This window comes from Neurospora tetraspora (assembly GCF_033439725.1).
Source record: "Neurospora tetraspora strain CBS 560.94 chromosome Unknown B0H65scaffold_3, whole genome shotgun sequence".
NCBI lineage: Eukaryota > Fungi > Ascomycota > Sordariomycetes > Sordariales > Sordariaceae > Neurospora > Neurospora tetraspora.
Window position 1 is genome coordinate 45,317 of NW_026944385.1, and position 121,896 is coordinate 167,212.

Below are 121,896 nucleotides of genomic sequence, written 5' to 3' on the forward strand. Positions count from 1 at the left end.
TTCTATATGAATAGTATTAAATTAATTATTAATATTTAGGCCAATTAATCGCTAGTAACGAAAATTAGGCCTACGACTTCTTCTTCCAGTTGAAAAAAAAAATACGTTAATACTTTTAGGATATAGAAATCCCCATTAAAAACGCTTAAAATATAGCCTAAAAAATATTAGGCTAATATTTAAAAGACTATAAGAAAAATATATATCAAAGGGACTTACCTAAATATAAAGAATTTTAATAATTTTAGAAATCGTAGAATAATTTTAACGCCGAATAATTAGAACGCTTTAAAGACCGTTCGAACAAATTTTGCGATAACGGAAAACGGGAATAATCTTCCGACCAGACGGAAATAAATTCTAAAGGTCTAAAATTAAAATATTATATTTATAAAGAAAAGGGATATATTATTAAGAATTATCCTAAAAAATTTAAAGTGGAAGGATATTATAGATCCTGTAATAAATCCCGCGAAAAAGCTTGTATTCAAAACGTTATTACCGAATTTAAATTTAAAAGAAATAAAAAAAAGAATTATTTTTCTAATTTTAAAGGGCTATTAAAAAGTTAAACCCTATAGATAAATTATTATTTATAATAATTGAAAGGTTTAAGATGGTTAGAAAAAATAGTTCAGCAAGGATGATAATAATAATAACTTCGCCGAAAGGTCGCCGATTAAAAATCGGTATAGATTTCGATACGGGGGCTGAAATTAATATAATTTATAAAAATTTTATAAGAAAGTACAAATTAAAGTAAGTAGAAATAATAGTACTATTAGTATTAATAAGTACGAATAGTAGAGAAATATATTATTATAGAGCGTTCGAAATTATTTTCTAAATAAAAGATAGGATCGGATAAGAACGGGCGACGATTTAATTCTTTTATATAATTTATAAAAATATTAAAACATTATTGCTATTAATACCGAATATAGGCTCGGAAGGTATTGTTATATATATATGTAATAATAAATTCGAATTTAATAGATTATAAATAACAGACTTAATAACTTTTACGCGTAATATAATATGTAGCGAAGGAACTTTTATTACTAATATTATATCTATATATAACCCTATAGGGCCTATTATTAAAAATATAAATAATAAAGAAAATAATACCGACGAAATAGTAATTATTCTACCCGCCTTGGAAGGATTCAAATTATATTTTTCGGAAGAAGGAATAAAGTTACTACCGACCCTTCTTAATACTAAATATAAAATTAGAATTAAAGAGGGCGAAGAAGTACTATCAAAAATAATATACCCCTTCTTAAAAATATAATTAAATATTTTATAGCATTATTTAGAAGAGAACCTACGTATAAAGAGGATTAAATATTCTAAAAGCCTAGCGGAGGTACCAATTTTATTTATTCTAAAGAAGGATAGTTCTTTATACCTATATGTAAATTATTATAATTTAAATAAAATAACGATTAAAAATCGATACTCGTTACTTTTAATCGGGGAATTAATAAACCGGCTATTGGGCGCTAAAGTCTTCTCTAAAGTAAATTTACGGGAAGCGTATTATTATATTCAGATTAAAGAGGAAAATTAATGAAAATAGTATTTAGAACTAAATATAGCCATTTTGAATATACTATAATATTATTCAGGCTAATTAATACGCCTACTATATTTTAAGCGTATATATAAAAAGGCCCTAGCAGGTTTAATTAATTGAATTTATATTATATATTTTGATAATATTTTAATATATTCCCAAATTAAAAGAGAATATAATAAATATTTATAATTTATCTTTAAATAGTTAGAGGACGCCTATTTATATATTAAATTTCCGAAGTACGAATTCTATAAGGAATATATCATTTTCCTCTGTTACCGAATAATAATAGAAAGGATTATAATAAACTTAACCCGGATTATAGCGGTTAAGGAATAATTAATACCGGATTATATTATAATATTTAAATTTCTTTTGAGTTCGTTAATTTCTATCAGCGCTTTATTTATAAGTATTTCAAATTCGTAACCCCTCCTACGGATTTATTAAAGGGAAGTAAAAACGGGAAGAAGATTGGGCTATTTGAATAGTTAAAGAAAATTAATAAAGTATTTTAAACACTAAAGAACGCCTTCGCGTTAGCGCCTACATTCCAATACTAGGATTATTCCCGGGAAATAAGGGTAGAAACGGACGCTTCCGTTAAAATTATTTTAAGTATTCTATTTTAGAAAATCGACGATTAATTAATACTTAATAACTTTCATTTTAAGAAAGTTAATAAATATTGGACGGCGTTAGTATACGGGGTAATAAGAACTTTTCGTTATAATAATTGATTTAGAGTATTAAAACTACTATTTAAAAGGATTTTTCAAAGAATTCTTAGTATTTATAGACTATTAAGCCTTAATAGGTATTGTGGAATCCTTAACGAAGGACTTCCGAAGAAAATTAATATAATAAATATATTAATTATTATAATTCGACTTCGATATAGAATATTGGCCCGGCGCTACGAACCCTACGGACGGGTTATTTAAAAAATTAAATCATATAAAGGGAAAAATAAAATATAGTAACTTTTTACCTATTCTTTAAAAGAAATTCGGTTTAATTTAATAATTATTAGTATTTTTCTAAAAATAATTCAATTTTAAAATAAAGTATTAATATAGTGAAAAAGCGGTAGTATACGCGTTCGTTAAATAAATTAGGAGAGTTATTAAATTCGCGACAGGGCGGAAGTTAAAAATAACTCCGTTAAACCCTAAGGATAATCCTTTTCCCTAAATTATTTTAAAAAAGGTCGCCTGCAAATTAGTATATAGAGAACTACCCTTTGCGTTATAAATAAATTAAGAATTTTATATTGTAATAAAGGAATTCCAATTTAGAGACTTTAATATTACCGATTTATTGGCGACTATACGAGTTAAAGGTTCGATAGTAAAGGGATATAAATTAAATAATTAAAGGGTTTTTTATTTAAAACAATAATTAGTAATCTTTAATAAAGGATTATTATATAAGGACATCTTATATATTTATTATAATAACTTAAGGGCTGGTTATATAAATATTTTTAAAATTCTGGAATTTATTAAAAGGAAGTTCTATTAGGAGAATTTCGCGAAGAACGTAAGAGAATACATTATTTAATATGAATTGTATTAAAGTACCTAATATTTTAAATATAAGCCTTATAGAAACTTTTAATTTTTGTTATTACCCGAATAACTTTTTTAAAAAATTAGTATTGATTTTATTATTGGCCTACTGCCGAATTAGGGGACTAACGGTAAAATATATAATACTGTCTTTATAATTATAATCGATTTATAAAGATATGACTCTTTATTTTAATAATTAAGACTTTAAATACGGTAATAATAACTATCCTCTTATATAAGTATGTTAAATATCGTTTTAATTCCCCCTTAGGAATTATTAATAATCGAAATAAATTATTTACGAACGAGTTTTACAAAGAATTTATTAAAATTGGGGGTATCCTATATCGGTTATTTACTGCCTTCTATCTATAAATAAATAATTAAACCGAACGCTTCCATTAAACTCCAAAAAGGTTCTTTCGTATTAATGCTTTAGAAGGAGACCTGCTATTATAATGCTGCTAATTATAAGAAGCCGAATTTATTTATAATAATTCGGTATATTTTATTATTAGGGTTTCGCCGTTCGAAGCCCTCTACGGATATTACCTACGTATAATAAAATACGTAGAAGGCCGAAACGAATTATAAATCTAAGGAATAAAGGAAAGGCTTTCAAAGATAAAATAAATATATAAGGTTATAAAACGCTACTAGGAATAGGCTATTTAAATTTAATAAAAGGGGTATAATAAGCGGTATATACTAATAAAATTCCAATTTAGAAATTTAGTAAGACTATTTATAAAGAACTTTTAATTTAAAAACCGCAAGCTAGCCCCTATATTTATTAAGAAGTAGTCTATTCGTACCATTAGAAAGGTCTTACCAGACTATACCCTACCCACCCTATATCCTTTTCATTAGCTACCGTAAGGAATTGCGATATTAACTGCAACTACGATAGTAATTGCGATACCGATTATACTTTTTACAACTACGATCGTAAATACATTCCAACCGTGGGAGCGATTTAAATTCTAATAGAAGTAACCTTGCGACAATGATACTAAATGTCGTAGTTCAATTTCAATCGCTATTTCAATCGCTACTACGGTCGGAATTCAATTGGGGTTGTAATCGCATTGCATCTCAATGCTGTAATCACTATCGTAGTCGCTATCGGAATGCCTGGGCGCGATTCCAATAACGAAGTACATAGTCAAATCTGGAGCGATAGAAATAGCCATTTCTAATTGGCTGTATGGGGGTTAGGGTGGGTGGAGTATAGTCCGGTAAGATCTTTTTAATAGTACGAATAGACTACCTCTTTATTAAAATAAAAGTAAAATAAAAAAACAGGTTGTAAGTATATTAAATCTTCTTACTGATATAATACCGCCGGATATATAATATTTTCCCTATAAATTTACTAGAACTTTAAAAAATAAGGAGTAAGGTTACCAAAGATATATTATTGTTAGAATTAGCGGAGGAATGAGAAAAGTAGGAAGTAAAGGAGGTAATAAATTATAAGGGAGAAGGGATAAAATAGAGATTTTTAATTAAATAGGCGGATTAATCCGTCGAATATAATTTTTAAAAACCGGAAAAATATTTCTATAACGCGTAAAAAGTATTCTCTAAATATTAAAAAATTAAATAAAGGTACTATAAGAAATAGGGTAATTAAATTAGTAATATAAAAAATTAATTTAATTATTCTAAAAAGAAAATTACTTCCCAAATGATATTAAAATTCTATAACAATTATAATAGATTAGTAATTTATATATTAATTAAAATAGGAAGCCGAAAGGTTGCCGAGGAAGAAATTTAAAGAATTGGTAATTAATGAGGGAATATATTTAAATAGAAAATATAATTAAATAAATTTATCCTAAAAAACCTAACCCCTATTTCTATTTTTTAAAGGGATTACGTATAATTATTGAATCCGAAGTATTACGCTTATAGGGGGAACGCCGATAAGCTACCGGAGGGGTAGGCTTAAAAATTGAAATATTTATAATATAGTTGGTATAGGCGGCCGATGTAGTAAATTTAGAGCGAATATTTACGAAAGCCCTACGGACAGCGACCGCCGATTTATTAGTACGCGGGTAACGGTAGATTTTAGGAGAGGCTACGACTATAGGGGTTTTAAATTTAATAAATAGAAAAAATACTTCCTTACCCTTACTTTTCTTTATAGTAATAGGACGCCGGTTAATAAAGACCTCCTTACTTTTACCTTTTTTAATGATAATAAGACGACGGCTGATAAAAGCAGAACCGTTAATTAAATTAAGACGATTACAGCGGAAAATAGTAAGTAAATAAGGTTCGGAAAGGGTAAAGAAAGCTAATAAAAAGGTATTAATAAATTTACGGATTAAGAAAGTAATTAATTTAATATGAATTAAAGAGGGCCTCTTGTATAAAATTATAGGACTTTTTAATTCGACGCCGATAAGAATTATTGAAGAAACATTAAGAATTTTCGAATAAAGTATTAAAGGATTATTATTTTTAATAAATATAATAAATTAATTTCGAAGAATATAAGTCTAACTTATAATTTTAAATTTATTAGAGTTGGTAAAAAGGGGGTAACAGGGCGCCGTAGTAAATAAACTCTATATAAACCGACGAATTACTTCCGAAAGAAAAGTTTTCCTAATAATAGGATAGATTTTTATAATGAGTTTAATAGAAAGTAAAATTATTAGAATAAGAAATATAGTTATAGTTAAAAAAGCGATAAGAGGCCCGATTTTAAACAGAAAAGAATTATTAACCCGAATTACAAAAATTAGGGCTAAGGAATTTCCAATACGAAGTAATTTATATAAGTAACCAGATAGGTTAAATTCCCAGAAAAAAGTATTAAAAAGATTAGGAATTATTAAAAAGGAAGCGATTATATAAAATGTAGGAGTAATTATTATAGAAACTTTTAACGTTGCGCTAACGGAATTTATATCTTTACTTTATCGTAAGTGTAAAATTTATTTTTAAAATTCTATAAAAAAAAAAAAGAGGACGTAATTGAAAGAACGGTTAATAAAGGAATCTAAAATAATAGAATTACGCTAATTATTAGGTAAAGAGTTACTTCCTTCCGAATTAAATTATAAATTTCTATAAATAGAAATAAAAATTTCATTATTTTTAAAATTGAAGGAGTTTCCGAAGTAGGAGAGGTTTAATTTAAAAAGAGAGTTTAGGACTAATCAATCGAAGGGTAATTCGAGGGTGTTAATTTATTGACGTAAGGGCGTAGGAACGGTAGGGATATTATTTAGGAAATTTTAATAATAAAAATGCTGGCTATTATTATTATTAAAGGATATACTAATAGGAGGTTAGGGTATATTATTTATACGATATAAAAATATAAGGTCGTTGCTAATAGGAATTTTATGACTTTTTTTAAGTAGAAGGACGGTTATAATTAAAGGTTGTCGTAATATTATATTTATTAGGGGAAGTAGAGGAGGATTTCGAAAAAGAATGATAAGAGGATTTAATTTCTTAAATATTATTAAAGAAAGGGATATTTAATTCTATATAATTTGTAAAACCGTTGGAATCGTTGCTGGAATTAGAAGATAATCCGGAATTAGAAAATAATCCGGAATTAAAAGACGGTTCGGAATTAAAAGAATTAGAAGAGTTAAAGCGCTTAGAAAATTTAAAAGAGTAGTTAAATTCGCTATCTTCGAAAATAGAACCGACCGCCGAATTTCTATCGATAAAAAATTCTATTTCGCTATCGGATTTATTTTTATCGGTCAAAGGGCGGCGTTTATTAATATTTATATTATCCTTAAATTCCTTATAATTAAAATTAAAAAGTTTTAGGATAGTAATATTATTATAAATTTGTTAAAGATAGAAATAAATAAATTCGTTACTAATTATATAAGAAATAAATAAAGTAAATTAGAAGTAATTTTCTATATAATAGATTAGGAAAAGCGAAGGATCGTTAAGGCGAATTACCGGCGATTAATAATAATAATTATTATTATTTTTATTATTAGAAATATAAAAATATGTATCGAAATTAAATAAATAGTTATATTAAACAAGTAGCGTAGGACGGGCGATATAAAGACCCGTATTAGCGCGTAAGCCGGATTAAGGGAAATAAAATTCGATACTATTATTTAAATTCTAATAAATAATAATTTAAATAAATATATTAGCCAAGAGGGGGCTATTAATAAACTTTTATAAATTCTTTTAAAATTTATATTAATAATCTGTAAATTTGTAAGTACGCTAAGTAATAAATTAGTCTAATATTATTATAATAGTAATTAAAATATTTAAAGCCTATTTAATAGTAAGGAGATAATTAACAATTTAAATTATAGTATTAATATATTAAGCGGGGTGAAAATTAACTCCGGGATTCAAATTAAGGTAAAAATAATTAATAATTGTATTAATTAAGCGCCGGAAATTACGGATTTCCTCTATAATCTAATTAATAAGAATGATTTTACTTCGAACGGAGGTATATTCTTTAAAAAAGAAATTTTAATCGCTTATAGAACGCCGATATTAAACGCTTCGCTTTAGAAATATTAAAACGGATACGTTTATTAATACCGGTCCTAGCCAAAGGATCGTTAATATTAATACCTATATAAAACTAAATATGTTTTAAAATATCTAGGGCGTAATACTAATAAAGTTAGAATAATTTAAAGTATTTATAGGGGATTTAGATTATTGAAAATTAATTAATAAAATAGGTTAAAAATAAAGAAAGGATAATTTCGAGGGCGATAAATTTACTTCTACGCCTAATAATATATATAATTATTACCGGAGTCCTCAATTTACTAATAATAAGAAAATAATAAATTAATGTAGATAATTATTAAATAAAGGCTATAAGGGATATTTTCGCCGTCCTAAAAAGTAAATTAATACCGACGCGTCGTTAATAAATTAAAGGATTCGGTAAGGAAATACTTATAGGATATTAAATAAATAGAAAGCCCTTAGCGGGGTTATAGAAGTACCGACGAAGGATACGTTCAATTTAGGTAATTAGGAAGCCGGTAATTTTACGAAATTCGGTATTAAGAAGCGCCGCGGAGTCGCTATTAGGTTAGCGCTCCTATATAGGGATAAGTTAATTCATATTAATTATAACTGTAATATAATTATTAAAGAAAAGAAAAAAGTAAAGGAGAAGAAAGAATTTTTTTATTTTAGAGAAAGAAAAGACGAATAATAAATAATTATTCCTTAATATAAGTAATTATAGCGGGTAAATATTTAGAGGGCTAAATATTATTAGGGGGGGGAATAATATAATATAATAAATATATTTACGAAATAATGAACAAGGTAAAAGGTTAGTAACGAGGGGTTTATTTATACTGCGCTAAAATATAGCCGATTAAAACATAAATTATACTTCGAAGGTAGGAGGTACGGCTAAATTATAAGGGATTATAATTATTAGAAGGGGGAATAATTATAAAGTTATTATACTGGAGGGCTTGGGAATTAAATTTAAAGAGCGGAATATTATAATAAACCGATAAGAGCGATAAAGCGGAGCGAGGGGGCCGTTATAATAAATAATAGAATAGGTACAATAACGATAGAAACGTATAGTCGGAGGCCGGGCGCCAGATCTCGGGCTTATTAAAGGTTCGTATATAAAATAAAAACTTTTATAGCTTAGCCGAACATTCTCTACCGGCCAAGCTAAAATCTACCTTTTGGAATAGACCTACTATCGTATACTAAACGTGTTCTCACCCTATTGTACTATAACTTTATAGAAACGTAATAATAATATAAAAAATTGAATTAATTTTAATTTAATATACGTAAATTTCGTACGGGGTTATATTATTTTAATAAAGTAAAAACTCCTCTTTAGTTATAAATATAAAATATAATTTCTTTATATATTTAACCTTTTTCGTAATCTTTTAATATAATCGTATTATAATAGCTAGATTAATTTCTTCTTTCCGTTTTAAATGATTTCGATACTTAAGAATTGTTTTAATAATTCTCTACCTATTAATTAATACTTCCTTTCTATAGTAACTACCACTCCTTTAATTATAGTAATTTCTTTATCCCTATACTTATAAATAATAATGATATTATCGATATAGAAGAAGATGAATATATTATTTTTAATTAGAATATTAGGCTTTATAGGGAGAGTGTTTATATTTATAGTTATAAGGGTTTTAATAAATTCTTATTATTAAAGGAAGGGAAATTTCTATAAATTATATAATGTGTATAATAATTAAAGTATTTAACTTTTCTTAATATACTTAAGGGGAACTGTTATAAATACTACCTTATTAAATATAATATTAATAAAAATATTCTTTATATCGTACGAAATTAAGTCGAAGTTAAAGTAGGTAGCTATAATTATTAGGATATAGAACGATTTAATTATTAGAATTGTTACGTATATTTTATGTACGCTATTTTTGAATAATTAATCCCTACGTACAACTAAACGTACTTTATATTTAAAAAACTGGCCGTTTTAATTAAATTTATAAATATATACCTATATCGAACCGAATAATTCGTTATCTCTTACTTCCTTAATACTAATTTATTTCTAAGACCTTTTATCCTTATATTCGTCTAAATATTCCTTTTTTATATCTTTAAAGAATTCCTCAAAGGAATAAGAATTATAATTACTATAGTATTCTAAAAAGGGTAGAAAATTAATTTAATAAAGGGTCTTTAATATACGCTTTACTTTATAACGGTTAATAATCTCCCTTATTATTTTTAATTTAGGATTATAATTAGGATCGATATTAATATTCCCCTCTCTTATTTATTCTAAAAAAGCGTAATTTATAATTTTATTTTCCTAAAAGCCTATAAATCGGCTGCCTTTTATGAATAGGAACGATGTAACCTAATAAAAATATTAATTTATAATTAGCTATAATTATTTATTAGAACGAAAGAAATTAATTATTAAAAACGCGGTTAATTTATTAAGAGAAACTCTATTTGTACGTGGATAAAACTCTATTGTACGTGGATCCACTTTTTCTCTCACACATATCCCTAACCCTCGTAAGGCCCAATATATTCGATATATTCTTTTATAAATTTTGCCCAAATTCCCCGCAAAATTTAGGCATTACATTATTTTATAATATAACTTCAGATTGTAATACCCTGCCTAAACGTATACCCATACTAAATATTTATAGGGTAGTCTTATAGCGCACTTATAGGGCATTTAGCGCCTCGGTCGCATATTATATTCAAATTAATTAATTAAATTCAATCATATTAATCTATATATTATTAATCTATATAATATTTATTGTATAAATAGCTAGTCTAACTACTAACGAGCCTTCTAAAGCCTTATCTACTAGCTTTATATACTAATAATATATATACTATACTAATTACCTTATATACCAACTAGAATACTAATTAGCGTACCTCTTCTACCCTGAGCAACTCTACCTCTTCTCTTTCTTCTACCCCTTCCTTATATAATATTACTTCCTCTTTATATAATCTATATAGAACTTCGCGGACGACCTTGTCCTCTCTATAAGGGAAGAGGCGGCTAGCGGTCTACTTTATCCTCTATATTTAAATTAACGCCTTCTTAGATAAATACATTTCGCTAAATCAATAACGCTACTCGTATTGAAACTATAGGGTTACAACCTACCCTAAGCTATCGGCTACGGGTAGGCTAGAGGCGAGGCCGTCTCTAACCTTATAATACCGACTATAATACCGCCGGGAGTTAAATTAACGCCAGGAGGCGAATTAGCGCTATTAATAGAAAAGAAATTCGAATATCGACCGGCGTAATTAACCGGGGCGTATAAAGATCGGGCGCAAATAATTCTACGTTATAAAGGCAGCTACATAAATTCTCTACACAATTAAAATTATAATACCTAAGGTATTTATCTTTATTAGACAAACTCCTCTTAAATTACTAATAGGAGTAAAAGTCCTATCTTATTAATTTTAATAATTAAAGCTAGGTAAAAATGCTAAAGAATAAAGAATACGAATATAGTAAATTGAATTATTTAATAAATTTACCCGTATATAGCTCTAACTTATCGGGGATTAACTTCTAAACCGTAGGGATAGTACCGAAAATAATATAGTATTACTGAATAACTAACTTAAACGCCCTCTAAAATACCTAATTAAGAACCTCTCCTAATTACTACACATTAAAATACTTATATTAAATAAGTTCTATCTCTTTATCTACGTATTTATTAATTCGGCGCTTTATTGTACGAAGGAAATTAAAGTTCTATATAACGGCTCTAATAACTAAATTATTACTTATATATAAAAAAATAATTAGTATACTATAAAATATATAGGGGGAAATATAATTGAAAATAATATATAAAGTATCAGAAAGGATTATTACTACTAGTAATAAAACTCTTCAAATTATGATTAGTTAACTTAATTAATAATATAGTACAATAGCCAAAATTAAACCTCTTATTAATATAGTAAATAACCTAATCCTCTTTAATAAAAATATACGTATCGTTCAAATACATAATAATAGCCGTTTACTACGAAAAGAAATGCTTAAATCTCTTCCAAAAAATATTAAAATTATTAATAATATATTTATACTACGTATATTTCTAGAAATTATAAAGTCTAATCGTTAAATACTTTATAGTATTAAGGAATAGATGTAACTAATTTATACCATTTATTAATTAATTTATACGAAAAACTATATATTAATCCTCCTTATTAAACTCCTCTAAATTAATTATATTATTAAATTAAATTAATTAAGTTAGTTAGGCGGCTAATTAAACTATTCGCTATATTAATACTAATATTTCTCGCTAGAATTATACTTTATTTATAATAATATAAATATAATTAACTTAAACGGCGACTTTCTTATCCTATTTATACTTAATATTCAATACTATATTCTTATTAATATAAAAAATGTACAATTGAAAGCGCTCTTCTAAATAAATTCGTTTAATAGCCGCCCTTATTATTATATTGTAATTTATAATAGTTACTATCAGCTTAGAGGCGTTAATAGCTTTATAATACCCATTAACTCAATCTAGCAACCAATTAAATCCCTCTTACCGCTCGTTATTAATGAGGCTAAAACCGCAATTAAAAGTATACCTAATACCAATTATACTAATAATTAAAAAAAAAGCGAATCCCTTATTATTCGTTTTATATATATTATTGTACATTTACACCTATAAATTATAGCGCTAGAACTCCTTACACTATAGGTTACTCTAATAAATAGTATTCGGTTTACTCTTTTAAAACGTATTTACCTAATTAACTTTAAAATAGACCCCCTTCTCTATAAATAACTTTATAGTAAGCTAAAAAGGGTTATAATCTATATTAAACTACCTTTTGCAAATATATTGAAAATTCTCCTCCTATTTAATTATAAAATAAAAGTCGGGAAAATTATTATATAACTACTCCCCAATCTCACATTTCTGCGTAGTAAAGCAATTAAAATACTACATAACGAAAATCTTATACTTTACCTTAGAAATTTCCCAAATGTATACAATCTTACTAAGGGAATAAATATAAATATTACAACCTTCTCTAACTTCAAAAATCCACTATTTAAAATTCGATTTTAATACTTTAGCGACCCCTTTCTAAGGGTATCCCCGTCTAACTATCGATATTAAACGACTACGAGCAATAAAAGCACGGATTTTGCTAATTAAGTATATAAAATCGATTCTAGAGGGACTAAAATCTTTAATAATATCGATTGAACAATTCTTAATAAATTAATAACCTAACTCCCTACCCTACTTATTAACTACTTTAACGAAGTTATCGAAATTATCCTACTAGGTTTTAAAAATTAAATAATAATCCTTATTATCGTTAAGGTCACTATTGTTAAAGTCGCTATTATAAGGGTCGCTATTATAAGGGTCGTCAAAATCTATAGGCTAAGCAGAAGTAGGTTCGACTAGGGTAAGCTTAATTAGGGTAGGTTTAATTAGGGTAGGGTCAGTTATTAGACTAGGGTTATCCACGCTACAATCGCACGCAGGCTAGGTTGCTACATCGGCCATTTATATTATAATTAATTGGAGAAACGCACTAAAAAGTAATATATCATTCCATACCATTAACCAAATACGATCGCATCGTTTACTTAATAATACAATGTATTAGTATTAAAGTAGATTAATTAAATATGATAGGGTAATATATATAGTAGTTTAGTAGAGGAAGCAATACGACAAGGCACATACCAAAATAATCGCTAAATCAAACTAGGTAACTAGTGCTAGCCAGTGCTAGTTAGTATAGTACGTAAAGTAGCCTATACAGGGGGTCAAAATATATAATAGGTTAAAATCTAGGAGCTTAGCGGGCGTGGTACGTACTAGACTAGTATGGGGCGGGCGCGGGTTGGCAGGGTTAGGGATATATATAAAGAAGAAAAGTAGATCCACGTAAAAATAGAGTTTTATCCACGTACAAATAGAGTTTCTCATTATTAAGAGGGGTAAGGAAATAGCCCTCTTCTTTATCCTTCGAATTTAAAACTGTATTTTAAAAATCCGATGGTAATTATACGGGCGGCGATAGTAATAGTTTTAAAGACCCTTATAACATTTCTAGACCCTATGGTATTTTTAATACTTACGGGACCTTTAGAGATCTTAATTCCTCCTCTTTCCCTAATATATTCTTAATTTCGGTAGGAAAATTTTAAATAACGGGGCTAGGAATTCCGTTATTTATAGCGGGCATAACTTTAACCTATAAGATGTTTATTTACGTAATATTTGTTTAATAAAAATCTCTTAATTATATAGTTAACTTTTTAAGTGAAATATTAAAGGTATTATAAATTTCTTTAACGTTAATAGTAGGGAAAACCTCGCCTTTATTAAATATAACGTTTTATATAATAATAATAAAAGTAATATAGGGATTCTAAATCGTATAAATATTCGTTAATTAATATCTAACCAAATAACCGACCTAAGTACAATCTTTAAACTTTATTAATTTATTTTATTCTTTTATAATTTCTATTAGAAAAATATAGGCTTTATAACTATATATTTTGAAATGTATAATAATAAGGGAGGGGTCTAATAGAAGAACGATACCGTCTTTAAATTAATAGTATATTTCGAATTAATTTTCAAGAAACTTTTAATAATACTCCGCTTTAAGGGTTAAGTTATATAAATATATAATTATTCTAATAATTTCTATTTATAATTTATAAGGAAGATTTGCGCCTAATTGTATTGCTGTACCCTTAATTTTAATTATAGCCCTTAAGTGCTTTACGCTATTGTTTTAAATTTACGTATAAAATATTAAGGACTTAATATTAATTCCCTTAATAATAAACTAAACAATAATTTTCTCATTATTAATTATTTCATTATCGTATTCGATTACCTGAAATATAATCTACTACTAAATTTATAACCCTATGTAAAGGGATTCTAAATATATAAAAATAAATTCGATTTTTCTATTACCTAAATAATATATTTAAATGAATTTAAATTACTAATTTATAACCACTATTAAATTTAAATATTTCTAGCCCCTACCTTTATTTTTTTATAAAAGAAAAAATCGATAGCTAATTATAACCTAAGGCCCTCTAAGTAATTATAAATTTCTCTATATATTTAACGTTTTAATTCAATTTTAATATATAAGTCGTAATATATTATATTCGGTCCCTTAAACCGTACGCTATATTTCTATTCTATTAATTTAATTAAAATTTCGGGTCTCGGGTAGTTAAATCGAAAATACTAGCGAAAGGGCTTATTCTTTTAGGGTTTCTATTTAATATAATTTATATACTATATAATAAAAGAAGATTCGTTAATGTTATTTTATAAAAGAATATATGTTAAAATAAATTACTTATATTTAGAAAGGTTATAATAAATAAAGGACTTTATAAAACGGGAATGTAAATAATTATTTTTATAATCTTAATAAATTTATTCATCCTAGAATTATTTTAAAGATATAACATTATAAATTATACCCGGTACTAAAACGATGTTAAGGATTTTAAACTCTCTATTTCCGTCGTCGTCTTAAATTATAATTATAATAATACTATACCCCTCTATAAGAATCCGCTTATTTCCCGCCTATATATAATTATTAATATTTAAAAGAATAAAATCTTGGAAATAATTAACCTTATCAAAAATATATATTATTATATTTAAATTGAGGGTTGTAAAATCTCTTAGTAAGCATATAGCGCTACGTTTTGCTATAAATATTAAGAAACTACTTTTATTTACCCGGCGATTATAAAATTAATTATTTTAATTTTTATTGCCCTACTACGTTTATAAATAGTTAATAACCTTTTTAAATATTTTATCCTTTTTTAAATTATTAAATACATACTTTTCAATACTAGGACTTTTAACTTAAGCTTTATAAATTAATTATAATTTAATATAATAATATTTATCCAGATTATAGCCTAATTATTTATAGAATTTATATAGGGATTGTTGTAATCGTTTATTCGCTAATAAAGACAAAGAGGAAATATATTTATTCTTATTAATATTCTTCCTAAATTTACTATTTTTATTTACAACTTCTCCCCATACTTCTACCTCCGGGTTAAAATTTTATTTATTATTAGGAATATTTTCCTTAACGGGCTTACTACTTAATATAAATATGAATATAATATCTTTAAATAAGGGGGCGCAATTTTTTCTTTAAGTAATATTCGCTCTCATTACTTTACGAAAATCTTTAATTATAATATAGAAAAAAAGGTAAAAATTAAAATTTCTCTCAATCTCCCTTCTACATTAAAATTAATAATTATTTACCTAAATAATATAAAAATTCGACCTTATAATTATATAGAATTTTAAGAATTATAAATTTATTTTATTTATTCTAATAATTCATCTAATAATATAAAGGGCTATAGCCGTTTCCTATCAAAAGGTTTAATTATACTAATTATGGTTGGCTCTATTAAAGGGTTTAAAAATATTAATAAATCTAATCTGGGCGAATTTCTTTACTTTATAATCATTAAAAGTAATAAATTTACTAAAATTATTGTATTATTCGTATAAATTAATATATTTAGTAAAATTGATTTCTTAACAATTATTTTTAATAGTTTTAAATATTTAGCGATTTAATGTAATTTTTTTAATATTTAGGTTAGAAAAAGTCTTAACCTTTATATACTAATTTAACTTTTTAATTATATAGTTACGGTAATCGCACTTATAATAAAAGCCGTATAGTTTAATGGTAATAGATAGGGTAACCTCCTTATCCTTCTCAATTTCCTTAATTTCTTTAGCGTGAATTTCCCTTTAATAGTTAGCGATATTGGGTTTTATTAATTCGGTTAGCTAAAGAATATAATTATTCGGGTCAATATATTTATAGAAATTTAGGTCCTAAGCTATAGAAATAAAGGCATTTTCCCAAGCCGGTTAATCCCTAGGGCCGTTGAGAATAACGCTATTAATTTTAATTGTAGATATTATTAGTAATCGTTTAGTCGGTTATCGTTGCTAGCGATAATTTTAATAGTTGAATTAATAAAATTCTTAATTATAATATTATTAGTAATAATTGATATAGGTTCAATGTGGCTTAATTGTATGTATCTGTGTAAGATTGGCTCTACCGACTTAAAGCTCTGGCATTTGTAATAAATCCCGCATATCCCAGCCCAACTGGGCACGTGCACAGCCAGTGGATCCCCTGGCCTCTGACAACGACTTCCCGATGCGATCCGGAGCGAGAGCGAAAGCGATGATCACATGAGCAGGACACGGCGCTGGGCGCTTCCAGTCTCTTGCGCGTCTTTTCCCCTCTCAGTTTGTTGCGGTGTTCGTGGTCGTTGTTGTCGGCATCTCGAGACATCTCGATATCTCTCCTGAGAGCCTGCACATCGTCGGTTCCTGTTATAACCGCGAGGACTGATCGAAGTTCATGTTCAACTTGGAAGTCTGGCTCAAGAAACGAACCTACCTTAATTTGGCCCCGCTAAGCCGGAATCACATGGTCCGGTCATCTCCTCTTTCCCATAGGGGCAAACATCTTCACTCCCACAGCGTTCATCAACATTTGGTGAACTTGCTCAACTTCCAGGAAGGACTCGCGTCCAGTCTTATACATAAACAGTGCCTCTTCGCACTTTGATCATCGAAACCAGCAAACCATATCTAAAAATACCTGCTACGCATTTTACCCTCGGCACCCGGACACGTAGACGGATTTAACCGGCATCAGCCCACGGGGATTGTGGAGAAGACCACAACTCTAAATCGCATCACCCGTCTCCTCGGGACTTCTGGAACTCTTCTGGAAGCTTTGGGGACGAAAAACCTGCGACCGCGGGTCCATCGCATCGACGCATCTCGGATCGTGCCTAAATTCGAAAGGGTGCTGTAACTCCACTATCACGACGCAGCACGGCGGCACCGTTGGGTTCTGTCATCACAAGCCGGCATAACCAGCTAATCACGAGATTCGGTACCGGAAGTGGAAACAGCGGTTAAAATGATGTCTTCCGGCTCGTTTGCCGCAGCCACTGGTCCGTTTCCTTATGAAGCCGGCGCAGCAACCGGCATCGGGCCCAATCCCGGACCCGGAACCGGATCCGGGTTCGGCATTCATTCGCACCATCAGCAACCACTTCCCCTAGATGACACTTCTGTTGCAGAACCAATCATCCTGGACTCAACTATCCCACTCCCCGGTCCTTCCACCTCGCAACCACCACATAAATTTAATCCCTTCAACACCACTCAACAACAAAGACAACAAAACGGGCACGACATAACAGCCACCCTCCAACTCCAACTCCAACAACTCCAAGCCACCCTGACCCAAGCCCTCTCCGAGCGGGACGCCGCCCGCCTGTCTCTTGCCACCCTGCGCAACGAGCTCTACAACGCCCGACAAGTCGAAAAACGGCTGCGCATCGAGCGCGACGAAGCTCGAGCGCAAGTTAGCTTTCTCAAACAGGAGAGGACACAGGTGCGCCAGACGGAAGTCAGGTTGAGGAGGGAAAGGAATGAAGCTAGAGTTGCTTTGGCCCTAGCTGTGCAGGCGCAGGGTGGGAAGCTGAAGGGGGTAGGGAGCCTGGGGAAAGCACAAGGAGGTATGAAGGGGATCGAGTTGTTTTTGGGGACGGGAACGAGGACGGCGAAGATGCAGGGCGCGATGTCTGGTGCTCGTGCTCCGGAAGCACATGGTCAGGGAATACCGGGCCAGCAACAACTACCACAAGAGCCGCTTGTACAGCAAGCGAGTGGACAAGCGCAAGCGGGTGCGGGTGCAGCAGCAGCAGTTGTGTTAGAGGGAGTTTCGGGGGCAGTAACAGACTTTGGGCTGCCTTTGCAGCAAGGATTTGGAGCGGATATGGACCAGCAGCTGGAAGAGTTCTTGATTATGCATGGGGTGGATAGCAGGGAGGCTTCGCCGGTTCAGCAGGTGCCGACGCCGCCAGGGATGGGGTATGGACATGAGGCTGGGGCTGGGGGGCAGTTTGAGATGATGCAGTCGTAGGACTTGTAGGCATCGCGGGCGAGAGATTAGGGCTGATGGTAGATGAGGTCTTGGACTAGATGTTGTAATTTGAGGGAGGGGATTGCAGTCAGTCAGTCCATTCACGTACATAATCCGAAATGCAAGATATATGTATTCTTCGTATATCTGGTGATATTGGATTGATGTTATCCCTTCTCTCTCTTGTTTCTTCTCTACTCGATGCCCTAGAGGTAGTCATACAGCCAACTACCGTGTTTCTATCACCAAGAGCGCCATGCGCCATACGATTCTTCCGTTTTATTCACCCAGTGAAACCATCTAGTACCATCCATCTGAAGAAACACCAGACTGACAAACAAAACGCCAAAAAACCTAACTCCCATTTGAACGCCATCACTCCGATTACGACATCCCGTCATTACACATTACTTCCTTCCACTTCTACCGCTGAATCCTCCATGACATGCTCCCACTCCCTCTCTTGGACCCTCATCCCTTGAGCAAGCCTCTCTCCGTCTCTTGACTTCCGTCCCACATCCCCGTCTTCATCGCCAACCTTGGAGCCATTCTCAATTCCCATTCCCCTTCTCATTCCCATACCCAGGCCAAACCTCCCCCGCAACCACCCCTGCTAGCCCCCTCCTTATCATTCCCTGAAACCACCATCCCGCATACGCGCACGCAGCCATGAACGCCGTCGCCACCCCACCCATGACCATCCAGTTGTAGCTCGAGTTCCGCTGGAACCAGGTGTCGCTGGCGACATTAACCTTGGCGTCTGGGTTCGAAGTGTCGAACCAGTATCGCACGGTGATGTAGCAGAAGCAGTTGCGGTACACGCCCATGATTTGCATGAGGGTGGTGCCGATTGACAAAAAAAGGGAGAGAAGGAAGAGGGTGGTGAAGAGGATGTGGATGGAGAAAGTGAGGAGGGACTTTTTAGGCTTGGTATGAACTGCACATGTCTGTCCTTGGAAATTGGATTGTAAAAGGGTCATGGAGGCTCGAGGGGTCGCAGGGGGAGAAGAGGTGGGATTAAGGTTGGCATTTTGGCTGGAGTTGGGTTCGCGACCGGGATCGGGACTGGGATATTCGATGTGCCTGGAAGAAGGCCCTGGGGAAGGGGTTGAGGGGAGTAGCTTCGTAGTTGTGCGGATTTCTTTGAGCTCGTAACGGCCACGATCGGTGTCCTCTTCGTCGTCCATGTCCATGTCCAGGCTAGGAAGCCGAGGGGGAGAAGATGCCGTGTGCACCTGTTGAAGGTCCTCCAAGGGCCTGTCATAACCGTTGGCACTCGCATCCCTGCCCGCTCTCTCGTGCACCACTTGATATGTGTTCCTTGACCTTCGTTGACCAGATTCTGCATCTTCGCCTTGGTGCTTCTTATGTCTCGCTTGATCCCGTTCCCACATGTTCAAGTAAGCAGAGTAAACAAGAGTCAACAAAAGCTGCGAAGCCGAATATGTCACGAAGCTCAGAGACCGACAACTCCATCCGATCGGCGGTGTCCGCCAGGCCACGAATGCTCCTGCAGCCGGCGGGAGAGAAATCAAGATGAAAGTCTGAAGGATGATCCAACCAAAGTACTCCAGCAGTTGGATCTTGACTCTGTCTCTGAACTTTTTGTTCTTTCGGTACACCTCCGACTGTCTCAACCAATTGGACTTGTTGATCCCTCTCTTCCACATGTTGACCGGCTGGAACAGGCCATCAAAGGCGTTCTTGCGTGTGAAGTATATCCACTGAGCGTCCTTTGTAGATCCTCTGTCTTCAGGAGCTTCCTTGCCGACGAGCAGGACTACTGGACTGGGGTTGTTGCTCGCTAGCAGACAGCCACCGATGATGGCGACATGGACTATTATCATCCACTCTACCCCAAAAGCAAGTGATATGGCCGCGTCCTGATCCGAAGGCTTGTTCCTAATGTCGAGGATGGTGTAGATGAACGCACCGAGGTAGAAGACTACGGGGGCACCGATTGTGGCGGCGAAGTCTAGTTGGGAGGATATCAGCCGCGTCAGTCGTTCGCGGAGCTTTTTGCTTGCTTCTATGTCGACTGGCTGCAATTTGATCTCGGGTGGTGCCACAATGATGGGGGGCCCTTCGGGCTCTTGAGAACCATCTTGTTCCGAGGGCTCCGCCTGACACAGGCGAGCTATTGGCGGGAGCTGCGGTACGGGTCCTATTGTGTCCTGAGAAGACAGTGGGCGTTGATCGTTTAGGACTTCGCAGTCTGGCTCAGGAAACTCCGCCAGCAAAGCCTTCTTGATCTCAACCTCCGGGTTCCCCCCATTATCACCCATGACCAAGTTCCCTGAGATAGCCGTCACCAGCACCTCAACCGTATCCCTCAGGCTCTTCAACGTCGGGGGCTGCTTTTCCGTCCCTTCCTCCTTATGCGCCCCTTCCTTCAACGCTCTCACAATCTTGTAATCCAGAACTGCCTCATGAAGTCCCCCAACCATCATCGGTCCGGCCATCCCCATCACCACGACAATCCAAAGCAGCGCATCGAGCGCTCCAATAAGCGTGTCCAACGCCAGAAGTACGATCCCCATCAGAAGCGCAACTACCTTGCGCGGTTTCCTATCCCCAGGCCGGGAAAGTATCCTCCATACCCAGTCATTGAACCGAGTAGTCGAAAGAAGAATATGCCGCCTCGGCACATTCATGCTAAAGATGACGGACGGAAGAAGGAACTGAACAATGGGAGCGGCCCATTGACCTGGCTCGTCGCCTTTGGAGAGTCCAAAGCCGCCGCAGTTGCTCTTGCAGTAGGCGTAGGACACTCTGATCTCGGGGGCAGGCTTGAGGGTGTCGTTGTACATCTGGCCGCAGATGGGGGCCTCGCTGGAAAGGATCTCCCCCGTCTTCGGGTTTCTTGTGACGTTGAGCGTGAACACCTCGGAAGCTACTGCATCGAGACAGCATTGTGATTCGTTGTACCGGTGGACGGCTTCGATGGGTTGCGGGAAGATCCCTAGTAAGAGGAGCCCAAGGGCGAGGAAGGTGAGCCTGGAGTTCAAGACTTTCCGGGGAGGGTAGGCCATGTTGGTGGCATTTGACGAGGGGGCACGGGTTGTTGAAACCTGTTGTGAAGTGAGAGTGTCTCTGGAGGTATGCAAGACAAGACGAAAGAATGGAAGTTCAAGCAATTAAGGTTCAAAAACTATCAGCGAATCGTGTAAACATCGTCACCAAAGAAACCAAACGAAACAAGGGGGACACGTCTTCGATACTTATACCCTTTGCACCATCCATCGCAGCCTTACTTCCACGTTCCTTCTGGAACATTGCTGTAGACGTGAGGCGTAAGTCCAGATGGTGGACGCCGGATTGCTTGGTCATGGCACTGGGGTTGTGCAACCACACTCTCACCGAAGCCATGGTTTATGTTATCTGTCCCGCAGTCGTAAAGGTCGCACCCGCGTTGCTTGCCCATTGTCTGAATCGCTTCCCGGCCTCTTCTTCATCGTGCCCAAATGCGTTGACCGGACGCCACGAGAAGTGTGGCACACCATTGATAGATAAGCCTCGACAAATCATGGATGATTCCCACGCGAATGAAGGGGTGCCTGGGAGCTGAAGTCACAAGCTGGATGAAGGCGTGCTCGCCAGCCTTACTTCTCTGGTCTGGGGGTTCTGGAAGGGGAAGTATTGATCGCGGTCATTGCACAAACAGTGTGGCGCAGCACCTCACCCACACCGGAATGTGTTTCTCGCGATAGCATTGCCAATGAGAGACGCCGAGTCGCTTGCTCGGATGGCATTCTAGGACTCTGCCAGCTGAAACCGAGGGTCCTTGCGCCTAATTTGTTGTTCCTGCCAAGGATTGATGATACAAGTAGGGGCAGTGATACAAATCAGGGATGGAAATAGACCGATTGTACCTGGGGTTTATCGGTGTGGCTTGCTCACTGACCCGTCGACGTTATCGTTAGAGAGCAAGTGATGTGGTGGTGGGCTGGGGCGCAGCGGGACAGTTGGGGCTGAAGGGTGACAAGTCGGACAGGTATCCGTTGCCTGGCGCCTGGGAGCATTCCAGTCATGGATGGCTGCGTCATCTGGGGACGGGAGAGGACAGGACTCGGGGCTTGAAGCAGAGATGGCAAGGTGATGATGAACCTGAAGTAAAATGTCTGTTTCGCTATACTCCCATATGGAAATGGCGGCTTGACTGGGCTGAGACAGTGTTGCTAGGAAGGAGAAGAAAGGAGGAAGCGAGGAATTGTCACGGTTTCTTTCTCCCCACATTCCCCATCTTGTACCCCGCATGTGCTCGTCCCCAACCAGATGGAAGGCACCACCGAGCAAACACCTACCTCTAACAAACTGACGGGATCGATTAATCCAAGGAAGAGTTCCGAGTCTGACAAGTGAACGGGACGTATTTGAGCGACGTGTGATCCAAATATTATCCGTGAACATCTTGCTTGTCCTTCATCGAGTGTCTGCCTCTTGTATGGACCGTGGCCAGAGAACAGACAGGTATCGTCGCCCCCACGCCCCGTGCCTCTCCCAGGGTGTTCAAGTGGTACAGCTGAGTCCCGTACCCGATGCATGGAGCCCAGCCTGCCGTACCTGCTATACAGAGGACCACTCGGAGCCTGGAGTTGGGATACACAGAGCACATCTTGATGAACTGTCAATCTGCCACTGACAATGGTATGCATTGTAAAGGTCAATTTCTCATTTTGAAGGCAGGCTACCTCTACCTCTATGTTATGGATGTTTTAGCAACTATTTTAACCTAGCAACACGTAGATTTTCGGAGACATAACCGTGTAGTCCAAGGGACGGCTCAACAGCTATACCCGCCCGTCAGGCTGCCGACTTATCAGACAAGAGCGTGCATGGCCGGATCCAGAGGCTTCCAGCTTCAGCTCCTGGAAACCACAGCCTGATGTTGCGTGTGTTGCTGCTGTACCTCTAACATCAACTTCCAGCCTTCCAGCCCGGTGCTCGTGACATGTACAACCTTTCTTCCACCAACAACATCAATATTTCCAACAACATCACCGCCAAATCTCCATACGAATTTACCATGTCTTCGAACCCGCTTTTCTACCACCCATTGAGGCCTTTCGTCCTGTTCTCAATCCTTGTATTTCCTTGCTCCTTCAAGTATCCATTTCCTTCTCGTTGTCTTCCTCCCACCTCTGTCCCAACCCATCCTATTGCCTCCAGTCCCGGGAGTGGAGTGTGATGGGAGCATTCCTGCCTCTAGGAATAGCGGGGACCACGTCTAGTGGTTTGGAGTAGAGGGGCACGGGCATTGGGTGTAGGGGGGATGGGAGGGAAGAGTCAGAATCCGTCTCGTAACCGTCGTCGTAGAGATCGGAGGTGTAGGGGTCTGAGTCGTAGGAGATGTCGCTGGGCGCTCTGTCAGGGCTCTGATGCGAGACAGAACCATCGGGGTTCGATGAGCGGTCGTCATGGGAGGTGTTGTGCTAATACGAGTGAACTTCGTGGATGTTGTATTGTTGGTAGGGGCTGAAGGCGTAGGGGTCGGGATCGCAGGTGAAGAAATAGTCGTAATCGTCGTAAGGGTGGGCAGGAGAGGGGATACTGGAGGAGCTACGATTGGCCTCCAAGTCTTCGTAGTCGTAGCCTACTTCTCGCCGCCAAAGAAAGATGCCGCCGATCATGGTTCCCACGATGCCGCCGAGGACGACGGTGGACAAGAGGACTTTGATGATGGCAATAGCCATCGGGGACAAATCTCTCAGCAAATCCGGCAGGACGGGCGAGATGAAGATGGTACCGATGGTGAAGCCACCGATCACGGAAAGGAGAAAGGTCGACAGGATGCTGATGGCATTAGCCGTCCGGGGCATCATGGTTCCGGTCAGGGGCCGCATGGCGAGGTATATGTCTGTGTGAAGTGGCTTTTGGTACGGATCCATGTCTGGTGCAATCGGCCGTTGACAAAACAGGTGATATCAGATCTCGAGGTATCTGTGGTTTTCCTCCGAAAAAAGAATCTTCAAACTCCAGTCGAAGGAAAATATGTTGATGACCTGTCCTTTTTTATTTATTTCTCTTTTAAATGGGGGAATTGCAGATTCCCGGCTACATGTGCCTCTTCTCCGATATTTCCTTGGCAGAATACGGGCATGGAGGCCATATGCTGCATCACCGGGCATGAAATTTGCCTGTTCAAGTCCGTTTCCTGCATCAGTCGCCATAACTCCGACTCCCACAGGCCGCTGCAAGAGCCCCTCCGTTCCTCGACCACCACCCACGTGCAACAATCTCGCGATGTTTCCGCCATCAAACAAGCGGACCACGATACCCCCTATCCTCCCCCTCCCACCCCAGCCTCGGCCACCCGCTCGGTAGCGTCACGACCTTCGGCAGCGTATACCAAAGACCTTGCAATAACACTCGCCCGCGTCCGGACAGTAAACGGCTGCCTTGCCAAAGATGATATGCCACGTATACTCAAACACTCTGCCAGACAGACTGTCGTCCAGCTCCGTGTTCAGCAGCCACTCACGAAGCCGGACGTAGTCCTCGCGCGATCGGCTGTGAACTGTTTCGCGGGAGACGGCGAACTGGGCGCAGCAGGTTGCGGCAACGACTTCGGGGACAGGAATCCCCGGGAGGATCTGCTGGAAGGCGGGTTTGAAAATGTTCGTGAGCGGCGTCATTTTTCCGGCATCTTGATTTGGGCGGACTGCGGCAGGACAGCCAGGGAACAAGGCGCAGCGAAGGTTGACGTAGCCAGAGGCTTGGACGTAGGGGGTTTGGATGTGCTGGAGAGTCACGAGGGCGTCGTAGTTGGGGCCGTCATTGTGCCAGGCGAAGCGTTGCGCGTGGACGAAGACGGTGGAGGAGGCAAGGGTGTCGTAGCGGTCGATGAGATGACTGAAGTTCGTTAGGAATTATTTGCCGACAGAAATTGGTGATTGGTGAAGGGTGAACGTACGTGAGATAGACCATGGCCTCATTCCCTTTATTCTTGGGGACCGTAAGGGGAGCATCAGGGTCATCGACCACATAGATGCTCGCGGGCCAGTCCGGCAGGTATTCATGCACCCAGCTAGTATTCTCGCTCTTCAGACTGGCCACCACTAGCTCAAGACCTAATTCGATTGCCTTATATGGCGTACTATTGGGTTTGAGCGTTGCGATGTCTGGTATTAGGCTACCGGGCCTGGTCTGGTATTGATGCGCACTCGAAAAACCGGCTCGTTGTTGACTGTACAGAAGACGAAGGGGAACAAAAATGCATCCCAAGCTCGCAAGGATCGCAAGGATGCGCACGGCTCGAAGAGCATCGGCCGCCATAGTATGTATACCGTGGGACAAAATCATGCCTTTTGAAGATACTAGGGACAAGACAGAGATTCATTAGCAGTATGAAGCCTCCCCCCAAGAGCGGAGGGACGACAGATACGTATATAAAGCTCAAATTTGGACGATACCTCTACTTACCTGCAGATACCATAGACTAGCGTACCGTATAAACTCGCGAAACTGGCCAAACACTATCCCTCTTTGAGCGCCGGACATATGGCAGAAATCTGCCAGAAGCATGCCCAGTAAGCCAGCATACGCCAGCATATGTGCCCGCCCAGTTAGTGAAAACTCGAGGACATTGCCCACCACGTGAACTTACACACATTTGAATGCACAGCGACCGGCCTGATCCTGCCAGCTACCTGCACAGATCTGCCCTCTGTCCGGCGCCCAAAGAGGGATAGTGTTTGGCCAGTTTCGCGAGTTTATACGCTACCGTAAAGACTCGGGCCATTCGTTTTCAGCTAACAGGGCCAAGTCGCATCCTCAGTACACTTGAGGCACCTCTAGCATTGCAGACTGCTCGAATCTCTTCCAAAACCCAAACCTTAAGGCACCTAATGCATGAATTCTGTCAGTTAGGCCCTGTTAGCAAAAACAAAACTTTACGGTAGCACACAAGCCAAGTCAAGACAAGCCAGGGTCTGACTTGCCTTGCCTTGTTAGGATAACCCAAAACTTGCCTTGCCTTGTGATTTGACTTGCCTTGCCTTGTTGACTTGCATAAATCTTTGCACGTACATCGCCGGGTTACTGTATCAAAACGCATACTCAATGTGGTAGAAGGGTATGTCTAACGGGAAAAAAAGGAGGGGTATGCAATATGCAAAGTTAACAAGTAAGTCAACCCCATAACTTGCCTTGACTTGCCTACCATATAATCTCGCGAAATCCGCCAAACTCTTTCCCTCTTTGGGCGCCGGGCATGGGGCATATCTGTGCAGGTAGCTGGCAGGGCAAGCCCGGTTTCTATATATTCGAATGTATATAAATTAATGTAGAGGGCAATATTTCTAGGCGGAGGACCATAAACCTGGCCTTTTTCACTATACTTTTTCCTAAGGGGATTTTTTCTATTTTACTGAGGAATCTAGGCCCCGTTTTTCCATCTCTATCACACACTCACACATCCACCCTTACCATAGCGCCCCAGAAGGTTTCACTTAGCTATATCGACGTTATTTATAAGTAAATAAAGGGATCTAAAGTAAATAATCGCTTAATATTAATATTAAATACCCTACCTTGCTCATAGACGTCACCAATAATTACCCTAATACCCAATAGTTCGTTGAATAAACCGAATACTTCATTGTCCTTCGAATACCCTCGTCCTCTAACGTTAAGGAGGGTTTAACCCTAATAGACTTCTAGAAATGTACCCACTTTAGCTAGGTTCGTAACAGAAGTTATCCTTATATTAAGAAAGATATTAGGGCTAGTATTGAAGTCTTTTATCGTATAATAGAGTTAGGAAAGCACTGGTATAAATGGGACAACCGCCTCCAGGTAGTTCGCTAGTAGTAAGAAGGCAAGGTTACTACTTACTAATATATCGACGACGACGAGGTTAATAATAATAATAATAATAATAAGCTTTGATTACTATTATTTATACTACTAGTTATTCTCGTTGCTATTGTCTATTATCTAGTACTAAACGAATAAGAAGGTTATTCTTATAACTTCCTATTTATAATTCTCTTACTCGTAATATCTCTTTTAACATAGGTATAGTAATCCTATTACTATAAATAGCCTTCCCCTTCGATACTATTCTCTCCTTCGCTCTCTCTCTTACCCTCTTTCTTTCCTCGTCATCGTCGTTATCGATATTATATACTAATCCCTCGTTATTATCGTCTGAGAGATTTTTAAACTCATTAGTTATAATATTGATTGTACGCTCCCAATCATTCCAAATCAGAGTATCCTTATTAATATTTTGAATATTAATTAAGTAATTCTCTAATCCGTCTGGAAGAATAGAAATTCCGTTATTTTAGAAGGGTTTAATAATAATATCCTTTTTATCTATTTATAAGCGCTAATAATAACTAAAGATAGCGTAGGTAATAATAATCCTCTTTGTAAAAATAGACTACTTTTTCCCTAAGGGTAGGTTTCTATCCTCCTACTCGAAATAAGCGATATTGTATTCCTCCTTTAATAGTTTTTTAAATATCACGTTAATTATTGTATCGAGAAGTTACAATCAATTCGTAAAACTACTAAGGATTATAACTATTACTACTTTATAAGGCATATCGTTATTAATCTTATTATATATTATAATAGAGTTGTAAGACGGGCAAACGTCTATAACTATTAGTACTTCCTATCCTAACTCCCTCAAAATAGGAGAGAACTCCTCATCTAACTAAGTAGCGAGTAGCTACTCGTTTTAATACGCATCTTTATTAAATTATATTAATACGTCCTTTATATAGAACCTCTCCTCTTTTTTACGAACTTTCCCCTCCCTATAAAAGATAATCGTCGGTTTAAATCGCTAACCTCTATTAGTAAAAACATAAAAGATCAAAATATATTACCGTTTAACCTACCCGCTATAGGCAATTTTGCTAAAAACGGTTTTGGCGCCCTTTATTTTGTACGTATATTTATCAATAAATTTAAAAGGGAGAGGAATCTTATTGAAATTTAGGATATAAGAAGGGGGGAAGCGCGTTCGTATACTTAGGACGGTCGGTTGACTATATCGTTTAATAAACCTATTAGAACACTAATTAAATTATAAAACAATTTATAACTATAGGAGTAATCAATTTACTGAAGAAAGCTATTGACTTTTATATACAGTTCAGCGGGGAACTTTTAAACTTGATAGGTAATCCGACGATGCAAGATACAATGACAATGGAGGAAGTTATTAAACTAGCTACGAGAAAATTTGAATTCGCTATGGATTTTAAGGTAAATCTTTGCAAATAATCGTTTAAATTAGCGGCGAAACCACCTATTTATTATTAAACCGTTAGTATAACATACGGACTAAAATTTCTAGTACAACTGCTTCTCTATTATTGGCCACATTATCTTCCCTTCTCTCGCTACCCTTATTAGAATCTTATTGCGATTCATCTACTAATTATAAATCGTCCGGACGGGAATCTTATAGAATTTTTAAGCTTTTTGATATATAGCGTCGCAGTACCTATTATATTAATAACCGCCGTTAACTCTAATATGGGTACAGCATTATTGTTCGAATCTAATTCGCGTTTAAATAAAGTAAATAATAACCTATCGCGAATTCACTTAGTACTATATCCTAGCTTATTTTTTAATAACTATACGGGGTAATAAACTAACTTATAACTTCCTCTCCATAAAATAGGATTGTTCAATATATTTAATTGGCCTCATCCGCCTAACCTTACGGTCTTTGTACGAAATAGGGGCGGGACCAGGACGTATCTCAACGAATTCAACGCTAGATGGCGGAATAGGCGTTCTACCGCTGCCGTCTAGCCTAAGGAGGCGCCACTACAATAATATAATAACGGCACAACGACGACGATAAAGTCTAATGATACCTTATAGGGCACGAAACAGCCAGAGCACACAACATAGCAAAAGAAACGAGAGATCACTAGAACCATCAAATGCCGACCCTCGACACTATATTGCACTAGTCTACAGCTAAAACTAGGTGAGCACATATACTGGCATATGCTGGCTTACGGCGCATACTACTGGCAGATTTCTGCCCCATGCCCGGCGCCCAAAGAGGGAAAGAGTTTGGCGGATTTCGCGAGATTATACGGTATACTTTACCTTGATTTGGCTTGCGTTGCCAGACTCCTGACTTGGCTTGCCTTGAGATGGCTTGCCTTGAGATGGCTTGCCTTGTGTGCCACGCTGCCATAGACCAACAACCAACTCATATCGGTGCCATGCCCCCAACTTCGAAGGGTGCGAATCCGCCTGGCTCCAAAGTTGGGTGCGTGGCACGGGTACCCGTTGTTGGTTGTTGGTCTTATTAACTTCAACCGCAAGGGACTCGTCGACAGACACGAGGCAGCATGGGCAATGCTACCCCCGTCACGTTCCAGGTTGATTCCTTTGTCCCATAGTGTTCCCTTATTCAGGGATCACGACAAACCGACAAACACAGACCCCGATACGGGAACAAACACTGGCGCTGACCAGTCTTTTCCGGTTCCCAGTATCCTTCAGGCACTCAGGCAGAATATAAGCCTAGCTTGTGCGTGCGGTTGTCAGTCATGGCTGGGTTCCGGGCTACGGAGCCAGCGATAGAGCCAGCGATAGTAGGCATCGGGCAATTTATCGCGGATATTGCCGACCTTTCGCAAACTTCCTGCATCGCTTCTGGCCAAGGCAAGGTCGCCCACTTGACCTGTCCGCCTTGAGGGTCACGATTCAGATCCCCGCGCCTTTGTGGTTTCAAATGCCTTCAAGTGATCCGGTCCCTTCTTGGCTTAGACTTGCACACCAAGAAGACTGACGCCTCAAAGTTGAACCCAACAACCAACAACCTCTGTTGGCCCCAACGTATCTTTCTGCTGTCACCGTCTGTGCCGCGTTACCGTGTCGACTTGTCGCCTTCTCTGCGCTGCCAAGCGAGAAAGATGAGATTCCCATCCAGCTATTACGGTGGCATTAGCCCCAGTCAGCTTTTTGGACGAGGCGACGTATGCACCGAGGCCTTTCCCAACGGAGGCGCCTATTCCAAGACATGCACACCAGGCAACACCACCTGCTGTCAGCTTCCCACAACCCGCCTCCTCTTTTGGTTCACAGGCTTCGACTGACATGTCCCAACACAGGTTATCGCAAAGGACAAAACTTCCCCCGCTGCGTCGACGGCGGAGGAAAAGGGTGGTGTTGTGAGGGGTACGTATCTCCATTCCCACCCCCAATTCCGTCTCTCTCCTCCTGGGCCCTACTAACCGCTCGTACAGAACCGGCTCCAGTAATTGCTTCGTCGACCAAGCCTCCGCCTGCGACGAGCCCAACGCGGTAGTCTGCACCAACCTCGCTCGCGGCGCCAAGAAAGCTTGCTGCCCAAGTAAGAGCAAGTGCGACGATGACTTCAAGGCGAGCGAGCTTGACGTGCGATGCAGGATGGAGTTTGATAATTTGGTGAAGTTGGCAGCTGGGAAGGTGGGGCTAGAGCTGCCGTCGACGGAGAGCGTTACGGTGTCAGCGACGGGCGGTTCGATGACGGCGAATGACCAGACGTCCCGCAGTCCGATGGCGTCGTCTTCTGGGGGCGAGACGGGGATGACCTCGGGCGCGTCCTCGTCAACACCCACGCCATCTTCAGCGTCCCTTACGTCAGGCTTGCCAACGGGCGTGGTCGCGCTCCCCTCCGCCTCTGCCTCCACCTCCGCCTCCGCTTCCAGCCTCCCCTCGAGCACACCCTCAGACACCAATGCAACTGGTGTAACCTCCTTTTGGAGATCCAAAAGTGCCATAGCCAGTGTAACGCTCTGTATCCTCCTCTTCTCGGCTTTCATCGCCCTCCTTGTCTTCGGTCTCCGCCGCCAGCGCAAGAAGGCGGCAGCAATACGGGCAATGACCCAACTGCCACGAGGTGCATATATCCCCGAGCGTCCTGGGTATTTGCCTCTTGAGACTGAACAAAATGCAGCAGAAATGAGTTCGACTCCTGCCCAAGACCGCCAGCGACAACGGGAGGTGGAGCAGCGCGATGGCGAAATGAGGCCGCCGTCGTATTATGCCGCTTGTCCGAAAGGGCAGCCGCCGGGGCGGGACGGGGAGCAGGAGGACGAGGACGAGCTCGTGGAGCTGGATGATACGCAGGTCAAGTCGGTTCTGAACGGGGAGGGGCCGTGAGCAGGTATCGAGGCGAGGGAGGGATGTCGGCGACGGGACCCTGTGGTGCGGTTATTTCGCGCTCGAATGGAGGACGCGATCGAGGAACGGAGACATGTGCAGACGGCGTGATGGGAAGGCAGACGGCCAAGAGCCCTGCAGGCTCAGGGCACGGATTGGCAACAAGTATGGGTTGACATTGTGCGCGGATGGGATCGCGGGTTATTTGGCTGGCGGGTTGTCGGATTACGCAAACTTGGCGCCGAGAAGGTTGAAGGAGAGAAAAGAGGTTCCACGTCGCCGACGCGATCGGTGCGGGGTAGCTGTTCGCTTCAGTGTTAATTATTAATCTTGTTCTTAACTGTGTCTCAGCCTGTTTATGCGAGGTTGCGTTAATGTCCACCATTCGCACTAACACTTAGATCTTTCAGCACTGGTATCCCACCACTTTCTGCACCCGACATCTTGATCAAAATTTCCTTGACTGGTAGACTGAAGGAGACGATGTAAATCACGGACTTGCCCAGACCTCAAAAGACAATGTATCTTTCGCAAGCTGCAGTTCCTTCGTACAATATAATGGGCCATGTTCTTTCCTCGTCAGACTCGTCAACTTGATCCAGTCCGTCATCCGTATTCCTACACTATCTTGACAATCGCCATCCCTTCTCCCTCTTTGCCCCGTCGATCAACACTAGATCAATCTCTCCTCAACCCCTTCCATCACTTTTTGATCCTCTCCTTCCACCCCTTCCCCACGCAGCCATCCATCCATCCTCTCCAGTCTCTCCCACCCTTACACAACCTGCCCATTCCTAACTCTCAACATCATCACGTCCCCCAGCTCTCCCTTGGTATTATCATGCGTCAACACGTACCGATCGCCGGGCTGGTTGTAAAATCCTTTGCGCTCCAGCATCTTGGAGGTGTAGAGCACGGCGCAGGTAGCGGCTACGCCGACGGCGGTGCGGGTTGCGTACTTCCTTTATCATTGCCATGATTTGTTAGCATTCATTGATTACCTGGACAAACGAGGTAGGGGATGGATGGGACGGGAAGGGAAGGGAAGGGAAGGGAACGCCAACGAGGTATAGCAACAATGGGAAACCCGATCAAAGGAGCTTGGAAAATGGGGGTATTACATCCTACAACCCTTTCAGATCTGCTCTACACAGAACGTCCCTGACGGCAGGACGGGTAGAGAAAGACTCACCGATGAATAGCACTAGCATAAGGATACAGCTCCTGCCCACCCGGTCCTCCAAAATCATCTTCCGTCTTATGATGGATATTCTTCTTTTGTCCCTTGGTCACCACCGGCTGGCGAGGGCCGCGGGGATGGAGGAAGGCCAGACGGGGCCGGAGCAGAGTCCGGGTGAAGACGCGGGTTGATAACATGGTTGATTGTTTAGGATAAGTTTGATTGTGGTTTGAATGTGTGTTATGGTTCGGTAGGATTCTTGGAGTTGATTGTTCGAAATGTTGCAGTTCACTTTTGATGATGAGGGAGCATAGAATCCAAAATCGAATACTTGTATTCGGCTGCTAATATTTCGTTTGCGACCATGTCATAGCCAGGCAGATGTCATCGTCCCTTGACATTCGGGAGTCCGTTGTAATGGTGACGTGAACTCTCCGGGACGGGAATGGGGAGGAGGAGGAGGAGGACCGTGTGGCATAATGCTGGGTTGTGTTAGACACAGAACGGACTCCCAACTTCCATATCAAGTAACAAAATACACATCTCCACGACAGCAACACCAACACCCACTTAAAAAAAAAAAAAAAAAAGACAACGAGCAGATCAGAAAGAAAAAGAACATGGCAGCACCGCGAATGGTATTTCGTAAAGAGATGTAGTCCCAAAAAAATTCGAAAAAGAAATGCCCCCACGCGGGATTGAACCGCGGACCTCATCATATCGTAGTTGCACTTTCCGAAGGAAGCTTACGAGTGATGCGCTCTACCACTGAGCTATACGGGCTAACCCTGTTGTAGTTGTTAACTAGCAATGCTAGGATAATCCTTATCAAGCCTCAAACATCTGGACCAAATCACAGAACAAGAGACGTCCCGCCAATCTCCCCTTTAACCAACTTCGCACAGCATCACATATGGCAATGAATCAAGTTTGGTGTATATCAGTCTTATTCGTAGAATATCAAGGCACAGAATAGAGCGGACCACCAAAACATAAAGAGAGAACACATACAAGAAAAAGCCAAACTGCCATCAGACTGCCCGCACAAACCTTGGGCCTCAGCGGGTGCAAACTGCGGTACACCCACCTTACCTTACCGGACCTAATTCCTTCTTCAACCGGCCATGATCCAATTCATCACTTCCCTTTGTTTCGTTCCTTCCTCCTCCCCTTCCTTCATCTATTTCGTCTTCCCTTCGTGTCTTCTTCCTTCCTGCGCGAGTTACTGACCGATTGTCTCACTAGCCCCGTAGCCCCGAGCAACACGACATGCCCGGCCCGGTGCAGCTCTCAAGGTGACGCATCCATCATGTCCACGTCCATGTCCACGTCCACATAAGGGTGAACAGGCCACCAACGCTGCCAAACCTCGGGTGCATCCCCGTCCCCCTCATCCTCACTGGGCAAGTATACCTCGGGGGCGTCCGCCGGCGCAGGCACCAGCTTGGGCGCGATAATTAGCTTGTCGGGGTCCGCATGGCCTTGCTCGTACCAGTCCTTGGCACTAAGTCCCATCTTTTTAGGCCCCGTGGGCCTGATGAACCTGTCCAAAACCACAAACTGATCATTCTCATCATAGGGAGGAAATGCAAAGTCGAAATCTAACCACTGCCCGTTGCTGTTCTTGTTACCAAGGCGTTGGTTCTGCCCAAGAAGCCGCTTGTACTGGTCCATGAGAGCCTGCCACAGCCTCTTGGGGATGGGGTACTTCTTCATGGGTTCTCTAGTTCTCTCAGTTTCGATGGCAATAAGCATGGCCCAGCGGGCATGGTAAAGGGATGATTGCCTCTCGGGTGAAGGCCATGGTCCTAGCCTGTCGGGCTTGCCGAACTCCTCGCTGAACATAGGCGGGTAGATTTTGCCGGGGTCGGTAACATCAGGCCTGGCCAAACCGGCGTTACGAGGCTTGTCCTTCTTGCGACTCCAGAGGAGTGGATACTGGAAGAAGGTACCGGCAGCCAGGGCGTGCTGGCTCGGAAACCAGCGGTTGGGAAAGTCTTCTTTGCTGGTGGTAGCTGTCGGCGCGGATGGAGGCGCTGCATTCTTCTTCATTGAGATTAACCAGTCATACGGAAGAGACGCATGCATCATAATCTCGAGCATGCAAAAGGGCCACAGGGCCGGATGGCGGTGGAATTCGAAAAACCAGAAGGGTTCGGTCCCGGGCGGGGCATTGGTCATAACATAAGGTGAACTCAGATCTCTGGCGAGGACCTTGAGGTAGCTGCTATAGGTCCCGACTATCTTTTCCGCATCGGTACGGTTCCGTTGAAGGACCGCCTGTCTGAATTTGTCAATCATTCGGCGTAGATTCCCAAACGAGTACGGGGTTTTCTGCCACATCCTGTAAGACTGCTTGTACCAAGGCCGTAGGCTTTTCCAGAGCTTTCTGCGGAACTCCATATACTGGAACGTCTGCTCTTCCTCTAGCCGGAACCTCTGCATCTGGTTCGGTACTATCGGTTGGTGACGCAACAGCGACGGTTGCACGTGTCTCCTGGCGTGGTAGAGCCGCATATGGGCTATATTGTTGTACCTTGCCTTACTAAGCACCACTGGTTCAGCTTTGAGCGCGGCTTGCCCGTATACAGCAACGTGAGAATCCCAGAAGCTCTGGGACTGGAACCGGGAACACCAGTATGTAGGTAGGGGGCCCAGCTGAGTGATAACTTTCTCCAGCACACCACGATAGGAACCATCGGACAACTCCTGTAGTTCTTTGCCCTTTGCGCGTTGCGTCGGGTTATCAAGCCACGAGCTTGTAATAGTAAACGCAGGGCCAGCCCGGGAGAGGAAGTCGCTGTCAGGCATAAAGACGTTCAAAGGTCCAATATTTCTGACGGCGTCAAGAAGGGACTGTTCCTGTGACCAGCCCAGTTCCGCTGAGTTCTCGTTCTGGTAAAGCTGCGTGGCATCGAAAATTTCTGGATTAGCAAAAGAAATACGGGTGGACGGTAGCGTCCAATGAGTCAACTTACGGGTTCATATTCCCACCCGCCCCAGCCAGACTTGACGTAGACGTTCGCCTGATAAAGTGCATGCTACGCAATACGGGTTAGTCTACGACTGGAGAAGATTGATCAGGAAGATGGTGCTACTTGCCATAAGCTCGTGTACCATCTAGCACACCCTTGTTAGCTTTAATTTGTATTAACCAAGGTTTTTCGGGGGCGCTCAGGTTCATACTCACTACAAACGCTAAATCGAGCCGCGTGGTGTGTTTGGAAGCAACTTCTTCTGGTGTATTTGAGATGGTGAGCAACGCTTCGAGAAGCATAGTGTTGATTTTGATATCGCTGAATACATCAGGGTCACGCGGGTGTGGAAGAGCGTTGGGATCTAAACGTTTCTGCATCACCGTCCGGATTGCTGCTGTGTCGCAGTAAGCAGATGTGACACCCGTCTTGCTCACACACCCATACTTGTCCAAGTCCCGCGGATCAAAGAAGGACCAGATAATCCACTCTGATAAAAGCTCAACTTGCTGCCATAATCGTTGGGCAATCCGTTGGTCGGGCTGTTTGGGCCCTGTTCCAGCTTCACCGGGCGAAACCATCCGCCGGGGCAAAAAGAAGGGATCATTCTTTCCTGGCTGGAATGGCTGGACATTCGGGATCGGGACCAAGGTTCCCTCCAGCAGTGCGTAAAGCCAATCACCGTAAATGACGTGATGCAGCATCCTGTTGGCCATCTCAATCACGACTCGCAGTTCACCCCAGATGCCGTTATCGTCTACACTCCAAGTTCGAGTATTTGTAGGGCGCCCGTTGGCGTCCTTTTCCAACACAACACCCCGCAAATCATACCAGCGGCCCCGGCGGAAGACTTTGTTCCACTTGCTCTCGTCCACGTTAATGAGATCGATGTCGGGGAATTGCTCAACTGTAACGCTGATGTTGGGAAGTTGCATGATTGAAAGGTCCGTCATGAAGACCTCGTGCCAGTAACTTGTCCCTATGATACCCTGGTTGAGGGAAGGAAGCTCCCATGTTCTGACCCCGTGAAGAACAAGCTGCTGCCACCGTTCGGTAAAGAATAATTCGTCCAGTTGCACGCCCGAGGGCTTCGGTATGGACTTTGGCATCCGGTCCGTGGGTGTAGCCGCCTCCTGCAACGCTCGCTTATGCGTCCACCAAAGGTCTTCAGCGAGGCCGTACGGTCCGTCAACAGTCGGGAATATGGGAAGCAATCCAGAGGAGATGATGCCGTTGCTGTCCTCATGTAGCTTAACCCCCCATCGCTCGAACAAATGATCCCCACGACGGCGCGGAGGAGGTAATTGTTGGTTTGCCATGATGGGTATGCAAAGGGCGGAAGGTGATGTAGACAAGTGTGCGGAAGAAGGTGAAAAGAGCCGAGGTGACCTCCACAACGTGCACGTCGGCCAAGTCGCTGGGAAATTGCGTACTTATGCTTGGATGAGCTGAGGGGCTTCTGGCTCGTTGAGAGAGCTCTGGATAAACAAAGCACCCCCGGATCCAGTAACTCTGTGTTAGCTGTCTATGGCTGCGTAGACAAAGGCACTCCGGACGCGGATGCGGGTAGTGGTTTGTTGTCCGGAAATTGTGTCCAAGTATGGCCTTGTTCGGGGAGGAGCTACGGCAAGAATCTTTTGTCTCGAATCTAAGCTCCAACGCATCCCTGGCAAGCTAGCCGGGTCAAGGCTTTATCCTCGACACCACGAGCATGGCAAGCGCATAATAGGCAGCGCTCAGAAAGTACGGTAAGCCCAGCGCCCACCCGCCGACCTTGACGCCTTGAACCCACAAAGCAGCCATGGTCGGTGCTCCGACCAGCAAGCCTACCGTCTTGACCAGCATAACGATTGAGAAAATCTGAGCTTCCGAAACCACAACAGTGACGTTGCCGGCTGTGCTCATCTCCGGCCCACTGGAATCTGGCAATAACGAAGGTGATTTGAGCAGCGAGTAAGTAAACATGGGGAGTGCGATGCCCATGGCGTAAAGTAGCAGTGACGGTACCAAGGTCCAAACCGTCGAAGCCATGGCTATAGCGACGGCACCCAGAACAGAAAAGACAAGGCATGTTTGAGCATAGCTGATGTTGTGTCCATCGGCCACCTTGTGGCCTTGGATCGTGAAGACGTCCGGGTCCGAGAGGCGTCGAGACTGAGAGGAAGGCAATGGAGAGGACCGGCGCCGACGCAAGATAGTAGGGATAATGAGATAGAGAAGGAAAAAGTTGAAGACTGCCTTTCCCGATAGCAAGTAGCCCACCGAGGTGAACTTCCACCCATATCGCTTAGAGATGTACTGGGCCATGAGCTTGGTGTCGGAGCTGGCCAGGGAGGTGAGGAAGAAGCTAGCAAGCAGGAGCGTGAAGTTGGGCGGGTAGCTGGTTATGACCTTGAAGACGGAGGAGATGCGATCAGAGACGGACTCCTTGAAGCTTGTGATGCTGAGCGTGGGAGGCGAGCGGTAGGGAAGGTCTTGCGGTAACAAGGGCGCAGTCGACTCTTGGTCGTGCTGGCGTCTAGAACTGCCGGTGTTTGATGCGGGAAGGCCGGAGATGACGGGCACAGCGGCGAGAAGAAGGACGACGCCGGCACACAAAGGAAGCCACAGCAGTATGCTCATGGTGCCAGAGGCCAGAGCAGGACCAAGCTGGGCGACGAATATGGCCGAGACTGCATTCACCTGGCCGAAGAAGGTGGCTCTTTGCACACCGTCATGGGTAGCCGTCGAGACCAGCGAGTACACGATGGAGTTGAAGACACAGTCTCCGCCGAGGACTGACGAGAGCGGGCCAAGAGCAAGGGCGGGCAGGGGAAGGGCGTGATCGAAGTAGCCGACCGCGAGGGTCCAGCAGAGCACGAGGATGCGAGGCACGAGGTTGAGTCGCAGGACAAAGGCGTGGCCGTAGCGGGCAGCAAGCAGGACGAGGGGGATGGTCATGACAAAGTCGCCAGCAACCCAGCCCGTCTCCATGAGGCCCATCATGCTACCCAGATTCTGTTGTATGTCGTCCAGCTTGCACAGCTCCTCGGGCACGTTTCCATCTTGGCCAATTGCCGAAGGGTCGGCGTCGAGATAGAAGTCGCGGCAGAGTCTGCGCTCAATGACACGGTTGAGCGGAAGCTGGTAGAGACTCCAGGCGAGATTGACAAGGGCGACCAGTATCAGTAGAGAGCGAATCGAGGGGGAGGAGTTGGTCGTGATGGCAGAGGAAGAGGAGGACCGGGAGGAGGGAGAGGGGAACGGCGTGCCGGGCATCGTACTATCGTATTGTATCGTATTGTACTGTCACCTCGTGGTGATGGATGAAGAAGGTGAACAGACAAGTAAAGTCTCTCTAAGGTGGAAAGATGAAAGGAAAAAAGGTGGTCATGGTTTGTTGTCGTCGTCGTCCTCGAGAGTCCATGAGAGCAAAACAGGAGCAGATGTCCAGGTGTAGCAAGGAGGTGGGAAAGCACTCAAAGTTATTATGCAGATCAGATGTGTAGAGGTACCGACTCGGGTCAAGGTTCCGTCGCGTCGTCGATGAGAGAAACATGGAAGGTGAAATCGACTGGTCAACTGCGGGGATTTTAGTCTGAAGTTGTCTCCATCTCTCCACTCTCCCGCCCGTCCCCGCCTGTCCACGTGCCGGCCCCGCCTGGAGTGCGTGGGCCAACAGGCTCAACAGCCCTCCTCTGCCCCTGAAACAGTCCAAGACAGGGCTTTGCGTATCCGACTTGGAAAATAGTACGTACTACACCCCTAGTCACCTCCTCCCATCCAGAAAAAATATTATAAATATTTATATAATATAAGATTTGTTAGCCGTATACGCTAAAACCAGATATACTACCAGAACATGCGCGCGGTTCACGATACAATACAATTACACTACTATTCTTATGTATACTTTCGTACAACTTTGGTAATAAATAGAAGGTATTTAGACAATACGATTCCCGTTATTTACAACGAAATTACTAATATTTTGAAAAAGTTACCTGTATTATACGAAATTTAATATATGACGACTTATTAAACTTCGCAACCCCCTTCGAGGGACAGCACCACCAGCAGCAGGTCTGTGTGAAGGCGCTCGCGATGATGCAGCAGTGGTATTATGGGTGGTGTGTGCGCGGTTGAGAGGTCTCGTGGGAGAGGGTTCGCGTGAGGCAAAGAGTGAGGGAGCTACGGACGAAGCGCGGGAGATGGAGGATGCAGACATGGCTGAGGTCTGCGAATAGTTTTACGTGCGCGCGCACGGACTAGTCTATTGGACTCTCGCCTATATAGCTAGTCCTCTACGCACACTTCCCTTTTCTCTCCTTTGTACAACAACGCATATCTTACCCTACCCCCAACGGTACCCTCTCGCTCTCTAATAGATATAGTGCTATTATTACAAATTTAATATAGAATTTATCGAACCTATCTACGTTTAATATAGAATTTATTGAACTTATCCACTTAGGTATGCTCAATGTAGAACTTATCGAACCTATTTATAGGGGAAACGAAAACTTATCGAACTGATATATATACACTAAAGTAATTACCTATATAAACGATAATTAGAAGGACTTTACTATAGGAATTAAACTTCACTAGTCTATTAGCAAAATTATTAAATAATTTAGGGAGACTAGTATCAAATATTAATAGGAAGACTAATATTAAGTATTATTAATAATAGTAAGCGGTGCGGTCACTTATAATACTATATTCTATATTATAACTTTTATAGGCTACCCTTTTATAATTTTCACGATTTTACTAAATTAATACAATGGCTGTATACAACTCTTATGTATAAAGAGTTAATTCAGTTGGCTTTAACTCTATATATACTACCCAAAGAGGTAAAGATTATACAATCACGGGAATCAAGAAGCTATACCGTTCTGAGCAGTAGATGTGCGGGGGCTGGAGGTGACTGGGGGTGCGGTACGTATCGTTTTCCAAGTCCGTTACGCAACACAGCAACAGGGCCTGGGCCAGACCCTGCCGTGATGAGATTGCCATGCCACCCAACCAACCCGGACGTGGGTCAACAGTCCAATCGGCGCGTCCAATTCCGCCAAAGAGATTCTCGAACCATTCAGGGGATTCATCATTCCATTCTTCCTCTCTCTCCTGGATAGGTCATTTGCCCTCTTCTTCATTTCATGACAATATCTTTACGATATCCTACAGGTAGCCCACCTCCAACTTCTGTGTCCCCGTTGACGTAGTTGCGCGCGCAGTCCCATTGACCCATTCAACGTTCCGATACAATCACCTACCTAATCTCTACGACAAGGTGCGCCCAGCTTCTCGTGACGACACGCGAGCAGGCAGGATCTTGATATCGCCGGCGATAAATACGTTTGGTAAAAATAAAGTCGAATTGAATCAACAGGGCGCGCCAAAGACCTTCACAGGGACTACCCTATTCGATTCGATTTACCATCATCATGGCGCGACGACCGCACATAACCCTGATGCTCGTCGTCGGCGTCATCCTTTTTGTGTTTACGACCTACATGCTCACCTCGAGTGGCTCCTCGGGGGCGGCACAGCATTCAGAGACTCTCGATTTGGGCAGCGGTAGCGGCAGCGGAGACCACAAGAGTGCTAGCCACGACGGCAGCAAGCCCGCGTTTGGCATATCGGATGACATCCTCAAGGGCGGCTCTATCGCGCCCAAGCTGGAGAATGCGACGGCCAAGTATGTCTACCATGTCCATGCACCGCACCATGCCCCTCTCGCCAGGCATCATTTCGCTAACCGCAATAACCACAACAGAGCAGAACTAGGCCGCGCTTCCTGGCGTCTCTTCCACACCATGATGGCGCGCTTCCCCGAGACCCCGACCGCCGAAGAATCGTTGGCTTTGAAAACCTACATCCAGCTATTCGCGCGCCTGTATCCCTGCGGCGACTGCGCGTCACACTTCCAGAAGCTGCTGAAGAAGTACCCGCCGCAAACGAGCGGGCGCAACGCAGCGGCCGGGTGGGCTTGCTTTGTGCATAATGAGGTCAACAAGCGCCTCAAGAAAGAGCAGTTTGACTGTAACAAGATTGGGGATTTCTATGATTGTGGTTGTGGGGAGGAAGGCGGTGCCAAAAAGGAGGGGGGAGCTGGAGCTGGGGGAGAGGTAAAGACAGGGACAAAGGAGGGAGGGGATCTCAAGATGGATTGAGGGATGAATAGGAGGAGAAGTTAATAGGTACTGTGGGGAGGTGAGAACCATGCATGGACTGCCTGTAGGTGACCTTGAGCGGCTTGTGCCGGTATGCCCATTGAGTCTGGACGGGAATGTCTTGGACATCGCAGGCGTAATACCGATATCGACTGGTGGCCTGTCGCAACTCGGATGAGCTCAACCCGAGGGAGGTTCAGACTCCAGGGCGTTGTGGAATATCAGTTGTCAACGACATGGATTTGCCTGTTTCTCTCCCGCCGCCAGCTCCAGGGCCCTTTGCGACAAAACCGTAGAGGTATTGAGCATCGGTCTTTGTGGTCGCCAACTATGTGCCGTGGTTCGAAAACGTCCACGATCAAAGTGGTTCTGGTCAATGAAAGGACATGGCGAACCTCATTGTTGTCTCACTGATTATACTGTTATAGTTACATAAACCCGGTTAGACAATACCGTATCCTTTCCCGATCCAATTAAAGAACATTGCAGAGAGCCAGACGATGACGTTATCCAATGGAGTCGCATCTGAAGAACATACTGATAAGATAACAGCGATAAGAGCATTCAACACGGCTATCGCACGTGATCCACTTAAGCCAAGCCGTCTGCAACACGCGTGCTTGGAGCTGCCTTGAGCTGAGGGGGCCTGAGCTTCCACTCAACTGGCCGTCCCGCCTTCTGATGGGCCCGCCTCCGCCGCCTTCGAGGTTCACCTGGAGTTGGAGCTTCCCGTCCTCCAGTACAACGAACAACACAGGACTGACAAACCATAACGATTCCACGACTCCACGACTTTGCCCTCTCCATCTACACTACGACGAGCGCCCGACCGACTGCTCACGAGACTGTCCAACATCTTAATTGCGCTTTACGTTGGAACGGCAACAGCTCGATAGCCCCGTCATCATGGAGTTTGGAACTTCGGGCGTGCTCAGCGAAGGTGAGCTCCAACCTCCATTCGGCGTCGCATTCCGTGTCAAGCCATCACCATCACGGGCGGCGTCACCACTAGCTACATGTCAACAACCTACCAAGCCTCTCCGAGTCTCACAACTTCCGGTTGATCGCAGACGACACATGTTAACCGCTATTGTCCCCTACAGATGGCATCCATGTCGACATGGACAGGTTGAAGAAGGGTGAGGTCAAGTAAGTACACCACACTGCGCGCCCATGGTCCCAGTTCCCACCCCACCTATAATGTTGTCGCAAGTGATGCGCATGAACGAATGAAGCAGTCCGCTAACTTCCTTGTCTGTCAATAGCTTGGGTACCTCGATGTAAGCTTCCTCCGACCGTCTGCCCCTCCCTTACGGCCCCAAGCCCCTCGACGATGCGACAGGATCCCCGGTATCCATACGAGAAGCAGCAGCGATGTCTAACGAGCTTGATATAACTACAGCATGGCGGTCACATTCAAGGGCGGTGTTATTCTCGGTTAGTGTCTTCCAGTCAACAGCACTACACACCCTGGAGTCTGTCTCGAATGCATGTTGACACCTTAAACAGGAGCCGACTCCCGTACAACCACAGGCGCCTACATCGCCAACCGCGTAACCGACAAGCTGACCCAAGTACACGACACCATCTGGTGCTGCCGCTCCGGCTCCGCCGCCGATACACAAGCCGTCGCCGACATGGTGCAATACCAGCTGGGACTGTACCACATGGTCAACGGCAGGCCTCCGACGACACAGACGGCGGCTGCTATCTTCCAGGAAATTGCTTATGCCAATAAGGATCGGTTGACGTATGTTTTTGGTGGCCCCCTGCCCATTGCTCCCACACCCACCCTACCCCTTCTTGTCTCTTTGCATTTCCTCTTCTATCTCCCTTCCGCTTCCTTCCCCTTCTATTATCATGCATATGTTAGATTCCCTGCTGACTTTTGGATTCCAACAGCGCCGGCCTCATTATCGCCGGCTGGGACGCCCGCCACGGCGGTCAAGTGTACAACATCCCGCTCGGCGGCTCCCTGCACAAGCAGTCTTATGCGATTGGTGGTTCCGGTTCCACGTACATTTATGGTTACTGCGACGCCAACTGGAAGGAAGGCATGGAGGAAGCCGAAGCCGTGGCGTTTGTCAAGGAGGCACTCAAGGAGGCGATCAAGTGGGATGGCTCCTCGGGAGGTGTCATCAGGATGGTGGTGTTGACGGAGAAGGGCGCGGACAGGCATTTGTATTTGCCTGATTCGGATTACAAGGTGAGGCACCAGTGAGGGATCCCGAAGAATGGGCTGGTGGGCTCGTACGAGGAGGTGATGGTCATCTGTTGGTTGAAAGGGCGGATGGAATATGGGAGGAGACGAGCTAAGGGTCCAATCTCGGCCTTTTCTCGAGAGAGTACACCAGAGAAGGTGTGTTAATACGAAATGATACACAAGAAGACAAGAAAGTTAGACCTACAGCTGGAAGTGGTCCCTTCTATCCCAGAACATGGGGACATGTTTGTCTTCATTCATGTTTATGAACTGGACTTCTTATACTTGGGTAAGGTGATGTTGTTGCCGTTGTGCCCCACTATGAATGAGGCGTGGCGAACGGGAGGTTGGCGATGGGTTTGGTTTGGCGTCATAGTTGTTTGTTACACGAGGTAGATCCAACGGTATGATAATATTCTTTTGCGCAGAAGCTACCGCCGTTCGTCTTTTCGGCAATGGTTTCAGCTATCACTCTATTGGCTTCTTCATATCGTCTACTAAAAGCCAAGCAGATTAAATAGGTAGCCTCGATAAGCGCCAGCGGGCAAGTGAAGAGTTCTACTCCAAGTAGTCAACCTAACTGCCAGCGTCGTTGCTGCTAGCATCCATTGCCATTTGCCACATCACTCGCCAACGATACCAAGCCTGCACATCAACATACTAAAACATACCTATCAGCGAGGTCGGCGGCGAGCTTGTTGTGTCAAACGGTTACAGGAGGAGCCCACTGCATACGTCAATCTTCCATTGATACGTAACGATATTGATACATGGGATACGTAAATTACTGAGGGCGCCTTCACATATGTATCGTAGGCATTGTCGTCGTCTGGCTCTGGCTGTTGTACGAGTACCAGGCATCTGCTGTCCTACCTTCGGTTTCGAGACCATCTGGATATAGCTTCAAGTTCAGGGTAGTATAAGGTGTTTGGCAGTGACGTCGTCGGGGAGGTAATGATGTCGAGGCTTCCGTTCTTATCTGGTAATAACCGGCCGTCGTAAAATTACAGATTGAGCTCTTCAATCTCTCCTCCCATTCTCATCCAAAGGAGCCCAAGAGGGGAGCTTCCAATATCAAGGAATGGCCATCACCGCCAACTAACCGCCCTTTAAGCCATCCGCGGTGCTGGACGTGGCGGGCAAGCATACATAGTATGTAACAGGCGGATTGTTTGCTGGCAGCCTAGCCTCCCGTCCTATAAGCCCCGGGGCCGGGCTGCATCGTAACGGGCCTTGAATGGGCTGAACGGCAATGGCGTCAACAGCGGCAGATAGACAACAAAGACAGAAGCGCGATAGCGAAGCAAGTGAGTAAGCGGGATGGCGGTTAGCGGTCAGCGGTCTGGGAGGAGGTTGGTCAAGTTGGTCAAGTTGGTCAAGTTTCTTGTAAAGTTGACATGGACCACATATTCTCGGAAGTTGTGTGCTTCCACTGCTTGTTGTACAACGCATAACATGACACGCACGACATTACCGTCGACGAGGATAGTCGCATGTTGTTGTGTTTTTGTTGAGATTGGACTGATAGAGATGTGGAAGCGTGTCATGTCTGGCTAGGTGTGATTGCTATCCCTCAGCTGGGATCCCCTCACATTAATCGAATTTTCTTAAGTTGTTTCATCTTGGAGAGGTTTCAATGTTTACTCGACTCGCGCGCCCACGTGTTGATGTTTCGCTTTTGTGGTTGGTGTTTTATGTTATGATGAAAGTTACGCCTAGGAAGTTCAGCTGAGGTGCTAGTAACACTGCGCTGTCATCATCGCGGTATGATGTATTGATACGCGTAATATTACGATACCACCCATCCCGCGTACGGCTAGACACAGCCCCCTAGCGACCCCGGGCCCCGTAGCGACCCCCAGTGCCCACCAAAGCTGGAGCCCACCGGGAAGGAATACCGATTAGTACTTACCTTACCTTGGCAATTACCTTGGCTCATCTCTGTTTCCGCAGTCCAACCCGACCATCCAATTTCGACAAGTCTTGATTGCAGTTTGCACCTGAACTTACAAGTTGCGCTATCGCCTACCGCCATCGCATCAATCCCGCAGTCATTGGGCTTGAAGAGTTGACTCTGACTCTGTTTGCATCGACACCGACCTCATCCTCGACACCCATCCACCCATCCACTCATCTAGTTCCGACCACAGATCACGACCCGCTAAACGCCTCCGATAGCTTCTACTCCAACACCCGACCGCAATAGCATCATACAACGACAGTTCCGATACACGCCACGATAACAGACAAACACCAGACCCTAGACGCCAGACAGACAGACAGACAAGAGACAAGCAGACAATGCCAGTATGGCCGCTTTAATGGGTGACGTCTTTACCGATACTCCGCGCTTCCACGACAGGATGCACTCTCAACACTCCTCCCACTATCAAAGCCCCTCCCACTCCTCTTCCTCGCCATCAACAAACACCTCCTCCGCGGCCGCCACCCGCCCAAGGACGACCTCGATCCATAACCCTCAGTCTCGCCCGACCCCGAGCCCCAGGAGGCAGGCCTCCGCAACCGCTACTACCCCAATCCCACGATATGCTTCGTCTTCGCAACAACACCCTCTAGGATGGATCGCCGATGACGCACACGCACACGCAAAGCATCAGCAACACCTAGAGTCCACCGGAGGCGCCTCCCGTTTCCCTTCCCCGCCTTCGTCTGCTTCCCCAAACAGACCCGTCCGACAACAACAGCAGCAGCAGCATGGCGTCCACGATACAAGTTCCGTCCACGACACTTCGTCGGCTTCGTCTTCCACCGCCTCGTCTACTAGCACCGCAGCCACCGTAGTCCCCGCCGACCATTCTGGGAGTGGAAGGGGTATCCCCTCTCCGGCTCCGGACGCCAATAGCAACAGTCGCAGCTGGAACTCGTCTGCCCAGCACGGCCACCGCACTGTTCCGTCCAACAATCTTCCAATCGATGACCGATCCAACACCCCCATTGCTCGCACTCCCAACTACCAACAAGCTCACCAACTCCCTCCTCCACCCCAGCCCAAAGTTATCAAGATCCGCGACCTCCACCATATTCAAGCCCTCGTCCAACAAGATGGCCACCCGCTGTCCGCCTTCTCCGGAGCCAGCAACGGCATGCTTACCGACGACCCCCCGCTTCAACAAATGCGCTACGAAATCAGCGGGATGCCCATCTCGGATATCATCGAAATGGTGGCGGCACTGTTGACCAAGATCACGACAACGAACGACTTGCAGCATGACGCGTTGCAGAGGAATCAGGTGCACTTGAGGCAGGCGGAGGCGCAGGCGAGACACCAAGAGGAACGACAACGACGAGAGAAGGAAGGGGAGGAAAGTAGCGGGGGACGAGGCCGAGCTGGAAGCAGTAGCGGAGGGACGGGAACTGGAAATGGCGCAGGGAGCAGTCGGGAAGTCGGACACAGCAGCACCAGCGGGCACATGTCCCCCCTCTCTTCCTCCGTCCTCGCCTTCCACGGTAAGAACGTGCCGGCCATCACCATCCTCAGCTACCTCACCCGCATCCACAAGTACTGCCCCACCACGTATGAGGTGTTTTTGTCGTTGCTGGTCTACTTTGATCGCATGACGGAGAGGGTTAACGATATGGTGGTGAAGAGCGAGGAGGAGAGGAGGAGACGACGTCTCGAAGAGCAACAGGCCCGACAGGAGCGGGAAAAGCAAGCTGCTGCGACGGCGGGCTACGAGAAGGGGACGGCGGATGATCCAGATGTCCCTATGCGGGATACGCCTGATGATGACAAGGGACACGATAGCGACGAGACGGATTCGGATTTGGCTGATGATGACGACGAAGAGATGGCAGATGAACCTAAGCAAAGTGGTGGTTTTGGGAGAACGAGGGAACAAGAAGAAGAGGATGAACAGGCGACGTATTTTGTCGTGGACAGCTTCAACATCCACAGGTTGATCATCGCTGGAGTGACGTGCGCGAGCAAGTTCTTTAGCGATGTGTTTTATACTAACTCGCGCTATGCCAAGGTATGTTTACTTTCCCCCTTTTCCTCCCTTTCTTGCCTCCCCTTCCCCCATCCCACCTCTCCTCCATTTTCTTCCGTCCCTTTTCCCTCCGCCCCCCTGCCTGTGTCTCTACTCCCCTACCCTCCCCTCTTCCACCTCCTCCTCCCTCCCCTCTTTTTGGTCCAAACATCCAGCCAGCAAGTACTAACGAAAACGATCCAGGTCGGTGGCCTTCCCCTCCCAGAACTCAACCACCTAGAGCTGCAATTTCTCCTCCTCAACGACTTCCGCCTCGCCGTCCCTGTCGAAGATCTCGAAGCGTACGCCACCATGCTCGTGGAATTCTACGCCAGGGAGGTGGTTGCGCAGACGACGCGGGGACGACCTAGCGCTTCTGCGAGCTCCACTGCTGTTGCTAATGCTGGTGCTTCGGCGGCGGAGTAGAGTACTGGTATTGCCGATAGCGCGGTTTCACAGAGTGGGGAGAAACGTCGTGGGCGAAGACGTAGAGGATGCGGAGGGGTTGGGAATTGTTGGAGAATGTGAAGAGGGTGGGAGAGAGGGGAGTACTTGTTCTGGGGGCTTGAATCCTGGGGTGGTACTGGGGATGGACGAGGTAGGAGGTAGGGGGTATGAGTAGGGGATGATTTAATTGCTGTTCGCGGATCGAAGGACATGAGAGGGAGACTCTGGGAGCGCGTGCGGTGTGTCAGCGTTTGTTGTGGTGTCGTTGTTGCCGTTCTGTTGTTGATGTTGTTCCTGTTGGCCAGCAGTGGTTGTGTTTGCCGTCGGTTGTCGGTTGATGATGTTTCCGCTACTTCACGTTGTCTCTCTTTCTCGTGTTTTTTTTTTTTTTTTTTTTGTTCCGGACCTACCTACACACTACTACAGCTTACAGCTTATGGATGACGGCATGACCAGTTTCAGTTTTTCATTGTCATACACTACTACTTCTTCTTTCGCTTTTTTAACGAGTTCGCTATACATAGACATTGGCTGGTTTTTGGTCTCTCATTTCTTCTAACCTTCTTCTTTTTTGCTGTTTTTGTTATGTCGTTTCCGCTTTTTGGCAGCCTTCCTTCTTCCCTGTTTCATACGTTCGGATTGAGTCGTTCTCCTCTTTCTGCTCATGAAGAACAGCGAGCCACCCTGACCTCTGGACATCGAAGAAGACAGCGCCATATCTTATCATGAGCGATGATGGAACTTGTTTCACCTCCTTTATCTTCATCTTCGTATGGAGCAAGACTGGTTTGATGAATGAATAGACGATCACTTACATCTTGCACTCCCGTAGTAGATGTTGATTCTGTTGATCCCTCCCTTCAAGCCCCTTCCTGCCTTCAGATTTCTAGCCTCCCAACTGTCAACTGTCAACTGTCAACTGTCAACTGTCAACTGTCAACTGTCAACTGTCAACTGTCAAACCCAAAAACAGGGTCCTCACTGCAGTAGCACACTACTATTTCGGATTAGTTTTACCCCGACGTAGCATCGTCTTACTACGGCGTTTTCTCAGGCGTCGAGGCGTCTAAAAACGGATGGCGTCGCAATTGATGCGCGTCGTCGCTGTGGTGCAGCCGTGGGTAGGCAATGTCGTCGCTTATGCTTGAGCAAGGGAAAAGAGGCGTCGTGAAATTGGTGAGACGGACAGAACGGACTACCTTAGTTGGACAGGTATCGGAAGGTCAAGAGTGAGAGCTCCAAGACGGGATCGATAGTCAGCTTCTGAGACTGAGACGGGTCGCCTTGTCCGTCAACGGTATCTGGGAGGGGCCAATCGCGGCAGGAGGTTGTGAAGCTATCGGAACGGCAAGACACCACGTCAGATGGATGCTACTTATCGAGTCGGGACGAGTAGGTAGTGTTGGATGTCAGCTTGACGACTGAAGTCCCGGCCTGGAGGGTTCCAGGTTGTACTTGGTCCCTTGACGATCGACAAGCTCAACTTTCAACTACACAGTACCTCGAGGGACGACGTCAAAAGCCGTTGAGCCGGTGATGACCAGGAGTAAAGGTGGATCTGAAGTGAGAAAGGAAATCACCAAGGGTTATCCCCAAGGTCTCCCCTTCCTTGGGCGGTGGGGAACGGGGATGGCGGTCGCTAGGTATGTTGCCGCTCGGTAAGACGGAGACGGTAACGGGTCGGTACGGTGTCGCAACCAGGCTCGAGTCGTTTGGCTTCTCTTGGATCTTGGCAAGCGAAACGGCAAGCACTCGGTTATAGCGGCATGTTATCAATTTAATTAAATCCGTGGAGGATCAGATATCTCGCCATTTGGTTCTTGGCTTCCTTCCAGTCTTTCTCCTTCGGTTGTGCTTTCTGCGTTTCTTGGGGAGCAGATATGGAGGTCATGCCTTTGAGGATGGAAGGGAGGGAGACAGGCAGGCAGGCAGCTGGAGGTAGCTGCGAGGGAATCTTATCTGGAAACCTAACAAATGCTAGGTTGCCGTATGCTGTTCGGACTTGGACCACTTACTGACAGGGCAGTCAGTCACTCTTTGGTCCATCGAGAGATGACGGATGCTCGTGTTGATCACCACCACCCGACCACCAAGTTGTGCCTACACTGTAACACTGTACCTACTCAGGTGCATCAAGGTGTGACACTTGCGATAAGGCTGCGTATGTACACGTGCGATCAGAAGGATAATGGTTTGAACGGATACGGAAGCACCCGAGAAGAAGCTGAAGGAGGAGGATGACCCCAAGCGAGGTCTCCAAGATCTCCAAGGTCTCCAAGGACCCTGATTGCTTCTCGCACGTGAGAAACGTTCAGGGCATTCCAAGTTCCAAACAAAGGGTCGCCTCCTTGTTTACCGCTTGCTCGTGTGAGTGTGCGACTGCCACCGTCGTCAGCCAAGGCGTTGCTCTCCTCATGTGTTCATGTGCAATCGTCATGTCCGAGCCTCTTCCTTTTGCTCTTAATGTTTGGAAATTTCATGACGCGGCGAACTTCTTTGTCGCCGCAATGCGAGCCAAGCAAAGGAGGCAACGGCAACGGTTTGCGCCAAGCGGCATCGGGACCGAGTTGATTGGGGTGTTGGTTGTGCGCAAGCATGATGGCAAGTGGCGGACGGGAATACCTAGAAGGAGGGAAGGAGGGAGGGGAACACCAAGTTGGTTTTTTGTTGACCAACAGGCGCAAAGGAGGGATCAGATTCTTTACTGGGATACATAGTGTAGTTGGGAGTCAACGACTGGGCTGGATTAAATTCCGCAAAAGTTGTTTTCGAGGTGAGGATCGGCGAGATCAACGGTGAGACTGAATCGTACCTATCTTCAAATTCCAGAACGGACGAGACCTGTTGACCAAATTCTTGGGTCGTGGTCTGGTCTTTCCCCTGGAGATCGAGACGAAGCTGAGTTTGGAGGGACTGAAACACTGTTTGGGAAGGAAGTGTCGACTTACGCGCGTCAGTGCCTGACGTGCCCGAGGGACGGGTTCCCCGCGTGGTTGATGTGATGAGCTCGAATGACGGTTGAGGTGTTCTTGCCATCAGTCAAGCATCACTCATCGAAACCGGGCGGGATGCCAGGTGAGGGGTAACACACCCACAAGACCCCAAAACATGCAAGTACGACCGACATTTTTGCCGACATTCACTCTTTTTCTCACCACATCCACAAGAACTCTCCAATCCAGAAAGGTAATCAGGCCAAAAAAAACAAAACCGGGGACCCAGATATTCGTCCAATGCATGCAGACATGTACGAAAAGGGACACAAGCTGATAAGGTGACCGAAGCTCGCCTCCTCCACGGGGATATCTCCAGAACCAGACAGACATATCTGAAGGATTGGAAAAGACAAAGACCGGCGTCTGTCTGTCCAGTCGACCTTCGGTTCAACAAAAGCTCGAAAGCCGAAAGAGACTGTGAACTGTGGAGTACCACACATGGCTCACTCCCTCTCCACCTCCCCACAAAGAAAATACCACCCTCCCCCCAGTTCCCCCATTCCCCCGCATATTAACCCTTGAAAGGTTGGGGAAAGGCTCCACAGATTGGCGACCCGGTAGCTGAAGCCGGTGAAGATCGACGACACGCCGAGACGGAGGACAAGGCAGTCGCTGGCAGGCAAAGACGACTTGAACGAGTGAGACTCGGGAATAAGGCCAAGGATCCCAAGAATAGCGGCCAGAAGGAGCAGGCCGGCCAAGAACATTGAAGCTCAAGGTCAAGGACCAGCCAAGCGGACTGAATTCCCTTCTCAGCCTAGTCTTACACAAAGTCCACAGTCAGGACCACGTTACACCACCGGTTACCATGTGTGATAAACGTATAGCCGGACGGCCCAAGGACGACCACTCACGAGCTCATCCCGTGTTGCGGGTGTGGTACAACCTCACTGATGTGAGAAGGAATGCTCCCCAGGTCGTACACTCTTGCCCTGGAACGTTCGTTGGCGCGGGACTTCACTACGCACTCTGCCCAACTCAACCACCACTCCACCAAATTTCATGGGAAAAAATTGGTATCAACTCAATGCGCTTTGAGAGCTTCAGATGGTCTCTCCAATTTCTTGCTTTGAATGTCGCTGTCCCGTCATTTTTCTGTGTTGTTTTGCAAACCCCTATCGCAAGAACCGCGCTAACAAACGAACCAGTATTGGACTGTACAGTGCCTCGAATGCCCTCCATGTTTGGCCGAGTACCTCTACGTACCGATGATCCTTTCCTCAAGCCGTCTTGGTCTGGCCCGAGCCTACACAGTAGTACGCTGAGTGAGATCCATGGCGAGCAAAAAAGATGGAGGCCAATGTTGGAGAACCATGGAGAACCATGGAAAGACTTAGGTAACCATATTGAAAGGCTGGGGTTAGAATCCGGGGACTGGGGATGATGGAGACTGAGGGGGAAAACGTTTATCTCCCCCAGATACCCCGGATTTGGTGTTCCGTCTTCGTACTTAACCTGTGTTAACCCCGTTTCTCTTTCTCCTTCGTTCTTCCCTTCCTCCCCCATACCAACTTCCCAGAAAGTCAATACACTCCAGGGGCTTGCTTGGTATAAGTGACCAAGCATTCACCGCAACCATGGGCCACAGTTCAGACCGAGACATCAGCGGCACTGCCGTGTAAGTCTTCAGTTCCACAAGACCCCCAAATGTCTCCCAAAACCTGTTTCACTAACACCCACCCAGAGAGCCCAAAGGCGCCGCCGGCTCCCACATCGAACAAACCTCCTCCAACCTCGAAGCCAACATCAACCTCGAAGCCAAGCTCAAGAACCCGCTCGATGGGCTTTCCCGCACCGAGCTCCTCTCACGCGTCGAGACCTTCTGCGCCGAAAAGGACCTAACCGAGCACCTCCCGCTCTTCCGTAAGGGAGCACTCATCGCCCAATCCCCGGACAACTATGCGTCCATCTCCGGCCCGGAAGCCTTGGACGAAGAGGAGAAAGCAGTCCTTTTGAAGGAGGTCGAACACAAGTGGCGGCTGCCGGCAAGACTGTTCCTGACGATTGCGACTTGCTCGATCGGTGCTGCTGTCCAAGGGTGGGATCAGACGGGCACGAATGGCGCGAATATCTTCTTCCCGGAGTATTATGGTATTGGAGGGGACACTGCGAGGGAGAAGTTGCTTGTTGGATTGATCAATGCTGGGCCTTATATTGGGAGCGCGTAAGTTCCCTGTTCTTCTTGTTTTTGGAGTGGTCGCTTACTGACTGATATTAAACAGATTCATCGGCTGCTGGCTTTCTGACCCCATCAACAACTGGATCGGTCGTCGTGGTGTCATCTTCGTCTCTGGTCACTTCTGTCTCTGGCCCGTCATTGGTTCTGCTTTCTGTCACACATGGCCCCAGCAACTGGCCTGCCGTCTGCTGATGGGTATTGGTATGGGTGTGAAGGCATCAACGGTGCCGATTTATGCTGCGGAGAACTCGCCTGCTTCTATTAGAGGTGCGCTGGTCATGTCATGGCGTGAGTACTCCCGAGTGTTCCTTACTAGTAACACAAGTGATGAAGATGCTAACACCCTTCCAGAAATGTGGACAGCCTTCGGCATCTTCTTGGGCACTGCCTTTAACCTTGCCGTCTTCCACACCAGCCACAACGTCAACTGGCGCCTCATGCTCGGCGCCCCCTTCATTCCCGCCGTGCCCTTGGTCCTGCTCATCTATCTCTGCCCCGAGTCCCCGCGCTGGTTAATGAAGAAGAACCGCTACCCAGAAGCCTGGAAGTCCATGATCAAGCTGCGCAACCACCCCATCCAAGTCGCCCGCGACATGTTCTACATCCACTCGCAATTGGAAGTTGAGCACCAGCTCCTCGCCGGCTCCAACTATGCCCAGCGCTTCGTCGAGCTCTTCACCATCCCTCGTGTTCGCCGCGCCACCCTCGCCGCTTTCACCGTCATGATTGCCCAGCAGATGTGCGGAATCAACATCATCGCCTTCTACAGCACCACCATCTTCAAGGAGTCCGGCTCCAGCGAAGTCCAAGCCCTGCTTGCCTCCTTCGGCTTTGGTATAGTCAACTGGGTCTTCGCCTTCCCCGCCTTCTGGACCATCGACACCTTCGGCCGGCGCTCTCTACTTCTCTTCACCTTCCCGCAAATGATGTGGACTTTGCTAGCGGCAGGGCTCTGCACCTTGATGGACATGGGCACCGCCCGGACCGGCCTTGTCGCCTTATTCGTCTTCCTCTTCGCCGCGTTTTACTCCCCCGGCGAAGGTCCCGTCCCCTTCACCTACTCGGCAGAAGTTTTCCCCCTTTCTCACAGAGAAGTGGGCATGGGCTTCGCCGTGGCCACCTGCCTCTTCTGGGCCTCGGTGCTGGGTATCACCTTCCCCTTCTTGCTTGATTCTCTAGGCACTGTCGGCGCCTTTGGGCTGTACGCGGGTTTCAATCTGGTGGCGTTTATTGCTATCTTTTTGTTCGTGCCGGAGACGAAGCAGAAGACGCTCGAGGAGCTGGATTATGTCTTTGCTGTTAAGACGAGCAAGTTCATGTCGTATCAGTGCACTAAGGCGCTGCCGTGGTTTATCAAGAGATGGGTGTTTTGGCAGAGGAATGCGAAGCTGGAGCCGCTTTATGAGTTTGATCGGGTGAAGGAGGCGGAGAGAGAGAGGAGGGCAGAGGCGGAGAGGAGGGCAGAGGAGACGGGGACTGTTACTTCTACTGGGACCAACTTGGATGAGAAGAAGGGACTGAGTCATGTGAATGCTCCCAATGCTTAGACGGGGAACGGTTCAGTTTGGTTGGTGTGTTGAGTCGGTCAGTCTTTGAGATCGCCGTGTATTTCGGATGGACGGGTTCTGTTCATCGTGGTTATGATATCCCTTTGCTATCGCTCCTTCAGTCCTCATGCTGTACGCTTCTGATACCACTGTCATTTTGGGGTGCGCCAAAGGTTCCCCTACTATAACAGAAAACAAGCTCAAGCAAATAAAGGAAACTTGATGACATGTCGTGCATCTCCAACTATCATTCCCGAGGTCGGCTACCGGTGATGCGTCGATGCAAGGAAGCCACTGTAATTTTGACAACTTTGTCGAAAGTCGTTGTGAGTGATTTTGCAGCATCAATTTTCAGAGTGGGGACTGACACCGCGATATCAAGACAGTGAAAAGAGGGGTCTGGCCGACTTCGCTTTGACCTTATCGTCCACTAGTAAGTAACGGATAATGGTTCCCATTCAGTGCCCCTCAGGCACGTCACTGACAACCTTTGTTATCAGCATTTGTTATCAAGACCACAGATCTATAACATCGGATGAAGCCAGCATCAACGGCCCTTTGGGAAGTTGAGTCGTTCAGTCAATCTTCGCAATGATCACCACGTTGTCGACTGGCTTCATCGTCCTGTTCCTCGTTGTCCTGGTCGTAGGAGCCCATCTTCGGCTCCGTTCCCGCCAGAGATGGACCTCCTCGTCGCCATCTGTCGACGAGAAAACACCACTCCTTCACGATAGCACTGTCAGTCAGCAAAATGAGAAGACGAACGAAGCAACAATCGTTCCCTTACCGGACTTTGACTGGCAAACCACTGAACCGCTGAAGTTCAGACCCTTCAAGCCAAAATATCACATCACGTTGGGTACCGCACCCCTTCCTTCCGTGCCCCTCATGTTCATCACCAACCATTAACACCCCACCCATCATCACAGCCCTCCAAAACAGCACCCCCTCCGACCTCATCATAATGGACAACAACTACCTCTCCCGCATCCGTTCCCGCCAAGAGATAATCTCCCTCAACGCCTCCGAAGTCATCGGCGTTCTCCCCGAAGGCCACGCCGCCGTCAAGGAGCTGTACACCTACCTCCTAGGCGAATACCTCCCCGTCCGCTATCCAACCATGTTCCGCATCGTTTCTTCTGTCCCCGGTAGCCCCAACACAACTTTCCAAAACCTCGTCACCAACTCTTCCTTCCCCCTCTCCCCGCCTCCCTCCGACCCCCTCGACTGTTTGAGGGTAATAGCCCAAACGGTAGAAGACGATTTCTACCTCTTGCTCCCCTTCCCCAAACCCAACTCCCCCAGCGAGATTGAGCACAAAAGCGTCGCCTTCCTAAACCTCCACCCCGCCGGCTTTTCTCCCTCCTCCAAACTCGGCATCCCCCTGTCTCAAATCCACGCCCCCGTGCCCTCCTACGAAAAAATCGGTCCATCGATGGAACGTTTCTTTTCCCGCTTGGCGACCGATAAACTCGTCAAGAGGATGAATTGGGGTATCCAGTTATATCCTGACCTCTACACACCGTCAGGGAACCATGTGCATCAGGACGACCTGGACTCGCTAGAGGAGGTCAAAGAGTTTGGGGATGAAGAAGCGGAGAAGGCGAGATTGAGGGTTGAATTGCAGGGTGTTTGGAGACTGAGGAAGACGGGAGCGGTGGTTTTTGGGTTTAAGACTTATATGTATGGGTTGAGGGAGGTGAAGGAGGAGGTTCTGGAAATGGATGATGGGGGGATGATGAAGACGGGCGAGGCATTGGCGCAGGCGATTGAGGGATTGGGGGAGGGGAATGCGCCGGGGATGTGGACGTATAAGGGGGCGGTGAGATGGGGAGGGGCGGTGAGTAGGTGGTTGAGGAGTTGATGGGAGGAAGGTCTGGTGGAAGGTGTGATGTTTTGATCTGGGATGATTTGAGAGATGGAAGGAGCGATGACAGATAGCTGAGTAACGGACGCGGGTCGACCGGAGGGTGCGTGGTCCGGCTCCGGAGCAGGGAAGGGTTACGGTGTTTCGCATCGGTATGACAATTGATAACCCCTGAATAACATCACCCAGGTTCATCAGCTCCGCCATCCCAACACCCAACACGAAGAGAAATGGGACATCATTTTCCCTCGACATTTCTTAACCCCGAGCTGTCACCCGAGCGACTCATGGTACGACGCTGAACGACAAACGGTCAAGACAGCGCTAGGAGATACCAGCCAATCACCCCGACCGCCCCGTTGGTAGGGGTCAACATCTCCGAGATGATCTGATAACAGCTCGGCGTTAACCATGACAACATATTTTGGTCTTTTTCCTTTATAAGTCGACGACTTGCCTGTTTTCTTGATCTGATAATGAACTATTTCCCAAGACTTTCGTTTTTTTCTGCATCTCTCATTGTTGCTTCTGTTGTCTTTTTGTTCAGCTTTGTACTTCCAATGTTCATGGATCACGACGTGCAACAACCTGCACACACAGATATGGCTGCCAACGCACTCAAGAACGTTGTTGTGGTGGGAGGCTCGTATGTTGGGAAGGTGAGTTGAACACTTTTACCAACGTACAAGTGGAAAATGTGAGGGAAAAATACTGACTTCACCCCAGACCGCAGCCCAAGAACTAGCAAACCTCCTCCCGCCAACCCACCGAGTAAGTCTCGCCGTCCTCCCTCCTTCAACACACCACCCACCAAGATCCAAACCAACTAACCACCTTGCAACCTTCCAGGTAATCCTCATCGAACCCCACACCCACTTCCACCACCTCTTCGCCTTCCCCCGCTTCGCCATCCTCCCCTCACACGAACACAAAGCCTTCATCCCTTACACCTCCCTCTTCTCCTCCTCCCCCTCTCCCTCTTCCCACTTGATCCTCCCCGCCAAAGTCCTCTCCCTCTCCACCTCCCCCAACCTCCTCACCCTCGACCGCCCCGTTTCCTATCCCTCCTCCCCCTCTTCAGAAATGACAACAAAAATCCCCTTCGACTACCTCCTCCTAGCAACCGGCACCCGCCTCTCCGGCCCCGGCACCTCCCCGCACGACACCAAGCCGCTCTCCATTTCCTTCTTACAATCCTTCCAACGCGCCATCGCCTCTCCTGCCACTCAACACGTGGTGATTGTGGGCGGCGGCGCCGTGGGGGTGCAAATGGCTTGCGACCTCAAGGAACTATACCCGTCTAAGCGCGTGACGCTCGTGCACTCGCGCGAGCAGTTGATGCCTGTTTACCATGAACGGTTGAGCGAGATTATCAAGGAGCGGTTTGGGGAGTTGGGGGTTGAGATGGTGTTGGGACGGAGGGCGGTGGTGCCGGAGGGGCCGGAGGGGGGGTGGACTTTGCCCGGGCCGGGAGAGGAAGGAAACCAAAAAATGGTGGTGAGGTTGGTGGATGGGGAAGTGGTGGAGGGGGATGTGGTGGTGCAAGCTACGGGGCAGAAGGCGAATAATGAGTTTTTGCAAGGGTTGGATGAGGGCACTACTGAAGAGGAGAAGGGGAGGGTGATTAATCCGCGGAACAGGTTTGTGAGGGTGAAGAAGACGATGCAGTTTGCTGATGAACGGTTTTCGGATTTCATGTTTGCTGTGGGCGATATTGCGGACTCGGGGGCGCACAAGGCGGCGAGGCCGGGGATGGGGCAGGCGGCAGTGGCGGCGAGGAATGTGGTTAAGCTGATAGAGGGAGGGAAGGCGGAGGACTTGGAGAGTGTGGAGGTACAGCCGGCGGCGATACATTTGACCCTGGGATTGGTAATTTTCCCCCCTTGTGATGATGTCCTTGAAGGTGAGAGTTTGCTGACCTTTTGTGGTGGGATAGACCAAGAACATCATCTTCCGGAATCCCAACCCGGCTGCTGGTCAGACGGAACCGACATACACGTTGAAGGATGAGTAAGTCTTCTTCTTATGCCCGGGACATGGAGTTTTAGAAAACATGCAGCTAACTCATGAACAGTGGCAGGGCGGATATGGGTGTTGATCGGCTTTGGATTATGAACGGCATCAAGGTTACCGGACCGCAGGAGTATCATCTGTGAAGTGGCACACTGTCGAGGGGAAATGGAACGGAAATATTGGGATGATAATGTCCCGAGTCGGATTAGTATCACCAGGACAAAGAAGAAGGCGGACCATTGTTGTGGCATCAAGGTATCATTGATCTATTGTACAGTAGTATTTCATCAAAAAATCAAAACATCGACTCAAGCTTGATGCCAATCTGCTTCTTGGCTTAGCACATCTACTCAATCGTGATGCCGACCTTGCCAAAGTGCTTCTGGGCCCACTGTTCTCAATCGTTAGCACACATGTCTCTCTCATCACCACTTCAAAACTCCGGGGATAACTTACCATGTACTCATAAGCCTCCTTAACCTCATCAAACTTGAAGATTCTCTTGTCAACAACGGGCTTAATGTTGTTCGCCTCAATGGCAAGGCACATCTCCTCCATCAGCTGCTTGCTACCGACATAGACACCGCGAACAGTGCAAATCTTGCTGAGCGTATCGAGGATGCTCTCCTTAGGCTGAGCACCACCAAGGAAACCAATGATGGAAATGATACCCTCGTACTTGATCGCCTTCATGCTCTGTCCCAAGGTACCGGCACCACCGACCTCAATGATGTGGTCAATACCCTGGTTGTTGGGAGTGAGCTTGCGGGCAGTCTCGCCCCAGTTGGGGTCCTCGCGGTAGTTGATGACGTAATCGGCACCGAGCTTCTTGAGCATCTCGCACTTCTCCTTGGAAGAAGTGGTAGCGATAACCTTGGCACCACCGGCCTTGGCGAACTGGAGAGCAAAGATGGAGACACCACCGGTACCCTGGGTGAGGACGAACTGGCCGGGCTTGAGGGTCTTGAGGCCGTAGAGGGCATTCCACGAGGTCACACCGGCGCACACGAGGGTGGCGGCCTCAACGTGGTTGAGGTTGGAGGGGGTGCGGACGACGCCGTCCTCGTTGAAGACGCCGTACTGGCGGAGAGTGCCGTCGAAAACACCGCCGAGGCCGGAGGAGGCGGCGCGCTGGTCGATGTCGCCGTACTGGTGGAACTGGTTGAAGAGAGTGGTGACCTTGTCGCCCTTCTTCCACTTGGTGACCTTCTCGCCGACGGCGACGACCTCACCGGCACCATCGGAGGCGGCAACGACGGGGAGGTCGATGGGGAAGGGGTACAAGCCCTGTAGTCTTGGTCAGTCTCTGTGACAGCAATGTAATGTGACATGAAGGGATCTACTGACCTGGGGGATGATGAGATCACGGTAGTTCAGGGAAGCACCGTAGAGACGGACGAGAACCTCGTTCGCGCCGGGCTTGGGGACGGGACCTTCCTGCTTGATGAGGCCCTCGAAGCCCTTCTCCTTGCTCGTGACGACATACTGGGTCTGGGTAGAGGGAATAGACATTGTGATGATGTGGTATAGAAGGATTACGTGTAAAGGGGTATCGTAAGAAGATGAGATGAGATGGTGAAAGAAGGTTGAAGAGAGGGGAAGAAGCTCGAGGTATTTGTCTATGTGTCGATGATGGTGGTGGCAGCGATTAGTGAGCTGTATTTGTCACGTCATGGAGACAGCATCGTGACCCACAGAAGGACACGCATGCCCGGCGATTAGTGAGCTGTATTTGTCACGTCATGGAGACAGCATCGCGACCCACAGAAGGACGTGGGGCCTTCCAGCGCATCCTATTCTGCCTCTTCTCCCATATCTCCTCCCGCATTGTCCTTGTCGATAACGGTTGTACGGTGTAGGCCGTTCTGGCCGTCTATCCCCGGACCGTATTCCCTCAGTGTAGGGGATGTCACCGACGTCATGATTCGCGAAGCTTCGTGTAATGTGCTCGAACCCTACGAGTGGAGTCGCCCAGGCTCTTTCCCGAACGGCCGTCTTATTCTAGGTAACTGCCGGTGCTACGGTACCGTCGTCTCGGCGCCGGCCCGGACTCGGGAGCTATTGATGCACACGTTGTGCTCCCGCTTCACTGCTGCCGACATCATGAAGTTCAAAATCACAGCATCCCATCCCGTACAGTTGGTACCAGGTCAGTGGAGAGACCGCATCCGGATTCCGCAAGCGCCCCGTTACGTACATGTACACAAACGGTGTGGATCTTTGTTTTGTCGGCGGAGCACCGGCTGTGGATGGGTCCTCCGACTCCTCCCGCTCGGCGACACCTCCGGTGACAAGTCTACTCGTCAGGCCGAAGTCGCTCACGGGCTAGCCTCCTAGTCAGCAGCCGATTTTGTAGGCCTGACGAGTAGAATCTTCGACCACGGTTCTTGATTATAAACCAAGGGCCCCATATCCAAAACCTCCATCGGTGACCCGTGATGTCGGTGTTGATGATATTCGCGAGGGATACCAACTAAACATGAAACAACCCAGTTGGGGAGGGGGCCCTCCATCGGTGACCCGTCATGGCAAACTCATCAACAGATCCAAAAGCTTGGGGAAATTCGGGGTGCTGTTATTCCATGTTTCAGTACAACGTTCCAACAATAATACGATGATGACAGGGAAATGGGAAACAAAAGTTCAAAAACTCACCCAAGTCCCGTCACAGGATCCCATCCCTCCGCCGCCGGGAATCCCGAAGAATTGCAAGCGGGATTCGACCCGACTGTAACGTCGTTGAAGATTTCTGGATGCGCATACTGTTTTGTTTCACACATTTTTTCAGTCAGCCCTATCGTCTCGCTTCGTTCTTGTTTCGTGTCTCTCAACGCCTCCGTCGGGCACCCCTCCCTTCCTTCGCGCCATCTCCTCCTTTTTCCCTGGTTCTCTTTCTCGTCCATTTCGTTTTCCCACTCACTCCCTTTACGAGATAATCCACCTTTTTTGTTCGAATACCAAAAGAAGGAAACGGAAAGCTTACAAACAAAGGATTAACAAACCCCAACCTGCCCTTCCTCCCCACCTTCACCCTCTCCTCAATAACCAACGTCAACACCGCCCCCCACACCGGAGCCGCCAGCGACGTGCCTCCAATCTCGTGCCAACTACCAGCGAACCGAAATAGATAGTAATCGCCAATAGCGCTGACGTCAGGATAGCCACGGCCTGCCCTATTGTAAACGCCGCTTCCGAGGTCGGTGTCATTGCTAATAGTGAAATTCGTCGCGACGGGTTCGGGTATGTCGTAGCCGGTGAAGTTGAGCTGAGAAGCAACTTTTGCGAAGTACGAAGTGACGGCTGAGACCTGATAAAAAGGCGAAGGGAAAATGTTGGAAAAACCTCCTCCAGATGCGAACCTCGATGTGGCCCTTTCCATCAACGGTCCTCCTGGGTGGTTGGCCGTTGAGTTCGAAGCATTTGCAGGCACAGGCTGAACCCATTCCGTAGCACCAACCGCCAAAACATACGGACAACTCGCATCGCTATCCGGGTAAAACACCCTCCCTTCCATGTCGCCCTCCCCGGCACACCCGTTCTTGTGACCGTCGTCCCCAGGGTACGAACCGACCCCGTAATCACCCGACGCCATCACCACGGTTATCCCCTGCAGCCCCAGCTTCATGATCTCGGAGCATTGGCGCTGGAGGTAGGAAGCGGGGAGGTCCCCTTCGCCTCCGCCGTACGAGATGGAGATCACGGGGGTGGGGTCGTATATGCCGCACTGACGGGGGCCTTCGTATTTGTCGGAGGCAGGGATGGAAGAGTTGGCGAATGGGTTGGGGTAAATGGGGTCGAGACAGGCCGGGTCTTTGCAGTCGCCTGTTTCGTTGAATGCGGAGTAGGTGCAGTAGGAGCCGTCGAGGGCGTCGAAGAAGGCTGTTGATGTAGGTCGAACCAAAAGTGGTTAGGTGTGGTGTTCCACCAGTTGGGGAGAGGGGAAAGGGGAATGAAGGGGGGTAAAGAACGACGAACTGTTCCAAAATCCTTTGAAGGGCGTATCCTGCTCCGTCTGGTTGGTCTCATAGTACTGATCATCAGTCTGGAACAAGACCGTCTTTTGCGGCCAGATCAGTGGCCAAGCGGCTTGGAAGTCCAAGTTGGACTCGGCGCCGTATTCATCGGAGGTCCGGGCGGCACCGATGGCCCCGTCGATGAGCTTTTCGATGGGGTAGGTGCCGTTGGGGATTTTCCTTGTCTATTGTCAATGTCTTATCCTGCATCAAGCATATAAGTGTGGCTGTTGCTCACGGATATATGCTGCTAAAGTAGGCATCCAAGTCTTCTTTGACATAGTGGTCGTTGAGACCTTCAAAGATGCCGAGCTCGTTACCTGGTGTTGCCGTCGTTCCTTCGGGAATGCCATACTGGGCTGAGATATTGTCAGATGGGCTTGATAATCTCCAGACATTGTGAACATCACTCACCCCGTACACACTCCGGCGTGACATACTTGTAACACACACTCTCGTTCAAGGGAGGGAGGGTATCGAATCCTGCACGTATAAGCCCATGATGAGTAGGGCGGAATCCTCTCCGTTCCTGCGTGCGAACAGATGGAGCCCGCCGCTGGCTGCGTTTCGAAGCCCGAACCCTGGCTGGGTCAGGGCGTAGCTTGATGCCTGGGGTAATGTAGTCGACATGATCCCTCACATGATGTGGGACGTGGTACTGGTCGCAGGCGATGGTCTTGGACCCTGAGGGAAGGTGTTCGTAGATGTGGTAGGTCGTGTAGAGAAGGTCTTCTGCCTCGGTTGCGTTGGCGTCGAATTGGACCCACTGTTCATCCGGTGTAAGTGATCACTCCAGGGGGTCCGAATAAAGACTATGGGGAGAGGGTAAGGGATACCTGGTTATTCTCGGAGCGGGATATCCGGTCTTGGGGGATCCCTGAGGAGGTTATCCATTTCTTGACGGCCTCTACGGTCTCGGAAGTGGGTGAGAACATTTCGAGGACATCTTTTCTGCTGAGATGTTGCCCATAGTTCCGTGATTTGGGATCCGATCTGGATTGTTTCTTAGTACTTGTTTCAGACGACCTGAGGCAGGAAGAGAACTTACATGTCCATGAGCAAGTCGTGTCCTACATCCAGATTGGCCTGTTTCAACCCAATGCGCATGGGAAGAAGAGTGTTTGGGGGAACTCGTCCTCTTTTCTCCCATTTCCTTCGCCAGTGAGGCATTGCCCGTTCATGAAGGGCATGAGTGCCGGGCACTTGTCTAGTATCGAGATGGCGGACATGGTTCTCAGGGAAGGGAGCGGCTGTTGCTCCTAGAGTCAAAAGACCGAGTATGAAAGCTGGTATATGAAGGAGAACCATGCTGACGAGAAGCGAAAGACAGCGTTGTTGGATGTAAAAAGACGAGAGAATGACTTCTGCTTGAAGCCATGGTTAGGGGATCATGATATACCATTCGTTTAACGCGATACCAGGGCCATCCTCCATGTAAGATGCCGTCCAACTCCCGCACCGGCTGCCGTCTCCCGTTGTTGTTCATGAACTGGCAGCCTGTTGGTCCCAGATATCAACCAACGACCAAAGTGACGACGGCTTGTTGGGTCGAAGAAGGCGTCATGGATTCATCTTCATATGGAACTGCGAAGAGGCACAGTTGATGAAGGAGGATACCACTTGCAACCCACTGACGGAATAATGCCGATCAACCTGCAGTACTACCACCGTGATTCCGGAGACTTGATGCCGTATCCAATCGCTTGATGTGTTGGTAATGCTTGTTTTCGTCGTAGAGGGGGGGAGATAAATCCGACGAGACCAAACATTGGACCGTCTTCTGCCCAGGGCATAGCCGGTTATCAGACCAGGAACAATGTTGGACCTTGGGTGTCTCCGGATACAACGACCGATATGCGTCGCTCCAGTGGGATATCTGTCCATTCGTGGCCGTAAGGAGTGAACAAAAGGTACCGTAGTTGTCATGTGAAGTGCCCATGGTGATGGCACCAATCGAGGCGGCCAAAGAGGAGAGAATGACCCTCCATCAAAGCCTATCACCGTGAGTGAGTTCCAGCGATGAAGTACTGGGCCATGGTATGCCCGTGTTGCGCTGGTATCGTGACGTCATGATGCTTGTTCTCTGTTGTTGTCAGAGGAAGAAAAAGATGCCCCTGCCAAGAGATCATTCACTGTAGCATGTGCTGATTAACAGGGCTAAATGCGCTAAAACAGCGCTGCCCACTTCCCGTAACCTTCCCGCGCGGCCCCACAAAGAGCTGCCTACACGTGTAGTGTACCTAAAGGCACTCAAGTCATTCGAGAAATGGGGCCGGGTTTTGACGTCTAACGTCCAATCTATATGATTAAATGCAAGTCTGTTTATCAACTCTGTCTCCGGGATGAAGTGTTTCGTCGGCTTGAGAAAGGATCTTTGAATGAATGTTCGCAATATTACATCCCGTTCCCATTCTCGGAACAACCTGGCACTTATACCGGACCCGTGCCGATCAGCCCAGTGAATTCAGGGGTCCACAACACACAACAAAAGAAAAGAATGTATCCACTCTAGCCGTCCCCACCATCCTTTTCAGTATTTGGGTATTTAGCGGAGAATTGGCACCCTCTTCTCTTCTTATCCCCAGTCACCATCTCTCATATTAATAGATGGACATCACGACTTGGCTTCGCAGTATTGAGGCAAGTAGCAGCACTACTAACTGCCAAGACGTATCTAATCGGGACTGTGACTCTCGCAAACGAAAGCGTCATCATCTCCCAACCCCATCCACGGAACAGGTGTCAAATATCCTTGAAGCAGCCGCGAACTGCGAGCAGAACGGGCACCACGAGGACTCGTGGAATACCGAAGTACACCACCGGGTCCTCGAGATAGCCCTACGTTTCTGCTCGTCCAACCAGCCAAGCAAAAACCTCTTTTCCCAACCAGTGAACTTCATGACGGCCACAACTGCTGGGATTGCGATCGGGAAACCTCCCCTAGCACCATTCCAGAAGATTGGCTTTTGTCTGTACATCGACCCGGCCACGGTTGAAGGCACAGAGCGCAAGAACTACATCACCGAGACGGTTGACGCTGTTCGCTCCAAGATTCCGGACGACCATCTTTCCATCAACCACACCGACCATTTTCCCCTCCGCCGCAACCCCATAACCGTCAGCATCGAGACTAACGATAACTGGGATAAGGCGAAACTGCAGATAGCGGTGTGGCAAGCTGCCCAGTGGAACTTTCTGCGTTGGATGGCGCAGGGCGATGCGGACGGCGATAGTAGTAGGGTGGGCGACATGCGGGACGAAACGCAGGATCTCGGTCTTGAGTTCCTTCCCGGCATTGTCGTCATGGGTCACGAATGGTACCTGACAGCAACTACGAACGATGGCAAGCGTACTGTAAGTCGATCGACATTGCATAGGCTACTCCCTCCCTCCTCTTTTTAGCGTTGTATAATAGAGATACTAACACGACATGATCTATCAGACTCTATGGGCCCGAAAAAATATCGGTTCGACAGAGTCGGCGCTCGGAGTGTACAGCATCACATGCGTTCTTCAGTACCTGGCCCAGTGGTCTCGAGACGTGTACTGGCCATGGTTTCGGCAGATGATCCTTAAGATTCCTCCAGCTGCTGGATTGAGTGCACTAGGCTAAAATTATCTCACTAGGCCATGTTGCCGGAACGATTCGCCAGCATACATCCACTCACTTGCAGTGTAATATTATGATTGGTGGGTAGGTGGGTATAGTAGGGTAGTAGGGGGGTAGTACCTCACTGAAAGAAACGTAAGGACTATGCAAGTGGTTGAGGAATGAGACTTACCCCTCTGTCTAGATCCCAGTCTGGTATCTTTTCCCGTCCAACCTTTGAACCATCACCGAATCCCTCGACTGCGCCGTACCACATAATACGCCTCGACGAGTCCCCAGGCACCAGTAGGCACCATCAGTCCAACATGTCACTTTAGCGACAGCCGACCTGAAGCTCGACAACCACAGTAATAGCCTTCTCCCCCTCGAGCCAACCGGGCCCTCTTCGTCCTCCTCCATCATAAGCCCTCCCTAGACGAGGTTCTCGACAAAAACATCTTACCGACAGCAACCACCACAACAATGGACTTCCTCTACCGCACCCGACCGTCCTCCGTCACGGAATCCTCCCTCCTCCGCGTCTTGTTGGCCGACCGCGTTGTCGGCGCCCTCATCGGCTCCGCCCTCGGCGACGCAATCGGTCTCTACACCGAATTCCTCTCCGCCTCCGAGTCCGAGGAAGCCTACCCGCACAAGCGCTTCATCCTGTCCCCTTCGAACCCGCAAGACCAAGTAGAACCAACACCCTTCAAACTCGACCACCACCGTGCCCCGCACACGCCCGGAGATTGGACAGACGACACCGATCACTGTCTACTCATCCTGCTTTCCTTCCTACATACGGCCAGAACACCCGGGCCCGGCGTCGCTCCCTTAACCCCCGTACCGATTTCTTTGGACGATCGTTTTGGTACTACCTTCGCCGCGAAGATTGCCGCCCAACCACTCCCCACCCCTGTGGACCTCGCCAACCGCCTCTCGATCTGGGTCCAATCCGGCCTCCGGCCCCTCGACACCCTTCCCCTCGGCCTTGGTTCGCTCGTCGGCGCCGTGGTGAGGTCGCCCGATTTCTTGCGCGATCCTATCCGCGTCGCGCGCGAGTATTGGGAACGGAAAACCGCTCCTGGTGGTGATAAGCTGGCGCCCAATGGAAGTCTCATGAGGACTGCGCCGGTGGGACTGATGTGCGTGTGGAGGTCAGAAGAAGAGACTTTTACTGTGGCGGCGGAGTTGGGGAGGGTGACGCATGCAGATCCTAGGTGCGTGGTGGCTTGTGTAATTGGGAGTGCACTGGTGAGGTGGCTGGTGAGGGGGGAGGTGGAATCGGAAGGAAACATATCTCATTTGATACAAAGGGGGCTGGAGTGGTATACAGCGATGGGGGTCAACATGGTTGGTGCGGTCGAGGAGGCGCTGGATGAACAGGAACTATGGAGGCATGTGGGACATGGGGTAAAGCTGGAAGACCTAAAGCTGGATGAAGAGGGGAAGATAGGCTATGTCTACAAGACGCTCGGCGCAGGAGTTGTACTCCTTAGGATGGCCATGAGAGAGAGGATGAAGGCGGATGGGCCACGGGTGAAACAAAAACGGTTCGAACGGTTGATCACCGGGTTGGTTATGGAAGGCGGTGATGCGGACACTAATGCTTGTTTTGCTGGGGCGTTGTTGGGCGCGTTACTGGGGCGCACGGCGTTACCGGATCATTGGAAGAATGGGCTGAATCATGGGAGTTGGTTGAATGGTAAAGCCCGGGCGCTCTGTCGGGTTTTGGGGTTGGAGGATGGGAGTTATAACGGGATGGAGGATCTTGATACGTACCCAGATGGGGGAAGGGGGGTCCTGAGCAGGGAGGAAATGAATCGGAGGTGGATGGAATTGGAGAAGAGGACGAGGAGAAAGATGGAGGATGCCAAGAGGACTAGAGGTATGCGTCCGTGATGTTGATCAGGTCTTGACTTCAAGCCTTTTAATCCCATGAAACGCTACAACCATTCTTTTTCGGCAACTTATAGCCAGCTCTCCATTTCATAACCCACTGCCGTTCCTGAGCACTCTCATCTACTTTTAACCCGTTGTTAACAACGTTCAATGCCCCCTCTCCTTATTCTCCCTCACCATCGCCTCATACTTCTCCCTCTCCACATCCAACCTCTTCACCACCCTCGCCGGATTCCCAGCAACAACCACAAAGTCCTCCACATCCTTCGTCACCACACTGCCCGCGCCCACCACCACCCCCCTCCCAATCGTCACACCCGGCAACACCACCACACTCCCGCCAAACCAACAATCCTCCCCAACAGCAATCGGCTTCCCCAGCTCCGGGCCCCTCATCCCGTTCCGGATAACAGGGTCAATAGGGTGCGTGGCAGAGTAAAAGTTGACATTTGGGCCGATGAGCGTGCGCGCCCCGATGGTGATGGGACACACGTCGAGCAAAGTGCAGGAGGAGTTCATGTACACCCCCTTGCCCAGCTTGACGTTGCTGCCGTAGTCCATCTTGACAGGCGTGTCGATGTAGGGGAAGTCGTCGAATTGGGCGGCGTCTTGCTCAGGGTCGGAGAGTTTGGGAGGCAAAGGCGTTGGGTCTTGTAGCAGACTATTTTTACTTTATTAGCAACGCCCTTTACTCAACTGATTTGTGTCAAGGCTAAGTGTTCGTGAGTAAGGCGATGAGCAGCTCATAATCACTGGGTGAGTTGAGTGACGCGGGTGGACTCACTCCATCAACAACTCAGCCACCCTCCTCCTGCTCGTCTCCCCGTCCGCCGCCTCCGTGTTATACTTGAGCATCGCGCTCTTGCATCGCGCTCTTCCTTGCACTAGGTCAGGCGTCCAGCAGTAGTATAGCTCGCCGGCGAGCATGCGCCGGTGGTTCTCGGCGCAGTCGGAGGGGGAGGTGGGGTCGGGGCGGAAGGCGGGTTCGGACATCTTTTTTGTTTTGGACGTAGTACTGATCCGGGCAGGTTGTGTAGTGTGTGAAAGATGTGGGTGTATGCGTGCGGAATGTACAGATATAAGAGGTTGCCTTTGTTTACTTATACTTATGACGATAAAAGCAATGATGTCATGAAGCGGAGTTGGCGGAGTTGGTGAGGGTGGGGGAGACGCCGCCGCGACCCCGTGCCGGCGCCGTTTGAGGACCTTGTTGGTTAGCTGGCCTCGGCGGAGCGGGGTCCGTTATTGACACGAGGTCAGCTGTCAGCGTGGCGTTGGTGTTGGCGGGATGACGGTCCGCTTGACGAAAAGGCTAGCTGGCTAGACTCAAAATGCTCCCTGGCTAGACTAAACCCACTTCTTTTTGGGATGTGCAGCCATAGGTACCTCTACTAACCGCGCAAAAACTTCACGAGACATATTACATCGGTAGTTGCGAAGAAGTGAAGCTATTGATATTAGTGTCATATATACTGGTCCAGTTATTATACGTTAGGTGAAGCCCTTCACCAACCATATAAATACTGGGGAAGGTGCGGGAAGATATTGGAAATTTGCTCTTTACGCCTATAGACGCCCTCCTGCTTAGCTTACTAAAAGTACTTAGTATTAGGGGGAGTTCTATAGCAATAGAGATAATGATAATGATATTGATATTGATATCGACAATGACATTGACAACGATTGCGACGGAATAATAGCGACGGAGATGGTGATAGCTTCGAATACATTTGGCTAGCGATATAGTAAGGTTGATGAGCGCGGTCGGGAGCCAGAGATTGGCTGTACAACCTAAAAAAGTGGGTTTAGTCTAGCCAGGGAGTATTTTGAGTCTAGCCAGCTAGCATTTGCGGTCCGCTTGATGGTCTAGAACATACACTTTGTGTCAGATTGAATGACTGAACTCATTTTGTTTCTGTGAACTTGGAGCGTTTCCTGGGAAGCTTTCCAGGTCGTTGTTTGCATTTGATGATCGTGGCGCGGGGAAACTGATGGACCCCTCAGTAAATGGGAGTTCAATGATAAGGGTTCCTACTGAGCCACAATTCCATCAAATCGGACCGTACCAGTTCAATCGGGTATGGTGTAGCGGTAACATCGTTGACTCTCACTTCTCAGGAGTGACTGCTTTCTCAACAGCCCCGGGTTCGACTCCCGGTATCCGAGTCTCAATATCTTTTTTGCATTTTTTTGCTCTTATTCCATTTCTACGGTTTCGTCCTTTTGCCACTTTCTTTTTCTTTTGTCGCTTTTGTCTTGTGAATCCCAGTTACTTTTTTCAATTGCCCAACATTGTTCATGCGTTCTGTAATGTCGCTAGGATTGTTGGTTTCAATTCAGTTTGGTCCAGAAACAACTTACACGCCAACAGATTTCTCACGTTTCCTTCACGTTAATCCCTTTTCAAAAGCCTAGCGTCTCTTCAGTCGGTTGTTTTGTGGACGATGTAGTGCCGAGACTGCTCTCGTCTTGTTGGCTGCTCCTTCCCATGGTTGTGAGCTGTGGCCGCCTGTACAAAATATTGCCCAACGTCAATGCTGCAGGTCATTCTTGCATCTTTCCCTCCCTGAAAATTCTCTTTTCTTCCCGCAAACGCTTCCTCATTCCCACAACAGCAACCCGATTGACATCCATCTTCAAACAATTAGTTTCCTGCCATTGCAATGCGCCCATCTACGTCGGCAATTTCCAGATCCCAGTCAGCATGTCCCGAGTACTGCCGTTCCGTGAGGTCGCAAATGTGCAGGGAGCAACCAAAGCAGTTACTCCACTATCTCCCGGACACCAAGATTCGCAGAGACCAAGTTAGGCGAACATCTCACTCGCCTCCGACGACATTCCCTTCCTGGGACCCCTCCAATACTTGATCTCCCTCGTGCCGGGCATAGCTACCACACTGGATATGTTCGCTCCATCGAAAACGCGAGGACGACCAAGCCGATGATGTCGTCAGCTACACGGCGCCGTTGCCATGGTGCCAATTGGGTGCCTTGGCTCTACGAATTAGTGCTTACGACGCTACCAAGCTCTGGAGGGCACCTCCCACAACTTCGACAAAACACCTCTTTCTCAACACTCCCGTGGTGATCTCTACCATCATCCGATCAAAGAGCCCGCTTCGAACCATGGACGATCCCTCTCCAGCTCCGCAACCCAAGGCTGTGCCTTGGTCACTGTCGACATGGTGGGAAGAGTCACCTTTGTCCAGCAACACCCTGATATCCCGCGCCCCTCTTCCAGACACGAGATGCGGAGAGTGCGAGACGGCCATGAACAGCAAACCGGAGTCATATTTCCTTCTCACCAAAGCTGTCTTGAGAGTTGTGAGTGCATCCCCCGATACCTGCTGGCAATGCCGCATTCTTCTGGCGCTGGCTGAAAGGAAGCTGGGAAGACGTCTGGGCATTGACGAAGAGCTTGAAACCTGGGGTGCGAGGGATAATCTTCAGAAAATCACGGGCCTTCGCGTGCGGGAGGGTTCTAAACTTAGCACTGGGGATGAAGAGGAGAACCGACTTGTCAATATCTCTTCGCTTGAGAGTGAGTATTGTCCCCGCTGAAGAGCAGTTCCCAGACTAACACCGCATAAGCTCTTCCATGCCCCTGGAACACATTCGACGCCAAACAGCATACCTCTTTAGTCGCCCATATGCTAGGCTCCCACTCTTACCAAGTAGCCTCCGCCTGGCTCAAAACGTGCGTGACCCATCACCCAGGCTGTCCTGGCATGGAAGAAACCCTCCTCCCACGCCGAGTCATCCACATCGGCGCCAATCATACCGACATCTGTCTTGTCGAGCACAACTCACCTACCCTCGGCCGGTACACCTGCCTCAGTCACTGCTGGGGAGGAGCGCAGCCGCTGACCACGACCACCCACAACATCGCCCAACACCTAGAGCGAATCGAGTGGGACAGCATCCCAAAAACCTTCCAAGACGCCATCAAGTTTACCGCCCATCTCGGAATCTCGTACATCTGGATTGACTCTCTATGCATCATCCAGGACTCTCCCCAAGACTGGGCAGAGGAATCCGCCAAGATGTGCAGTATCTACAAAAACGGGCACCTCACCATCGCAGCCTCTGCTGCTTCCAATGGCAGCGGTGGTCTACCAATCCGCGATTCCTCCAGCTTCGTCCGTCTTACCGGCACCACATCATCTCCTGAAAGCAAACCCTTTGACATACTAGGTTACTTCAAACTAGGCTTAGGCGACCACCCCTATCCAACCAACCATCGTACGCCCTTGCTCTCCCGTGGTTGGGTCCATCAAGAGATGCTCTTGAGTCCAAGGGTGGCTCATTTTGTCAAGAAAGAACTGCTGTGGGAGTGTAAGACGGTAGGGACGTGTCAGTGTCCTCAGCCGCCCCCATTTCGGAATGCCTTCTTCAAGGAGGGGCACTACGAAGCGCTGAATTCCCCCAGACAGTCTGGCGCTCAATCGGCAGGCGGTATGCTGGCTCACCAATGGCACAAGATTATCGAGTCATATTCCCGCCTCCAGTTGTCGTTTCCGGGGGACAAGTTCCCTGCTCTATCTGGGCTCGCTCAACAGATGAGCAAGAAGCGAGGTCCTGCGGTGCGGTACCTAGCGGGCCTTTGGAGTGACTCCCTCCTGACAGATTTACTGTGGACCGCAGCGTATGTGTGGAGTTTGCACTCAATCGATCGTATCTTACAAGGTAAGAACGAGTGGCGAGCACCCAGGCTGGTCCTGGGCTGCTCGTGACGTGCCTGTTATTTTCCCCCGAATGGGGACGGAAAGAAATGGGTCTACCTGTGAGGTAAAAGCACTGTGCAACATCATCGAGGCGGAGACTACGCTGGCTACTACGGATAAAACTGGCCGTATTTCTGGCGGGCGGCTGGTTGTCAGAGGTAGGCTATTTGATGCGAGTCTGTACCGGGACATTGAACTGCCCGACTCGAAGTCCGGAAAGGCGGAAACCAAGGCTACCGTCACATTGAGCGTCAACACTCCCATGGACCCGACGGGCGTCAAGACTTTCATCTCATATGCCTCCGAACGCGGAACCAGCTTCGTCTTAATGACTCACTCCGACGCCCAAGGGCTCAAAGGCTCGAAGCCTGATGAGCTGGGGATCTTGGTCAAGGAGGGATTCAATCCTGACTCGATGGCCGAGCTTTTGTCTATGGAGAGAACTGACAGTAGGGAATACATGGGGAGTGATATCAAGGTTTTGAGGATGGGAAGGGTGGGGAGGAGGCTGCCTACACCTAACGAGAAGAAGTGGTTGGCGGATATGGAGTATGCACTGGTTTTGCAGGGCGTTGACAGCGAATCGACAGAGCTCGATGGTGCCAAGGTGGCAAGGATGTACAAGCGGATCGGTATCATTCACGAAGGCCGCGAAGGTTATAAGGGGGTGGAGGATGCGAGGGAGGACTATTGGGAGCGTTATCCTAGTTGCTTTGAGCAGGGTGGGAGAGAGGAGACAATCTCTATTGTCTAGACCGGCAGCGGAGGAAAAGCGTGATGAAGGATCCTTGACACCGAGCTGTAGGCCATGAAGAGCTTGTGATCCTGGCCACTGGCTCGCCTCAACTTCCCTTTCATACAGCCCAAGGCGGGAATCCTCTGGTGCTCTCCCACCTCATGAGCATCACGCGTTGCACAGCGTCGCGACTGTGAAACCATGAGATCCACGTGTTTGGTTAACGGTCGACGAGTGGTGTGTTCCTCGTTTAAGAAGCCCTGCGCGTGGCCCTTTCGAGGGTACCATGTTGGAGCGGCAATCCGCCAGTTTGGTCTCAGTGCTGGCCCAGACAGTGCTGTCATATGACAGACAGCGAAGTCTCATCCAATTTTGCAGAATGTCATCATCAAGATCGCTCTGCACAGTCCCGATGAGCCCGCAACACCAAACACCATAGCTTCAATGCCTACTCCTGATGGCCGCACTATCTACACCAAAACTTCCAAGGACCGGTTAAGATCACCATTCTCTCATTCCAGTCGGCATCTAGGAAACGGACATTGCACGTTGATTGGCTTGCGCAATGCCTCGTGCTCTCACCAACCAGCTTCCATCCAACCTCCATCAAGGTTCCCCCGCATTCTCTGTGATACCCCCCATTCCAGGGGATCATGCGGCGACCGGGTCACGAAACCCTTGTGATTTGCTTTCCCAACGACATAGCAACGGCGTACCAGGGACGGACAGCACGGATTGCCGAAAAGGGGGAGGTTAGCAGGTATTATTGGTTGTGCTGCACATCACGGCATCCAACGACAATCCAACTTCGTAGACACAGCAGATGATCATCACGGATGCTGCCCTGGTCGTGGGACGACGACAACGGATTGGTGTAGTACACCATGTGAACGCATCATGAAAGGGATCGAAGTTGGGGATGCAGCCGTCTGCAGTTGGAAGGATGCAATGATGCAAGCGTGAATGCTGTCATCCGGTCTCTCCTTCCTCATCGCAAACGACAAATCGTCCAGTAACCAGGCAGTTATCTACCTGGTGCTGCCACTTCCAGTTCAACAAGGAAGATGCTATCCCGACACTCGATTCCCAATTCGCCGCACTGCATCAAGTGCAAAGCGAGTGATTCGCCATGATCATGATGCTCAAACTCCTTGCGCTGCTGTCGCTCTTCTCGATAGCGTCCGCGGCGCCTCTGGCAACATGCCCAGGATACCGAGTCACCAACGTCCAATCCGGGGACTCATATCTCGTCGCCGACCTAACTCTTGCCGGCACCAGCTGTAATCTCTACAGCGAAGACATCACCAACTTGCGCTTGACCGTGGAATACCAGACCGGTGAGATATTGCCTTCCCTCTGTGCTTCACCGTCACCTCAATACTTCAACCCAGACCGTGATCTAACACCTCACTTGCCACTTGCAGACACCCGCCTACACGTCTTAATCGAAGACCGTGAGCAAAATGTCTTCCAGATACAGGACAGCATCCTACCACGACCTCCCTCACAAAATTCCAGCTCCCAAACCGCCGCTCTTCGCTTTACCTACGAAGCCAACCCCTTCTCATTCAAAGTCACACGAGCCAGCACCGGCGACGTCCTTTTCGATACTTCTCCCTCACCCTTGATCTTCGAGACGCAATATCTCCGCTTGCGCACACGCTTGCCTCCAAACCCGAATCTGTACGGGCTGGGTGAACACTCAGATTCTTTTCGTTTGCCGACGAGCGGTTATAAAAGAACGTTGTGGAATTCCGAGGCGCCGTACATACCGCAGAACCAGAATTTGTACGGGAGTCACCCTGTTTACTTTGAGCACCGCGGTGGCACGGGGACGCATGGTGTTTTCTTGAGAAGTGCGGCGGGGATGGACATTGTGATTGGGAAGAGTGATGCAGGGGAGCAATACCTCGAGTACAACACCATCGGCGGGGTTGTAGATCTTTACTTCCTGGCCGGACCGGGGCCAGAAGAAGTAAGCAAGCAGTATGCGGAAGTCGTCGGGCTACCGGCCATGATGCCGTATTGGTCTCTGGGCTTCCACCAGTGTAAATACGGCTGGCCGGATCTGGGACACGTCAAGCAGGTTGTCAAGAATTATAGCGATGCGGGAATCCCGTTGGAGGCGCTGTGGGATGATATCGATTATATGGACAACAAGCTGGATTTTAGTACTGATCCGGTACGATATCCCAAAGACCAGCTGAAGGGGTTCGTGGAGGAGCTACACGGCAAAGATATGCGGTATGTGCAGATTCTGGATCCGGGGATCAGGTACAAGAGCGACTATGGCCCGTTTAAGAGAGGGGCCGAGAAGAATGTGTTTCTCAAGGCAGCCGACGGGTCTTGGTATCGTGGTCTGCAGTGGCCTGGGGAGGTGGTCTGGCCGGATTGGATTGCGCCACAGACGAAGGAGTGGTGGACGACGGAAATTTTGACGTTTTATGATCCGAACAATGGGATTGATGTCGATGGGCTGTGGATTGACATGAATGAGGCGAGCAATATGTGCGCCGATACCACTTGTCTGTCCTCTGCTCAGGAGACTCGCTCCCTCCCTCAGTCCCAAACCGTCATCTCTCCTCGCGCCCCCGGCGACGGACAACACCTCGGCCTCCCCAACCGCGACCTCTTCACCCCTCAGTACCAGATAGCAAACCACTATCCCACCCTCTCTTCGCGCACCCTCTTCACCAACATCACCAACTCGGACGGCTCGACCCAATACGACACCCACAATCTCTACGCCCTCACCATGTCTTCCGTCTCTCGCTCCGCCCTGCTCTCCCGCTCGCCCACTAAACGTCCCTTCCTCCTCACCCGCTCCACCTTTTCAGGGTCTTCCCGCTTTGCAGCCCACTGGTTCGGCGACAATTTTTCTTCCTGGGTCGACTACCGCGCCTCAATCCGCCAATTACTCAGCTTCAGCGCCGTGCACAACTACCCGATGGTTGGATCAGACGTGTGTGGCTTCAACGGCCAGGCGCAAGAGAAGATGTGTGCCCGGTGGGCAATCTTAGGCGCTTGGCAACCCTTCTACAGGAACCACGCCGACATCTCCGCTCCCGACCAGGAATTCTACCGGTGGTCTTCCGTCGCCGCTGCTGCCCGCAAAGCGATTGCTACCCGATACCGACTGCTAGATTACATCTACACAGGCCTCTACTTCGCCAGCAAGACAGGCGAGTCCCTCGTCAAACCGCTCTGGTTTTTGTATCCCGAAGATGCAGCCACCTTCGCCATCGACACCCAATTCCTCCTAGGCGACTCACTCCTCGTTTCACCCGTGGTAGAAGACGACGTCCAATCCGTCTCCTTTTACCTCCCGCAGGGGGTATGGTACGATTTCTTCACTCATTCCCGTATCTCTGATCAAACCTCAGCCTCAGCAGGTGCAGGTGGCCAAACCATTACCGTCACCGGAGTAGACTGGGATCAAATCCCCGTTTACATCCGCGGGGGGTCTATCCTCCCTCTTCGACTTTCCGACGCTTCCTCGGACTCTGGACAGGAACAAGCGATGACAACAAAAGAAGTCCACCAGCGTAACTTTGAGATCATCATCGCTCCTGATCAGAACGGCAAAGCGAAGGGGAGGTTGTACCTGGATGATGGCGAGAGTCTGGATTCGAGTGGGAGGGAGAGTGAGATTGAGTTTCGCTGGGATGGGGCGAGATTGGAGGCGAGGGGGAAGTTTGGGTATGACACGAAGGGGGTGGTGGTGGTGAGGGTGGTGGTTTTGGATGATGGGGTTAATGGGAATGGGGAGAGGAAGGTGGAGGGGGAGTGGGGGTTGATGGGGGGTTTTACGGTGTCTTTTTAGAAGTACCGGTGGGATAGTAGGGTACTTACCTATCTAGGGAAGGGTTGTGGTCTTGCTCTTTTTGTTGCGTTAACGCTCAAGCTGAAGGGCGTTGAGTCCTTTTTCTGGTAGAAGTAGGTTGATATGCGTCACATTGATCTATTGAAGTAAACCATCTTCTGTGCACATTGCTTGCTTGTTATTTTTCTGTTTCCCAAGGCCAGATACCTCAAGTCTCCTGGCCCCTTGTTTTCCAACTCCCTTCTTCTTTTCCCCGCCAAGTTTCCCTCTGATCCATGGCATGACGCCGTCTACGAACGAGGAGAAGCAAGATAAACGAGCAGACAAAAAAAGCCCAAACACCAGAGGAATCAACAAATTCAATTAATCGAACCCAGAAAAAAAGGAAGAATAATCTCCAGTGTCGTCGACGATGACAGCGAGCTCTCTGCTTTCCATTCCATTCCTTGGTTTGCTCCAGCTGCCCCATTTTTTCTATCCAAGTTTTCCCCCTATCCATGACGCCTTCTACCGATGCAATGAAGGGTAAAAACCAAGGACCGCTGGAGAAAAGAGTGAAACATGGGAAAAGAATACATGTGTCCCAGAACAACAAAAAGAAAAGAAGGATGCAATGTAAGGGGATGCCCCCACGCATCCGGCTAACCCCCCACTCTCCGCCCCCATCATCTCATCTTTTCACTGTCCCATAACGGGTCCGTGGATAGCAGACGGAACGGTCCGACCCGTTTTTAGCTTCGAGATTTCGAGATGAGACGAACCTTTCCCCTGTTCAGTCTTACAGTCTTCAGTCTTCACATCACAAACCAAGAGACCTCTAACGGCAAGGGCAACGGCGAAGACGTCCACAATTATCCGCTTCATCACTCCCATCATAGAGGCAGCCCACATCCCTTAACGCCATCATGATCATGAATCATTTTCCTCCGAGACTTCTCGCGCAACAAGTCCAGTCCTGGAACGAGCAGCGGCGGAATTGCACTTCTTTAGGATTCCTGCTCTTGGACTCCAGGTTACTAGCGGGTGTGTGCGCTGTTGCACTCCATGTCCATGTCCATATCCGGGCAGTTCCATATTGAACACTTGACTGAATCAACATCATGCGAACGCTAACGCTTCCCAAAGCGGAGTTCAAGAGAGCGGCGGATTTCAAAAAGTCGCGCTATTTCACGTTGATATGCTAACTGTTGGGTGTGTTGAGCCTGTTGAGCCTGTTGGGTCTGTTGTGTATGTTGTGTATGTTGTGTCTGTTCTGTTTCTTGTGTCTGTTGCGTTTGTTCCGTCTGTGGAATGTCTTGATGGACAGACTGCGCATCACACTCTAGCTGCTCAGACGATCGTTGCTCTCTTCGGCCTCCGTTGTCATCCTGACCACCTCTGTTGCAGCGATGGGGGCCTGGCTTTCTCAGGCAACGCTGACACACTGCACTTCCGTCTATTGCAGGTCTACATGCCACTTTGGCAAGCTGGCATGCGTAACAGGCCGTTGCTCGCGGGGGGCGAGGGAGATGGCACCCGCACTGTTCTCCTTTGCATATTTTGTGAATTTCGCAATCGTCGCTGCATTTGTGGTAGCCCACCCCTCTGATAAGTTCCGTATTAGTCTCACTGGACGTGTCACACTCTAGTTCCGATGTTGTTTCCCTATGTGTGCGGCCTCTTTTGTGGGACATGGGGAGAGGCTCGCTATGAGCATTCCAGCGGCGATCTGGTTGCTTCTTAGGGGGTTGGTCAGCGGGTTGGTCCTCAGAGAGCATCTCAGCCGGTTGCTCCTCGGCGGGTTGCTTCTCAGCGGGTTGGTCAGCAGGTTGAGCCTGTTGAGCCTGTTGGGTCTGTTGGGTCTGTTCATGGACAAATCGGTCATTAGACTCTGATACCATATCGATTTCAAATTCCTCTCGGCGTTGTAGTTCCTCCGATAATTGTTGTTTTGTTGTTTTCCGATGCTTGTGAGACATGGGGAGAGGCTCGCTACGGGCATTCCAGCGGCGATCGGGCTTCTCAGCAGGCTGGTGAACGGGTTGCTCAGCGGTTTTCTCGGCGGATTGCTCCTCAGCGGGTTGATCAGCGGGCTGCTGGTCAGCTTGCTGGTGTGCCCATGTTCTTTGCATGTACAGGCGGCCTCCTCTCCAAAATGTGGGGAGAGGCTTGCTACGAAAATCCAAGCGGCGAAATAGTTGTTTCGCAGGGGGTTGGTCAGCGGGTTTGCCAGCGGGTTGGTCAGCGGGTTTGCCAGCGGGTTTGCCAGCGGGCTGTTTCTCAGCGTGTTGCTCCTCAGTGAGTTGGTGAGCGAGCTGGCGGCTGCAAGGATCATAGGAATGGGAAAAATATGAGGTCTGCATTCTGTAAGAGGGCGGCGGGTATTGGGGCTCACGGCCAGGTTGGTCGTCATGGTACGGAGCTTGGTTGCCGGGATGGTATGGGGGCGGAGATCGGAGCTCATAACCGGGTTGACAGTCACGGTATGAGGGCTCACGAGTAGACTCATATGAGGGCGCACAAGAAAGAAATCCATCCTTCTGTTGTTGAAGGACCCGGTCCCAGTCAACCGGAGCAAGCTCCAGAGGCCCCGGATCGTCGAGCGGTTGGGACCATGGAGGAGGTGGTGGTGGTATCAACAGCCTTGGATGAATCCGTGGTACCCTTGATGGTACCGGAAGTACTGGACGAGCTGGAGGAGCTGGTGGTGTGGAGGCTGCTCCCATTCCGAAATTGGCGGGCTTGGTGTTAGCCCAAGGAGGGCGGTTGTTGGACGAAATTTTTCTTGGGACGAGGAGTCGGAAAGTGATATGGTGTTTCGTGGTCGAATTGATGCTCTGTATCTTGATCTGGCGTCACTTCTGGAGTAATGCTGATGAAGTCGGAGATAGTCCCTTTGCGTGCTTGATAATATCCTGGGTTGCAAAGTAGAAAGGAATATGTCGGCAGCAATGAATGTGAACGGAAGAGACAATGTGCAGTGTGAACATGAAATAAAATGGAAATGCTGAGCAATTTGAACGGACGGACACAAACAGCACCTACCTCTACCTTACATCGGCCATCCCGGTCATCCCTTTGGCCCTTCCTGATGTACATCGCCATCATCGCTCTTTCCCATCGTAAAGACGAACAGCATCCCGAACCGGAACCCCAGCCCCAACCCCTATTCCACCTCCAACGTCACCCTTTCCAACTCACTCTCCGCTTTTCATTCCACACCTTTCGGCTTCCCCCATCACACTATCCCAATCACACCTCCCCCCTTCCCTCCCTAACCCCTCCCCCCCAAAGTTTCCTATCACCTCTCCTTCCATTCCCATCACCTCTCCTTCCCCAGCCCCTAAACCCCCCATTAAGCCCCAAACTCCCCAACAACCCTCCCCATCACCTCCCCCACCGGCCCCTCCCACTCCCTCATCATCTTCTTAAACAGCGCTCCCGTTCTTCCCTCAAGCATATCCCACACTCTTTCCCATCCCTCCTTCTGCCCTTTCAACAGATACCCGTCCACCAACCCCCAACCACCAACCCCCCCCCAGTCCCGTTTGCTTAAGCTTCGGCTGTGCCGCAAGAAAAGCCTCCATTGTTCCATTAACGACAACCGCTAAAAAGCGGATGGAACTGCCGACATTGGAGATGCCTAGGACGTTGAGTGTTTCGGAGCTATTGATTGTGGGGATGCTGGCTTCGATGGAAAGCAAGATTGAATGAGATAGGGAGATGATGGGCGAAGAGTCGACGCCGGCGCAGGCGATGTTGGAGGGAGGGTTGGTGTAGAGGGTGAGAGAGTCTGTTAGGGTGGAGTAAGCTGTTGAGAGGGAGTCGAGGAGGGGAGAGATGATTTGCCTTCTTTGTTGGCGGAGGCGAGGGTGGACAAGTGTAAGAGGGGGAGGAGGATGGTTGTTGGTTTCATTCTGGTGGTTGTGGTGCTTGCTTGGTTTGGGCGTTTCGAATGTCTTTGGATGGTCTGTGTTGGATTGCTGCCCCGGTGGTCCAAAGCTCGGATGGATGGATGGCACTGATGTGGAACGGTAGATAGCACAGCAGTTCAGATCATTTTGATCTAGTCACCCCTTTATACTCCTTCTTGGCCCCACAGTTTGTCTTCACACATAGACGCACAATGGTAGGCGATTCTTCTTTCCTGAGTGTATCGAAACATGAACAATGGACGAGGAGCGGAGAGGCACAACTTTTGTTCGTAGCATCGTCAAATAAAGCCAAGTAAGCACTGCATCTAAACTTGAACAACGACCCGTTTTGATGACAATGAGGGTTGGTCTTGGCTCAGCGAAGGACCTTTGCGTTGCGCTGTCTGGTACTTTTGTCGTCGAGACCACCCGCACCCAAACTCTCAGGGCTAGCCAAAGTAAAAGGTCCTCCAAACATCACCACCACAACACCCAAACCAGCTACAGCCCCCCTCGCCCGACCCTCAAGCAGTGACAGCAGGATTAACCTCCACCATAACCACCGCATCAACCCCCATCGTCCCCGCCTCCGCCATAACCGCCTCAAACTTGAGCTGCGCACTCGACACGTTCTCGGGCGCCGTCCAGTAAACCGTATTCGGTCCCCACCAGCCGACTCCTCCCTGCCCCTGATCCCCCGGATCCCTCGTATAGATCGGTTGGTTATTAACCATAAGCCCCATAAAGCCAATCCCAAACGCATCGAAGTACGTGGAGAAGCTGATCAAGTACTTTCGTCCGGGGATCACCGACAACGTCGGGGAAATGAGGCGGGCAGAGACGAGGGAATCCTGGTTCGCTGGGTTTGGCTTCTGGGGAGAGACAACGCGCCAGGCGTGCGACCCGAAGCGGTAGTCGGGGTTGACTTGGCCGGGGATGGGCAAGGTGACAACGCCGGCGATGGCACCGGGGTCGGGAACTTGTTGTGTCCAAGAGCCGAGACCGCCGCATTCGAATTCGCCGCCGGGGAGGATTCCCAAAGGAGGAGGGGAGGGACCGCAGTAAGCGGTTACGGGAGCGAAGGTTATGGTGTCGAGGAAAGAGGGAGGGCCGATCCACTCAATTCTTATTCCGGCTGTGGTCTCGGTGGACAGAGAACGCCAGGGGGACTGCGTGAAGCGCCATCTTTCGCGACCCGGGTTGTCGTTGGCGTCGATGGTCAGGCCTGCGCGCCCGTTGATCTGGACGCCGATGAACCCGGTGGAACCAGTCCCGCCGTTGGTGTTGTTGGGGAAGAAAGTGGCGAGGGTGAGTTTGTAATCGGTGTTTGGGGTAATGGGTAGCGGAGGACTGATGATGCGCGCGTTGGAGCACACGCCCGAGCAAGTGGATGGGCCGGTGAGAGAAGCGCGGAGGGAGCGGTTACCGGTGAAGCTGTTGCTCGTGGTGGTGGAGAGGGAGAAGGAGGGGTCGAGGATTTGGACTGTCCAGGGGGGAGAAGGGGACGGGCATTCGAAGTCACCGTAGATGAGGCCGCCGTTGGAGGGGGTAGCGGAGGAACAGGCGACCGTCGTGGTTGCGGTAGCGGTGGTGGTGGTGTAGGAGCAGGTCGGGCCACACTTGCAAGCGGAGATGTAGCGATCGGGAGTAAGGCCGCAGGCGTTGGTAGCTCGGGTGGGATAGTTGGTTGCGGTGGTGCCGGAGGCGGTTATGGTTGCGCAAAAGCCCGAGGCTACGGAGACGGCGGAGGGAGATGGGCAGGGGAACAGGGCGCGGTAGCAGCTGGATGTATTAGCCGTCAACACTTTAGGTTGGGAACAGAGTAACTTACTTGTCGGCATTGCACTTGGGAGGACCTCCTGTTGTTGTGGTCCCAAAGACAAGGAGTCCCTGGGCCAAGAACAAGGAGAGTTGCAGCAGAGCTTTCATGGTCTCTTTCTCGTGAAAGTCTTGAGAGGAGAGCTGGCGATGTCAGTGCTGTTCAGGATCTTGTCTCTACCAACAGCGTCGATCCACATCTTTATATCCATCTCGAGGCCCGAGACTCCCAGTTCTCCCTTCTTCTGGAGCCGAAACCGCACCGTCAGCGGAAAGACGTTGGGCCGTCTCATGATTCTATTTCGGTGTCGAGGCTCAAACACGATGTGAAAGCAGGAAGATGGCTGGCAGACACGATAATCCAACTGCCGTGCTTGGGGCATGGAGCTATAAGACTGGTTGATGCTAACCAATCTTCGCTTGACAGCTCCGAACCCGGGAGCGGCTGAAGGGTTGGCAAGCCACGTGGGTTGAGTGCCGTGTCAGCATGACAGCCGTGCTTCGATGGTAGGGTAATCTTTGCGAACATCTCGGAGCGTCCCGTGATCCTTCAAAGTCAGCAACCAGGCGAAGCGGCTTGAGTAGGGAACTTATCCCCGGATACTCTCGGCGTACTCAACGCCGAGTTGTGCTTCTCCGAATCTCCGTCCCATCCCACTCTGGCTTTTGAGGCCAACGACTGGGAGCATGTTAGCCATCAGTTGATCAGTTGTTTGCGGAAGGAGTTGCAGGAATACCTAGGTACTGACCTGAAGATCTGCTCCGTGCAGACGCATGGACATCATTTCGTCTGGAGACATCAAGAAAGACTAGTAATGGACAGAAGAAATGACCAGGGAACCCAATGTCGTCTGTGCGGTTGAAGTTGTTGTTGACGGACAAACAGTTGAGGGTTGACGAAGTCCAACGGCCCGTTTGCCATGTACGCTTCCCGTCTCCCGTGGCTTGTCAGGTGACGGCACCTGTGACCGCACGCATGCATGTCGCCGCCCACTCCTTCCATCTTTCCCAACCGGCAATCCTTCTACCTCTTGCACCCGAACTTGAACCGGAGGGTTGTTACCGCCATCTTTCCAGTCCCGCTGCGCGCGTTTGTCCCCATTGTGGATAGTCGCTTCGGGCGCTTGAAGGCGACGGAATCGCGGTCGGTCGTATTTGATATCTTCCATCTTTCCTCAGTGTACTGGCTTTCACGCAACGTTCAATGCTGACCAGACCTGAATCCCAGTCAAATCCATCGCACACAATCAACGACGTCCAAACAATGCCCCCATCCGCGACCGAGAGCACTTCAGCGAGTCAAGAGCACTACGACACAATGAGCACGACACGACGACACGACTGCCCCATGTACGTAGTATCCCCTGTATACGAATGACCATTGCCGCGCCTTGGCTAGGTACGAGTTACTTCGAACAACGATCCATTCCCGATACCCAGCAAGGAAGGACGGACAGGTGCCTCCGGTGTAAGACATGCTTAATACCACCACGGCTTGGTGGGAGCGTGGAAACATCGTATGCAAGACATTCCAGGCGAATTCCCCCGCTTCTGTCGCATGACAGCCAAGTCTCAGACCCTTTGTTGTGCTAGCAAGTCAAGCCCGAATCCCCCGACTGTTCCAGACACGCTTCGCTTCAAGACCCTTACACCGCAATCAACATGAAGTCAACCGGCATGTGCTGCTTCTCTCCTAGCCATCCGTCAAGATTTTCCCTGAAGAGGAAACCGGCGACATCGGAAGAGGGAGCGTGTAACCAAATCGACGGACCCCGGACCCCGACGTTTCAGACAGCAGCCTCCATCAGCCACGAGACACGTCTCGTAACTCCACGATATTTCCCGAAATGCTTGGTTCTGTAACCTCTTTTGCGACCCTCGGACTTCCATACTCGATCGATAACACGCAGCATGAACAATGGGCAGAACACAACAAGGAGACAGAGAAATTAGGATCGCCGGACATAAAGGCTGTGACACATGCCATGTCGTATCATAGCCAAAGCTTTCTTCGTTCTGTTTAGCTGTAGTGGTAGGTGACCTGTTCAAGCAACCCTCCACGCCTCGTATTGCTGTTCTCCCAGTTGACTATCACAGGCCGTTGATAGGGAGCTGCACCAAACCGGTCTCACCAAGACATAACCCCCTTCTGTAGTCTAGTGACTATCTGGGGATCTGTCTCTCCTTTTCTTCTCCCACATCTACCAGGTCGCTTCAGCCCGTTTAACCTTTATGGCACCCACCAAAGAAAATGAACTCTTCCAAAACCTGCCTTGTCGGTCAGCACAATGTCAGAAGGCTCGCCGGTCCAATATCGCTCAGGAGGTTTTCATACAGTGGCTTTTCCCAACCGGCCAGTCACTGCCGCAATTCCTCATGCGGCTCGCCATACAAGCGTTGGCCCAAGCCCGAGCTGCAGGAACCAAACTTCCAAGCTCGGGACTCATCGGGAGTTGTAGCGGCTACTGACATGGTTCGCCATTCCAGTTGGAGAGAACCAGGCCAAAATGCACTGATGGTTACGCAACGCGAGGTACTCTTCGGTCGTACAGTAGACCGTTTGTGTTCACCTACCAAATCCGGTACCATGCGAACTGTTGTCGCGCGTTGGAGTTCCACGATATTGTTATCCAGAAATTCCATTGACCAATCGTGCGTGCATGTCTCGATTACCTGGAGCTTTTCGTTCAACATATCGCCAAGAAGGGACCCATGAGCAGTCCTGATGGGAGTTGGGCAGTCATTTTGCAAGCTGGTGATGGATCGGCTTCCTTATTGAGCGTACTTCATCAGTCGTCGAAGGAATGTAGAGCTGGTCTTCAACGATCAGACATTGCTTGGGTCCTAAAAGGGAGGGGTATTCGAGAGCAGACAGACGAGTCAACAACAACAAAAGGACATCATGATCATATCGTAGCTACCTAGAGGTGCATGTAGTGAAGTGGCCAGTGTCACTGACCGCCACATGGTTTTGTTGTAACACCATGAATGCACCGGGCCGTCAGTTGTATCGTGAAGTCACTTTGCCATCCTCACGCCAGTTCACGGCTTGATATATGATGCCAAATCCCTCAAGAGGCAAGGTTAGAATTGCTGGTCAAGCTCAGCAGATCTACTGCCTTGTCCTCGGCCTTTCTTCAACGCCTTGCTGTGCCGATTCGGGACCTCTTCAGCGCCATGTTCAACCCTCTTAGCGGACTCCTATGGAGTTTGCTCCTGACTGGTCTTGCCCACGGTAGTCCCTTAGCAGAATCCCAACCGCAGGTCCTAGAAGCCCGGCAATCGTGCAATACCGCATCCAACAGGCAGTGCTGGACAAGCTCCTTTGACATCAACACGGACTATGAAGCACATGTGCCCGAGACCGGTGTTACCAGACAAGTAAGCCCGAGTCCAATCTGACGGCAACAATGGCATGGCTAACAAGCTTAGTACACCTTGACCTTGACCGAACAAAGCACTTGGAGAGGGGGTGATGGGCGGTTGAAGTACAGTGCGATGCTTGTCAATGGTGAGTCTCAAGCAGAATACCGAACAAAAGTATCAAGCTAACATCACCCAGGCCAGTTTCCAGGTATGTAAAAGACGCCAGGGGGCAAATGATAATCTTGCTTACAGTCGACTTGTCAAAGGCCCAACCATCAGCGCAAGTGAGTGTATCCCTTTACCTAGAACATCACGAGTACTGACATTGTCCAGACTGGGGCGATAGACTCCAGATTACCGTCATAAACAACATGAGATCCAACGGGTAGGGTACCTCCATATCCATGTCCCTGGGGAGGCAAAGATCTAACACAGACAGTACCTCGATACACTATCACGGCCTTCGTATGCTCAACGCCAACACCCAGGACGGAGTCAACGGGGTCACCGAATGCCCCATCCCTCCTGGAAGTAGAAAGACCTACACATTCCTCGCCAACCAATACGGCACAGCATGGTATGCCCCCTCTCGAAATGCATATCAACGTCCGCTAACAAACCAGGTACCACTCTCACTTCCCGCTGCAGTACGGAAACGGTGTTCTCGGACCCGTCGTCATCAAGGGTCCCGCATCCGCCGACTACGACACCGATCTTGGACCACTCGTCCTCTCTGACTGGTACTACGGTTCCGTTTTCGAAATTGCCCACCGAGTCAACAACCCCAACAACCCATTCATTCCCAACTTTCCCGGCTCCCCTCCTGCCAGCGACAACGTCCTCTTCAACGGCCGCAACATCAACCCCGATGGCTCCGGCGGCAGCTACACCCGCAAGACCCTCACCAAGGGCAAGAAGCACCTCCTTCGCCTCATCAATACCTCGCTTCAAAACGCCTTCACCGTCAGTCTCGTCGGACACACCTTCCAAGTCGTCGCCACCGACATGGTCCCCATCAAGCCCATCACTCGCGACTATCTCTTCCTCGGCATCGGCCAGCGCTACGACGTCATCATCAATGCCAACCAGCCGACCGCCAACTACTGGTTCAACGTGACCTTCTCTGCCCTACCCTGCGGCCAATCCGACAACCCCTACCCAGCCGCCATCTTCTCCTACTCCGGCGCCTCCTCCACCTCCCTGCCCACCCAACGCGGTACCACCCCTCCCGACTCCCGCTGCGCCGCGCCCGAGCGGGATTACTCACCCATCGTCTCCCGCTCCGCAGACGTCAACTCCTTCGCCCCCACCACTTCCCACACCTTGAACGTCGATTTGACGGTAGACAACTCCCAAGCCCGCGTCTTCTGGCCCGTCAACAACTCCCCGCTGCGTGTGAACTGGCAGGAACCCACCCTCCGCTACGTAGCAAACAACACCCTCTCCTCTGTCCCGCGCTCTCGCAACCTGATTCAAATCCCCGGGTCCAACACCCTCACTTACTTCCTCCTGCAAAATAACTCGTCCATCCCGCATCCTATCCACCTCCACGGCCACGACGTCATGATCCTCGGTAGTTCCCCGCCCCTGGCCAACCCGCTGGCGGAGACGCAGATTAGGGAGTATAACCCTAACACGGATAAGTCCACTCTTAAGGGGAATAATCCCCCGAGGAGAGATACGACGATGCTACCGGCTTGGGGATGGTTGCTGGTGGCCTGGAGGACGAATAACCCGGGAGTGTGGCTGTTTCATTGTCATGTGGGTTGGCATGTTAGTCAGGGGTTGGGGGTGCAGGTGTTGGAGAGGCTGGATGCGCTTAGGGATGGGGGTGGGGGGAGTTTGGGAACCGTGGAGGATAATTGTGGGAATTGGGCGAGTTGGTACCCGGGGAGCACGTGGAAGCAGGATGATGCTGGGTTGTGAGTCAAGGGTTAGGGGGAGAACGGGGGAGGTGGTCGCTGGGGTTTGATGGATATAATGAGGACTTTGAAGGGTTGGATATCATTCTTAGGGGTTTGGCTCACATAGGAGTATCGTTAATGACCTGTTATTGCCGAGTGTCTAGTGCGAGTTGATGGTGATTGATGTCACAACCCTAACCCTGTCGTAGGGGAAGGGGCCGGCGACCACAGAGGTGATGATATGATATCTTCCGATAGGGGTCGGAGGCAGGCGGGGCAACCGACCAATAGGCGCGACAACCGCTGTAGGATCACGTATTCGAAGGCTTCTCTCCAGTATAGCCGCTGTTGTTTTGGGGCTGTGCCGCACATCGGCAGTCTGAATGTCACGACGGCATTATTAATTCGGCGTTATGAGCTTCCAGGCAACCAAGTGGAACAAGACCCGGACATAAAAAGGACACGATTCCCATCCCGACCTCAACGTCCAGTCCCCAAATCACCATCTCAATCCCTTCATCCCTCAACACCATGACCACCCTCACCGGCAAAACCATCCTCATAACAGGCGGCACCCGCGGCGTCGGCGCCGCCACCGCTCTCGCCCTCGCCCGTCTCAGTCCCCGCAAGATCTACATAACCGGCCGCCCCTCTTCTTCCGCCGCCGCCGACGCCTTCATCTCCAGAATCCGCTCCGAAGCCGACTCCCAGTCCGACCCCCAAATCTGCAAAAACATCACCTTCCTCCCCACCGACAACGCCTCCCTCGCTTCCGTCTCCGCCACCGCCTCCAAACTCCTAGAAACACAAGACAAAATCAACCTCTTAATCTGCAACGCCGGCATCGCCGCTGCGCCGCTGGGGGTATCAGAAGATGGCTACGAAATCCAATTTGCTACCAACTTCCTCGGTCATGCGCTGCTTATCCGGAAACTCCTTCCCCTCTTGCGCAACTCCCAAGCCCAAGACGCTGGTGCCGGTCCGGGAGGTCCGGGAGGTCACGGAAGTGCAAGGATCATCAACTTGGGATCCTACTCTTACCGCGTCGCTGGCACCGTTTCGCTCGAGCGCGTATCCGGAGACGGCCTCAAAAAGGATAAGGATGATTGGCTAGGACTAGAAAAATGGCGGCGATATACGGAGTCGAAACTCGCTGTCACGCTGTACACCGCCCAGCTTGCGAAGCGGTACCCGGATATCACGAGCGTGACGGTCACGCCGGGGTTTGTGGAGAGTGATATGGTTAGGGGATTCAGCTTTGTTGAGTACTGGGTTACCAAGTTGGGGTGTGGGTTGATTCCGGGGCAGAGGGGGTTGGTGAGTGTGGAACAGGGGGCGGAGAATAGTGTTTGGGCGGCGACGGTGGGAAATGGAGGGTTGGAGAGTGGGGGGATGTATGATCCTGTTGGAAAGAGGGTGCCTGAGGGGGAAATGTCGGCGGCGGGGAAGGATGAGGTTTTAGGAGGGAGGGTTTGGGAGTGGACGGAGGGGGAGTTGGGGAAGTGGTTGTAGGTGGAAGGGTTGGGTCGTGCAAGCGAATGGGGTCATTGGGAGGGGGGGAGCTGGGTCGGCTGGGTAGGTTCGATCGAGGGTTGAATAATCGTTGAAGACGGTGGAAGGATGGAGAAATACTTAGGCTTCAGCTAGTCTTAGTATTTATCCAGCCTTCCACCGGCTTCAACGGTTATTCAACCTTCCGTCGAACCCACTTCGACCCAGTCTACCCGACTTATCCACCTGGGAGGATGGATTTATGATCTTTGGATATAACGGCAATCTTCAAGAGGTCCTCCATGTATCTTATAATCTTACAAACACTCATCACGTCATCACCGACTATTCGCCAACGCGCACTCCCCATCCACCACCATTCCCCCCTCGCTGACTGCTTGCGCTCACTTCCTCCCCAACAACCCTCCCACATTCCTCACATCAGGTAGATACCCACCCCTCTCATCCTTCCCCTTTCTCTCCATCCTATTCACTCCCTCCTTGGACAACAGATCACCAACCGGCTGTCCCAGTCCTCCTTGCCCGACTTGTCCAGCGACGAGGTTATGCACCCCGTCTTGGAGGGTGTCTACTTGTTCGATGTTTGTCACTTTTGTTTTGGAGAGGGTGTCTGTTCGAGGGGGGTTGTTAGTTTGGGTTGCTTTTGGGGAAGCTGGAGGAGAAGGGGAGAAGGGGAAAAGGAGAGAAGGAGAGAAGGGGGGAGGAGGACGTACCATTGGTGGCATAACTCGCTTTGTTGTCCTTGGTGAAGTAGCGGAGGTAGAGGTCTTCTAGCCAAGGGACCCAGGACTCGTATTGAGCGTTGTATTGGGTTTTGGCCCATTCGGACCAGGTGGGATTTTGGTCCTGAGAGCTTGGGTTTTGTTCTTGTGGTTGACGTTGAGCGGACATCTTGCTGTTCGGATTGGTCCTGGATTGAAATGATGGCTCGATGTTCGTTGTTTCCCTACGAGGTATGGTGATTTTGGGATTCTGGTGTTGAGAACGAAAGTTGCGTGTTTGCGGAGGTAAAATGTTCCTTTTCACTCGAATTTTAGGGACGGCCTTGATATCTCCTGTAACATTATCACCATCTTGGTGATACAAGGAAACCTTCCTTGATAACGTCCAGCAGCTTGGGAGAGCAGGTGTCGAATCTTGATGCAAAATGCCCGTAATGGAGGGTATACGTCATACTTGGATGTCGCCAAAATTCCCTGTTTCGGACGTTGAGCGCAAGCGACCAACGAAGGGGAAGCCATAAGTCAATGCTTGCCGTGTGTAACACACCGGGTGGCAGGTACGTCCTTGCTGGATCATCACGTTCATTTCAATACAAAAAGACGGTCACCGGAGAACAGAAGCATGGAGGGTTCTACTCAAAACACGGGCACTCATTGATCCAGGTAAGCAAATCACTTCGCTGTATGATCGTAGTGTCCTTCTCTGTTATTCCTTTCCCGCCGTTCTGTCTCCCTAAAAAGCAAATCTGACAAAACTCTACCAGACATCTCGATGTATCATACATTCCCTGAATCCCGATATCATAACCCAACACATCGAGTAAATCTCCCAGCTCAAATGCTACTAGGTACCTCTACCTTAGCCAAGCCTCTCCAGCCCAACTTCAACTGTCCTACTTCTTGTCCTTCTTCTTCTTCGGACGGCCCCCACTCTTGCTTTGATCCTGTCCTCCATTCCCACGCTTCGCCTCTTCTTTCTTGACAGTCCGTGGACGCAGTCGTCCGGCCCATAATTCAGGCACGGTATTCTCTCTCATCGGTGAAGTCCTGGTTGTTGTCCCAGATCTCTGATCCTCCACTTCGGCATCCTCTTCCTTCTTGTCGTCGGTATCCCGCTTCCTCTTCCCAAGGGAGATGGTGTTTGTACCTCTAGGGACAGAAGCAACCGGAGCCCGGGCCGGGGTCGACGCGGGTGCTGCAGTCGGAGCCTTGACAGATCGTTCGTACGCCTCCTGCTGCCCAGCCAGCAGCTCTCGTATTAGCCGCTCATTACGCTCTATTCGAGCCAGCCCCTCCTCTCGTGTCATTCGTCGTATCAACACATGGTGCTGCCAGCCGTGGTACTCCTGCTCATCTCTGATCGCAGCCTGCCAACTTCTCCGGGCACGGTCATTTTCGAAATCTAACTGCTCCGACGGGTTAGGGTTAGAGTCGGACTCGGGCGTAACTGGCGGACTGGAGGAGAGTGCGGCACGGATCTGGGTCGATGGTACCGTGCTCGGTGTGTTCGGGTCCAAAGTTGTGGTCCTGTCACTCGCATCCGGTGTCAGTATGGGAGGATACCCTATCGATGAGATGATGGCGATGAGAGAAAAGGGTGAACATACCTCGGCATTGAATCGACATTGTGGACAGGTTGCTCGTCATGGGCGAGACCGTTTTGGATGTTGTTAGGTGTGGCGGAAGACGACATTTTGTCTACAAGTCGACGGTTGCAGTGTAGATGGTTGGTAAGTGGAACAATTCCTTTGATACAGAGTGATGTACCGAAAATTGTTCTTCGGGACGGTGGTGAGATGAGGAGGATGAGAGTTGCGAATTGGGAGGAAGAACCGGTTTTATATTGCCATGAGCCTTGCGACTGTGGAAGTTCCTCCGCCCTCAGGGTGAAGGGTCTTTTGAACCTTGACCGGATGTGTGAATGGAAGAGTGAGAATTGGGCACCCCTGGTTTTGGATCTCGAGGAACCTTGACCAGGTACCTCCTTGACGGGAGAGAATCCTTAAGGTTCTCGGTTAATGGAACCATCACTGGAAGATCGGATGGGAAGAAGGTGGACTGTGGAGAAGATAACGTCGAGATGATGATTAGAGGTATGCTTTTGGAATATATAAGGTGCAGGGTATTTATGGGTTGAACCAAGTGGAATTTGTGATGTAAGGTACCTCTACAGGTACCATAGTGAAAAAACCGGGCGGACATCTAGGCTTGTTGAAGTGGCGTCTGATTGATGTGACCAAGCTCGTGACTCGTCACCTTTGGCGGTTCCTTCCTGAGACCTCCGGTTTCACCAAAGCGACCAAAGTGAGGATGGTTCTTTCCCGCAGTGCGGAATCCACATCTGATTAACGGGTGGTCTTTCTTTCCCGGTCGCGCGAAGACTTTTCGTCTGGTTCATATCCGTGAATGCCCTCATTCAAAGTCAAAGTCTCCACTCGGGAGTCGGCCATCCAAGTCAACCGCCTGCCCAAATCAGAGCCGCCAGCAGTTATAGCGACTGCTGTGGCACAGCCACATCACACATTGGTTGGTGTTCTTTCCGTACCGAGCACTCAGTAATTGAAGCAGTACATTTATGCGGCTGGTACGGGTCTCGCTTCGGGCATATAGGGGTATCTCCGGCATGCGTGTAGGTGTGCCTCTTTCTCATGTTGGAACACGTGTCAATAGGTACCTCTATGGTAAAGAAATGACTAACACCTCTTATACACCCGCTGCGGTACCTCTAGGTAGTGTAGACGTACGTAGGTACCTAGAGGTATGTTTCTACTCTACATGCATACACTATGCGCAAATTTGATGTTCGCAATCCTGAGATTTTGTCTTTCCTTCCCTTCTTGCTACTCTGCGAAACAAAACTGGCATGCTTAATCCATCACTATGAACGTCCTCCAAGTCGCTCCAAGGAGTATGCTATGTTCCGTCATACTTTGTCGATCTTGTCCTCACTCTCTTGAATCTGTCCTTGCCCACATCGTGAGAGGTGTCGTCGGAGGCGTCGCCTTCATTTCCATGCCTTCTCTTCCTGACAATGACACTGCCAATGACATTCCCTGGACCTCCCAGCTGGGCGAGCGAGCTCAGCTCACGAGAGAGCTTTCTGTTGGGGCGCTTGCGGTTGCCCGCAGTGCTGGCGGTGGCGTGGGGAGGTGGAGTAATGGTCGGTACTGAAGCCGGAGAAGCGGTCGTGGCGGGAGCCGGGCTTGAGACCGAGACAGGTCGACATTGAGAAGTGGAAGCGGAAGCCGGGGCCATGGAAAGGGACTGTCCAGAAGGAACCGAGGTGGGATCCTGGACAAGCCCGAGGGCAGGCGTAGAGGTAGCAACCGACGGGCTAGGAGACAGGGCTGGAATTTGAGCAGGCGACTCCGAGATAATAGAGCCAGGAGATGGGAAAGCTGAAGCAACGGTATGTGCGACGGAATGGATGATGGTGACCGAAACATGAGTCGGGGCGGGCACAGGCTCATGCGGAATAGCCACATTACCGAGAGCAACAGGGGAGGCTGCGGGCTCGGAGCTGTCGCTGTTTGTAGAGGTATGGTCGTTGTCTCCATTTCCGGTATTGGCATCTTGGCCACCATTTTCTTCTAACAGGGCCGGTAATTCCGGCTCTCTGAGGAAATTCCTAGCAAGCTGCGCGATGTTTATTATCGCGTTAACGTGCGGTCCAGCTGGGGAAGGGGACAGGCCTATGACGAGCGTTCGAGGCTGGGTTGAAGGCGCTGTGGACAACTGAGGTATCGAGACGGGCGTGGGCATCAGGGCACGGTGTGTGGTAGGGTCGAAAGAGTGTCGAGAAGCCGATGAGGTGGGTCTAGAGCTAACATAAGGTAGAGGTGTTAGTATCGCCTGACACAAACGTAACGCGGCCATAGGGATCAACGTACTTGGCGACGCCGGCAGCGAAGTCGACGTATTGGGGCATTTCTGGCTGGTCGGTGTTAACCGGATCGCATCGGGCATGGAGAGGTAGAGATGCCTGTGGTAAAGACATTGCTTGATGGCGTTATCGTGATGTTATCTCTTGAAGGTTGAAGAGTTGAAAGTTGCAAATTTGGAAGGATTGAAATTTGCTTTGCTCGAGGCGATGTCTGGGGAAAGTTCTGAGAGTCGTATAACGAGAGGAAGAAGCAGTCTTATACCTGCCCTTAAGGTTGCGACTGTGGAAAAAGACTCAAGGTTCTCGTTCAGGTTCTGTTGAGCATTCACTACCTCTAGACTGGATGCTATTGTACGTGAAGGTTCTTATTTGGGATCGACCACAACCTCCAGCTCAAGGTTTTGGCCTGGAGCCTGGACCAGAATTGTTGCATGGTATGGTATATAGAGACAAAGTACCTGTAGTGTATGGCATGTTCTGTCTACACTAGCGAACAGAGCGCTGTTCGTCTTGTGGGAATGTCATGGGTGTGCACACCACGCAGTCATCCTAAGACATCAACACTCATCTTGTTCCCAGGATCAAGACGGTACACTGGTGACAAGCAACCGGAGTTGGAGTCTAGTGACATGGATGTTTCAAGGTAACTCTATCAGTGAACAAGTATAGGGCACGAGTAAAGGCAAAGTGAATTTGGTTGATGTTGTCTCAAAAACGAAAAGTTGTAAATCGATTCGCAACATGAATGAAATGAGCACAACTTTCTCTCATTTAAATTGACGAAGTAAATGTGGAAAGTTATTCCTTCCTTCTTAGGTACATCTATATCCATCCTCCATGGATCGTCTCGCAACATGATTCTCAATATGGAAGGTACCTAGTGAGCATCTAGCTCCTTCTCTCCATAAAGCCTCCTATCCCTCTCACCCTCCGGCTTCCTTGACCAGCCGACCTTTTTCTTCTTCCTTCCCGCCGGCTTTTCAGCACCATTCGAACCGGTCTACTTCGTTGACAAATGACACCTGGCCCACTGTGATCAATTTTCCTCCTCTTTCTCAGCCGAGTGGCCTAACCATTCGGAATTTTGTTTTGAGCTTTAACTTCTCTGTTATCGTCATCGCGCTTTCTCTTTCCAATGATAATGTTTCCCGCTCTTTCGAGCTGCGAAATGGATATGAGTTCGTGGGAGAGCTTCGGCTTTTTGATGGGGGTTGTGACGAACCGTTACAAGCACAGGAGTATATCGCTGGGAATAGGAACAACGGTAGTAGTAGCCAAAAGGTACTGATCGATTGTAGAAGCTATTGCTTGCTGAAGAGCCGGTAACAAGAGGCCTGGGGAGGCCGTCTTATATACCCGGCCTTCCTGGACCCGAGCCTACCGGACCCGAGGACCCGAACTATACGGACCCGGGGACCCGAACGCTTCGGGTCCTCCCTGATTGGTCTGTTGGTTCTACCTAGAATACTACTCTGGCTGGCTTACATAAGTGATCCTTGATTGGATCGTAATAGGGGTGAGCTCGCCGATTTCGCTGTTGTTGACTGTCGGCTGTACCTGGGTGGGTTGGTTGACGATGGAGGCTATTGTTGTGGGAGAGATGAGAAGGTGCTGGATTTCGACGATGGGTAGAGCTGCCTCCGACGAGTTTGTTACGAGATGTTCGCTGCTCCCCATTGTGGTGGTTTGACATTCCGGGCTGTTCAATGCCACCTCTGCGGCCGAAACCTCTTCGACCTGATCCTCTATGTCGGTACAGGTAACCGGAACGTCTTAAAACTGCTCGTCAAGAACCACTGCTTCATGAGCTTCCTCCTCGTCTGCCGCTTCCCCCTGGAAATCTCGAAGTTCCTGCCGAAGTTTCTGCCGAAGTTGCTCAGTGTCATCCCTCACTTGCGCCATCCGAGCGATGTAGTCATCTAGACGCTGCCGATTGAGTGCCAGCCTCTCCTCTAGGTGGGGTAGCTGGTCAAGATAGTATTGAATTTCCCAGTTATCCCCATGCTCCCCTCCATCAATATAAATCCCCGCTCGCTCCCATTGTTGTATGTCTTGCTTCAGCCCTGTTATGTGCCTGTGAATGTAGTCGATTCTTTCCTGATCAGCTTCGATCATAGCTGCCGAAATCTCCAGTATGTCAGCGACCGCTCGACGCAGGCATTCTTCGGCTGCCAGTTGTCGTCGGATGCTCTGGATAACTTGCGCGCAACTTGCTTGGAATTGGGCTTCAAGGTTGACTGAGGGAGGCCTGAACGGTGCCGGATTGACCGGGCCGAGAATATGAAGGGGAGAAGCGATTGGGGAGGTAAAATGGGTTGTCGGTGCAGTGGAAGCGGCGGAAATGCACCCGGGTGTGGATACAAGGTCCCGGTGGATTATTTGGCTGGAAGAGTAGGTAGAATGATCCGACTGTCTGTTAGTCAAGAAAAACAGTGAATAGAACGCAAGCTATCGGGTAATACATATAGGGTTAAACATACGAGGCTCTGCCGATACAGGTATTTTCAAGTTCGATGAGATCTGATTGTTGCCCCTGGTGAGAGAGGGTTCGGAGTGCCGAGCTCGACGACATGGTTTTCGTGATAGTTGTCTTGTGTTAAGTCTCGAAAGAAATGACTCCAGATGTGGTACGATCATTGAGTGTCCTTTTCCAGCGACAGTTCTCAGAAGACAAAGATGAGGATCGTAAACTGGGACGAGGAAGCAGTCTTATACTGCCCTGGATTTTCAGCTTCTCACTCTGTACCTCTTCACTGGATCCTACCTCTACTGCTCACTTCAAACCTTGAACCTAATTCAGACCAGGGCTCCGAATAGCGTAGCGTAAGATTGGCGGCAGTTGAACGCAGATATGATGTCGCGCCGCGCTGCGTTGCTGCAGTGTGGTAAGGGCGTGATCCGTAGCCATTTTTAGGGTCTTTTCACCGGGTTTTAGGTACTTTGGGTAAAAAAGTCGCACAGACCAATTTTCACCGGGTTTTAACCTTAGCGCTCAAGCAACTTAGCATTCTAGTGAAAATATTAGTGAAAATCGTAATCCGTTTAACTTTATTAAAATCTTCAAAATCATTTAAATCAATCTACCAATTGACTGCCCAAACAGAGCACATCAACTACTATAGTCAATAAGGCTATTTAGTATAAGCATTTATAAAATTAATAACTTTTAACGATATTATTTTAACTATAAATATAGACCGTTTATCGACTATAGTAAAAAGGCGAAAATTTACTATTTGTAAAGGGGTATATATGTACATATAGTTTTTAAATTAAATCCGCTTTAAATTAGGGTACGGTAAAGGTTAAATGGTAAGCTAATTTTAAGGAGATATTTTATACTATGACGTTTAATACGCTCTACGAACTTAGCGGGGGTTTTTTTCTTAAAATTATAAATTATCGACGTATTATAACCCTATAAGGGTTATTTATTAAGAATATAATACTTTTTAGAAGAGGTAAATGTATTTATAACCAATTCGTTAAATAATTTATTATTAGCGCTAATATAAAAAGAAAGGTCCTTATCTTCGTCTTCCTAATTAGAATCTCCTTTAATATTATTTTTTTATTCAAAAGAAGTATCGGTATTATTATGATTATTTTTACTATAATTAGCAATTTAAGGGTATTATTATTATTTATTATTAGGGACGAAAGGACGGCCCAAAAGTACGCCTTAAGCGTAATTAATTATAGAAGTTAATCGTAATTGGTAGGGGAATATTAGGTTTAATAATAAGTTCGTAATATCAACGCGGCGACGAAGTTTAGGGTTTAAGAAGTCGGCGAAGCAATTTATTAAATTCTCAGGTTCAATAACGATTTTAATTACCTTCCTAAACGGATGTATGTGAATTTTAATTAAATATTATAATATACTAGTTTACGTAGTTCCGTATTGCGTAATTAAATATAAATAAATAAATAATTAAAATTAAAGAAGGAAAGAGGAAAAAATTGAGAGTTAGGCTCTAGTATATACCTTTATATAAGATAAGCCTAGATTCTGCCAACTTCGACCGCTTTCTTTATTTAATTTAATAATATATATAAATACAATATATAGGTCGCAGTGCCAATTGAATGGGCGCGTATATTAATACCGCTGGTGCAGCCAATCAGGGTACGCGCATCAATAGCGTTAGTGGGTTCTATGGGTCTTGTTAATAAGATGAATAGGATGTGATCTATGGCACTGGATCCTAGTCGTTATAGATTGCGCTGCTTTAGTTACGTTCTAAATCTCGGCGTAAAGGCCGCTATCAGAGGAGAAGGAGCCTGCGTCCCCGAATTTAACAACCTTCTACCCTGCCTTTCCCTTGTTAATAAGGATACTATATTCCGGGAGTGGTGTAAGGAGGGATCGGTTGGTAAGTTTTATAACGTTATTCAATTTATTCGAAAAAACCTTCAATATTGTACGAAGTTCAAAGAGATCGTCTAATTTAGCTGCGGTAATTACTTTAATAATAACGTTTAACCTTAGCTCGGTTTCGTTATAAAGGAGGATACCTTCTCTCTTAATATTAGCGTTATCTTTAATAATACAATATATTAGAATTTTAATTATCGTATAATGCGCTGCGCTTAGAAGTTACGCAAATTCGTTAATTACTATATTAGCAAGACTGTTAATTATCTAGAGCTATCCAAGCGGCTTCCTAAAGACGACTAATTTAATAATAATAATTGGAGGTATAAGGGGCTGGCGTCCAGAAGTCGAGCCTGGCTGCAAGCCAGAGCTATAGACCTTAGACCGGGCCTGCAGACCCGCTTACTACCTGCCCCCTAATTGGCTAGGCTTCTAATATATAAGTATCCTTCTAGCCTAATCGGGTTTATATGACCTCTTCTTCTCCTTATTAACAATCTCAAACTCTATTCCACCCCTACTACCGTACACACCCAATAAACCTGTAACATATTATTAACCGTCTCTTTAATTGTTTTTAGAACGTACGTTTACCCGAAAATCCCCTTCGACCGTTTATAAAGATCCTTTTTTCTTCTCCGTACCTATAGAAATACTACACTGCTTCTTTTCCTTCTTTACAACCAACCCTTTTCGTTGCTATAGCTTCTATTCTTTAAGTATAAAATACTAGCGAGCGCTAATAATAATTCGCCGTCGCTATTTAAATTCTCGTCTTAGAAATAGCCGAATTTAAAACTTTTATAGCCACCTCCCCTCCTATAATCCTACCCGTCCAATCGAAGCCTAATTTTCCCTATCTTAATAAATTTACGGGGACCGCTAAAGAAGTCGACGCGTAAATCTATAACGCCGGAACTAAACTATATACCGACGATTACGCTATTAGTAACGATAATTTAGAGGCCTAATTCTATTACCTCTATTTTAACCTTTTACCCTCTATTAAAATCGAATTTCTACCCTTCGCGAAGTAACCTTCCAACCGCCTCCCCGACTATCTTTTATAAAAGATCTGCCTCGACTACGGGGATCCGAACGTAGATAAGCGTACTAGTATAGAGCTCTTCGAAACCCTCTAGGGAGGCAAAGAATCGATTATTAAATACCTTCTCCAATTTAACAACTTCCTCTATAGGGCTAGAGCCTCTATATAGCCAAACGATACTAAAACAATAATATTAAAGGGTAATTTTAACGACGAATAGAAGAACCGTATTAAGGAATACCTAAACGCTCTAAAATAATACTTAGTATTTTTAAAATATTTTTACCGTTTTAATAATAATAATTATTTAAGGGGAGGCTCTATAACCTCTATAAATTCTAAGGAACCGATGTAAATTAGCGCTACTAGGACAAATCGACGACGACGGGGTAGTAGCCTATTAATTACTATTACCCTCGAATAATAATAAAAATAGAAAAAGGAGAGGCGCTATATAAATTATAGTTCCTCCTAATATTAGGTAAAAGAATATCCTAAAAATAAAGGTAAAGGTAAAGTTATACGGCTATAAAGTATTACCATTAAACCGGTTGAGGATTTTAATAATAATAAAATTTATAATAATTACGAATAGCCGTCCTAAGGAATTGGGAGTTACTTAGAAAATTTTATTTAGGGAGAAAAGGTTAATATTATTACTCCCTAGAACTTTTAAATAATAGCGTCTATTTATAACCGATTTGTTAAGGTTATAATAGGTTGCAGCTATACAAGTTAGTAGCTACTATAAGGAAAGGCTGTATTATATTACTTTACAAGTATAAATAGTAAAAACTATATTGAAATTATATTAAAACCTTATTACTATTCTATACTTATAAGGAAATAGGGAGGCTATAAAATGCTATTGCCTAGATAGGGTAGTCTTTTAAAGGCTATAGCGCTTCTTTAGTAGGATAGTTAGGATGAGGGCTTATATTAATAGATAGGCTAAATTATAACAGCCTAAGTTATATAGTAGTTTAGAAATACGCGTAGGGGAGGAGTTGCTCCCTCGCTCTAGCGCCCGCGTACGCGTACAATATAAATATTAAGGTTAATGGTTCCTAGGGGTTTAATTTTTATAATAGGGCGTATAAACACTTTGCGCTAGCCGTAGAAATATTTCGTCTACGTCGTTTTATTTATTTATTTATTTATTTATTTATATTATTTAGGGTATTTAGTCTAGGAGTATTCGCTACATCTTTGCGGTATAGAAGTCGTTTATTTGGAAGCTATAGGGATATTTCTATATGTATAATAATTTTCATTGTTATCTTTGTATGTAAAGGGGAATTGGGGGGTCATATAAGGGGCTAGCGCTCAGAAGTCGAGCCTAGCTATAAGCCAGAGTTATAGACCTTAGACCGGGCCTACAAACCCGCTTACTACCTACCCCTTAATTAGCTAGGCTTCTAATACATAGGTATTCTTCCAACCCAGTCGGGCTTATAGGACCTCTTCTTCTCCTTATCAACAATCTTAAGCTCTGTTCCACCCCTACTACCGTGCACACCTAGTAGACCCGTGATAGGAGGATTCTAGCAACTATTATAGAAGTAATAAAACTTTTCGAAGACCTTACGAAGAAGTTCGAGAAGAAAGAACCCTTTTTTATAATAACTATCCTATCTCTCTACTACTTTATTGAGAAACTTATTAAAATAAAAGTATAATTTGGAGGTAGTATTACTTTTGAATTATTTGAAGGATTAAGTATCTTAAAATTAAATATTATTATCGCCCCCGATTTTATTACTTTCTCTATTTAATATAGTATTCGTATACGTACCTTCCGTAGCTAACCCTCTTAATTCCCCTCCTTTTAATTTCCTTCCTTTCAATTCCCCTCCTCTTAACCTACCTCTTATCAATAGTAATTTCCTAATAACCCGCCCGTCGATTATACTAATAATATAATTAATAAGGGTATAGAAACCGTTGGTTTAATATTCGATAAAATATAGAAGGTTAATAGAGTAGTACTTAATATACTAAATTATATATATTTTATACGTTAGTTATTGAAGGAGATAGATCGATAAGAGAATAGGCCCTATTGAGTAGGATAATGCTCTTAAAGAATTCTAATTTATTTATAATGAGAATTATATTAATTAATTAATTAATTTACTAGTACCTAATATTAGTAATTAATAGGCAATATAAATTAATAATAATTAATTAATCGATATAGATTTCTACAATACCCTCTTATTAGAGTTAAAGAGGGAGGATAAGTTAGACCGCTACCTTAACGATGATATTTACGCGGTTAATAACGTTTTAGGGTAATAGAAGGCCAACGAAGGTATATACTTTCAGTTATTACGTATAGTATTTAACTTCTACTCTATACCCTGTATAGTTAATAATTGTGAACGTTCCTTTAGCAGCGCTAAATTAATTGTCGATAGCTAGAAGTAAAGCTTTACCGCTAAAACTATTAATACTATCGAGAGCTTAAAGTTTTAATTAGTATTTAGGGTACTAAATTATATTTATTATAGTTAAACGATGTATACGACGTCGTAACTGTTGTAAGGAAGGGATTTATAGCTGCTAGGAGGTTCTGAGCGTTCTGGAAAGGTAGAAATCGTAAGAATCCGAGTACTTTTGAGATTATAAATACCAAAAACGCGATTTCAGACATCAAATATTGGCAAGTAAACAAATACAAATAAATACAAATAAATATGCACGCATATTTGACCTACTCAAATAAATACAGATCGATATTTATTTGTATTTGCTTTATTTCCAGCGCTGGATGTGTTCAACCCAGTTGTTGGTGGGCTGTGTGAGATGACGACATTGTCGGCGTTGTTGTGCTTATGATTTGTATTGTGTGGTGTTGAGAGTCGAAAAATTGAAGGTATCAAATCAGTATGGCTGATGTCTCCTTTTGTGAGATGGCTTTCGGGAGAGAATGAGGGTTGCAAATCCAGAACGACGCGGTGTTTTAACTGCCCTCGAAATTGCGACCATGGAACGAAAGGACCCCAAGTTCCACCTTCAATGGATGCTATCTTCATCTGAAAAGCTTATTCGTGATTAGCCACAGCCGTTAGCTCGAGGTATTGAGGATTGAAGACTCCTATTGTTCTTGATATTTTCCAGCTGTTAGCCCACCCGCCACCGGCATGGTGGACCCACTCCTTATTCAGAAAAAGCAGACAATAGGATGAGGGCCAGGGGTGGGGTGTACCTTGACTTAGCCAGTAAATTCATGCAGTGTCTGAGAGATGGGATGATATATACACGCTCCACCCGATTGTCAACCTGAGGTTTGAAGCCGGACGTTTTGGCATTGTCGCCAGCTGTCGAGTGTCGGGAGCTGAACCTTTGGTGGCATTGAGAGCCGGCATTGTGTCAAACTCCAGTCGTGCCCCTGGTGCTTTGTGTCGAGGACAGGTCCATGTATTGTATAGATGTGTTGATTCGGGTACCTAGGTGGTGTGAGGACGAGAAAAAGATTGACAAGTCAGTAGAAAACACAGCGCAGACAGTTAGTCATCAAATAGGTAGAAAAAGAGTGGAGAAGAAAGGGATGTGTTAGTGATAGTGCAGCCACTGGATTTTGATTGCTATAGTGAGTGAGCACTAACAGACGAACATGGCGTGCAACACAACCGAGACAGCCCAAAAAGCCCAAGGGGACGCAAAAAAAAAATAGCGATAAGAGTTAATCACAATTTGAATCAAGCATTCAATTACCCCCCGAAAAGTCCGACAACTTGGACGGGTGAAGTTTGTTTCCCACGCAAGTCGACAGTAAAAACCGAAACGAGTCTGGGATCAGGAAGTGAAGGCCGGGCAGGCATCATGCACCAGCTGCAGTGCCGACCTGTTGTCGGAACCGTCGCACGCGCGATCAAAAGTCAAGATAGAAACTTCGCTCAAAAAAAGGGAAAATGGAAGATAAAAAATGCAGAGAGCACGCTTATGTGATCAACGACCGTTGAGGGCGACAAAAAAGGCAAAAAGCTCAGTCGCCCAGGAGTCTTGGGGGAACGAACCACCATGCTCCAGCTGCGACCTACGAAAACTGTACCACGGGTACCGCGCACACCGGCAATGTTTTCATGAACGGAGCCGCTCGGCCATTTGGCCAATTGGTCCGCTTTGGAGGGCTTGGTGCAGGACCTTATATGGCGCGTAGAGGGGTTAAAACGAAGGGATGGGATGAAAGGCGGACTTGTACGTACAAGTACAGTACCGGTGGACTTCGAAGCACGGCGCATTGTTTGTTCTAGGTCCATCAACAAGGACAACAGCAAAAGGAGAGACTAAGTCTTGAAGACCTACCAGCACATATGATGCTGGAAAGCGGTGTATGGAGTCAATGCCCTGTCAGAAAAGTATCGGTATCGGACTGGGCAAGCTCCTGGAATAGTGACTGCTGAATCTCTCCGCTTGGTAGCCTGGCGTAGCAGTAGCCTGGCGTAGCAGCAATGGCATAATGAAGAATGAGTGAAAGGTGACAGGGGACATGGAAGATCATCAGAACATCCTTATAACTGTGCTATCGTCGGGAAATGATATCAGAAAGAGGAGGGAGTAAGAATGAAGGCAGTCGAAGCCGCAAACCGGTGGTCGTCATGTCACAAGTGGTGGGTGGAGAAAAAGTAGGGGACAAGACAGGAAGGGGTGAGAAGTGGAAGAAGACATGGACAGCTACATCTGGCCCCAAAAAGCAAGAGAAGGGCGAGAGGAGTGATATTTGTAGTCACAATTTGGCGGCTAAGAATCGCACTTGCTTGCCCTGAGTTGTTCAGTTTGTATTTGTGTGGTTTGTATCTGTCGTTGCTCCGCGCAAATACTAATACAAATTACAAACGCCTGCCGATGTGGAACCTCGCAGTTGGGTTCAACGCCAACTATGGATCCCACCAGTCCGGCTTCGTGTAGAATATGTTTGAGAGCGATAGTTGAGCATAGGAATGCCGCGCGAATGCCGCTACAGAGACAAGCTGGCACGACACTTCCAATGTCCGCGATAGTAAGTGAATCGGGCTTTGGTTTACGTGACTGTACTCGCAGAGCTCGGAGTCGTTGAAGTTGATTGGGACAGAAGCCTGCATATCAGTTAAAGTCAGCACATGGTCAATTCTTCGCGGAATACGACACCAAGAACACTTACAATTTCTGTGCGTGCAAGCAATGATGAGGAGCCGTGCCTACGTAGCTGGTCAAGAGACGTCCGCCCTTTCACTGAACTCGAACTGTCGAGGTCGGGGCAGGATAACCGCAAGTTGTCGGGGGATTGAGTAGGGAGCACCGGAGCAGGCACGCCGGTGCTGGTATTCTCGGCCGGAATGGCGCACACGACGTCAGCAAAATCCTTGAATGGCTGGCGCTGCGTATCGCTGAACTTGTCCATCGGCTCCAGCCATGTCTCCTTCTTACTGCCAGTGATGGTATGGAGGTTGGAGGAGTCTTTTGGCGTTAAGAGTGAAGGTGCGTTGTGCACGCGGTTGGGGGTCGTCAGGCAAGAGGTCGAAGGGCTTCGGGTTAATGATAGATTGGATGGAAAGATGAATGGAATCAGAACTTGTTGTGCTGCCTACTATACACCTTCTTCAAGTTGTTTTCCAGAGACCAGCGAATATGATGGGACAGAAAAAGGTGTGTCATCAAGGGAAATGTGGATGTCAAGACAAAACTTGGCGACGAGAGAAGGAACGTTCACCGAAGGCACATTCGACCCCACCACCCCCACCCTCTCCACCACCAGCCTAGCAGAGCCAGCTGCATTGCCATCACTGCATCATCACCCTCCCTCGTTACCACACTCCCTCTTTCTGCTCTAACCCCTCCTCCTGGATACTCGAAGAAATCTGGTAATTCCCCTTCTCAAGTGAGGAGACTAGAGCACCAGTCGCGACGGGAAACATCTCGATACCTGTTCGCGGCCGGACAAAGGTTGAATGCAGCAGCTTGAGTGGAGGAGTCCATGTTTAACAGCTGTACTTACCCAATGTCACATCGAGGAATAACATGACATGCAATTAGACCCAGAACATTGTTAGAAGTGACAGATGACTCAAATTCCTTTGTGCTTTTCCTCCTTTTCGACTTCAGACCTGACTTAACGAGTAACTTGTCGAGGAAAGAGTGAAGGAGTGAAGTCAACGGCGGGGCATCGTCAAACCCCGGTCGCGCACAGCCACACCCACACACGCCCCACGAACTTCCCCTGCCAAGATCACAGTTCGTTCTGTTTACGGAAGGAAGGGTGGGGACCAGGGACGTCAACGGGATTAATTGTTAGTGCACCACTCCATGTTGAAGGAAGTTGCGGCTCAAAAGTCTTTGCATGACAGCTACTGGTGCAGATGACGTGAAGCAGAAACTTTCTTGATCATGGACTTCTGTCAATGTCGGACTCTCTGGAGACTTGGGTGAACAATGCCACTCACAACAAAGACAGCGAAAATGCGATGGGCCCCTTCTTCGATCTTTCCTTGTCCCAGCTCAGATCTTTGTTCCAGAAATTCAGTGCGGAGCGGGCCGAATTGGCAGGAGCAGTGGTGGCCGTGGTGATATCTGTAGATGTCGCGAAGATGGAAGTGTTCCTTCCTAGACTCGAGCGAGAACACAACGGAACAAGATTTCCACCCAAGCAGCCCATTCAAATTCAATCATGTTCGGTTTTGTCGCGACTGTTTTCATCCTCCTCTCCCTTCTTGGGTTGACTAGCGTTGCGTAACTGAAAGCTTTTTCTTCTGACCCCAAACATAGTGCAACCAATTGACCCACGATATGAGAACAAGGTTATTCCATCATATGGTCCTTTGCTGACTCACTTGTCCAATTGACAAGTCCAGACGAAACACGTCCGCGCCGGCCTCTGAGTTGATAGCGACCGCAAGATCCACCCCACCATGCCATCCCATGTTTCCGCACGCCAATTGCCCATCCCGGTAGCCTATTGTCTTATACAATGCAATAGGGCATATCTCCACCATGTAGCGATGAGTTTGACCTCATGCGGGCCGAGAAAGAAACAATGGGTAAGTTCAATGCCCGGGACAACAGAGCTGACAGTTTGCAAAAGTGATCAATAGGATCAACTGTATGGAATAGGCGATTAGCCCAGTCAATGGCAACAATGGATGTCTTTCGTCAATGTCCCGGTCTTTTAAGAATCTCACTTCTTTGTTCGAGCTCTCTCCTCAAGCAATCCCGACCATCAATCACAATTTCGATAACCATCGTAACTTGTCTCAACTCCAAACCGAGCAACTTTCGCCAAGTACCAGACATCACTTCTCAAGCAACCATGTCATCACCAGCAACCCCCATTGAGAAGGAAGCTCAGCGAGTTATCCCCATTGAGCAAGTGAAGGGACCATTCGTCTACCGAGCCTCGAATAACGGAACCCCCGCTGAGGGTCCGTACGGGTATGTCCTGGACTGGACAGAGGTCCATTTGGGCCTGTACAGGTATGGACATACTAGCACTCACATCTCATCAGAAGTAGTTGAAGCTTTGACGGGGATGCTAACTATCTTTACAGACACCTTGCGCTTCATGAAGAAGGTCAAGATGACTCTTCTCATGAGCTAGACCATCATGCACTCCTCAAGATGGCCCGGGACATTCAAGGGAATCTGTCAGATGCCTTTCCGTCTGATGAAGTATACGAAACGGATCCCGTCGAGCGGGAGAGTAGGTTTGACAAAGATGACGCTCAAGCCATGTCATTCTTAGCCGAACAGCTCAGGTACTTTGAGTGGGAAACTTCCCAGTGGGCGTTATTCCAACCTTACCGTCAAAATCATCTGGAGAAAGGCATCAGTCGCGAAGAGCTTTGCCGTGCCTACTACAGGTGGCTCATTGACTCCCTTGAGCGTCATGACGAGTTGGTCCGGTCTGAACCACTGCGGATTAACAAGATTCTTCAAAGAAGGCTGGTTTTGAACCTTAGAGATATGTACCCCGAGTTGTTGAGCGACGAAAGAAACCCACCTCCTTTGGACACTACTAGCCAAGCGCCTACTCACACTCCTGCCCAACCACCATCTTCTCCGGCTCTAGCACCAAAAGGGCCAGCAGCGCCAGCACCACAACCACCGGCCGATGCACCTCAACCCCCAGCAGCCGCGCCTCAACCGCTGGCCGCCCCAGCCGCCCGCTCCACCCCTGACCGCGGCAAAAATCAAAACAACGTCAACAGCCTGCATCGCGCCATAGCCAATCCCATTCCCGAGTCTCTGCCCGAACCAGAAATCCAGCAGCCCACTAGACCTGCCAAACGCAAGAGAGCACCCTGCGCGCTCACTCGCGAGCTACGCTCCTTAATCCAGCTTGGAGGACCTGGAAACGCTCTCGTTGGAAGGGCTGTTGTCATTGAACCTGACAATGCTGATCAGCAGGAGCCACAGGAGAACGGTCCTAATGTAGCAGGATGAGGGCGCAGGTTGCGTCGTAGACTCAACGGCCGTGTGGTTCCACCGGAGAGTTAATTTGCAAGTATTGGGGATGATTCTTCGGTTGGGATGATGGAGATAGTCTGGCTGTTGGGGAGATAGTCTGGCTGTTGGGGAGTTAGATTAGTACTTGGTGTGTGAGTCTGGTTGGATAACAGAATTTACAACAAATAGCCAGGATGGTGAGGTCGAGCAAAGTCGAGCAATGTCTGTTCGGATATGAAGAAGACAGAAAGCAGGTTTACAGCTGTACACTGCGACAGGCCTGGATCGGATGGCTTGTGTTGAGGAATAGAGTTTGCAATACAATCGTGAGGAACATGCTCACATTGCGCGCATGTATCTTGCCTCTGACGGTCCTTAACGATCAAATCGACGGCTTTCAACGTTGACGTCACCCTTGTGCTTTTTTTTTATGTATGTTACGGGCAGGGAGGTTCGGTGTAAATTTCATACCCGACGTATTTCGTACCTTCCACAGGTTCGTGCCTCCACCAAACCGCCGCGCCTTCCAATTTATTCCCCAGTCGGCACCAAGCAAGCAAGCAGTAACTAAGGTTTCCATGACCAGGCACCCTCCGTCTACCGAGTTCCATTCACCGCTGTTGCTTGTCCACAGACTGCCTGCCTGCCGGAAGCGCCTCGAGGGATATTTAAGGGCAAGTTCCTCCTCCCCCTACCCCTCCTCCCACACAACCACAAAACAACAAGCAAGCGCAGAAAAGCAAGCAACTGTCGCGCCAACAAAACATGAGAAAACCTCAGCGCACTCTAAGGTTAGCCTACACGCACTCTAAGACCCATAAAATCCCAAGGGTTAGGGTCTTTGGCACCCTATGACACCCTATGATACCCGATATTAGAAAGTCCACTTTTACCCGTGAAAATAGCCCATTTCAATGCGCGAAACATTGCACCACATTTCGTGAAATTTTTGGCCAGTCTTGCACATTTTGAGCATGCTTTTGTACAACGCAATACGACCCAGCGAATTAGCGAGTAAGAATCACCATAATGACAGGAACCCATGGATCGTATGGCAATACATGCCGGGCAACAGTAAGAACCCGATTATATTGAACGATTCAAAGTAGATATTACCAAACAAATAAATAAGAGAAGGATTTCAGGGATCAAATTATCAAGATTGTATTGGGCACGAGGCTGACTGTGCGTGCCGGGTTTGGTGGGTTCAAATCACTTCGATATAGGGGATTCACAACACCACGAAAAGTATCACAACTTTTACTCTAGCGGGATCGATGTTTGGAACATTGAAAAGACCCCAGTTTACCATACAAAACGACCGTATTTATATGACAGCTGTCATATGGGTCTTAGAGTGCGTGTAGGTTGGGCTTGGAGTGCGCGGAGGTTTTCTCCAAAACATCAGCATCTGTCACTTGAACGGTTCTTACCATATCCTCTCTCCCAGGCAAGAGCTCCTTCCTCTTGCCGACCTTGAAGTCTTTCTCGACGTCGCACTCCTTGCAGCGTATCTCAGCCTTCAGCCCAAATTTCAAAGGCCCTCTTTCGGCTCATCTCCCCATCACTTCTCCCTCATCCCATCCTCTTCTTCAACAACGTCAACCAGGACCGCCATGTCGACCTTCATCTTCTCGGCCAACGTGGTCGCCCTCATTCAGGTCAAGATTTCCGGCGCCCAATATCGCATCGAGTTTACCAAACCGCCCAAGAATGGGCAGTGTTGGATCATCGGTAGCGCGCCGACTGCCGACGTGAGCATTGGTCACCAGACCCAAGGCATCAGCGACAAGCATCTTGGTCTAGACTTCGGTCAAGACGGTATGGTCATTATCAAGATCTTCTCTTCTCACGGCACAAGTTTGGCATACCACTCAGTGTCTGACGACGAGAAGGTGGATTCAATGGTTCACGAATGTATGGGCGAGGACTCTCCCCGAGCGCCGGCCTGGGCCGTTCCTGTTGGCCAGCGCATCCATATCTTCCTGGGGGACCCTCGAAATCCCCTCGAGCTCACAATTCAAGCGTTTGATCATAACCAACACTTGAGCGATTACATGGAAGCGATTAAGCATCTAAAGGCCTCCGCACCTGAAGCTGCGGAGCCCACTCAGCCTCAGCCCAGCAAGGAATTATCTCCTTGCCCCTCGCCTCCGCCTCCAACCCCAGCGTCCGGAGTCGCGACTTTCATGAGCAGGGCCCTTGGAGGCATGGAGATTGCTACCCCGGCTATGCCTGGCGGCACCGAGATGCCCTCCCTTACGAGATTCGCCTATGACATTGGAAAGTACACCTATTCGTTTCTGGAGGTTACCCCGAGAAGCAACCAGATGAGACCTGGTTCTGGAAGAGTTGTCAAGGTGCTCTCGACAAAGACTTGGAATGTTTACGCTGCCAAGTACTTCAACAAGAGAAAGATTCATTTGCTGTATAAGGAGTTCGAAGTCTTCACAGGTGCGAAGCTCAGAAAGGCTGTAAGTTCACACTTCTGTTTCTCTTGCTGTTGATTTACTAACGGTCATCTTACATTCAGCCTCATACCATTGCGTACTTTGAGAGATTTCTCGTTCCCCGTGGTATTAACAAGCAGCATATGCTGGTCATGGAGTGGTGCGACCTGGGTTCTATGGTGGAGGAAGGCGAACGGAAGTCGTTCACCTACCACGAGTCCTGTATGATTGTGGATCAGGTTGCCAAGGCACTGATGTACCTTCACGGACAACGGTTCGTTCACCGCGACGTTCGCCCTCAGCATATTCTGGTGCGATCCAGGACAACCTCCCGCCTTGAGGTCTGTCTGACAGACTTCTCTTCCTCCACCAAGATTCCTATCGTCACTGACGGTACCAACGGCTCCGTCACCATCGATCTATCGACTGCTACTCAGGCCAGCAGCGGCCACTGCTCCCCGTGAGGACAGCGTTGGGCGGAAGATGAGGCGTACATCGCTCCGGATGCGTTCGCATCTTCCGATCAGCTCCGCGAAGAACATGTCAAAAACCTCGCGGCTGTCGACATCTGGTCTCTGGGCGTCATCGCCCTAGAGCTTCTTACCGGAAGCTTGCCGACCATCGTCTACGAAACCCCCCAGGATATGCAGCATCCGATTCTGGTTAGCGGCCAACAGTTCACCAAGGCTCTCATCAACCACAGAGACGAGATGGCGAAGACCCCGGCCGCTGCCGCCAACGGTGGCTTAGTTCCATTGATCATGGAGATGTTGTGCCCCTCTCCTTACTATCGCATGACCGCCCAGGAAGTGGCTGGTGGTACGATTATTCTGGTGACTTTGATGAAAGATGATTCCAGGATGGAGTATTACAGGAAGAAGTACCCCGGTGGACAGTTCCCGGCTGTTGCGGCGCCTCGTGTCCACGCTTACAATCTATGGCGGGGAGTGGCTTAGGCGTTTTCCTGTTGGTAGGACGTTGACTTGTTGTCGATGTCGGAGGACCGGTTGTTGGTCATTGTCGGTGATTGGAGGGCTAGGAATAGTGTGGGAGGAAAGGAGGCAGTGGCATTGAGGGGCATGCTTGAGGAGCGTCAGCATTCCCCTTTCGTCTTCGACATTTCCCTTTTGGCATTCGTCATTTCCCTTTTGGCATTCGTCATTTCCCTTCTGGCATTCGTCATTTGCTCTTGCTTTTTGCTTGTTTTTGATTCACGCATAGCACGGCGAGATACCCTTTCCGCATCGGTTTGCTTGGAGCAGGGTCAGGATGATTTGGTTTGTTTTTGATTCATTGTATTGATTGCAGGATGGCGTTACTCTTCAGGTAGCAAGAACGGTAGCAGAAATTGACAAAGTATATGTACCTCCTTTCACTTCTTTTGGTAAAATATTGTGACAATGGCATATGCTCACGATGCTCAAACATCGTCAGAACACCAACTTACCTTTGACGGACAACTACCACGATATCGGTCAGACAAGCGCAGGATGCCAACTTGTTGCCACCAGCCGTTCATATCCAAATCTTGGACGATATCGAAATGGAGACAACATGCCATAGACCGGCACAAGCGCAAGGCGCACGGAACGGTCGCGGCAGGAATTATCGCCCAAGGTACCCTCGTGGACGTGTCAGTCCCATGCCGCAGGGTCGGGCAGGTGGTCCCGGATTGCCTGGCTTGGGCGGCCTTCGGCATTGTGGAAGAACAGCTAACTCTCCACCAACTGTTCGCACTTATTGCAGCAGCGACTGGTACCTTAGGCAATCAACCAATTCCGGCAACGTCTGATCACTCTTCCCGTGGTTTGGTCATGAAACGAGGCCAAGGGGTGACCGTTCATCACCAGCCAGCGTAAGCGCCCAGAGCTTGTTGTTAGGCGTAGGACCTGTGCAGGCGGAGCGTCAAAGGAAATGCGAAAGTGTGAGTCTGTCCAGGGTTTTGCCATGAGCGGCAGCCGCTAAGGGCTGGGGCATCGGAGCCGGGGTGGAAGAGGACGGGGGCGGAGAGAAGCAATTTGAACCACCGAGCCTGCTCCACACCTCCCTCTATGGCGTATCCCAACTTCACTCGGGCAATTTCTGGGGCCAAATGAGATCGCGGTTAGTGCCTTCTCCTCGTAGGAGTTGCTATGCAAATACGAGTCCCAGCTGGTGATGGTCTCGATCTTGTCAACTTTGTTCGAACAGGCGTAAGCCACACCGGAAAAGGTTGTTGATGAGGAAGAGGGTGAGGTAGGTGTTTGTGGCAGGGAGAATTGAAGGTGGGGGAGGAAGGGTTAGCTGGTGGGCGACGAACGTATCCCGGGAGGGTTGGATAACAAGAGTTGTTGCCCTGTTTCTTCCATATTACCGACAAGTTGTTTGTCTCGTTCGTATGTACAGGTATCGAATGACGAATATGGAACAAGAGATCTGGCCCACTCCCACTTCCCAGTGTATCTCACATGCTAGAGGTATCCTACAATACTCCAACGCATCAAAACAACCCCTTATTCCTCTCCAGAAACTCATCCATCGTCGTCAACTGCCCCAACAACCCCAACTCCCTGGTCGCCTCAACACCATACGTCGTATCAAACTCATTCGCCCACCTCTGACTGATAGCAATCGGATACGTATCAGTCATCGTCATCACCTCCCCACTAACCTGCTCCTCTTCCGCATACAACACCCTAACCTCCTCCCCCAACACCCTCGCCATCTTCCTCGCCAGTTCCCCCACCGTCACAGCCTCCACCGCCAAATCAACCCCCCTATTCCTATACTTCTTCCCATCTTCATCCTCAACAACAGCCCTCACAACAACCCCCACATCCTCCGCATCCACCCACGCCACCTTCGCCCCCCTCCTCCACGCCGTCCTAATAGTCCTGACCTCCTCCCCCTCCCTAAACCCAAGATAACTCCACCCCACCATCCTCAGCGTCAAACTATGCAAGAACCAGCCCGGCCTGACGACCGTCCAGCTCTCGAACCCCGCCTCTTTGACTAGCTGCTCAATCTCGGCTTTAGTCCGCCAGTACGACCCCATGGGGTACCACTCCCCGTTTGTTCCCCAACCTGAGAACTCCGCGCGGCGATCGGTTCCCAAGGCGGTGCTGACGATGAAGGACTTTAGGGAGGGGCATTGGCGGGCGGCGGTGATGACGTTTTGTACGTAGGACAGGTCAAGGGCGAAGTCATCGGATAGGATGGGCGGGAAGAAGATGGTGGTGGGTTGGAAGGCGGTGAATGCTGAGAGGAGGGTGGCGGGGGAGGAGTAGTCGGCTACGAGGAGGGGGATTCCGGAGGAGTGGGAGGAGAGGGCGAGGGAGGCGGGCGAGGTGGGGTTGCGGACGAGGGCGGCGAGGTGGAAGTTGGCGCGGTGTTTGGAGGAGAGGAGGGCGTGGACGGTGCCGCGGCCTTGGTTGCCGGTTGCGCCGAGGATGACGATTCGTTGGTGTTGAGCTTGACTTTGGGTGGTGACCGAGGAGGTGGGGAGCTCTAGGTCGGGCGGCTCCAGGGGGGAGGAGGGAGCGAGGATGGGGGAGGAACCCATTGGGGGAGAGGAGGAGGGCATGAGGGGGGAAGAGGCCATGGAAGGCGAGGAAGGTGGCTCGGCGGTTGAGCCGAAGGAGGCGGATGGGTTGAAGGGCGCTGCCTCGGACGGCAGGTCCAAGGAGGAAGAAGACGAACGCTCGGGGTGAGAAGCCATGGTGGTTATTGTGGCTGTTGAGGATCGGAGAATAGGACCGGATGTATGCTTTCCCTTGGACAGAGTCTTTGTCAAGAACCTGAAAGCTCACAAACTGATGACTCGACTTACTGCATGACAGACAAGTCCTTCAATGCCATCTTTATAGCAACACCAAGGCCGAACTTCTTCGGTCCTCTATTGCCGTATCGAACCTTCCCTCCAAATACGAACCAACATCGCCATCACATTCTCACCACCTCCACCTGCCTTCCATGACCCGTCGGCAGCCGTCTAGCTCCTCGGCATCACCTTTTCCCAGCTTTGTGTTGATATCACATTCCTCAAAGGTGACGACCCATGGGGGCAAACAACCACGTTCGACCCAGACTTCCGTCCACCCAGTCGATCCAACCAACCGCATCAAAATCCTCGCGAAAGCTCGCAAAAGCAACGCCACACTTCTCCCTTCCCTCGTCTCTTTCTCCCGAATTGGAAGGCACTCGCACGTGGGTTACAGCCAAGCTGTCACTTCAGCAGACATGATTGCAACCCCAAACTCCATCGGCGCCTGCGGCTGACCTACCGACCAAATCTGCATCACACTTCATGCCAATAGCCGCTCGTCGATCTATGTGTATGACATCCTTGCCCACCCTCCCTGCGCCGGCAGCAGCGCCGGCACCAACGCCGCCACCGGGCCCCACGTGGTTTTGCGAACTTGACATGTCGGTTTCGGTCCCGAGTCATTTTTGGCTGAGATAGAACACTCTCGGGCCGGAAACGTGGAGTTCTTACCGGCTTAACCGCCGGGCTGCACGTGTTCGTCACGTTCCAAGGTGAGACATTGGTGATGACGACAAGAGACCTGAGAGCTGAAGAACTGAGAAGCATGACCGGGCAGAGCTGCAAAGCCTGCAATTTACAAGCCACTGTCACGTATAGTCTGGACTCTGTGGATTGCTGACAAAGAAGGATTTGGAGAGCAGCGGAAAATTGGTGTGTGACGTTGTTTTATCAAAGGGATATTTTGTGCTTAGAGGTCGACAGTTTGTGCTTAGAGGTATCCATTTCTTCGGGGCCTGGGAGAACGATGGAAGAAGCCGGGCATCTTCGATTCGAGTGGAATAAGCAAGGAAAATAAGCAACGAGAGGAATGTAAGAGAAGAAGAAAGGAAAGAAGAAAAAGAAGCAAGGACGTTGTGACGTACTTCGGGATGATGGGCCGCACCAAGCACAAAAGGGTTTCGTTGGTGATCTTACCAATACACTTCTAAGCCGGCACATCCACCCGGGAGTGTCTTGATGAAAGGCAGCTCCCTCTGTGCCCAGATAGGCTTGTCAGCCTCAGCCTTCTCACTACCTACCCTTGTAAGACATCTTTCTTATCGCCCAGCAAATGCATTGAAACCACTGCAGTGAGATTAAACTTGATCCACTGAAAGCGAGAATGATAATTCTTGATTGCATTCGCTGTCATATCAGCGACGCTGGATAAGTAAACGAAACGCACACATACTGGTAGTAGATGCCTGTCCCGATCATCTCAGCGATCAGGGACTGTGAATGCTTCGAATCATCGACAAACAGAACCCCTGACAAGATCCGATCCCATGCCATAAGAACCCACTCCCTTGCATGTGCCTTGTAGCCCTTTGGAATCCAGAACGCCGAAACAGATATAAAAGCAGAAAACTCATCGCTGGTGTCGTGGCACGTGGCCAGACAAACGATACCCAAACAGAAAACAACAACGCCGTGGTATATATGCAATCACTTCCTCCTCTTCCAACTCTCTTCGTCGCGCAAACATGGCTACCATCACCACATGTTTCCTCGCCCCTTTAGACCTCGCAACAGCCCTTCCACTTACCCCTACTGAGCCTCAGCCTCAACCGCCTCAGCGACTTGATCCCACCACCCGCCATGCGCCCCTCTATCGACCTCCCCGACCCTCCCAAGCATGTCCACTAAATCCCTCACCTTATCCACAAACTCGGCTAGCCCCAGACCTGCAAGCTTCTCTCCAGCGGTACTGGTAGCCTTGACATTCTCCGACGCCGACGCCGATGCCGCTAGTCTTTGCGAGACATAGGCCCTCAGCCTGCTAAGCAGTAGGCGAAGGACAGGATCGCTAGGCTCGCGGTTTTCGATCGTGATGGAAGCGGCGGAGAGGACGAGCTTGGTAACAAAGGCGCGTAGGTGGATCTTGGTGGCAGCAGGCATGGAGCGACCTGCTTCGAGAGCTGTGAGGATGCCGTCGACTGTTTGCTCGGTGGGAATTGGGTCGGAGGAAGACTCGCTGCGCTCGAGGACGGCAAGGATGCGTTGGGATTCGGTACGCCAGGGACCGCGGACGTCCCGCTTGAGCAAGTTTTTGCATTGAAGGAGGATGGCGCCTGTGGTAATGATCCTCTTGGTAACGCGGCCTGCTTCCACGACGCGCTTGTGGTCTAAGCGCAGCATTTCCGGCATTTCGTCGATCCCTAGAGGATGGGGCTGGGTGAAGAGGTCTACAAGCATTTGGTTGTAGATCTTGTTGGCAGTTGGGCGAGAACGAGGAATGTCAACACCTTCGGGGTCGCGGCGGCTAACTTCGCCCATCAGCTTCTCACGTGCGGTGCGCCAGGCGGCTTTGGCGGCGGAGAGATCGTAGCGTCCGGCTTCGATATCGGCGGCGAAGGCTTTGGCTTCGTAGGAGGGCGCCTGCTCGATGAGTTGGGGCGCGGCTTGTTGGAGGAGGTAGTTGGCGTAGTCACTAAGCATGACGTCGATGAAGGCATTCAATGCCTCCAGACGGTCAACGTACGTGCCTTGGACGAGCTTTTCTTCGGCGAGAATCTTGACTTCGTCGTCGCGGACAGGCGCACAGAGCTTGGGCAGGAGTGTTCCCATGGCTTGGAAGAGTTTCTCGTAGGAGAAGTTGCCCATAGCGAACTGACGCTGGGCCATTTCCGTATCAAGAAGCTCGCCGATCAGTGTGTGCATAGGGTTGCCGGGGCGAACCAGCCTTTGGAGCTTCTCGCGGACCATATCGGCGACTCGTAACAGAAGCGCGAAGTGTACTTCCTGGTTGTCCGCCTGCATCGTTGCCCGCATCTCTTGAAAGAGGGGTGCGAGCAGATGAGCTTGTTGCTCGTGGTATTCGCTGGGCTCGGTACGGAAGTCCCTGTTGATGGCCAGCTCATGCACAACCACCCTGTTTTCTGGCAAGAGACTCTTGGTGTGTGGTAGCACGACGCTGATCTTGAAGGTCTCGCCCTTCCTGGCGGGGGTCGAGGGAGGCGTAGGAGTCTGTGTCTGTTGACCCTGGTTGATGTCACGGTCGTCACCGAGCACGCCCATGGCTGTCTCTGATTCTGACTGCTCTGCCACACGGGGCTTCATATCACCGCGAGGCTTCTTGACTCTAGCCTTGCGGGCCGCCCTGACGGCTTCAGTTACCAGCTGCTTGCCACGGACGGGTCCGGCGAGTCTCTTGATGCGCACCAACAGTAGCAGCTGGTTTTCCCGGATGCTTTCACTGTACACCTGATCAACAGACCCGTCTGTGCTGTCTTTGACGGACTCCCAGATCGCATCGAGCTCGACGAACTGCATGACCATGAGCTCAACCAGGGAGCTAGAATCACGGGCTTTCCATGCAATGAAAGCATTGTAGAAAGTAGCGTACACCTCGGGGAACGACTCCAACAGGGCCGGAGGCGGAGTATAGTTATTAAACGCGGTCAATCGGCCTAGAATGTTCTCAAACGAGATTAGTAGGTCACCAGCCTTGCCAACGAGTTCCTGCGACTGAGGGTTAGCCAGATCATCACGAGGGATTGGTTTCGCCAGGGCGGACCCAACCTGCTCTGGCTCTCCGGTACCCTCCTTATTGCTAAGCACCTGGGACGGGTGGCCGAGAATGAGGAAGGCGCTCAAAAACGAGCGGACTGCCGTCATCTCTTCCACTGACCCAGGCGCACCCTCGTTGAGCCCGCAAATGCGAAGCACTCGAGAGGTCGCCACCAAAACGTTGTCCTGCGACAGCAAGCTGGTAACCGCATCGAAAGACGTCTCCCTAACCACGTCAATGGTCAAGCCTAGCGCGCTGAACTCGGCTACGGCCCGTTTGCGACTCATGGACTTCCACCACCACTGGATCCTACTGGCGGCAGCATCCGGCCTCATAGGACTCGACTCGCGCTCCTTGACTTCCTTGACCTCGGGCATGACCTCGACCAAGGTAGGCTTCCTCGCTACAAGGCTCTGACCACGCTCCCTGCACCTGACTTTGGCTGCGTTCCGGTTCCGGAGTTCTTCCCTTCTCCTTTCGGCTTCGGCAAGGCGTTCCTCCATCTGCATCTTCAGTTTTTTGTTCTCCTGCTCGCGCTTCTCCTTCATTGTCTCTGCGATCTGCTTGGCTCTCTTGACCTCCTCGGCACAGGCGGCAGCGATCTCGGCCAAGTTGCGTTCGCGAGCCATGGCAGCCGCAATGGCTCTCTCTTCGCTTTGGGTGATGTCCTTGACGGCAGCCTTGGCCTTGGCGGCTCGAATGCGAACTTTCTCGGCATGGGCGGCGCGGTCGGCCAGTCGGGCCTTTCGGTCTTCGAGGATAGAAGCGCGGCGCAAGTGTTGGGCGACATACTTGCTCTGGGGACCGATGTCGCGACCGCAGCCATGAGAAGAGCGGGAATGGGCGGAGGAGATGCTATTGCGACGCGACGAAGCTGCACTGTCTTTGCGGCGGGTCTGGTTCGTGGGCCGGATGAAGAGGCGGGCGGCAATGTGCGGGGGTGGTGTGACAGCAGCCGAATCGATGTCGCCGTCGACCTGCTGGCTCACTATCTGCTCTTCAGGGGGCGGGAGAGAAAGATCGGTGGTCTGGTCGGGCGTGGTTGGCGATGGGGGGCCGATGGATTCTTCGAGGTTCCGAGCGGGCTCGGTCAAGCTATCCGACGGTCGTCGCATTGTGTGTATCGGTGTTGTCGAGGGTATCAAAAAATGCGATCGCTGGTGCTCGTAAGCGTCTCCAAGTAATTGTCGTGGGTGGTTGTTTACTCTGAAGATGGACTGAAGATAGCGTAATGACGGCGCGAGCGATAAGATAACGCAGTAAGCTCGACAGCGATGATGGTCTGGGCGGTGACAGATGGGCGTCTGGGGAATAGCTAGCGGATCGGCAGCGTCGCGTAATGCTGGGTTTGGGTGATTGATGGAATCGAGTTGGCAATGTTCGTTCGGGGAAGTAGATATGATATCAGATGTCGAGTCGAAGATAGAAAGTGTTGTTGTTGGACTTGAAGAAGCTGGACTGGATGGAAGGGAAACGAATGGGTTGGATGTCTGAGGTGACAAAGACAATTACGCACTAGACGAGCTGGTTGGAGGGTTGATTGATGGCGGCGGGATGGTCGGATGGCAAGTGATCAAGCATAAATCGTAAAGATGATGAGATGATGCTTGTACCGTACAACCTGTCGTGACCTGGTAACTGTACTTTGTATACCAGTCGTCGCCAGTGTTGTCGGTTGCCGGATGCAATGGAAGAGATGTCAAATCAACAAAGTGAATGCAGATGAATGCAGCTCCGCATTGGCGTCAACTGTTGCCTGCCGCCCTGAGCACTTGCTTACATCATTATCCGACTGCCGCGATTGCAGCCAACCAGAAGTAGCTAGAGCGCTCTGATGAGCTAAATGTTAGGAAGATATCGGGATCACACACTTCCGGTGCGAATGTCTGTTAGCAGATTATCGTCTACCTAACTACGGCAGTATACCCTCACGATCCTCATTCCAGCTTTTGGGTTGCAGAAGCTTTCTCCGCTTGCAACCTTCGATTTCTCTTTCTGTTCATGGCTCATGCTGACTTGTCGCAACTTCATCACTTTTCGGTTCGACTCCGGGATGTCGCATCCCTTCTTTGAACTCAGTCGCTCTCGTCGACCTCACCGTCAACTGGATCGTTACGCATCTTCCACAATGGCTTGAATCATACGGTTGCGGCTGGCGAGTTCGGTCAACGGGCACCAAACGAGACGTTTCTTTACGCCTGCCAGTTGGTAGCAGTCACACAACGAGGGTGGAAGGATGGGCGTGAAAGGATGAGCGTGGTATCTGTTCACAAGATTCAGAACCAAGGGAATCACCGAGACCAAACACATGTTCACTCACCGAAACGAGTGGACCACTTCGATAACCGAACAACCTACTCCTTCGACCGAGGAGAAACTAGTGTCTGAGCAATGGCCCCTAGGTTGGTGTGGAAGAGCGGCAGGAGCTACGGATGGCGAGCATTGCTATGCCGGTGAGTCTACCTGTAGCGAAGCGCGATGCCGTGAGGATGGTGCAACGTCGATGTGAGCCTGGAGTTGAAGCAGGGCAGCAAGACGACGAGAGTAGAGATAGCTAGGAACCCATATCGGACCTTGGGTGAGCGTGCGAGGGACCTCGTGGAATCGGAGACTGCCCTGGATATCAGTGAGGCCACCATGTGTTGGGTAGCTATACCCCGAGATATCCGTCTCTCTTTTCCGCTTTATTACCGGCAACATCATGAACTTCAGTTGTTTACTACCCCTATTTTAGCGCCCCCTAGTTGCCGTGCTTCCGCG

General features: G+C 48.2%; 34 protein-coding genes and 2 non-coding genes across 36 annotated transcripts; 16 read left to right on the plus strand and 20 right to left on the minus strand.

Moving 5' to 3' along the window:
- The first annotated feature begins 17,413 nt into the window (after positions 1-17,413).
- Positions 17,414-18,788, plus strand: B0H65DRAFT_146345 (uncharacterized protein). The gene has a single exon (XM_062821012.1). It carries the CDS (start codon positions 17,734-17,736, stop codon positions 18,742-18,744), a length of 1,011 nt encoding a protein of 336 aa, XP_062682403.1. The 5' UTR covers positions 17,414-17,733; the 3' UTR covers positions 18,745-18,788.
- A 232-nt stretch (positions 18,789-19,020) lies between these two features.
- Positions 19,021-21,912, minus strand: B0H65DRAFT_146364 (uncharacterized protein). The gene has a single exon (XM_062821013.1). The coding sequence runs from the start codon at positions 21,774-21,776 to the stop codon at positions 19,296-19,298; it is 2,481 nt and encodes an 826-aa protein (XP_062682404.1). The 5' UTR covers positions 21,777-21,912; the 3' UTR covers positions 19,021-19,295.
- A 1,513-nt stretch (positions 21,913-23,425) lies between these two features.
- Positions 23,426-24,632, minus strand: B0H65DRAFT_569951 (uncharacterized protein; the record flags this gene model as incomplete). Its single annotated transcript, XM_062830430.1, is given in 2 exon segments — positions 23,426-24,176; positions 24,192-24,632. The coding sequence occupies 2 exon segments, from the start codon at positions 24,630-24,632 to the stop codon at positions 23,901-23,903; spliced, it is 717 nt and encodes a 238-aa protein (XP_062682405.1). The 3' UTR covers positions 23,426-23,900.
- Positions 24,633-25,070: 438 nt separating this feature from the next.
- B0H65DRAFT_440973 (uncharacterized protein) lies at positions 25,071-26,019 on the minus strand (the record flags this gene model as incomplete). Its single annotated transcript, XM_062825493.1, has 2 exons — positions 25,071-25,596; positions 25,658-26,019. The coding sequence occupies 2 exons, from the start codon at positions 26,017-26,019 to the stop codon at positions 25,071-25,073; spliced, it is 888 nt and encodes a 295-aa protein (XP_062682406.1).
- A 4,628-nt stretch (positions 26,020-30,647) lies between these two features.
- Positions 30,648-32,127, plus strand: B0H65DRAFT_569977 (uncharacterized protein; the record flags this gene model as incomplete). Its single annotated transcript, XM_062830431.1, has 3 exons — positions 30,648-30,780; positions 30,846-30,912; positions 30,981-32,127. The coding sequence occupies 3 exons, from the start codon at positions 30,648-30,650 to the stop codon at positions 31,876-31,878; spliced, it is 1,098 nt and encodes a 365-aa protein (XP_062682407.1). The 3' UTR covers positions 31,879-32,127.
- Positions 32,128-32,354: 227 nt separating this feature from the next.
- On the minus strand, positions 32,355-33,642 carry B0H65DRAFT_521247 (uncharacterized protein). The gene is made up of 2 exons (XM_062828745.1): positions 33,071-33,642; positions 32,355-32,840 (listed from the first exon to the last, which is right to left on the minus strand). The coding sequence occupies exons 1-2, from the start codon at positions 33,253-33,255 to the stop codon at positions 32,654-32,656; spliced, it is 372 nt and encodes a 123-aa protein (XP_062682408.1). The 5' UTR covers positions 33,256-33,642; the 3' UTR covers positions 32,355-32,653.
- A 99-nt stretch (positions 33,643-33,741) lies between these two features.
- B0H65DRAFT_t228 lies at positions 33,742-33,841 on the minus strand. The gene has a single exon. It is a non-coding gene; the product is annotated as a tRNA-Thr (tRNA).
- A 149-nt stretch (positions 33,842-33,990) lies between these two features.
- On the minus strand, positions 33,991-39,291 carry B0H65DRAFT_556823 (uncharacterized protein; the record flags this gene model as incomplete). Its single annotated transcript, XM_062830064.1, has 5 exons — positions 33,991-35,962; positions 36,037-36,099; positions 36,161-36,178; positions 36,249-37,422; positions 37,826-39,291. The coding sequence occupies 5 exons, from the start codon at positions 39,289-39,291 to the stop codon at positions 34,349-34,351; spliced, it is 4,335 nt and encodes a 1,444-aa protein (XP_062682409.1). The 3' UTR covers positions 33,991-34,348.
- A 1,762-nt stretch (positions 39,292-41,053) lies between these two features.
- On the plus strand, positions 41,054-42,665 carry B0H65DRAFT_460133 (ERV/ALR sulfhydryl oxidase domain-containing protein). The gene is made up of 2 exons (XM_062826513.1): positions 41,054-41,722; positions 41,801-42,665. Exons 1-2 carry the CDS (start codon positions 41,469-41,471, stop codon positions 42,195-42,197), a joined length of 651 nt encoding a protein of 216 aa, XP_062682410.1. The 5' UTR covers positions 41,054-41,468; the 3' UTR covers positions 42,198-42,665.
- A 189-nt stretch (positions 42,666-42,854) lies between these two features.
- Positions 42,855-44,853, plus strand: B0H65DRAFT_460139 (proteasome component PRE3 precursor). Its single transcript, XM_062826514.1, has 6 exons — positions 42,855-43,137; positions 43,301-43,346; positions 43,463-43,477; positions 43,600-43,634; positions 43,707-43,947; positions 44,100-44,853. Exons 1-6 carry the CDS (start codon positions 43,104-43,106, stop codon positions 44,416-44,418), a joined length of 690 nt encoding a protein of 229 aa, XP_062682411.1. The 5' UTR covers positions 42,855-43,103; the 3' UTR covers positions 44,419-44,853.
- Positions 44,854-46,339: 1,486 nt separating this feature from the next.
- On the plus strand, positions 46,340-48,952 carry B0H65DRAFT_490310 (cyclin-domain-containing protein). Its single transcript, XM_062827727.1, has 2 exons — positions 46,340-48,392; positions 48,594-48,952. The coding sequence occupies exons 1-2, from the start codon at positions 46,710-46,712 to the stop codon at positions 48,813-48,815; spliced, it is 1,905 nt and encodes a 634-aa protein (XP_062682412.1). The 5' UTR covers positions 46,340-46,709; the 3' UTR covers positions 48,816-48,952.
- Positions 48,953-51,977: 3,025 nt separating this feature from the next.
- On the minus strand, positions 51,978-53,017 carry B0H65DRAFT_460149 (uncharacterized protein). Its single transcript, XM_062826515.1, has 2 exons — positions 52,981-53,017; positions 51,978-52,882 (listed from the first exon to the last, which is right to left on the minus strand). Exon 2 carries the CDS (start codon positions 52,537-52,539, stop codon positions 52,276-52,278), a length of 264 nt encoding a protein of 87 aa, XP_062682413.1. The 5' UTR covers positions 52,540-52,882; positions 52,981-53,017; the 3' UTR covers positions 51,978-52,275.
- Positions 53,018-53,409: 392 nt separating this feature from the next.
- On the plus strand, positions 53,410-55,558 carry B0H65DRAFT_440981 (uncharacterized protein; the record flags this gene model as incomplete). The annotated part of the gene is made up of 3 exons (XM_062825494.1): positions 53,410-53,450; positions 53,517-53,996; positions 54,055-55,558. The coding sequence occupies 3 exons, from the start codon at positions 53,410-53,412 to the stop codon at positions 55,556-55,558; spliced, it is 2,025 nt and encodes a 674-aa protein (XP_062682414.1).
- A 964-nt stretch (positions 55,559-56,522) lies between these two features.
- Positions 56,523-57,422, plus strand: B0H65DRAFT_423974 (uncharacterized protein; the record flags this gene model as incomplete). Its single annotated transcript, XM_062824487.1, has 1 exon — positions 56,523-57,422. The coding sequence occupies one exon, from the start codon at positions 56,523-56,525 to the stop codon at positions 57,420-57,422; it is 900 nt and encodes a 299-aa protein (XP_062682415.1).
- A 605-nt stretch (positions 57,423-58,027) lies between these two features.
- B0H65DRAFT_424758 (oxidoreductase) lies at positions 58,028-59,581 on the plus strand (the record flags this gene model as incomplete). The annotated part of the gene is made up of 5 exons (XM_062824528.1): positions 58,028-58,084; positions 58,152-58,196; positions 58,275-59,294; positions 59,362-59,435; positions 59,500-59,581. 5 exons carry the CDS (start codon positions 58,028-58,030, stop codon positions 59,579-59,581), a joined length of 1,278 nt encoding a protein of 425 aa, XP_062682416.1.
- Positions 59,582-59,609: 28 nt separating this feature from the next.
- On the minus strand, positions 59,610-61,154 carry B0H65DRAFT_146735 (uncharacterized protein). The gene is made up of 3 exons (XM_062821017.1): positions 60,786-61,154; positions 59,895-60,725; positions 59,610-59,829 (listed from the first exon to the last, which is right to left on the minus strand). Exons 1-3 carry the CDS (start codon positions 60,948-60,950, stop codon positions 59,785-59,787), a joined length of 1,041 nt encoding a protein of 346 aa, XP_062682417.1. The 5' UTR covers positions 60,951-61,154; the 3' UTR covers positions 59,610-59,784.
- Positions 61,155-61,868: 714 nt separating this feature from the next.
- On the minus strand, positions 61,869-64,885 carry B0H65DRAFT_146652 (peptidase S8/S53 domain-containing protein). Its single transcript, XM_062821016.1, has 8 exons — positions 64,500-64,885; positions 64,288-64,444; positions 63,866-64,217; positions 63,690-63,810; positions 63,414-63,631; positions 62,422-63,317; positions 62,094-62,200; positions 61,869-62,010 (listed from the first exon to the last, which is right to left on the minus strand). The coding sequence occupies exons 1-8, from the start codon at positions 64,757-64,759 to the stop codon at positions 61,962-61,964; spliced, it is 2,160 nt and encodes a 719-aa protein (XP_062682418.1). The 5' UTR covers positions 64,760-64,885; the 3' UTR covers positions 61,869-61,961.
- A 1,464-nt stretch (positions 64,886-66,349) lies between these two features.
- On the plus strand, positions 66,350-68,942 carry B0H65DRAFT_547174 (ADP-ribosylglycohydrolase-domain-containing protein; the record flags this gene model as incomplete). The annotated part of the gene is made up of 2 exons (XM_062829494.1): positions 66,350-66,805; positions 67,416-68,942. The coding sequence occupies 2 exons, from the start codon at positions 66,350-66,352 to the stop codon at positions 68,940-68,942; spliced, it is 1,983 nt and encodes a 660-aa protein (XP_062682419.1).
- A 147-nt stretch (positions 68,943-69,089) lies between these two features.
- Positions 69,090-69,935, minus strand: B0H65DRAFT_423013 (trimeric LpxA-like protein; the record flags this gene model as incomplete). Its single annotated transcript, XM_062824431.1, has 2 exons — positions 69,090-69,603; positions 69,727-69,935. The coding sequence occupies 2 exons, from the start codon at positions 69,933-69,935 to the stop codon at positions 69,090-69,092; spliced, it is 723 nt and encodes a 240-aa protein (XP_062682420.1).
- A 354-nt stretch (positions 69,936-70,289) lies between these two features.
- B0H65DRAFT_440987 (uncharacterized protein) lies at positions 70,290-70,850 on the minus strand (the record flags this gene model as incomplete). The annotated part of the gene is made up of 3 exons (XM_062825495.1): positions 70,290-70,390; positions 70,536-70,733; positions 70,820-70,850. The coding sequence occupies 3 exons, from the start codon at positions 70,848-70,850 to the stop codon at positions 70,290-70,292; spliced, it is 330 nt and encodes a 109-aa protein (XP_062682421.1).
- Positions 70,851-71,016: 166 nt separating this feature from the next.
- B0H65DRAFT_t148 lies at positions 71,017-71,108 on the plus strand. Its single transcript has one exon. It is a non-coding gene; the product is annotated as a tRNA-Glu (tRNA).
- A 959-nt stretch (positions 71,109-72,067) lies between these two features.
- On the plus strand, positions 72,068-74,419 carry B0H65DRAFT_507470 (heterokaryon incompatibility protein-domain-containing protein; the record flags this gene model as incomplete). Its single annotated transcript, XM_062828139.1, has 3 exons — positions 72,068-72,482; positions 72,533-73,627; positions 73,653-74,419. 3 exons carry the CDS (start codon positions 72,068-72,070, stop codon positions 74,417-74,419), a joined length of 2,277 nt encoding a protein of 758 aa, XP_062682422.1.
- Positions 74,420-75,344: 925 nt separating this feature from the next.
- B0H65DRAFT_569999 (glycosyl hydrolases family 31-domain-containing protein) lies at positions 75,345-78,224 on the plus strand (the record flags this gene model as incomplete). The annotated part of the gene is made up of 2 exons (XM_062830432.1): positions 75,345-75,738; positions 75,826-78,224. The coding sequence occupies exons 1-2, from the start codon at positions 75,531-75,533 to the stop codon at positions 78,222-78,224; spliced, it is 2,607 nt and encodes an 868-aa protein (XP_062682423.1). The 5' UTR covers positions 75,345-75,530.
- Positions 78,225-79,659: 1,435 nt separating this feature from the next.
- On the minus strand, positions 79,660-80,988 carry B0H65DRAFT_570003 (uncharacterized protein; the record flags this gene model as incomplete). The annotated part of the gene is made up of 3 exons (XM_062830433.1): positions 80,380-80,988; positions 79,846-80,311; positions 79,660-79,784 (listed from the first exon to the last, which is right to left on the minus strand). Exons 1-3 carry the CDS (start codon positions 80,737-80,739, stop codon positions 79,660-79,662), a joined length of 951 nt encoding a protein of 316 aa, XP_062682424.1. The 5' UTR covers positions 80,740-80,988.
- Positions 80,989-82,641: 1,653 nt separating this feature from the next.
- B0H65DRAFT_547179 (uncharacterized protein) lies at positions 82,642-84,717 on the minus strand (the record flags this gene model as incomplete). The annotated part of the gene is made up of 5 exons (XM_062829495.1): positions 82,642-83,899; positions 83,949-84,079; positions 84,121-84,380; positions 84,500-84,614; positions 84,685-84,717. 5 exons carry the CDS (start codon positions 84,715-84,717, stop codon positions 82,642-82,644), a joined length of 1,797 nt encoding a protein of 598 aa, XP_062682425.1.
- Positions 84,718-86,882: 2,165 nt separating this feature from the next.
- Positions 86,883-89,482, plus strand: B0H65DRAFT_147193 (multicopper oxidase-domain-containing protein). The gene is made up of 7 exons (XM_062821019.1): positions 86,883-87,316; positions 87,368-87,446; positions 87,498-87,509; positions 87,568-87,585; positions 87,635-87,686; positions 87,741-87,878; positions 87,925-89,482. Exons 1-7 carry the CDS (start codon positions 87,113-87,115, stop codon positions 89,225-89,227), a joined length of 1,806 nt encoding a protein of 601 aa, XP_062682426.1. The 5' UTR covers positions 86,883-87,112; the 3' UTR covers positions 89,228-89,482.
- A 109-nt stretch (positions 89,483-89,591) lies between these two features.
- Positions 89,592-90,717, plus strand: B0H65DRAFT_556839 (uncharacterized protein; the record flags this gene model as incomplete). Its single annotated transcript, XM_062830065.1, has 1 exon — positions 89,592-90,717. The coding sequence occupies exon 1, from the start codon at positions 89,737-89,739 to the stop codon at positions 90,715-90,717; it is 981 nt and encodes a 326-aa protein (XP_062682427.1). The 5' UTR covers positions 89,592-89,736.
- Positions 90,718-90,719: 2 nt separating this feature from the next.
- On the minus strand, positions 90,720-91,846 carry B0H65DRAFT_460258 (uncharacterized protein). Its single transcript, XM_062826516.1, has 2 exons — positions 91,431-91,846; positions 90,720-91,327 (listed from the first exon to the last, which is right to left on the minus strand). Exons 1-2 carry the CDS (start codon positions 91,606-91,608, stop codon positions 91,101-91,103), a joined length of 405 nt encoding a protein of 134 aa, XP_062682428.1. The 5' UTR covers positions 91,609-91,846; the 3' UTR covers positions 90,720-91,100.
- Positions 91,847-92,203: 357 nt separating this feature from the next.
- B0H65DRAFT_147309 (uncharacterized protein) lies at positions 92,204-93,488 on the minus strand. Its single transcript, XM_062821020.1, has 2 exons — positions 93,047-93,488; positions 92,204-92,966 (listed from the first exon to the last, which is right to left on the minus strand). Exons 1-2 carry the CDS (start codon positions 93,130-93,132, stop codon positions 92,333-92,335), a joined length of 720 nt encoding a protein of 239 aa, XP_062682429.1. The 5' UTR covers positions 93,133-93,488; the 3' UTR covers positions 92,204-92,332.
- Positions 93,489-94,164: 676 nt separating this feature from the next.
- On the minus strand, positions 94,165-95,436 carry B0H65DRAFT_440995 (uncharacterized protein; the record flags this gene model as incomplete). The annotated part of the gene is made up of 3 exons (XM_062825496.1): positions 94,165-94,191; positions 94,389-95,067; positions 95,330-95,436. The coding sequence occupies 3 exons, from the start codon at positions 95,434-95,436 to the stop codon at positions 94,165-94,167; spliced, it is 813 nt and encodes a 270-aa protein (XP_062682430.1).
- Positions 95,437-96,871: 1,435 nt separating this feature from the next.
- On the minus strand, positions 96,872-97,983 carry B0H65DRAFT_147312 (uncharacterized protein). Its single transcript, XM_062821021.1, has 2 exons — positions 97,803-97,983; positions 96,872-97,705 (listed from the first exon to the last, which is right to left on the minus strand). Exons 1-2 carry the CDS (start codon positions 97,892-97,894, stop codon positions 97,096-97,098), a joined length of 702 nt encoding a protein of 233 aa, XP_062682431.1. The 5' UTR covers positions 97,895-97,983; the 3' UTR covers positions 96,872-97,095.
- A 7,600-nt stretch (positions 97,984-105,583) lies between these two features.
- On the minus strand, positions 105,584-106,842 carry B0H65DRAFT_587344 (uncharacterized protein; the record flags this gene model as incomplete). Its single annotated transcript, XM_062830972.1, has 4 exons — positions 106,729-106,842; positions 105,895-106,190; positions 105,779-105,829; positions 105,584-105,631 (listed from the first exon to the last, which is right to left on the minus strand). The coding sequence occupies exons 1-4, from the start codon at positions 106,751-106,753 to the stop codon at positions 105,584-105,586; spliced, it is 420 nt and encodes a 139-aa protein (XP_062682432.1). The 5' UTR covers positions 106,754-106,842.
- A 1,515-nt stretch (positions 106,843-108,357) lies between these two features.
- Positions 108,358-109,391, plus strand: B0H65DRAFT_460266 (uncharacterized protein). The gene has a single exon (XM_062826517.1). It carries the CDS (start codon positions 108,456-108,458, stop codon positions 109,167-109,169), a length of 714 nt encoding a protein of 237 aa, XP_062682433.1. The 5' UTR covers positions 108,358-108,455; the 3' UTR covers positions 109,170-109,391.
- A 1,397-nt stretch (positions 109,392-110,788) lies between these two features.
- Positions 110,789-112,578, plus strand: B0H65DRAFT_570027 (kinase-like domain-containing protein; the record flags this gene model as incomplete). Its single annotated transcript, XM_062830434.1, has 3 exons — positions 110,789-111,646; positions 111,706-112,029; positions 112,093-112,578. 3 exons carry the CDS (start codon positions 110,789-110,791, stop codon positions 112,576-112,578), a joined length of 1,668 nt encoding a protein of 555 aa, XP_062682434.1.
- Positions 112,579-112,912: 334 nt separating this feature from the next.
- B0H65DRAFT_507475 (uncharacterized protein) lies at positions 112,913-115,319 on the minus strand (the record flags this gene model as incomplete). Its single annotated transcript, XM_062828140.1, has 2 exons — positions 112,913-112,942; positions 114,273-115,319. 2 exons carry the CDS (start codon positions 115,317-115,319, stop codon positions 112,913-112,915), a joined length of 1,077 nt encoding a protein of 358 aa, XP_062682435.1.
- A 1,840-nt stretch (positions 115,320-117,159) lies between these two features.
- On the minus strand, positions 117,160-120,534 carry B0H65DRAFT_147348 (T-complex protein 11-domain-containing protein). Its single transcript, XM_062821022.1, has one exon. It carries the CDS (start codon positions 120,249-120,251, stop codon positions 117,174-117,176), a length of 3,078 nt encoding a protein of 1,025 aa, XP_062682436.1. The 5' UTR covers positions 120,252-120,534; the 3' UTR covers positions 117,160-117,173.
- Between the last annotated feature and the right edge of the window lie 1,362 nt (positions 120,535-121,896).

Bases quoted from the DNA above. Each gene is read 5' to 3' on its own strand.
- B0H65DRAFT_146345 (XM_062821012.1), top strand. From the start codon at position 17,734: ATGATGTCTTCCGGCTCGTTTGCCGCAGCCACTGGTCCGTTTCCTTAT.
- B0H65DRAFT_146364 (XM_062821013.1), bottom strand. From the start codon at position 21,776: ATGGCCTACCCTCCCCGGAAAGTCTTGAACTCCAGGCTCACCTTCCTC.
- B0H65DRAFT_521247 (XM_062828745.1), bottom strand. From the start codon at position 33,255: ATGTTATCAACCCGCGTCTTCACCCGGACTCTGCTCCGGCCCCGTCTG. The intron at 32,841-33,070 runs GTGAGTCTTTCT...GCAATGATAAAG, and splicing joins TATGCTAGTGCTATTCATCG to GAAGTACGCAACCCGCACCG.
- B0H65DRAFT_460133 (XM_062826513.1), top strand. From the start codon at position 41,469: ATGGCGCGACGACCGCACATAACCCTGATGCTCGTCGTCGGCGTCATC. The intron at 41,723-41,800 runs GTATGTCTACCA...TAACCACAACAG, and splicing joins CTGGAGAATGCGACGGCCAA to AGCAGAACTAGGCCGCGCTT.
- B0H65DRAFT_460139 (XM_062826514.1), top strand. From the start codon at position 43,104: ATGGAGTTTGGAACTTCGGGCGTGCTCAGCGAAG. The intron at 43,635-43,706 runs GTTAGTGTCTTC...CACCTTAAACAG, and splicing joins CAAGGGCGGTGTTATTCTCG to GAGCCGACTCCCGTACAACC. The intron at 43,948-44,099 runs GTATGTTTTTGG...GGATTCCAACAG, and splicing joins GCCAATAAGGATCGGTTGAC to CGCCGGCCTCATTATCGCCG.
- B0H65DRAFT_490310 (XM_062827727.1), top strand. From the start codon at position 46,710: ATGGCCGCTTTAATGGGTGACGTCTTTACCGATACTCCGCGCTTCCAC. The intron at 48,393-48,593 runs GTATGTTTACTT...AAAACGATCCAG, and splicing joins CTAACTCGCGCTATGCCAAG to GTCGGTGGCCTTCCCCTCCC.
- B0H65DRAFT_460149 (XM_062826515.1), bottom strand. From the start codon at position 52,539: ATGTTCTTGGCCGGCCTGCTCCTTCTGGCCGCTATTCTTGGGATCCTT.
- B0H65DRAFT_146735 (XM_062821017.1), bottom strand. From the start codon at position 60,950: ATGTCTATTCCCTCTACCCAGACCCAGTATGTCGTCACGAGCAAGGAG. The intron at 60,726-60,785 runs GTCAGTAGATCC...CCAAGACTACAG, and splicing joins GTGATCTCATCATCCCCCAG to GGCTTGTACCCCTTCCCCAT. The intron at 59,830-59,894 runs GTAAGTTATCCC...GATTGAGAACAG, and splicing joins AGGAGGCTTATGAGTACATG to TGGGCCCAGAAGCACTTTGG.
- B0H65DRAFT_146652 (XM_062821016.1), bottom strand. From the start codon at position 64,759: ATGGTTCTCCTTCATATACCAGCTTTCATACTCGGTCTTTTGACTCTA. The intron at 64,218-64,287 runs GTATCCCTTACC...CCGGATGAACAG, and splicing joins CCCGCTCCGAGAATAACCAG to TGGGTCCAATTCGACGCCAA. The intron at 62,011-62,093 runs GTGAGTTTTTGA...ATGGAATAACAG, and splicing joins GATCCTGTGACGGGACTTGG to CACCCCGAATTTCCCCAAGC.
- B0H65DRAFT_147193 (XM_062821019.1), top strand. From the start codon at position 87,113: ATGTTCAACCCTCTTAGCGGACTCCTATGGAGTTTGCTCCTGACTGGT. The intron at 87,317-87,367 runs GTAAGCCCGAGT...TAACAAGCTTAG, and splicing joins AGACCGGTGTTACCAGACAA to TACACCTTGACCTTGACCGA. The intron at 87,879-87,924 runs GTATGCCCCCTC...CTAACAAACCAG, and splicing joins AACCAATACGGCACAGCATG to GTACCACTCTCACTTCCCGC.
- B0H65DRAFT_460258 (XM_062826516.1), bottom strand. From the start codon at position 91,608: ATGTCCGCTCAACGTCAACCACAAGAACAAAACCCAAGCTCTCAGGAC. The intron at 91,328-91,430 runs GTACGTCCTCCT...CCCCTCGAACAG, and splicing joins AGCGAGTTATGCCACCAATG to ACACCCTCTCCAAAACAAAA.
- B0H65DRAFT_147309 (XM_062821020.1), bottom strand. From the start codon at position 93,132: ATGTCGTCTTCCGCCACACCTAACAACATCCAAAACGGTCTCGCCCAT. The intron at 92,967-93,046 runs GTATGTTCACCC...TGCGAGTGACAG, and splicing joins AATGTCGATTCAATGCCGAG to GACCACAACTTTGGACCCGA.
- B0H65DRAFT_147312 (XM_062821021.1), bottom strand. From the start codon at position 97,894: ATGTCGTCGAGCTCGGCACTCCGAACCCTCTCTCACCAGGGGCAACAA. The intron at 97,706-97,802 runs GTATGTTTAACC...CTACTCTTCCAG, and splicing joins ACCTGTATCGGCAGAGCCTC to CCAAATAATCCACCGGGACC.
- B0H65DRAFT_460266 (XM_062826517.1), top strand. From the start codon at position 108,456: ATGTCATTCTTAGCCGAACAGCTCAGGTACTTTGAGTGGGAAACTTCC.
- B0H65DRAFT_147348 (XM_062821022.1), bottom strand. From the start codon at position 120,251: ATGCGACGACCGTCGGATAGCTTGACCGAGCCCGCTCGGAACCTCGAA.